The sequence below is a fragment of the Elephas maximus genome, chromosome 12 (assembly GCF_024166365.1).
Source record: "Elephas maximus indicus isolate mEleMax1 chromosome 12, mEleMax1 primary haplotype, whole genome shotgun sequence".
Taxonomy (NCBI): domain Eukaryota; kingdom Metazoa; phylum Chordata; class Mammalia; order Proboscidea; family Elephantidae; genus Elephas; species Elephas maximus.
In genome coordinates, this window is record NC_064830.1 from 80,333,826 (window position 1) to 80,478,004 (window position 144,179).

Consider the following 144,179-nt stretch of genomic DNA (forward strand, 5'->3'; position numbering starts at 1 on the left):
AGGTTAGCCTCAGAGAAATTGTGAGGGAGCTCCATTTGACTTTATTTGTTCATCCACACCTCAAATCATGCCACAAGAATGGGAGGTGAGTTTATGTAAGTGGCCTGTGTTTTCCTAGCTTGTGGCCTGGACCGGAAGCCCTGTTTTAACTGTTTTCTACCTGTGCTCTTTGAACATCTCCTCCCCTTAATCACCAATTCCTGCCAAGTTCTTTGCTCAAGGTTCTCCCCAGTTGTGGGCAGGAGCCGTATTTTGCTGTGTGCACATCCCTGGGAAGGTTCTGATCAGAGAGAACCGAAAATACAAAGCCCCTTTTTGAACACTTATCCCAGACCTAGTCCAACGATACCAGGTAAGACGGAGGTGACTGCAGATTCTTTGGGGGGTGTGTATGTGTGCACACATGCATGTGTGTCTGCTGCAGGGCAGTTAAATATGTAGCAAGTCAGAAGGCCTGATTTCAAGTTCTGACCATGCCACTTAGAGCTGACTGATCTTGGGCAAGTCTCTTGACCTTTCTGACACTTTATTTCTTTAACTGGAAAATGAGGATGGTCATATATGGTGAGAGGAATAAATGAGAATACATGTGATGTGCCCAGAACAGTGCCTGGCAGAGAGAAAATGATCAATTTAACAGTGGGCAACTCTGAAGGTGTTAGACCATGGGAGGTCGTAGAGAGCGTGGAGGGATGTGGAGAAAGCCGGAAGGTGAACACTTGAATGAAACCTTCACTATGGTGAAGCTGGTTCACATTATGTAAAGTTTTTTTTTTTTTTTTTTCCATTAAAAAGGAGTTTTTTGTTTTTTTTTTTAAATATCTCACTGGGGGTATGAGGGGTTCAGAATTTGCAGATGGTTAAAGGGCACCTCAACATTTATTGATCTCTTACTGTGTACCAGACACCGTTGGAGGAACACGATTTATGTTCTTACCTCAGTAATCCTCATGGGAGGACAGAGGGGATTATTATTGCCGTGCCCTCAAGAGAGAAGTGAATTGTGCTCAGGACTCCCAGCTGGTAGGTGGTGGAGCCAAAGTCAAACCTGGGCTCTGTGGCTTGGACCCCTTCATAGCACATTAAGTATGTGCCTCCATAAAATAAAAGAATTTTTCTGTTCAAAGTCTTGTGAAATCAAAGCTCTGTTACAGGAATTCTTGGAGGTACTGTGAACCTTGGCATAGAGTGGTGAGCCCAACCACCCCCTCAAAGCCACAGCACCAAATTGCTTTCAAAATGCTCCTTAAAGTACTTCAAAAAAATTATTCCTTAAAAATATTTCATAGGGTGTCCTTAGACTATAAGTTCCAAGAGGATGGGGACTCTTTCAGCCTCATTAAGCACTAGATCTGCAGTACCTAAAACAATAGCTGGGAAATACCAAAAAAAAAAAAAAAAACCAAACCCAGTGCCGTCGAGTCGAATCCGACTCATAGCGACCCTATAGGACAGAGTAGAACTGCCTCATAGAGTTTCCATGGAGCGCCTGGCGGATTCGAACTGCCAACCCTTTGGTTAGCAGCTGTAGCACTTAACCACTACGCCACCAGGGTTTCCACCTGGGAAATAATAGATGTTTAATAAATACCTGATGAATGAAAAATATGTTTCTTTATTATTCAGACATTTTGTGGAGCAGGCTGGCTTTTCTCTCCCCAGCTTTCATCTCCCAGTTTCTTGAATTAGGAAAATAACGGAAGAAACTGATATTTTGTTTAGTACCTAGCATATGTTGGACATGCTAAGGGATAGATATAGATGTATATGTAAATACAGTTATTGATATAGAAATAGACATATAAACACGTAAGTATAGAGATAGGCATACCTGTTGCTGTCAAGTTGATTCCAACTCATAACAACCCTGCAGGACAGAGTAGAACTTTCCCATAGAGTTTCCACGGAGTGGCTGGTGGATTCAAACTGCCGACCCTTTGGTTAGCAGCCAAGCCCTTAACCACTGTACCACCAGGACTCCAGAGATAGGCATAAGTGTGTATATATAGAGAGAGACAGAGAAAGGTAGAATGGTAGGTATTTAGGTATAGAGACATACAGATACACAGACATACAGGTATAAAGACACATAGATATACAGACAGATAGATGGAGAGAGACCTGTCTTTTAGTCCTCTTGGTACACTGTGAGATCAGGTTCTTATATCTCAGTACAGAAGCTGGAGCTGCTGTATCCATGTTCAAGAACTTATCTACATTCTTTCTCTTTAGATTCAAACCCCAAAGGTCTTCTTTTGAGGCCTAGTTATTAAATGGGAGTCCCTGGGTGGTGCAAAGACGAAGTGCTTAACTAATAATTAAAAGGTTGGTGGTTCAAACCCACCCAGAGGCACCTCAGAAGAAAGACCTGGAAATCTGCTTCCAAAAGGTCACAGCCTTGAACATTGTATGGAGCATTTCTACTCTGGACATATGGGGTCACCATGAGTCAAATCGACTCCACGGCAATTTTTTTTTTTAATTCAATGAGAGTTTCCCTCTCATTGAATGTTAACTAATAGAAGCTCATATTTCTTGATATTCCTTCATATCTTATTTATCTGTTCTGGGTCTGTGCTAAATGCTTTACAAAGGATTTCATTCACTCATCAGCCAAATTCTAGGTGCCGCCAATACTTCCATTTTTTAAAGAGAAGTAAATTGCCCAAAATTACACTGGTGGTGAAGGAAGCGACCAGAATTTGAACCTGTGCTGTCTGACACCTAAGGTGAAGGTCTCAGCTACTACAGTCCTCCTCAGCTGGGCACTGTGCTTAGTGCTCTCATGTGACACACACTAAGTTAGGATTGCAAACACAATTATAATGTGATGCCAAAGTAATTACTTCTCTATTTGATCAAGACAGGTTAGAGAATTTCCTTTTATTTTTCTCCCTTTTGGTTTGCTCTTTAGCCAGTTATTAAGGTGTTGTTTGCACTGTTCTCGGGAGAAATAGCAAATTGGTGTTTTAAGGAAGAATCGGATGCCATTTATATGCCCTTGTGTAAAAACAGCAAACCAGTCTGGTGTTTGTGCCCAGAATTTCGGTGTTATCCCTATGGGCAGGGATATATGTGAAAATAACAACAGAGAAGGCTGATTTCTAGCAACAGTTATGTTGTTACACTTGCCCTGCCCTGCCCTCCCCTTCCTGGGATGTTGACCTATATCAGGAATTTTAAGTTCAAATGCCCACAGTATCTGCGCAGGTGTAATAAGTAGAGAAGCAGGCAGGCATGACAAAATGGGGAGCGGTAGGAACTGGGTCAAATTGGAGAACATTCCATGTAAATAAAGCAGCATTTCTCAGTTGCAGCCAGTTGATACCAGGTTGAGCTAAAGGCCCAACGTTGCCAGATCTTCGAAATTTTCAAGAGAAACCTTTAATTCACACTTTTTAATGACAACTCTCAATTTTTAAATGTTGGCAATTCAACTTTTTCCTCCAAAAACTGAGATCCAAACGGAGCATGTCTGAGGGCCAGGTCTGGTCCGTTTGATATCTTATGGTCTTTCTAGCCCAAGAGTGCTATGATAAAACAAAAGACAGCACCATTGGACTTCTGGCCAACATGGTGCCATAGACCAAAGCACCACACTGTCCCTCCACAGCAAAGACCCAAAAAACTAAGTAAAACAGAGACAAACATCAATCCTGGAACCCAAAGTGTCAAATGAAGAGACGAACTCAGCCAAATACTGGATGGAATAAGAAACTGACAGAGAACAGAGAGAAAGGAGAGATATGTGCAGAGGTCCCCTATCAGCTAACGCAACACGGATCTGCCATCTTGGACTCCTGTCAGAGATCAGTGGACAGGGAGCACAGGAAAGCAGCTTCACAGAGCTCCCAGCAGGAGTCACAGAACCCAGTAAACAGTGATACACGTTTTCCCACTCCCAATCCTCTCCTTGCTGTTCCACCTCTGTGCTTTCTGGCTGGCAGTGGTGGCTCAGCTGGCCAGGAAGTACAGCATCCATGCCACTTGGACTCCCCCTGCCCATGTCAGAGATTGGTGCACAGGGAATATGTGAAAGCAGCTTCATGAAGTTCCCAGCAGGAGACAGCACCTGGTAACCAGCAATATACACCTTCTTAATCCCCACCCTTCTACCCACCCCCTCAGCCTCATCTGCTTCTCACCAGCCACAGTCTCTTGGCTGGGAGGCAACTGCTTTGGCCCCAGACCACTGGGATTCACCCTCCCCACACTGGCCAGCTCCCTGAGTGACATTTGTCTGTTGGTACCAAACCAAAAAACCAAATCCAGTGCCATCGAGTCGATTCCAACTCATAGTGTCTGTTGGTAGTGCTGCTTTTTTCTGTTTCTTTTGGTTTCTTCCATGCCTCCCGCCACCTCCCCCCCCTTTCTCTTGAACACCTGGCTCCATGTGCATCTTTGCTTCTTCTTGAAATGCTGTGACCCGCAGCTTGATGGGGAAACCAGTCCCCCAGCCCATGACACCACGTTGGTGGGATCCTGGGGGATTTTTCTTTCTTTTTTTTTGTTTTGTTTTCCTTTGTTCTGTTTCATTTTGTTTGTTTTCTTTTTCTCTTTGCAGCTTGGGAGCCATTTCTAGCCAGGCTGCACTGCATGGATTAGGAGCCACCTCCCCAGTCTGTGCAGCTGCGTTGGTGGGATCCCTAGGGACATTTTGTTGTTCTTCTTTTTTTTTCCCCCTCTCTCTTTCCCTTTCTTTCTTCATTTCTCAGTTCTCAGCTCTCTATACTTACTTTCTTTTCCTGTCTCCTGTATATGTGGCACTATGTGACACATATACCCCCTTTAGCCAGGCGATACTGCACAGCCTGGGAGCTACCTCCCTGATCTTCACAGCTGTACCAGTGGGATGGCACCCCTGGAGTCTTTTCTTTTCTTTCCAAATTTTATCTAGTTATTTTTTTCTTTTTGCCTTTTTTTTTTTCTTTTTGTTTCTTATCTCTCCACTCCAATGGCAAGCTCCCTTAGCACTGTTTGTTTCTTGGTTTTTGGCTCCTGTTTCTCTCTTCTCTCTCCCCTCTTTCTCACATCCATATTAGCACCACACAACACAACCTCTCCCTCTTTCCTGCCTACCTGCACTGTGCACTGAACATCACACCTCTGAGCAGCACAAGCATGGCCTACAGGAGTCTGCCCAGCACTGATTCCCAGCCTGCCCTGTTGGCCCTGGTACATGCCACAAACAACCCATCCCAGCCCCTTCCCTTCAGCCGGACCTGCCCTGCCACACCATAGCTGAGCAACTGGCCCTGCCCATTGGACAAAGAAGTGAAAACTACCATGACCACAGACAAGCTAACAACAAAGAATGCACAGTCCGCCTACTCAGACAGAACGAAATAAAATAAAGAAGCAGGATGAAACAAATATATCTACAATCAATAAATGAAGAAAATAACTACTGAATGTCCTGAAGACAGCAGAAAATATCAAAACATATAAAATAAAACCAGGACAGGATGGTTTCAGTAGGCGTCCAAAATAAAACACCAGATGACTTTCCCGTAAAAGAAAAGGCACTAGAACTACCTGATAGGGAATTCAGATCTCTAATATTCAGAGCTATGCAAGAGTTGAAGCAAAAAGCACAGAAATATGAGGAAAAATAGGCAAATTAATGGAAAAGGCAGACAAAATCATGGAAAATACAGAAAAAGAAAAGGAATAATTCAGGAAAATGATACAGGAACAAAATGTCAAAATAAATTCACAACTAGGAATCATACAAAAACAACAATTAGAAATCCAAAAGATAAACAACAAATTTCAGAAAGGGACAGTGTCATAAAAGGGCTGAGGAGCACGTTTGAAATGATGGAAGACAGGATCAGTGAAATTGAAGGCAAACACTTGGATATAACTCTATTTGAGGAAAAATCAGAAAAAAGAATGAAGAAAAATGAAGAAACCCTGAGAACGATGTATGATACAATCAAAAGCAAAAATTCTCAAGTGATCAGAGTTCCAGAACAGGGAGAGAAAATGGAAAACATAGAGACGATCATTGAAGAATTGCTGACAGAAAACTTCCCTAATATCATGAAAGATGAAAAACTGACCAATCCAAGAAGCACAACAAACCCCATATAGGATAGATCCCAAAAGAAAATCACTGAAGTATATCATAATCACACTTGCTAAAACCAAAGACAAAGAAAGAATTCTGAGAGCAACTCAAGAAAAACGAAAAGTCACATACAGAGGTGAAACAATAAGACTAAGCTCTGATTACCTGCAGAAACCATTCAGGCAAGAAGGCAATGGGATGACATATATAAAACCTTGAAAGAAAAAAATTGCCAACCAAGAATAACATATCCTGCAAAACTCTCATTCAGATATGATGGTAAAATTAGGACATTTCCAGATAAACAGAAATTAAGTAAATATGTAAAAACCCAACCAAACTTACACAAATTATTAAAGGGAGTCCTTCAGTCTGAGAACAAAAAACATCAGACCACAGCCTGAATCTAGAACATAAGATTGTACCAGCCAGATATCAACCTAGGAAATGAACTCTCAAGGACTATCCAAAACAAAAAGAATTACAACAGGGCACCAGAGAGATTAATCTGTAAATGACAATATCAGAACAATAAAAGAGGGCAATAAATGGTGTAGGTATAGAACTTTCTAATGGAGAGCAAGGCAAAGCGATACCAAGAAATAATAGACTGGTTCAAACCTCGGAAGATAAGGGTAAATTTTCAAGGTAACCACAAAGAAAGTTAACAAACCTACTCATCAAACTAAAGAAGAAAAACATAAAGTCTCAATAAAAACAAAATCTACAAAAACGAAAGAAATGAAAAAGAAATCCACAAACAAAAGGAATTCAGCACAGGAGAGTACGAGGAACAAAGAAAATGCCAGGACCACAAAAAATGACTGCAAAAAACTCACACCTATCAATGATTACACTTCATGTAAATGGCCTAAATGCACCCGTAAAGAGACAGAAAGTGACAGAATGGATAAAAACACAGGATCCATAAATATGCTGTCTACCAGAGACACACCTTAGAACCAAAGACGTAAATTTATTAAAAATGAAAGGATGGAAAAAAATATATTAAGCAAATAACTACAAACAAACAAACAAACAAACCAGGAATGGCAATGTTAATCTTGGATAAAATAGGCTTTAAAATAAAATCCACCATAAAAGACAAAGAAGGGCACTATATAATGATTAAAGGGATGATCCATCATGAAGACTTAACCATAATAAACATCTACACACCCAATGACAGGGCTCCAAAATACATAAAAGAAACTTTAACAGCACTGAAAAGAGAAATTGACAGTTCCACAGTAATAGTAGGAGACTTCAATGCACTGCTCTTAGTAAAAGACAGAACATCTAGAAAGAAACTCAACAAAGATACAGAAGAGCTAAACAGCACAATCAGCCAACTTGACCTCATAGACATATATAGAACACTCCACCCATCAGCTGCAAGGTACACATCCTTCTCCAATTCACACGGAATGTTCTCCAGAATAGACCAGCTCTTAGGACACAGAGCAATCCTCAACAAAATCCAAAACATTGAAACAATACAGAGTATCTTCCATGACCACAATGCCATTGAAGTAGAAATTAACAACGCAAGCGGAAGGAAAAAAATTTTTCAATTACATGGAAACTAAACAATACCCTGCTTAAAAACCACTGGGTAATAGAAAAAATCAGAGAAGGAATAAAAAATTCCTGTAATCAAACAAAAATGAAAACACATCATACCAAAATCTTTGGGACACAGCAAAGGCAGTCCTCAGAGGTCAATTTATAGCAATAGATGCACACATCAAAAAAGAAGGGACAAAATCAAAATGTTAGCTACACAACTTGAACAAATAGAAAGAGAACAGCAAAAGAAGCCCACAGCTACTAGAAGAAAGGAAATAATAAAGATCAGAGCAGAAATAAATGAGATAGAGAAAAACAATAGAATCGACAAAACCAAAGGTTGGTTCTTTGAAAGGATCAACAAAATCAACAAACCACCAGACAAACTGAAAAAAGAAAAACAAGAGAGGACACAAATAACCCAAATAAGAAATGAAATGGGGGACACTGCAACTGACCCAACTGAAATAAATAGGATCATAACAATATTATGAAAAACTATACTCCAAAAAAATTGAAAACCTAGAGGAAATGGACAAATTTCTAGAAACACACTACATACCCAAACTAACACAAAATGATGTTGAAATTCTGAACAGACTCATAATAAGAGAACAGATTGAAAAGGTAATTAAAAAAAAAAAAAAAACTCCTAACATAAAAAAGCCCTGGCCCAGATGGCTTCACTGAAGAATTCTACCAAACATTCAAAGAGCTTATGCCAGTACTACTCAAACTATTTCAGAACACAGAAAAGGAAATGATAATTCTAAATTCATTCTATGAAGCCAACATAACCCTGATACCAAAACCAGGCAGACACCACAAAAAAAGAAAATTACAGATCAGTATATCTTGTTTTTTTTTATATCTCATGAATATAGATGCAAAAATTCTCAACAAAATTCTAGCCAGTAGAATTCAGCACCATATCAAAAAAATAATACACCACAACCAAGCAGGATTCATACCAGGTGTCATGGATTCAGTTATTCCCCCCCAAAATGTATCAGTTTGGCTGGGCCATGATTCCAGGTACTGTGTGATTTTCCTATATGTTGTAAATCCTGCCCCTATGATGCCGAGGGAAGATGGGCAGCAATTGTGTTAGTGAGACAGGACTCAATCTACAAGACTGGATTGTGTCTTGAGGAAGTCTCTTGAGATATAAAAGGAAGAAGCAAGCACAGAGACAGGGGGACCTCGTACCACCAAGAAAGCAGTGGCAGGAGCACAGTGCGTGACCCCAAAGACAGAATGAAATGTTGGCTGGTTCTGTGCTGTCTTTATGATCATTGGTGTGCTCAAGCCTTTTGTTTTGAGTACCTTCCCACCTAGGGGGCTGGTTTTCCAACACTATATCAGAAAATATTCTGTTGTGGTCCTGTCATAAATTGAATTATGTCCCCCCCAAAAATGTGTGTATTAACTTGATAGGCCATGATTCCCAGTATTGTGTGGTTGTCGACCATTTTGTGATTGTAATTTTATGTTGAAAGGATTACAGTGAGATTGTAATACCACCCTTACTCAGGTCACCTCCCTGATCCACTGACTGCTCTGACAAGGATCACAATAGAGGGTCCTGATCAGGGCTGGTGAAAAATATAGAACAAAATTCTAACTCAGAAAGAAAGACCAGACTTGCTGGCCTGACAGAGACTGGAGAAACCCTGAGAGTATGGTCCCTGGACACCTTTTTAGCTCAGTTATGACATCACTCCTGAGGTTCACCCTTCAGCCAAAGATTGGACAGGCCCATAAAATCAAATGAAACTAAAGGGGTACACCAGCCCAGGCGCAAGGACTAGAAGGCAGGAGGGGACAGGAAAGCTGGTAACAGGGAACTCGAAGTGGAGAAGGGCGAATGTTGACGTGTTGTGGGGTTGTTAACCAATGTCATAAAACAATAAGTGTACAAACTGTTTAATGAGAAACTAGTTTGTTCTGTACACCTTCATCTAAAATACAGTTAAAAAAAGGGCCAGACAATAAAAAAAAAAAAAAGCCAGCACCACTGATTGACAGGTACTAAAGAGGAAGGGGACATACTTTAGTTCATCTGGCCCAAGGCTTGGTGCTGACAAGCCATCTCTAAGAGAAGAGCTTTTCCTATGTCACCGCTTTCTGCAGATAGTAACCCAAGGTGTATTTAGCAGTGACTCTCCTATCTTTTTTTTTTCTCCTATCAGGAATACATAGCAGGGTTCTGGGAGTAGCAACCAAAATTTAACTGGGGTTAGGTTTTGGTACAAGCAGTTTGCAATCACCCAGTAACCTAAAGGTTGGTGGTTTGAACCCACCCAGTTGTGTTGCAGAAGAAAGACCTGGCAATTGGCATCCATAAAGATTATAGTCGAGGAAACCCTACTGATCAGCTCTAGTCTGTAACACATGAGGTCACCATGAATCAGAATTGACTAGGGCAAAGGGTTTGTTTGTTTGTTTTGTTGTTGCTGTTGTTTGGTTGGTTAGGGTTTTATAAGTATAAACCAGGGCTTCCAACCAGTTCATTCTGGTTCAAGTCCCTGATGAGAATTTGCATGTCTAACAAGTTCCCCTCCCAAAAAAGAAAAAACCAAACCCACTGCCGTCGAGTTGATTCCGACTCATAGTGACCCTACCGGACAGAGTAGAACTGCCCCCACAGAGTTTCCAAGGAGCGCCTGGCAGATTCGAACTGCTGACCTCTTGGTTAGCAGACATAGCACTTAACCACTATGCCACCAGGGTTTCCAACAAGTTTCTAGACAATGCTAATGCTGCTGGTTAGGGACGAATTCTTAGAACCACTAGTAGAGCAGTGGTTCTCAAAATTTATTATATGTAAGAATCACCTGGGGATCTTGTTAAACTGTAGATTCCAATTCAGTACATCAGGGGTGGAAATGCACATTCTCAGCAGGGGTTCTAACTGGAAGCCCTGGTACAAACTTCTTCAATGTAAATTGAGTCACATTTTATAGGCTCATTCTATGGGTCTTTTTGTCAAACAGTATCATCTTATTGTTGGAACTGAGAGGAACTTGTTTGTGGTGACAAAGTGCTTCCATCTCCAAGCTGTGTGCAAAATGATTTATTTCAGTCAACATTTTTATGGAATAAAATGGATAGTTCTAGCTTAATTTTCAAAATCAAACTTGAAGAAAGACCCTAATAAATGAGGGTCCTGTCTTATGTTGGGTGTATTTACCAGTATCTGGGGTGGCAAAAAGTTTCCATTTCATGTGTCAACTCTGATGGATTGGTAATGGTTGCCTAGAATACTGGCCTGGGAAAGACCCCAAAACCACATCCCAGTCCTACAGGGAAGGTGCTGTGTCTGCCCTGAGTACAAAAAAAAAAGAAAAAAAGCCCTACGCCATTGAGCTGATTCCAACACATAGTGACCCTATACCACGCAGTAGAACAGCTCCATAGGGTTTCCAAAGCTGTAATCTTTACAGAAGCAGACTGCCACATCTTTCTCCCACTGAGCACCTGATGGATTTGAACCACCAACCTTTCAGTTAGCAGCCAAGTGCTTAACCACTGTGCCACCAGGGCTCCTCTATCTTGAATAAACCAAAACAAAAAACAAACCTGTTGCCATCAATTCTGGCTCATAAGGACCCTATAGGTCAGAGTAGAACTACCCCATGGGGTTTCCAAGGCACGACTGTGGATTCAAACTGCCAAACTTTTAGTTAGCAGCTGAGCTCTTAACCACTATGCCACCAGGGTTTCCCTGTCCTAAGTAGGAAGGTGTATATTTATTAGTGCATTTATAGTCTCAAGGTGACAGTACCCAATCTCAGGCAAAGGAGAAATATGGGCTTGCAGAATATAAAGGAAGGTATTATGACTAGTGGGGCAGGGATGCAGTTGGCTTCAGGAACAATATGAGCTAGGGGCTTGAATGCCTGCAGGGTTCTCTCTGGCCCTCATCTCTATTTCTTTCTGCACATCAGCTTCATTCTCTCCTGCATACTTTGTCCACATGACAGTTCCCAAAATGTGCATTTTATGGCTTCCACCAGAAAGAGGCTGCCTTATACACCCTTTAGTACTGAACACAAAAATTTTGGAGAAGGATTATGACCCCTACCCCCCCACCCCACCCCCCGCTCCCAGCTTGGGCTCAAAAATCCTGGGGAATGACTATTTGATCCAGCCCGATGCTCAACCCTGGACTAATCAACTTTGGTCCAGGGATGGGATCATCTAAAAATATGGCCACTTCCAAGGGAACCACATGATTGCACTTGGGGAAAGAGAACTCTCCAGAGTAAGGGGAATATGGGTAAGGACATTCAAAATGTTAAGTTCCTAACATAAGGGGATGGCCACATGCCTGTCTTCCAGAACTTAAATCCTAGGTGGTTCGGGGAAGGAGAAGACCCCCCAAGAATGTGTGCCCACCTCATCTGATAGCTGAAGCCCCTCGCCAGCATTCCTGCCTGTGGTTTCGCATCTGGGGAGATAAGAACGAAGTTCACTTCAGTGAGGGTACTCTGGGCTACACCACCACCAGCTGCCACTGAGTCGATTCAGACTCATGATAACCCTATGTGTGTCGGAATGTAATTGTGCTCTGTAAGGTTTTCAGTGGCTCATTTTTGGGGAGTAACTTGCCAGGCCTTTCTTCTGAGCTGCCTCTGGGTGGACTTGAACCTCCAACCTTTCGATTAGGAGCTGAGCACATTAACCAGTTGCACTCCCATTCCCACCTAAATCAATATGCTGTGTCCTCCAAATTCGGATGCTGAAAGAAACTTATAACTCTGGCAATTAACCAGGAGTATGCATTCATTTTGTGGAGCTAATTCCTGCTGCACGACCAACCTTTAGCCATCTCTTTCCAAGGCAGGTGGTGACCTGAGAATTCTGTTCCTGTTTCCTGAGGACTGCCCCACAATGCAGTGGCTAATGAGGTTTCGGGTTGTCTGGGCCATCCACAAATCCTGCCACAGCTTCCACCCTGCCCCTCAGCACCTGCGCTGCCAGTCTGTGTCAGGACCTGAAGCCCCAAAATGGGATGACTACGATACACCTGAGGAATTTAACTTTGCGGGGGATGTGCTGGACTACTGGACTCAAATGGAGAAGGTGAGGGGTTATCCTTTTTGGGGTGAGGAATACAAATGGCCTCAGTGGTCTTATCTTCTTCCTACTAGGCAGACGAGAACTGAACCAAGGACAGCTTCTGCCTCAGTTTACCAGTATTATGGAAGAAGCTTCTACTTTGGGGTTCAATTCCCAGCCTGGCCGCTTCCTCACTTCTCTGACCCTCAGTGCTTTCATCTGTAAAACAGGGATGATATAGGGTTCTTACGCAGTCTCATGTAATGAACAAGATATAGGTGAAAACATCTGGTACACAGAGGGTGCTCCATAATTGTTGGCAATGCAAAGTTCTAATCACAAGGTTAGCACAAGTTCATGTTAGTACCATTAGTCTCACTTTCAACTAGTGGTATTTTAAGTTTAACAGGAACTTGGGCTTGGTGTCAGGACATACCCAGAAGGAGGACATGGATGTGTACATAAGCATTTGACATGTTTGCCTAAGTCATGTTATCCACCTTCCTATGAGGGTGGCAGGTCTAACTGGAGTCATCCCTACCCTACTTGAGTGTGGCTTGATGGTATATCCCAAGAAACCGGTTCTTGTGGCCTCTAGAGGTTTCCTTGTCTCTGAAGAAAAATTCAAGTGATTATATTTTCCCAGGAGGCAGACCAAGACAGATGCAGTGGTGACACTAGGAGTTGGAATAGACATTAGGTGGTGTTTCCAGCCACTAAATCCCAGTTGCCAATGTCCACAGTGTGAACATCCTTGGACAGAGGAGGTAATTCACCTGAGATAGAGTCAAAGTACCCCCCCAAAAACAAAACCCACTGCCAGCGAGTCGATTCTGACTCATAGTGACCCTACAGGATAGAGTGGAACTGCCCCATAGGGTTTCTAAGGCTGTAAATCTTTACGGAAGCAGACTGCCACATCTTTCTCCCACAGAATGGCTGGTGAGTTTGAACAGCTAACCTTTCAGTTAGCAGCAAAGAGCTTAACCACTATGTCACCTGGGTTCCTATCACATAGTGAATAGTAAATTTGAGATTTGAGGCCAGAATGTCTGCCTCCGAAGCATAAACTTATTTCGTGGTGACAATCGTTGTAGTTGTTATTTGCCGTCAATTCCAACTCATGGTGACCCCATGTTTGTCAGAGTAGAACTAGGCTCCTTAAAGTTTCCAGTGACCTATTTTTTGAAAGTAGACCACTAGGCCTTTCTTCTGAGGAGCCTCTGGGTGGACTCAAACCTCTAACCTTTTGGTTAGCAGCTGAGCATATTAACCATTTGCACCACCCAGGAACTCCACATATACAAACATGCACATATATACATATAAATCTAAGATAAGCTACACTACTTTGTTCCTACCATCTGATTAGGATCATGATTGTACAAACATGGAAAAAAATTTTCTTGATGAACACACAACAAAAACTTGTCCATGTTGACCTTTGGAGAGTGAAAATGCAATAAGGAATGTGAAGGATATTTCTCTGCTTACTTCATAAGCTTCTTCATTGCCTGAAATTTTACTCTGAACATGTTTTCCTCTGAAAATTAAAAAAAGTCTTTTAAAGAAAAAATGGTCATTTTAGAAAACTTCGTGACACCAAGAAAATAAAAATTGATAATAATTTTTTAAAAAGCTGTTGTTGTTAGGTGCCATTGAGTTGGTTCCAACTGATAGCAACCCTATGTGCAACAGAACGAACCACTGCCCACTCCTGCGCCATCCTCACAATTGCTGTTACGCTTGAGCCCATTGTTGCAGCCACTGTGTCAATCTATCTCATTGAGCGTCCTCCTCTTTGTCACTGGCCCTCTACTTTACCAAGCATGATGTCCTTCTCCAGGGACTGATCCCTCCTGATAATACATCTAAAGCATGTGAGATGTAGTCTCACCACCCTTGCTTCTAAGGAGCACTCTGGTTGTACTTCTTTCAAGACAGACTTGTTTGTTTTTTTGGCAGTCCATGGTATGTTCAATATTCTTCTCCAACACTGCAATTCAAAGGCATCAATTCTTCTTTGGTCTTCCTTATTCATTGTCCAGCTTTCACATGCATATGAGGTAACTGAAAACACCATGGCTTGGGTCAGGCGCACCTTAGTCCTCAAGGTGACATCTTTGCTTTTTAACACTTTGAAGAGGTCTTTTGCAGCCAGTTTGCCCAATGCAATGGGTCATTTGATTTGTTCACTGATGCTTCCCTGGGTGTTGATTGTGGACCCAAGTAAAATGAAATCCTTCACAGCCTCAATCCAATCTTTTCTCCGTTCATCATGATGTTGCTTATTGGTCCAGTTGTAAGGATTTTTGTTTTGTGTAATCCATACTGAAGGCTGTGGTCTTTGATCTTCATCAGTGAGTACTTCAAGTCCTCTTCACTTTCACCAAGCAAGATTGTGTCATCTGCATATCACAGGTTGTTAATGACTCTTCCTCCAATCCTGATGCCACATTCTTCTTCATGTAGTCCAGCTTCTCAGATTATTTGCCAGCATACAGATTTAATAAGTATGGTCAAAGGGTACAACCCTGGTCAACATCTTTTCTGATGTTAAACCATGTAGTATCCCCTTTTTCTGTTTGAACAGCTGCCTCTTCATCTATGTACAGGTTCCTCATGAGCACAATTAAGTACTCTGGGATTCCCATTCTTCGTGATGGTATCCATAATTTGTTAAATCACAGCCGAATGCCTTTGGATAGTCAAAAAAAGAAAAAAAAAACACAGATAAACATCTTTCTGGTATTCTCTGCTTTCAGCCAGGATCCATCTGACATCAGCAACGATATCCTTAGTTCCACATCTTCTTCTAAATTTGGCTTGAACTTCTGGCAGTTCCCTGTCCATGTACTGCTGCAGCCACTTTTGAATGATCTTCAGCAAAATTTTACTTACCTGTGATATTAATGATATTATTCGATAATTTCCTCATTTGGTGGGATGACCTTTCTTTGGGAATAGGCATAAATATGGATCTCTTCCAGTTGTTTGGCCAGGTAGCTACCTTCCAGATTTCCTAGCATAGATGAGTGAGCTCTTCAAGCGCTGCATCCATTCATTGAAACATCTCAATTGATATTCCGTCAATTCCTGGAGACTTGTTTTTCACCAATGCCTTCAGTGCAGCTTGGGCCTCTTCCTTCAGTACCATCAGTTCCTGATCATATGCTATCTCCTGAAATGGCTGAATGTCAATCAATTCTTTTTGGTGCAGTGACTTTGTATTCCTTCCATCTTCTTTTGATGCTTCCTGCGTCATTCAAAATTTTCCCCATAGAATCCTTTAATATTACAACTTGAGGCTTGAATTTTTTTTTTTTTTTTTTTCAGTTCTTTCAGCTTAAGAAATGCCAAGCATGTTCTTCCCTTTTGGTTTTCTAAATCCAGGTCTTTACACGTGTCATTATATTTTACTTTGTCTTCTTGAGCCACCCTTTGAAATCTTTGATTCAGCTCTTTTACTTCATCATTTTTTCCTTTTGCTTTAGCTACTCAACATTCAAAAGCAAATTTCAGAGAATCTTCTGACATCCAATTTGATCTTTTCTTCTCTCCTGTCTTTTTAATGACCTCTTGCTTTCTTCATATATGATGTCCTTGATGTCATTCCACAACTTATCTGGTCTTTAGTCATTAGTGTTCACTGTGTCAAATCTATTCTTGAGATAGTCTGTAAATTCAGGTGGGATATACTCAAAATCATACTTTGGTACATGTATATATGTCTATCTTGTTTACTAATGTGTTCTTGTGGCCTAAGAACAGTGCCTAATGCATAATGAGACCTTAATATCTATTGAATAAATAATATTACTATATAAATTTAGGTTATTGTATGAATATGATTTTACTTTCTTTAACCTAATATTATATTGTGAACATTTCTTATTGCAAAAGAATATCTGTGAAGGTTTTATTGGTTTTATTATATAGAAGTATCTTAAATTTTTTTAAATTGTGCTTTAAGTGAAAGTTTACAGCTCAAGTTAGTTTCTCATACAAAAATTTATACACATATTGTTTATGTGACCCTAGTTGCAATCCCTATAATGTGACAGCACACTCCCCCTTTCTATGCTGGTTTCCCATGTCCATCCAACCAGCTCTTATCCCTTTCTGACTTTTCATCCTGCCTCTGGACAGGAGCTGCCCATTTAGTCTCGTGTATCTACTTGAATTAAGAAGCACACTCTTCACGAGCATTATTTTATGTTTTATAGTTCAGTCTAACCTTTGTCTGAAGAATTGGCTTCCAGAATAATTTTAGTTCTGGATTAATAGAGAGTCCAAAGGCCATGTCTTCTGGGGTTCCTCTAGTCTCAGTCAGACCATTAAGTCTGGTCTTTTTACGTGAATTTGAGTTCTGCAACACACTTTTCTCCTGCTCCGTCAGGGATTTTCTGTTGTGTTCCCTGTCAGGGCTGTCATTGGTTGTAGCCGGGGACCATATAGTTCTTCTGGTCTCAGGCTGATGGAGTCTCTGGTTTATGTGGCCCTTTTGTCTCTTGGGCTGATATTTTCCTTGTGTCTTTGGTCTTCTTTATTCTCCTTTGCTCCCGGTGGGTTGGGACCAACTGACGTATCTTAGATGGTCATCCACCAAAGTGGGATGCAGAACATTTTCTTAATCAACTTTGTTATGCCAATTGACCTAGATATTCCCCGAAACCATGGTCCCCAGACTCTCACCCCTGCTACTCTGTCCCTCAAAGTGTTTGGTTGTGTTCAGGAAACGTCTCACCTTTTGGTTTAGTACAGTTGTGCTGACATCCCCTGTATTGTGTGTTGTCCTTCCCTTCACCTAAGATAATTCTTGCCTACTAGCTAGTTCCAATCACCAATAAAAGTCTTCAATTTCTTCATCTTTGGCCTTAGTGGTTGGTGTGTAAGAAGAAGAATTGGTAGTTGGAAAATATGGCCTTGGTGATAGAAACGATGCTGGAGATCACATTATTCAATTTTGCAAGACCAACGACTTCTTCATTGCAAATACTTTTTATCAACAACATAAACGGCAGCTTTTTTATACACATGGACCTCACCAGATGGAATACACAGGAATCAAATCGACTACATCTGTGGAAAGAGACAATGGAAAAGCTCAATATCATCAGTCAGAACAAGGCCGGGGACTGACTGCGCATCAGCCCATCAATTTCTCATATGCAAATTCAAGTTGAAACTGAAGAAAATTAGAACAAGTCAAAATACGACCTTGAGTATATCCCACCTGAATTGAGACACCATCTCAAGAACAGATTTGACACAGTGTACACTAATGACTAAAGACCAGACAAACTGTGGAAGGACATCACACATGAAGAAAGCAAGGTCATTAAAAAGACAGGAGAGAAAGAAAAGACCAAAATGGATGTCAGAAGAGACTATGAAACCTGCTCTTGAACGTCAAGAAGCTAAAGTAAAAGGAAAAAATGATGAAGTAAAAGAGCTGAACTGAAAATTTCAATGGGTGACTTGAGAAGAGAAGGTAAAGTATATGATCACATGTGCAAAGACCTGGAAATAAAAAACCAAAAGGGAGGAACACATGCAACATTTCTCAAGCTAAAAGAACTGAAGAAAAAAATCAAGCCTCCAGTTGCAATACCGAGGGATTCTACGGGAAAAATATTGAACAACGCAGGAAGCATCAAAAGAAGATGGAAGGAATACAGAGTCACTATACCAAAAAGAATTAGTCAAAGTTCAACCATTTTAGGAGGTAACATATCATCAGGAACTGATGGTACTGAAGGAAGAAGTCCAAGCTACACTGAAGGCATTGGTGAAAAACAAGGCTCTGGGAATTGATGGAATACCAATTGAGATGTTTCAACAAACGGATGCAGTGCTGGAAGCACTCACTCATCTATGCCAGAAAATCTGGAAGACAGTTGTCTGGCCAAATGAACAGAAGAGATCCATATTTATGCCTATTCCCAAGAAAGGTGATCCAAATGAATGCAGAAATTATCGAACGATATCAATGATATCACATGCAAGCAAAATTTTGCTGAAGGTCATTCAAAAGCGGCTGCAGCAGTACATGGACAGGGAACTGCCAGAAGTTCAAGCCAGATTTAGAAGAGGATTTGGAACCCGGGATATCATTGCTGATGTCAGATGGATCCTGGCTGAAAGCAGAGAATACCAGAAAGATGTTTATCTGTGTTTTTTTTTCTTTTTTGACTATGCAAAGGTATTCGGCTGTGATTTAACAAATTATGGATACCATCACGAAGAATGGGAATCCCAGAGTACTTAATTGTGCTCATGAGGAACCTGTACATAGATGAAGAGGCAGCTGTTCAAACAGAAAAAGGGGATACTACATGGTTTAACATCAGAAAAGATGTTGACCAGGGTTGTACCCTTTGACCATACTTATTAAATCTGTATGCTGGCAAATAATCTGAGAAGCTGGACTACATGAAGAAGAATGTGGCATCAGGATTGGAGGAAGAGTCATTAACAACCTGTGATATGCAGATGACACAATCTTGCTTGGTGAAAGTGAAGAGGACTTGAAGTACTCACTGATGAAGATCAAAGACCACAGCCTTCACTATGGATTACACAAAACAAAAATCCTTACAGCTGGACCAATAAGTAACATCATGATGAATGGAGAAAAGAGTGGATTGAGGCTGTGAAGGATTTCATTTTACTTGGGTCCACAATCAACACCCAGGGAAGCATCAGTGAACAAATCAAATGACCCATTGCATTGGGCAAACTGGCTGCAAAAGACCTCTTCAAAGTGTTAAAAAGCAAAGATGTCACCTTGAGGACTAAGGTGCGCCTGACCCAAGCCATGGTGTTTTCAGTTACCTCATATGCATGTGAAAGCTGGACAATGAATAAGGAAGACCATAGAAGAATTGATGCCTTTGAATTGTAGTGTTGGAGAAGAATATTGAACATACCATGGACTGCCAAAAAAAACGAACAAATCTGTCCTGGAAAAACTACAGCCAGAGTGCTCCTTGGAAGCAAGGATGGCAAGACTGTGTCTCACACGCTTTGGATATATTGTCAGGAGGTATCAGTCCCTGGAGAAGGCATCATGCTTGGTAAAGCAGAAGGTCAGCCAAAAAGAGGAGGACCCTCAGTGAGACAGACTGACACGGTGGTTGCAACAATGGGCTCAAGCATAGCAACAATTTTGAGGATGGAGCAAGACCCAGCAGTGTTTCATTCTGTTGTACATAGGGTTGGTATTAGTCAGAACTGACTTGACAGTACCTAACAACAACAACAACAACCTAGTTAGTGAATTCCCCTCTCCTCCCTCTCCAGCGTCTTAACCATTAAAGAGTGTTTTCTTCTGTGTTTAAACCTTTTCTTGAGTTCTTATAATAGTGGCCTCATACAATATTCGTCCTTTTGTGACTAATTTCACTCAGCATAATGCCTTCCAGATTCATCCAGGTTGTGAGATGTTTCACGGATTCTCATTGTTCTTTATTGTTGTGTAATATTCCATTGTGCAAATATACCATAATTTGTTTATCCATTCATCCTAGGTTGTTTCCATCTTTTTGCTATTATGAACACTGCTGCAATGAACATGGGTGTGCATATATCTAGTCATGTGATGGTTCTTATTTCTCTAGGATATATTCCAAGGAGTGGGATTACTGGATCATAGAGAAGTACCTTAATTTTTAAAACTAATTCCCTATAGTTGAGAAATTAAGTTATGTTCTTTTTATCTTATTTTATTGCGATAATAATAATATTTCCTGAGGGCCTACTATATTCCAGGCATTGTTACAAGCACTTTACTCATTTAATTAACTCATTTACACTTTATTGTCCTATGGATAGTATTATTGTCCCCATTTCATACATGAGAAAACTGAGGCACAGAGAGGTGCCTCCTAACCATATGGGACTAAGATAGATCCTTTGAAGAATGGAGTTGCAAATCTTCAATAGGTGATGTGAAGATTATTTATGGTCTTATGGGGATGGGGACGGGACAGCTACAGTAGGCCAGAAGTTGGCTGAATTCCATCCCACTCCCAACTTTTCTTGGCTCTATAAGTAGCCCTTGAGCTATGTCCACGCTAGAATGTGACTATGGTAGTAGATTGGCAAAATAAGTGCCTTTTCCCTTGAAGGAGGAAGTAACATGCTGTGTATGATCTTCACCAGGAGGGAAAGAGACGTCCAAGCCCAGCCCTGTGGTGGGTGAACAGCAAAGGGGATGAAGTAAAGTGGACCTTCACAGAGATGACGGACCTAACCCGCCGCGTAGCTAACGTCTTCTCACAGACCTGTGGCCTGCAGCAGGGAGATCGTGTGGCCTTGGTTCTGCCTCGAGTGCCTGAGTGGTGGCTGGTGACTGTGGGGTGCATCCGAACAGGTAAGTGCCTCAAGGGGACCCCAATGGACCTCAGAGCTAGCCTAGGGTTCTAACTCCAACTCCTCATACTGGGACTACAGAACAAACCTCCCTGCCTCTGAGAATTAGCAGACCAAATTGGGGAGAAAACACTTTCTCTTCCTCTACCTCATTCTTCACCACCAACCAGAAAATCCAAACCCATTGCTTTCAAGACGATTCCAACTCATAGCGACCCTATAGGACAGAGTAGAACTGCCCCATAGGGTTTCCAAGGAGTGGCTGGTGGGTTCAAACTGCTGACCTTTTGGTTAGCAGCCAAAGCTCTTAACCACTATGCCACAAGGGCTCCTTCTTTACCACAGTCTTTCTCTTTTTCATATGGCCTCATAAATTCTCTTATTCTTTCTCACTCACTCTCTCCTCACACTCACACACTCTCAAACACAACCTCATACACTCACTCTCTCTCTCTTACATCCTTCATTTGCACACTCTCAGACATTTTCACTTTTTTTTAATTCATCAATTTTTAAGTTTGCCACAATCTTTCCCTCTCTGTCTCTCTCCTTCTCTCTCTCCTCTCTTCTCTTTCCCTCTCTCCTTCCTCTCTCTGTCTCTCCCTCTCTCTCTCTCCCTTTTTCTCTGAGTCCTTTGAGAATCAGTTATAGACATTGTGACGCCTCACCCAGAAACACTGGAATATGCATCTGCTAAGAGAAAAAAAAAAAAATTTTTTTTTTTTTTTTAAGAGCAAAGGTATTTCCTTCCCATAACCACAAGGCAGTTATCACACGAGAACTCTGGCATTGATACAATACAGATATGTGATATACACACAGAGTCAAAATTCCTCAATTGTCCTGATAATGCCCTTTATAGCTACTTTTTGTCTTTAAACCCAAAATCCAATCTAGGATCATGCATGGCATTTAGTTGACATGTCTCCTTAGTCTCCCCAGCTTTTTCTGCATGACAATGACATTGTTTAAGAGTAATAAACATTCACTCCATTAAAGTAAAGCAAGGAGATTTTATTGTAGGTTCGATAACAGTCTGGAATAGGGAAAACATCTAATTTTACAGAGCGAATAAACACTTCCAAAATGGAGAAGCTGCAGAGACCTTTTAAAGGGTGAGAACAAACGACTTGAGCTGTACTATTCTGATTGGACATTACAAACTTAGATTTATGCAAGTCAGATTACTAGAAGTGATGCTAGGAGGGAGAAGGTTGAAGGACATTTCACTCTTAGAAACAGCTTGCTCAATATGTGTATTAATGAGAAACTAGTTTTCCCATAAACCTTCATCTAAAGTACAATTGAAAAAAGGGGGGGAATGCAGAACAGAATTTCAAATTTTCAGGGAATCCAGATATTCTAGAGCCATTGAGGCTGGATGAACCCCCAAAACTATTGTCCTGAGATAATCTTTAAAATTTAAACTAAAAATATCCTCTAAAATCTTGTTTAAACCAGCAATAGTTTAGCTTAGCTAGTAAAGAATGTCTGCCTTGAGGATTGTGCTCTTTTAACAACTATCTGTATGGGATCAAATTGACAACAGTAACTTGCAAGGTTAGACAGGAAGCATGGGGGGCAGTGAGTTTATTTTAATACGGCAGAAACAATTTGGAAAAGGAGGGTTAGAATGTTTGCACAACCTGAAGAATGTAATCAATGTCACTGAATTGTACATGTAGAAAATGTTTAATCGGTATATGTTTTGCTCTGTATATTTTCAACAGCAAAAATAAATAAATAAAAAGAAACAGCTTGCCCAAGTGAAATTTTTCTTGTGAGCAGTTGCCTAGGAGACCTAGATAAGAGTCAACATCTAGGTCTTCTTCCTGAGACATTGTGTCAGGAAGGGTCTTGATAGTTCCTGTGAAACAATTATATATATATATATAAAGAAAGGCAAGATGGAGTAAGTCCCCACCACCACCGACTGCTCTGACAGGGATCACAATAGAGGGTCCCAGACAGAGCTGGAAATAAATGTAGAGCAAAATTCTAACTCACAAAAAAAGACCAGACTTACTGGTCTGACAGAGATTGGAGAAACCCAAGAGTATGGCCCCCAGACACCCTTTTAGCTCAGGACTGAGGTCACTCCTGAGGTTCGTCCTTCAGCCAAAGCTTATGTAGGCCCATAATATAAGAGGAGACTAAATGGGCACACCAGCCCAGGGGCAAAGATGAGAAGGCTGGAGGGACAGGAAAGCTGGTAATGGGGAACCCAAGGTCAAGAAGCGGAGAGTGTTGACATGTCATGGGGTTGGCAACCAATGTTACAAAATAATATGTGTATTAATTTTTAATGAGAAGCTAATTTGCTCTGTAAGCCTTCATCTAAATTACAATAATACACACACACACACATATATATATGTTGGGAAAAAAAAAGATGGAGTAGGGTCCCAAACTCTGAAGCAGCCATTTTACTTTAGTCAAGTGCCTCAGTTTCCTTGCTCTTACTCAACATTTTTGAAGAGTACAAATTGTTTTTGCAGAATGTCCCTCAAAATTTGTATTTCTGCCTCTTTGCTCATGATTACATTCAGGTTTTTTAAATGTTTTGAGTATAAATATTTTTGGCAGTATTACAAGGAAGATATGTGTCTTTCTTAGCGTATCACATCAGAGAGTACATGAAGTCAGTTTGTCCCATCATCAGTGGCACTGTTTGATCATCTGAGCAAGTCGGTGTCCACCAGACTCTCCTTTGTAAAGGAACCTTTTCTCCTTTGTAGAGAATAAGTAATTTGTGGTGTAATTCTTATGAGAATGTGTAAATATCCTGTTTACCCACACTCTTTCATCCAATGGTTTAGCCATTAGTGATTCCTGATTAAACTGAATATTACTATGGTGGTTTTAAATGGTGACTTCTATTTTGATTATTCCTTCTATATTTATTAGTTAGCATTCTTTTGTAAAGAAAAGCTTTCTTTCCCCCCTTTTAATTACCTGGAGTCCCTGGGTAGTACAAATGGTTAATGAGCTCGGCTGCTAATGGAAAGATTCAAGGTTCGAGTCTACCCAGAGGCTCCTCAGAAGAAAGGCCTCATGATCAACTTCCAAAAAATCAGCCATTAAAAACCATATGTAGCACAGTTGTACTCCGACACACATGGGGTCATCATCAGTTCTACTCTGTCCTTTAGGGTTACTATGAGTCTGAATCAACTCAGTGGCAATGGGTATGGGACTTGTGGATTCATTTTTGAATCACTTCTTATTGTATCCTGCATGCTCATGCAACACTCTATCATGCTCTCTCTTCCTTATATATTCTCTCTCATGTATTGTCTCACACATAAAATGGTCAATTAAGTCAGCAAGATCATATGGAATCAAAATTAACAGCAATGGCAGATGGAGTATGGAGAATAAAAATCATGTCATCATCTGTATAGCTAAGAGACCACCCATGCAAAATCCAAGATTTGAGTTGCGTTTTCTGGGATAAACAGAATTGAGGAAGAGTTGAAGCAAAGGAAGGACATTTAAGACATGGGCACAGCTCATGAAAAGGTTGAGAGTCAGGAATAGCCTACATGAAGAACAGCCCTTTTGAAATAGGGAATGCGATTTGTGGAAGAGAAAGGCGGTGTTGTGGATTGAATTAAAAAAAAAAAAAACCCATTGCCACCAAGTCAATTCTAACTCACAGCAGCCCTATAAGACAGAGAAGAACTGCCCCCATAGGGTTCCCAAGGGGCACCTGCTGGATTTAAACTGCCAGCCTTTTGGTTAGCTGCTGTAGCACTTAACCACTGAGTTACCAGGGCTCCATGGATTGACTTGTGTCCCCCCAAAATATGTGCAGTAAATCCTAGCCTCTATGCCTGTGGTTATAATCCCATTTGGAAATGGATTGTCTTTGTTACATTAATGAGGTAGGATTAATGTAGGGTGTATCTTGAGTAAAAATCTTTTGGGATATAAAAGAGATTAAACAAGCAAGTTAGGAAGCAGAGATGGGGTATGATAGATGCCAAGACACATGGAGATCTCCAAGGAACCAGGAAGCAGAAGGGGAAGAGACAAGGACCTCCAGAGCCAACAGAGAGAGAAAGCTTTCCTCTAGAGCCGGCACTCTGAATTCAGACTTCTAGCCTCTTAAACTGTGAGACAATGAATTTCTGTTTGTTAAAGCCATACACTTACGGTATTTTTATTATAGCAGCACTAGATAAATGAGACAGATGGGGAGTGGACAGTGTCTTAAATGTCATGATGGAGAGCTTGGTTTTTCCTGGAGAGAGGTTACAGGTGTTAGTGCAGGAATGAAAAAAAAAAAAAAAAAAACTTGGGGGGTGGGGGGGGAAACAAGTGCTTTATGGAAAGTAAACAAGCAATTGTATAGTAGGAGGTGGCAGGAGGATTCTGGAAAGGGTATCAGGTGGAGAAGTTAGAGTTCATTTGGGCACACAATGGCCTGAACTAATTGTTAATGGTGGAGATGGAAAGGCAGGCAGAAAAATGCAAAGGACAATATGGTTATCAATTAATTGGATATGCAGAATTAAGGAAGAGAGAAGATACGAGATGACATCAAGAGACTAACAGAGAGGGAAGTGGAGGAATAAAGATAAGGGGGCAGAGATGCAGCTAATCCTGATGTCTCTGTCCTACTCATATATATATTCCCAGGTCCAGTGTAAAGCTATGTAAGTAAAGTAAGGACCACCTGTCTTCTGGCTGGACCCATCTATAGTAGAAGTTAGGGCAGGGTTTTCAAATGTTAATGTCTATAGGAGTCACCTGGGGGTCTTGTTACAATGCAGATTCTGATTCAGTACGTTTGGGGCACAGCCTGAGATTTTGCACTTCAAATCAGCTCTTAGGTGGTTGTCTTGTTATCTAGTGCTGCTATAACAGAAACACCAGAAGTGGATGGCTTTAACAAATAAAAATTTATTCTCTCACAGTCTAGGAGGCTACAAGTCCAAATTCAGGGCATTAGCTCCAGGGGAAGGTTTTCTCTCTCTGTCAGCTCTGGAGGAAGGTCCTTGTCATCAGTCTTCTCCTGGTCTAGGAGCTTCTCTGCACAGGAATCCCAGGTCCAAAGGACAGGCTCTGCTCCTGGCACTGCTTTCTTGGTGGTATGAGATCCCCACTGTCTCGCTGCTCACCTCTCTCTTTTACATCTCAAAAGAGATTGGCTTAAGACACAATCTAATCTTGCAGATCTCATCAACATAAGTGCCGCTAATCCATCTCATCGACATCATAGTGATAGGATTTATGACACACAGGAAAATCACATCAGATGACTAAATGGTGGACAATCACACAGTACTGGGAATTATGGCCTAGCCAAATTGATACACATATTTTTGGGGGACCCAATTCAATCCATTACAGTAGTGGTAATGCTATTCGTTCCCTGATCATATTTTTGCATAGCAAGAGATTAGGAGATTTCCAAGCAGACAATCAGAACTGAGACCCATAATTGTGAAAGAGTAACAGAAAGCAAACAGTTCCTTTCTTATCCCCAGGGATCATCTTCATGCCTGGGACCACCCTGATGACAGCCAAGGACATTCTCTACCGACTACAAAAGTCTGAAGCTAAGGGCATCGTGACCACAGATACCTTTGCCCCAGAGGTGGACTCTGTGGCTTCTGAGTGCCCCTCTCTGATAACTAAGCTCCTGGTGTCTGACCACCGCCGTGAAGGGTGGTTGGACTTCTGGTCACTGATCAAGTGAGTTTCTGGTCACTTAATGACTGTACTCTCTGCAGATCAGTGGGAGATACCATCTGCTCCCAAGTGCTGGGAGACAGGCAGCCAAGTGATGGGCAGCTCAACAGGTTGAAGGCCAGACTGTCTGGGTTTGAGTTCTGGCTCCGCCACTTGCTAATGCTACATCTTCAGGCGCATTATCTAACCTCTCTGAGCCTGTTTTCTCATCTGCAAAATGGGAATCAGAGCAGTAATCACCCTTTAGGGTTACTCTGAACATTAAAGGAGTTCATAATTATAAATCACTTAAAGCATTGCCTGGGACATAGTAAGTGCTATTTAAGTATTTGTTAAAATTTTTTTTAATCACTGTATTTTCCTCATTTTTCAAATGAATAACTAGCAGTCCACTTGTCCAAATTACCCATAAAGTCAGTATGACGCCTAAGACCAAGAGAGCTAATTTTCCCTCCAGTGTTGGAAACCCCTAGTTTCCTAACTCCAAGCCTCATATTCTTTCCTTTGCTTCTTCAGAGGGCAGAAAAACAGCAAATATGACTTTTCTTCTTTTGTCTTAAATCCCTTTGCAGATCAGCTTCTCCAGACCACACCTGTATTAAGTCAAAGACAATGGACCCCATGGCCATCTTCTTCACCAGTGGAACCACAGGCTTCCCCAAGATGGCAAAACACAGCCACGGACTTGCCTTACGATCCTCCCTCCCTTCATGGTAGGAAACAGGACACCAACTTAGAGGATGGGTAGCAGATCTGGAGTGGTGTGTGTGTGTGTGTGTGTGCACAGAGTGTAGGGTGTATGTGTCTGTGTAGAGAGGGTAGATATGTGTATATGAAGGATACGCAGGTGCAGTGTGCAGAGAATGTGCATGAAGAATGTGTGTGACGTGTGTGTGGGTAGAGGCAGTGGGAATTCTTCAAACCACACAAATAAGTGCCTCCAGAGTTTGGTGGTGAATGATAGCATGGTTCTTGCAATGGGGCCTGAGGTGGTAGGTCCCCTCCTCTCCTCCATCATGGGCAAATCAGAGATGGGTTTCCAAATAATAAGCTGCTTGGGGAGACATACCTGGAACCAAACCATACCCTAAGCCACAGCCCCTAAAGTAAACCAAGCAATACAGAGAGGCTGAAGCATTCACCTCAGGGTTAATGGTTTAGTCCACCCTCAATCAAACCTCTTCTTGCCCGCCGCTCTGGTCCCAAACTAGTAATGTTCAGACCAGACCTAATTCTGTATATTTTCTAAATTACTAAACCAGAACTGGAGTCAGTGAAGGCTTCTTGTGGTCAGTGGGTTTTTGAGCTAATTGATGGAGCACAGTTCTACTCTGCAATACATGGGGTCACCATGAGTTGGAATCAACTCCATGGCAACCAGCTGGGGTTTTTTTGTTTGTGTGTTTAAGTAGCAAAAGCCCAGGAAGAATGTGAGTGAGAGGAATGCAGGGCTTTCCATGCAGTGGAATCAACATGTGCAAAAACCAAACCCATTGCCATTGAGTCGATTCTGACTCATACAGAGTTGAACTGCCCCATAGGGTTTCCAAGGAGTGGTTGGTAGACTCAAACTGCCAATCTTTTGGTTTGCAGCCACAGCTCTTAACCACTGCGCCACTAGGGCTCCAATATGTGCAAAGGCACATAGATATAAAAAGTAGTATTCTGAGAACTACGAAGATTTAAGGATAGCTGGTGCCTCTCAGCTGGAGAGGGGCCCACGGGAAGAGCTAGAAAAGTACACAGGGGGCAGATCATGCATGGCCTCGTGGGCTGTAGTGTGGAGTTTGTACCTTGTCAGGAAAACGATGGGGAGGTAGTAAGAGGTTTTCATCAATAGGGTGAACTGATCAGGTTTATGTTTTGAAAAGAATGCTGTAGCTGCTGGATGGAGAATGAGTTGGAGAAAGTGGGAATGGAGTCAGGAAGACCAGTTAGAGGCTCTTAGAATAATCCAATTGCAAGATGGTGGTGGCCTAGACCAGGTGGCAGAGAGATGAAAGAATTGAGTACATCTGAGATTTTTTGAGATGTTAGGAAACAGAGTCAACAAGAGCTTCTGGCTAGATGTGGAAGGTGAGAAAGAGGAGAGAGTCAAGGCTGACTCCTAAGTTCCTAGCTTGGACAGTTTCATGGATGGTGATGACATTCAATGAAATACAGAGAACACTGGAGGAGAATCAGCTCAAGGAAGGCAGGAGAGATTATGATCTGCCAGCTTGAGTTGCCTGAGACACATCCCAGAAGACATACGCAGTCCAGTGGGTAATCGGAGGAAGTACTGAAGCTCAGAAGAAAGGTTCACACCCCCCGCCACCACCACCCCATAACTAGTAATTTTCTATGGATGTGCCACAACCCTAAGAGAGATAGGATGAGGGAGTGTGGATGACTCATCAAAGCCACTCCCCACTAATAGAAAAGCTCCTCAAAGCCAAAGCCAGCAAGTAGGAGAGTTAGTCTTGTTTCCTTAAGGAGCCATACACACAAAGCTCCCTCCCAGGCTATAGAATTCAGGTAGAGAAATAAGAAACCTCCCCCATGTCACCTTCCAACCACGGATAAATTATTGCCCTTAGGATAACTGCTTCCACTCCCTCGCCAAGATAGTGTCTTAATTAGGATTCTCTGTCTATTGCAAATGACAGAAAACCCAACATAAACCTCTTTAAGCCAAAAAGGAAATAAGGGAATTTATTGGCTCATGAAAGAGAGAAGTCCAGGGTTTGGCTTCAGACATGTCTGGAGAGCACCTGCATTAGGTTTTCATCTCTCCATCTCTCAGCTCTGTTCGTGGGAAATATGACTGATTAATTAGCACACATTTGGGACCTGGGGGAGAGGGGTGGATCAGCCCCATACAAATCACATGAATTGGAGTAAGAGGGATGTACTCCTACCTGAAAATCAGAGTCCCCAGCTCCCAATCACACAGCTGAGATGACTGTATTTTGGAGCTAGCAGGAAACTTCTACAGCTGAAGACGTCTGATATCATCTGGTGCCTGTCAGACCCAGGCTGGATTATGGCTATCCTAGGGGCCCTGCTTGAACCATGGACAGCAGGGGCTACAGTTTTCATCCATCATCTGCCCCAGTTTGACCCCAAGATCATTGTACAGGTAAGCAGAATAACCTTTCAGTATCAACAAAGTTGGAAGAAATCAATGTTTCAAGGCCAAAAGCTGGACTCTCCTGAGAAATATTTTCCTTAGGCAAGAAGCCCATTAGCAGTATATAATCCCGGTTCTGGGTTTCTCAAAGCGTGGAGCACTGAATCACAGTCACCGTATCATAATCACATCAAGATGTAACCTTGATGAAAATGCCTATTTCTGGGCCCTTCCCCAGATCTATGGGGACATGAGACCTGGAACATACATTTTGAGAAACAGAAATTAAAACAACCAGAATAAGCCTGGGTCTCCTGGATTCTGGTTCCTGGCTCAACCAGATAGCTAGCATGGGTGTGTGTGTGTGTGTGTGTGTATTGTGTTGTGTGTTACTTAGTATAGTAAAGTGTTCAAAAGCAGAGAGCTTGGAATATAACAAATGGAACTTCTTATCCCAGTTTTGCCAATTTCTCCTCCTGCCTGTGATCATGATTTACTGCCTACCTCCAGCCAGTCTCTAAGGCTTCTTAAAAAGTTCTGATGAAGTTAATTTTCCAGAGTTTATATGGTTTCAGAAAAGGTTCATGAACTGGCAGCACAGTCTCAGTGAGACATGCTCTGCTGGACAGAGAAAGGCTGGGAGTTTTTATGAGACAAACAGAGAGAGAGAAACAAAACAAAGGATCCTTTATATATTTGGACATACCATCAGGTCATATCAGAGCAGGACATAAGGAACGCCCAAACATTTAAACTTATCTATTCAAAAGGGCTTTGTTTAATGTCTGAAACAAAACTTGTGAGCAAGCAGGGAAAAATGTTTGTGCATACCAAACGAGGTCAAAGGGGAGAGAACTTTCAACCAGGGTAGGGGCCTCTCCAGGTGGCATCTCCCAGTCTCTTTAAGTCTAACTCTTTAAAAGGGCCTCTTTAATTCTTCAAGTCCAGCAAGTCTGGAGAACGAAATACAAACTCAACAGGTTTAAAGCTGCAGAAAAGACAATAATGACTCCACCCTTTCCCCCTCTCACCAGGTCTAATTCTCCCTCACTGTATGTTGTTTGGTGCCACTGAGTTGATTCCGACCCCAAGTGACAGAATCAAATTAGAACTGAACATATAGGGCTCCCTAGGCTGGTGGTGCAGTGGTTAAGCACTCGGCTCCTAACAGAAAGGTCAGCACTTCTAACCCAACAGCCGCTCAGCAGGAGAAAGATGTGGCAGTCGGCGTCCTTAAAGATTACAGTATTAGAAACCCTATGGGGCAGTTCTACTCTGTCCTGTAGGGTCACTGTGAGTCTGAATCGACCTGACAGCAAAAGGTTTTGTTTTTGTTTTGTTTTGTTTTGGTGGGTGCAGGCGATCTTTACAGAAGCAGATCGCCAGGTCTTTTCTCCCTCAGAGCCTCTGGGTGGATTCGAACCACCCACCTTTCCGTCAGCAGCCGAGTGCTTAACCATTGCACCACCAGGGTTCATTCTCCACTATATAGGGTGTCCCAAAAGTCTTAGTGTAGTTTTAAGATTAGATAATTTCAAAAGTATTAATGCTACCAATGTACAAAAAAAAAAAAAAACAGTATTTGAAAGTTTAATTATTCAGATTTATTTTCCACTGATTACTTTTGTGAATTTTGAATAATAATGTTTTTATTTTAATTTATTTTTTCAGTTCCTCTGATTGAAGATAGAAAATGTTGGCTAAAATGAAAAACAAAGTTAATTATAAATTCACTAACCAAAGTTCACAAAACAAAATATTCCTTCCATGTCCTCTCTGCCCACTCCCCCAAATGAGTCCTTCCTGCCAGATATGCTACAAGAGCCTCCTGCTCTCTATCTCCCTGCCACCAGAAGCTGCAAAGCACCCAGATGAGTTAGAAATTACAACTTAAAACCCCCTGGCGTCGAGTCAGTTCCAACTTATAGCAATCCTATAAGACAGAGTAGAACTGCCCCAAAGGGTTTCCAAGGCTGGAGATCTTTATGGAAGCAGACTCATATCTTTTGCCAGCTAAGCAGCTGGTGGGTTCGAACTGCTGACCTTTCAGTTAACCGCTGAGTGCTTTAACCACTGTACCACCAGGGCTCAAAATTACAACTTAGTCTGTAATAATCATAGCCAATATTTGGTGACCACCTATTAAGCATCAGGCTCTGGAAAAGACATTTGACACATGTTATCTTCAATCTTTACGTGCTTAGCGTTGCTCCCTTGGGTGTATGTAACAGAAAGCCACTTCAAAGTAGCTTACTGGAAAAAAAAGGGTCGCGTGGGCCTGTCAAGATACTGAAGGGGAAGAAAGGAGCCAGAGTGGAGGCAGGTTTCCCCAAAGTGCCCTTTATGTCACATCATGGTGCTGCAAGCAGTGGATAGTCCCATTTGACAGAGGAAGAAGCAGAGTTGCAGAAAATTTAAGTAACAGAGTCAGGATTTAAATTCTGACCAGGAAGACCTCAAAACCCACATTCTCGTCTTTACTGTTTCTCACTCTCCTAGCATATTTCCACCCTGATCTAAAACCCAGAAAGCATCCCACTTCCAGCCAAACGAAGTTAAAGCTCAGACGTTTTTGACCCTACATAATCTGGCTCCAACTAACCTCATCCTGCTTAAATGTTATTTCTTGTTCAGTTCCTATATATCTAAATAAACCATATTACTTGACTACGCTTAAATGTTTCTTCAGCCCCTGAGACTTTGCTCCAGTTATTCCATCTATTTTCAGGGGCCTCCCCTACTTCTCTGCCTGTAGACACCCTCTCCTTTTGTTAATGCCCCAATTAAATGCCCTCTCTTCCTTCAAACCCCCACTCCCAGGCAACCCAACCAGAAGGAATATAATCTGCTCTGTCTTCATAAACTCCCTGGGTGGTGAAAATAGGTAATGTACTCAGTTACTAATTGAAAGGTTGAGTCCACCCAGAGGTGCCTCAGAAGAAAGGCCTGGCAATCTACTTCTGAAAAATCACCAATTAAAACCCAATAGATATTGGTGATAGTTGCACAACATGATTGATGTAATTGGTGTCACTTAATTGCACGTGTAAACAACGTTGAATTGTCAAATGTGTTATCTAAATTTTTACAAAAAAAAAAAAAACCCTATGGAGCACAGTTCTACCCTGACACACCATCATCATGACATCACCATCACCATGGGTCGAAGTTGACTCAAAATCAATTGTATTTTTATGTCCTTAAGGATAGGCTTCAAATCTCTCTCATAACCCACTGCCGTCGAGTCGATTCCGACTCATAGCGACCCTACGGGACAGAGTAAAACTGCCCCGTAGAGTTTCCAAGGAGCGCCTGGCGGATTCGAACTGCAAACCCCTTGGTTAACAGCCGTAGCGCTCAACCACTACGCCACCAGGGTTTCCATCTCTCTCATGATACCTACCAAATTCTGCCTTATCATTTGAGTCCGGTCTTACCCCTTCTATTAGTACTTACTCTCCCTAAGAGGAGCCCTGGTAGCATAGTGGTTAAGAGCTTGGCTACTAACCAAAAGGTAGGCAGTTCAAATCCACCAGCTGCTCCTTGGAAACCCCATGGGGCAGTTCTATTCTGTAGAACTGACTCTACAGCAACGGGGCTTCTTTTGGTCTCCATAAGAGTTGGGGATTTATCTTATTCTTCTTACTTTCCCCAACAGCACATGACCAAATGCCATGTACAAAATTCAGGCTCAATATACAGATATTGAATAAATTAACAAGTCAATAAACGGGCTTTCTTAGAGGTGAGGTCAGAACTACAATGCTAAGAATTGGCTGAGAGTTTTTATCTTAATTGTAAAAATACAATCCCTTCTCTTCTCACTTTCCAGATGTTCTTCAAATATCCCATCACCCAATGCCTTGGTGCACCGACCATTTATAGAATGATTATGCAGCAGAATTTCACCAGGTATAGTAGAAGTGGCTGGTAACATCAGTCTCTGGGTAGGATTTTAAGTAATCTGAGGCATCATGGTTGTTTTCTCCTTTGGTTCTTTGAGGGTAGTCTGTGCACGTGTGCCTGAATGTGTTTTAAGTGACGATGGTGAAAATCATCAGCCAGTCTAATTAGTTCATTGACTCCAGACCCAGAGAACCTAGAGAAACACTCAGTCGGCCTTGCATCATTGTGGGTTTATTCTTTTTAAAATATTTTTATTGTGAAATAACAGACATACAGAAAAATGCACAGAACATAAATGTACAGGTTAATGAACTGACTGGAAGAAAATACCTGTGTAACCATCCAACTAAGTCACAAAAATAGAACACTGCCAGTATCCCAGAGACCTCCATATGTCTCCCCCCTCAAGGAAACCACTATACTGACTTTTATGGTGTTCACCTCCTTGTTCTCCATTATAGTTTACCTTTTAATGAAATATTCCTAAACAAATAATTCAGATATACCTGCCTTTAAACCTTATATATGTTTCATACATCATTCTGTTCTATATGGCTTCTTTCATTCAACATTATGTTTCTAACATGTACCCATGCTGTGGAATACGGCTATAGCTAGTTTATTTGCATTGCTGCCTAATATTCCATTTTATAAAAATAGCACAATTTTTAAAATCAATTCTACCATTAATTGATATTTAGGTAGCTTTCAGTTTGGGGCTATTGATGAATAATGCTGCACTGAACTCTTATACATGTACCCTGGTGCAAACAAGCAGACATTTCTGTAGGGCTTTTTCTAGCAGAGCAATGGCGAGGTCACATTAACACTGTATACTACCACATATTTTCTTAAGTATTGAACCAATTTATGCTCCCACTAGAAGATTAGGAGAATTCCTGTTGTTCTATACCCTTGCCAATTTTGGCTGTTGTCAGTTTTTAATTTTTAATACCTCATAATCTGGTGGGTATGCAGTGTGATCTTATTGTAGTTTGGTTTTTGAATTTCCCTGTGTTGGAGTGTTAATTTTTAGCCAAACTGAAATCTGCTCTTTGAACCTCATGGGCATTTATGTAACTTTTAGAGACTCTGAAGTTGAAATGGCTGAAACTGAACTTCAAAAATCAGTGCTAATGTTATTTTAGGTGTAAGAGTTAAAACATCAAATCTAATGACTACGTTTCTGAAAACTAACGCTGAAATGCAACTTCATTGTATTCGTGGAACCTCAGTCTAGCTGGGTTCTGTTTCCATGTGTATTTCAAAGTTCACGTTACAGCTGCTTTTTACATCATTCTTCAGATGGTGGCCTTTGTCCAAGCTCAGAAAAATTCAATCAGGGCATGTGCCTGACTAATGACCCTACCCAAGATACTGCCCACTTTGGGCAAAGCTCTAGAAGAATGAGGAAGATAGCCTGTATAAATATCAAATCAATTCTACTTCTCACACCAACTGAATGAGATCAATTCAGTTCCCACTCAACTCTGTTCCCCTCTGCCTCACTTCTGCTCTGACACCAAATAGACAGGCAGCATCTCTTCCTCTGACGCTAACTACCTGGAGCTAGGTCAGACCTCACATGACAAAAGGCACAGTCCTCCAGACAGCCAAGTCTGCCCAAGACCTCATATGCCAGACACAATCTTGGAGTCCCCTGTACAACATCATCACTTCTGATCTGCTGATTATAAATTCAGGGGTTCCCTCTACCCCCCCAAGATATTAGCCACAAGTTCAGGGGTCCCAAGCTCCCTGCTTCTGACTTGCTAGCTTCCACTACTCCCTTGGGTTTGATAATTCATTAGAACAACTCAAGAACTCAAGGAAAATGCTGTACTTATGATTACAGCTTTATGATGGCAAAAAGGATACGAACAAACGACGCTTAAGGTGAGGGTTCTCAACACAGAGCTTCTGTGTCTTAAATGCACTATCTCCTCACAAACATCAACATCTATACCAACTGGGAAGGCTATGGAACTTCAGTATCCAAGATTTATTGGGGGGGTCTCATTATGTAATTCAAACTCTAGCCTCTCTCCTCTGAGGTTGGTCGGTATCTTGAGGTAGACAGCACACCACGAAGTGGGTCTTTCTGCTGTAGTCTGCCCCAACCCAACATGAGTCATTAACCTTCAGCTGAGGTCATCAAAGGCGCTTCAATCAATGACTCTTCAATCATCCGGGAAAGTCCAAGGTTTTGGAGGTTATCTCTCAGGAACAAAGGACAAAGGCCAAATTCTTTGGGTAAAGTTAACTTCCTGACACACCCTAAATGAAATTAGCCCTCTGGCTCCTCACTCTTAACTCTGTACGTACAAGAGAGTGACAAAGATGAAAAGGTGATAAGATTCCTGTTATCTCCCTTATCCCCAAGATCTGGCCTGACTCAGCCCCATACCAGCTGTTACTCAGCCCTCAATCACTTCCTCATCTTCTTCAGGAAACCCAATCATTATTTTGTGATTGTTTTTGTATTCTTTATGGAAGATTTTTGGGGGTAGGTTTATATCACACAATGTACCCAGAAAACTACTGCAAATGTTCATTTCTGACTTCTTTCCAAAATCCCTTCTCTCAATGCTGCCACCTGTGACCCTTCTCCATTCTCCCTCACTCAGTCCTGTCCTCCCTTATGTCTTGAGCAATTCATTTCCAAACCCTAACTTTCACATCCCACTCAGGGATATAAAAACCCCTTCAGTTAACATACCACTATATCAATCCAGGGTTCTCCAGAGAAATGGAACCAGTAAGAACCAATACATATATATAAAGAAGTTTATTTAAGGAATTGGCCCATGCTATCGTGGGGGCTGACAAGTCTGACATCTATAAGGTAGTCCAGCAAGCTGGAAACTCAGCAGGAGTTGATACAAACATTGTGTTCTTAAATCCAAAATCTGTAGGGCAGGCTAGTAGGCTGGGCAGGAGTTAGCACTGCAGTCTTGAGCAAGAATTTCTTCTTCTCTGAGAAACCTCAGTTTTTGCTCTTAAGGCCTTCAAATGACTGGATGTAGCTCACCCACATTATCAAAGTCAGTCTCCTTTACTTAAAGTCAAGTGACTGTTGACGTTAACCACATCTACAAAATACCTTCACAGCAACAAGATTAGTGTTTGATAAAATAACTGGGTACTATAAAAAAAAAAAAAAAACCTAGCCTCAAGTATTAACCTAAAGATTGGCAGTTTGAACCTGCCCAGCAGCACCACAGAAGAAAGGCCTGGAAATCTGCTTTTGTAAAGATTACAGCCAAGAAAACCCTATGGAGCAATTTTACTCTGTAACACAAGGGATCGCCATGAGTTGGAATTGACTCAATGGCAATGGGTTATGGATTATAGACTAGCCAAGTTGATATGTACCACTAAACACGTACCACTAACCATCACACATACCCTCCATGGAAGGCAGTACAGTTTTATTATCATTCTAGCATGTCCTTGAGGTCTTCTCCCTCATCCACTTGACAATGCCTAGAAGGTGTGTAAGAAAGTAAGGAAGAAGAGGTTGAATAATCCAGGTTACAAAACTGCATTTGCTTTTAGTGCAATTGGGCATGGGGCAGCCTCCAAGGCCCTACCCAAAATCTGTGACTCCTTGTGCTCCCCTCAGTCTCAAGTTCCCAGCCCTGGAGCACTGCAGTACTGGCGGGGAGGCTCTGCTACCCGAGGAGCTAGAGAAGTGGAAAAAACTGACAGGCATTCTGATCCACGAGGCCTACGGACAGTCGGAAACGGTAGGTGGACAGTGCACTTCTGGGCCAATCTGGGTGTGCTCAGCCATTAAGCCCAGATGAGCTCAGTCAGGCCACAAGGGTGTTCAGAGGCACAAGATTGCTAGAAGCATATGGAAGGCTCAAGAGCTCTAGGCTAATTTGCCCAAAATCAGTTTGCAGAAAGGCAATTCACAACTCATCAACTTATCAAGGGACCAAGGTGCTGAAAACGATTGGAAAGAACTTTAAAAGGGGTCTGAGGACATTTTGCCATTGTTCCTATGATCGTTAGCTAAAGGGAACCCAAGCATGGTAGTAGTATAGGAGGTGTTCTGCAAAACATGGCCACCAACAAGTCCTGCCCACTCCACCATCCCTTCTCAAGGTAGCAATCACAGAGGCAGCGTGGGAGAGGACTCCAGAAGTTCATTTCTGGGTGTTTCTGATGACAACGCACAGGTCTGATGGTGGGACATTAGCAGGTGGGGGGGAGAGATTTCTGTATACACCAAAGACACATGTGCACACACACACACACACACACACACACACACAAGGGTCCCAAAGAGGGCACTAGTCACTAAGCCCCCAGGTGGGCAGAGTATTTAGAATATCATGTAGGTTTCAAACCTCAAGAATTTTACCATTGATGAGGTTGGTGGGTATCACTCTTTCAACACATTCTTAATCCACTTTCCATGCCAGATGGAAGCCCTTCCCCTCATCTTCCTACTATCCATGTGGTTGACAGAGGCATAACTCCCATCCCATCTCAGACCCTATAGCAAAATGGATGCTCTAGTCCCAGTTCCCGTATGTCTGATAGATTTTTGCAACAAAAATAAATCAGTTAATTGGTATGCCTCTAGGCCAGGAACAGGTCCTGACTTGAGTTTGTGTTTGGGCAAGATGGGAGTGGGGAGTGAAGAACTGGGCACTACACTCACGAACCAGTCCCTTTGCATCAGTCATTTGGAACAGCAGAATATTGCCTTACACCCAGATGGTGCTTCATTTCTCAAAGCACTTCCACACCTATTCACTCATCCATACAACATTTTTCACGTACCTACAGTGTGAGCATTCTTGCCTTCCATGTGGGAGACCCGGGTTCCACTTCCCATCAATATATCTTGGACACTGCCACCACCCGTCTGTCAGTGGAGGCTTGTGTATTGCTATGATGCTAAGCAGCTGACAAGTTGCCCCCACGATGCTGAACAAGTTTCAGCAGAGCTTCCAGACTAAGGAAGAAAGACTAGGAAGAAAGCCTAGTGACCTACTTCCAAAAATCAGCCAATGAAAACTCTATGGATCATAATGGTACAATCCACAACCTAACATGGGAATGGCATGGGACCGGGCCCAGCTAGTGTTTTGTCCCATTGTGCGTGGGGTAGCTACGAGTTGGGGGCTGACTAAAAGGCGGCTAATAACAACAGTATGAACAGCGACATGGCAGAGGAGAAAGAGCTTCATCTCCTAGGAGCTCAGAATGGATTCAAGTCCAAGCCCTGCTAATTATAGGCATAATACCTTAGACATATCATTCAACCTTCCTGAGGCTTAGCTTCCTAACCTTTGAAATGAGAATTGCAATGTTGATCTCACAGGGCTGTGATAAGGTATATGTAAAGAAGTATATAAAGCTCTGGCCACAGTCCCCAGACCATAGTTTGTGCTCACATTGTAACTACTGTTGTTGTAATTAGGTGGGTAGTGTGCTACATGCTGGGAACGCAGAGATGAATGAGGCAGTTGCTATTCTCAGGATGCTCATGACCTACCAATGGAAACAGAAATAATTATAATGTCCTGTGGACTACAGTAGAAGCATGGGGGGAAATACTACAGAAGGAGAATCTTCCAACTGACTTTTGTTGGAGGCTGAGTAATAGCTAGAAGTGATCATGGTGCAATGGCTAAGCACTCCACTGCCACCTGAAAGGTCCATGGTTCAAACCTACCCAGGAACTCCATGAGGGAAAAGACCTGACAAGCTGTTCCATAAAGATTACAGCCTAGGGGGTCTGGGGACCATGGTTTCAGGCGGCATCTATGTCAACTGGCATAACAAAGTTGATTAAGAAAATGTTCTGTAGCCCACTTCGGCGAGTGGCATCTGGGGTCTTAAAAGCTAGTGAATGGCCATCTAAGATGCATCAATTGGTCCCAACCCACCTGTAGCAAAGGAGAATGAAGAACACCGAAGACACGAGGAAAATATTAGCCCAAGAGACAAAAGGGGCACATAAACCAGAGACTCCATCAGCCTGAGACCAGAAGAACTACCACCAATGGCCGCCCTGACAGGGAATGAAACAGAGAGTCCCTGATAGAGCAGACCGCAGATTCATGGAAAAAGACCAGACTTAATGGTCTGACGGAGACTGAAAGAACCCCAGAAGACATGGCCCCCAGACCTTCTGTTAACTCAGAACTAAAACCATTCCCAAAGCCAACTCTTCAGACACAAAATAGACTGGACTATAAGACATAAAACAATACTCGTTAAGAGTGTGCTTCTTAGTTTCAAGTAGATACACAAGACTAAATGGGCAGCTTCTGTCCAGAGGCAAGAAGAGAAGGCAGAAAGGGACAGGAGCTGATTGAATGGACACGGGAAATCCGGGGCAGAAAGGAGGAATGTGCGGTCACATTATATGGATAACAGCTAGGGTCACATAACAATGTGTGCTTAAATTTCTCTGTGAGAAACTAACTTGAGCTGTAAGCTTTCACCTAAAGCACAATAAAAAAAAGATTATAGCCTAGGAAACCCTATGGGGCAGTTCTACCCTGCCACATGGGGTTGCTATGAGTTGGAATCAACTTGATAGCACCTAACAACAACATTTATTGAACACTTAGTGTGTGCCAGGCACTTATTAAGAGTTTTCACAAGCACTCGTGAGAGGTAAGTGTTATAACTATTCCACTTTTGGAGAGGAAGAGATTAAGGGAGATAAATGGCACGACTCTCAAGTAGTGGAGTCAAGACTTACACCCTGGTCTCTTTGATTGTAAAGCTCTTAGCCATAGAAAGACTGACATTCGAAAGAACTGTCAGGAAGGAATAAAGTTCATCAGGAAGACAAAGGGGGTGGGGCATAGCTGCTGTTGCATGCTCTCCAATCGATTCTGACTCGTAGAGACCCTATAGGGCACAGTAGGGTTTCCTAGGCTGTAGTCTTCACAGGAGCAGATCAAGTCTTTTCTCCCATAGAGCAGCTACTGGGTTCCAACTGCCAACCTTTTGGTTAGCAGCCGAGTGCTTAACCATCGCACCACCAGGGCTCCTTGGGCATTGCTACCAGAGGGAATAGCAAGCGAGATCAGATCCTTCACATAAACCTGAGAAGTGGTTGAGGCAAGATTCCTGTCACCATCCAACAGCATCCAGTAAATGTTTGTTGAATGGATTCATGGCTCCCCCTGGCAAACTGGCATGTTCCTGGCATATGACAGGCACCCCACATCCCACATTACATGCCTCCAGCCTTGCTCCTCTGCTTCTTTCTTTGCCTCCACACTAGGCTATGAACTCCTGAGGACTCTAGCCAGTATCTACAACAGGGCCAGCCCATGTCGGGTGCAGCAAATGTCAGCTCAGTAGAGTTGGTTCAAAGCACGGAGACCAAAATGTGGACCTTCTTGCTTCCCAACACGGGCTGTTTGTGCAGCATCAAACGACATCTGTGAGCCAGGGGATTTGGTGTGTGATTCTTGCCACGTGGCAACCAGCCTGAACTCTTTTGCCAATCCTAGTTCTCTTCTTTTTTTAACAGGGAATACTGTGTGGTGTTCTCAGGGGAATGAAGATCAAGCCGGGTTCCTTGGGGAAGGCCATCTCACCCTTTGACGTCCAGGTCTGGCCCAACTGCATTCATTGGCAGAGAGTAGATAGGTTGAACTGTGTTCAACACCAGGTGTCATAACCAGCCATACTTCCCTTCCCAACTTGTCCTTCCTCCTCTCTCACTATGTTTCATCCAATTTCCTATGGAGGTTTCCATTGAGAACTGCAGTGTTGTGGGCTCTAATGCAGCTTGCCTTGGCAGCTACAGCATCACACAATGAATAAGAACAGAGTACCTGGAGGTAGTACTGGCAAGTGTTTCCACAACCTAGTGCCTTCAGTTTTCCTTGAACAGTGTTTTCTAGCAGAAAGAAACATTTGCAATACCCTGGTGGTGTAGTGGTTAAGTGCTACAGCTGCTAACCAAAGGGTCGGCAGTTCGAATCCGCCAACTGCTCCTTGGAAACTCTATGGGGCAGTTCTATTCTGTCCTATAGGGTCGTTATGAGTCGGAATTGACTCGATGGCACTGGATTTACTGGGTTTACATGTTCATGTTTGATGGCAAGGACTGGGCAATGTTTCGTTCTGTTATACATAACGTCGCTATGAATCAGAGCCGACTCAACAGCAGCAACAACAACAACATATGCCCATGAACCAAATACATTCATGACTGGGGTTTCACCATTTGCTGGTTTCAAACACTTTGGACCATTAGATTATATTTTCAATGGGGCTCCCCCACCACTACCCCCACCCATTATCCCTGTCGATCACACATGAATGAGCCAGGTGCTGCTTGGTTGGGCCAGGAGGGTTGGGGGAGCCCTACACAATGGGATTCACAGACCTCTTGCTCCAGATCATTGACGAAAATGGCAACATCCTGCCTCCCAATACCGAAGGAAACATTGGCATCAGGATCAAGCCCACCAGACCCACGGGTCTCTTCATGTGCTATGAGGTAAGGACACGCCATCTGCTCCCACCCTGGCCCCCAGAACCTCTGCAGAGAGCCATGTGGATGGTAAGGGTTAGACGCAAGTCTGCATCCTGCAACTTCTTCAGATCTTCCTCCATCATTCCAACACAGTGACAGCTCTCTGACGGACACCTCCCCAGAGCCCAAAGCTCATAATGCACTCCCACATCCCTGCCTGTTCCGACCATCTGTCACTAAGGATTGATTGATGGGGTAGAAAGAACACTGGCTTCAGGACTGCCAGACTTGGGCTCCAATGACCTTCTGTGGTTAAGAACATAGGCTTTAGGTTCAAACACACAGGGTTCAAATACTAACCACCATGCTTACCAGCAATAGGGTGTGAGCAATCACTTAACCTCCGTAAGCCTCCAGGGGGCATTATTATCCCCATTTTACAGAGTGTCTTAGTTTCTTAGTGCTGCTGTAACGAAATAGCGAAAGTGAGTGACTTAAAAGAACAGAATTTTATTTCCTCACAGTTTAGGAGGTTATAAGTCTGAATTCAGGTTAACAGGGCTCTACAGGAAGATTCTCTTGCTATCCGATCTGGGGGAAAGTCTTTGTTCCTCAATTCCTTGGCGATCTCCACGTGGCATCTATCTTTCCCCGATTTGTGCTTCCTTGTCTCTGTGCCTAATCTGCTCTCTTTATATCTCAAAAGTGATTAGCTCTAAGACATACTCTACACTAATATGTCCTAATTAACCTAACAAAGAAAACCCAATCCTTACATAAGATCACGTCCATAGATATAGGGGTTAGGATTCCAACACATATTTTGAGATACAGTCCAACCCAAACACAGCAGAAGAAAAACTGCAGCTTGGAAGCGTTTTGTGACTTTCCCATATCAAATAAATGGCTGATCAAGATTCAAACCTATGTCTTTTGGGCCCAAAGCCCTCACTCTTTCTTTTGGGGAAGGAGTCTGAAATGAGAAACCCTAGGGTTATAGAAAGCAGAGAAAGGCTATAGGGAAACCTGCTGAAACTCTTCATCCAAACAAACCTCAGCCCTCCTAGGTTTATAGTGGCCACTAGCAAGAAATTCTCAGCTTCCACAATTGTCCATAGAAAGGTGACTTGACTATACCTTGCAATCTGATCAGACTCCATCTCCTTTCTCTAAAGTCAAGGTCATTGGAGGCTCTCCTGGTGTCACCATTGGCCTCACATTATGGCCTCAAGGGGGTGCCTCTGCTCTTGTGATACTATTACTCCAAAACAAACCTGCAGGCCTTACCCTTAATTCTTTTTTTGTGTGTGTGTGCTTTAAGTGAAAGTTTACAAATCTAGTCAGTCTGTCATACAAAAATTTATATACACCTTGCTATGTACTCCTAGTTGCTCTCCCCCTAATGAGACAGCACACTCCTTATCTCTACCCTGTATTCCCCATGTCCATTCAGCCAGCTTCTGTCCTCCTCTTCCCTCTCATCTCCCTTCCAGACAGGAGCTGCCCATATTGTCTCATGTATCTACTTGATCCAAGAAGCTCACTCCACAACCAGTATCATTTTCTTTACTCCAGTCCAATCCCTATCTGGAGTTGGGTTTGGGAATGGTTCCACTCTTGAGCTAAGAGAAGGTCTGGGGGCCATGACATCCAGGGTCCTTCTAGTCTCAGTCTGTCTATTAAGTCCAGTCTTTTTACGAGAATTTGGGGTCAGCATCCCATTGCTCTCCTGCTCCATCAAGGATTCCCTGTTGTGTTCCCTGTGGGGATAGTCATCATTTGTAGCCAGGCACCATCTAGTTCTTCTGGTCTCAGGCTGATGTAGTCTCTAATTTATGTGGCCCTTTCTGTCTCTTGGGCTCATAATTACCTTGTGTCTTTGGGTCCTTCATTCTCCTTTGCTCCAGGTGGGTTGAGACCAATTGATGTATCCTAGATGGACGCTTGCCAGAGTTTAAGACCCCAGACGCTACTCACCAAAGTGGGATGCAGAATGTTTTCTTAATAGGTTTTATTATGCCAATTGACCCAGATGGCCCTGAAACCATGGTCCCCAGACCCCTGCCCACGCTACTCTGGCCTTCAAAGTGTTTGGTTTATTCAGGAAACTTCTTTGCTTTTGATTTCGTCCAGTTGTGCTGACCTCTCCTGTATTGTCTGTTGTCTTTCCCTTCACCTAAAATAGTTCTTGTCTACTATTTAATTAGTGAAAACCCTTTCCCTCCCTCCCTCCCCACCCTTGTAACCATCAAAGAATATTTTCTTCTGTGTTTAAACTATTTCTTGAGTTCTTATAGTAGTGGTCTCATACAATGTTTGTCCTTTTGCAACTGACTAATTTCACTCAGCATAATGTCTTCCAGATTCCTTCGTGTTATGAAATGTTTCATGGATTCGTCATTGTTCTTTATCAATGCATAGCATTCCATTGTGTGAATATACCATAACTTATTTATCCATTCATCCGTTGATGGGCATCTTGGTTGCTTCCGACTTTTTGCTATTGTAAACACTGCTGCAGTGAACACGGGTTTGCATATATTTGTTCGTGTAAAGGCTCTTATTTCTCTGGGATATATTCCAAGGAGTGGGATTGCTGGATCGTATGGTAGTTCTATTTCTAGTCTTTTAAGGAAGTGCCAGATCGATTTCCAAAGTGGTTGTACCAGTTTACGTTGCCAGCAGCAGTGTATAAGTGTTCCAGTCTCTCCACAACCTCTCCAACATTTATTATTTTGTGTTTTTTGGATTAATGCCAGCCTTGTTGGAGTGAGATGGTATCTCATTGTAGTTTTGATTTGCATTTCTCTAATAGCTAATGCTCATGAGCATTTCCTCATCTATCTGTTAGCTGCCTGAATGTCTTCTTTGGTGAAGTGCCTGTTCAAATTCTTTGCCCACTTTTTAGTTGGGTTATTTCTCTTTTTGTTGTTAAGTTTTTGCAGTATCATGTAGATTTTAGAGATCAGACACTGATCAGAAATGTCATAGCTAAAAACTTTTTCCCAGAAAGACAACACACAGTACAGGAGAGGTCAGCACAACTGGACTAAATCAAAAGCAAAGAAGCTTCCTGAATAAACTGAATGCTTCGAAGGCCAGCGTAGCAGGGGCGGGGGTCTGGGGACCCTTGTTTCAGGGGACATCTAAGTCAACTGGCAAAATAAAACTTACTAAGAAAACATTCTGCATCCCACTTTGGTGAGTGGCATCTGGGGTCTTAAATGCTAGCAAGCAGCCATCTCAGATGCATCAATTGGTCTCAACCCACCTGGAGCAAAGGAGAAGGAAGGACACCAAAGACACAAGGTAATTACGAGCCCAAGAGACAGAAAGGGCCACATAAGCTAGAAACTACATCAGCCTGAGACCAGAAGAACTAGACGGTGCCTGGCTACAACCGATGACTGCCCTGACAGGGAACACAGCAGAGAGCCCTTGCAGGAGCAGGCGAACAATGGGATGCAGACCCCAAATTCTCGTAAAAAACCAGACTTAACGGTCTGACTGAGACTAGAAGCACCCTGGTGGTCATGGTCCCCAGAGCTTCTGTTAGCCCAAGACAGGAACCATTCCCAAAGCCAATTCTTCAGACAGGGATTGGACTGGACAATAGGATAGAAAATGATACTGGTGAAGAATGAGCTTTTTGGATCAAGTAGACGCATGAGACTATGTTCGCGTCTCCTTTCTGGAGGGGAGATGAAAGGGCAGAGGGGGTCAGAAGCTGGCCAAATGGACTCGAAAACAGAGAATGGAGGAAAGGAGTGTGCTGTCTCATTTGGGGGACAGTAATTAGGAGTATATAGCAAGGTGTATATAAATCTTTGGATGACAGACTGACTTGACTTGTAAACTTTCACTTATTAAAGCACAATAAAAATAAATTAATTAATTAAAAAAAAAAAAAGGCTTTTTCCCAGTCTGTAGGTAATCTTTTTACTCTTGGTGAAGTCTTTGGATGTTTGATTTTTAGGATCTCTCAGTCATCTAGTTTCTCTTCTGGTGTTTGTGCATTGTTAGTAATGTTTTCTATACTGTTTACACTATGTATTAGGGCTCCTAGCACTGTCCCTATTTTTTCTTTCCATGATCTTTATTGTTTTAGACTTTATATTTAGGTCTTTGATCCATTTTGAGTTAGTTTTTGTGCATGGAGTGAGGTATGGGTCTTGTTTCATTTTTTTGCAGATGGATATCCAGTTATGCCAGCACCATTTGTTAAAGAGGCTGTCTTTTCCCCATTTAACTGACTTTGGGCCTTTGTCAAATATCGGCTGCTCATATGTGGATGGATTTATGTCTGGATTCTCAATTCTGTTCCATTGGTCTATGTATCTGTTGTACCAGTTCCGGGCTGTTTTGACTACTGTGGCAGTATATGTTCTAAAATCAGGTAGTGTGAGGCCTCCCACTTTGTTCTTCTTTTTCAGTAATGCTTTACTTATCTGGGGCCTCTTTCCCTTCCATATGAAGTTGGTGATTTGTTTTTCCATTTCATTAAAAAATGTTATTGGAATTCCATCGTAGTTATAGATCCCTTTCAGTAAAATACACATTTTTACAATGTTGAGTCTTCCTATCCATAAGCAGGGTATGTTTTTCCACTTATGTAAGTCTCTTTTGGTTTCTCGGCACAGTGTCTTGTAGTTTTCTTTGTAGAGGTCTTTTATGTCTCTGGTTAGATTTTTTCCTAAGTATTTTATCTTCTTGTAGGCTACCTTAAACAGTATTGATTTGGTAATTTCCTCTTCAATGTTCCCTTTTTTTGTGTAGAGGAATCCAACTGATTTTTGTATGTTTATCTTGTATTGTGATACTCTGCTGAACTCTTCTATTAGTTTCAGTAATTTTCTTAAGGATTCTTTAAGGTTTTCTCTGTGTAAGATCATGTCATCTGCAAATAGAGATAATTTTACTTCTTCCTTATCAATCTGAATGCCCTTTATTTCATTATCCAGCCTACTTGCTCTGGCTAGGACCTCTACTGCTATGTTGAATAGGAGTGGTGATAAAGGGCATCCTTGTCTGGTTCCAATTCTCAAGGGGAATACTTTCAGACTCGCCATTTAGGATGATGTTGGCTGTTGGCTGTTGGCTTTGTATAAATGCCCTTTATTATGTTGAGGAATTTTCCTTCTATTCCTACTTTGCTGAGAGTTTTTATCACAAATGTGTGTTGGACTTTTCTGCATCAATTGATAAGATCATGTGGTTCTTGTCTCATTTTATTTATATGATGGATTACGTTGACTGTTATTCTAATGCTGAACCTCCCTGCGTACCGGTATGATTTCCACTTGTCACAGTGAATTAGTTTTTGATATGTTGTTGAATTTTGTTGGCTAGAATTTTGTTGAGGATTTTTGTATCTAAGTTCATCACGGATATAACCAAAACAAAACCAAACCCATTGCTGTCGAGTCGATTCCAACTCATAGTAACCCTATGCGACAGACTAGAACTGCCCCATAAAGTTTCCAAGGAGCGCCTGGTGGATTTAAACTGCCAACTTTTTGGTTAGCAGTCGTAGCACTTAACCACTACGCCACCAGGGTTTGTAATTTTCTTTTTTTGTGGTGTCTTTTTTTTTTTTTACCTAGTTTTGGTATCAGGGATATGCTGGCTTTACAGAATAAGTTTGGGAGTACTCCCTCCTTTTCTATGCTCTGAAATATCTTTAGTAGTAGTGGTATTAACTCTTCTTGGAAAGTTTGGTAGAAATCTCCAGTGAAGCTGTCAAGGCCTGGGCTTTTTTGTTTGTTTGGAGTTTTTGAATTACGTTTTCAAAATCTCTTCTTTTGTTATGGGCTTATTTAGTTGTTCTACAGGTAGTATGTTTCCAGAAATTCATCCATTTCTTCTAGGTTTTCAAATTTGTTAGAGTACAGTTTTTCATAGTAATCTGATATGATTCTTTTAATTTCAGTTGGGTGTCTTGTAATATTGCCCATCTCATTTCTTATTCGGGTTATTTGCTTCCTCTCCTGCTTTTGTCAGTTTGGCCAATGGTTTATCAATTGTGTTAATTTTTTCAAAGAACCAGCTTTTGGTCTTATTAACTCTTTCAATTGTTTTTCTGTTGTCTATTTCATTTAATTCTGCTCTAATTTTTATTATTTGCTTTCTTCTGGTGTCTGAGGGTTTCTTTTGTTGCTCTCTTTCCATTTGTTCAAGTTGTAGGGATAATTCTTTGATTTTTGCCCTTTCTTTTAAATGTGTGCATTTAAACCTTCTGAGCACTACTGTAAGTGTGTAGCAAAGGTCCATTCTCATTTGATTCTATGAATTTCTTTATCCCGTCCTTAATTTCTTCTATAATCCAATCATTTCTTAGCATGTGTTTGATTTCTTTCCCCTGTTTTTTCTGTTATTGATTTCTAGTTTTATGGCTTTATGGTCAAAGAAGATGCTTTCTAATATTTCGATGTTTTGGATTCTGTTAAACCCAAACCCTCTGCTGTCAAGTTGATTCCAACTCATAGTCACCCTACAGGACAGAGTAGAACACCTCATAGAGTTTCCACGGAGTACCTGGTGGATTCAAACTGCCGACCTCTTGGTTAGCAGCTGTAGCACTTAACCACTACGTCACCAGGGTTTCCTATGGATTCTGTTAAGCCTTGCTTTATGACCTAATATGTGGTCTATTCTAGAGAATGTTCCATGTGTGTTGGAAAAGAAAGTATACTTATCAGCTGTTGGGTGGCATGTTCTGTACATGTTTATGAGGTCAAGTTGGCTAATTGTGGCATTTAGATCTTCTGTGTCTTTACTGAGTTTCCTTCTGGATGTTCTGTCCTTCACTGAATGTGGTGTATTGAAGTCTCCTAGTATTATTGTGGAGCTATCTCATTTTTCAATGCTATTAGAATTTGTTTTATGTATCTTGAAGCCCTGTCATTGGGTGAATAGATATTTAATATGGTAATATCCTCCTGGTATACTGTCCCTTTAACCATTATATGGTGTCCTTCCTTATAGTTTGTGGTAGATTTAACTTTGAAGTCTGTTTTGTCAGAAATGAGTATTGTCACTCCTGCTCTTTTTTGATTGTTGTTTGCTTGATATATTTTTTTCCATCCTTTGAGTTTTAGTTTGTTTGTGTCTCTAAGTCTAAGGTGTGTCTCTTGTAGACAGCATATAGACGGATCATGTTTTTTTTAATCCATTCTGCCACTGTCTGTCTCTTTATTGGTGTATTTAGTCCATTTATATTCACCATGATTATGAATAGGTATGAGTTTGGCGCTGTAATTTTGATGTCTTCTTTTGCGTGTTGTTGACAGTTTCTTTTTCCCCTTTAACTTTTTGTGCTGAGTAGTTTTTCTTTCCAAATTGTGTGTTACTTTTTCATTGTTGTTGATTTTGTTTTTGCTGAGTCTTTATGTTTTTCCTGTATTTTATTTTGATTTGTAAGATTGTCAGTCTCCTTTGTGGTTACCTTAACATTTACCCCTATTTTTCTAAGTTTAAACCGAACTTTTATGTCTCTGTATCGCCTTGATTTCCTCTCCATATGAAAGATCTAAGACTACTTTATTTAGTCCCTTTTTTTTATTGATTTAATGTTGTCATGTTTTACACAACGTCATCGCTGTTTCCTTGTTTTGAGAGTCTTTTAATAGACTTATTTTTGTGATTTCCCTATCTCGACTGATATCTGGGTGCTCTGTCCTGTGTTCTAGTGTTGAGTTGATATCTGATATTATTGATTTTCTAACCAGGGAATTTCCTTTAATATTTCTTGTAGTTTTGGTTTGGTTTTTGCAAATTCCCTAAACTGTTTATCTGGAAATGTCCTAATTTCACCTTCATATTTTAGAGACAGTTTTGCTGGATACATGATTCTTGGTTGGTAATTTTTTTTCATTCAATGCTTTCTATATGTCATCCCATTGCTTTCTTGCCTGCATGGTTTCTGCCAAGTAGTCTGAGCTTATTCTTATTAACTCTCCTTTGTGGGTGACTTTTTGTGTATCCCCAGCCGTTCTTAAAATTTTCTCTTTATCTTTGGTTTTGGTAAGTTTGATTATGTCTTGGTGACTTTCTTTTGGGATCTACTTTGTACGTGGTTCAATGAGCATCTTGGATAGATATCTTCTCATCTTTCACAACATCAGGGAAGTTTTCTGCCAACAAATCTTCAACAATTCTCTATGTATTTTCTGTTATCCCTCTCTGTTCTGGTACTCCAATCACTCGTAGGTTATTTCTTTTGATAGAGTCCCACATGTTTCTTAGGGCTTCTTCATTTTTTTTTTAAGTCTTTTATCTGATTTTTTCTTTGAATATATTGTTGCTAAGTGTTTTATCTTCAGTCTTGCTAATTCTGACTTCCATTTCCTTAATTCTGCTCCACTGGCTTTCTATTGAGTTGTCTAATTCTGAAATTTTATTGTTAATCTTCCAAATTCTGATTGCTGTCTCTCTATGAATTCTTGCAGTCTGTTAAATTTTTCATTATGTTCTTGAATCACCTTCTGAATTTCCTCAACTGCTTTATGTGTGTGCTCTTTGGCTTGTGCTGTGTTTTGCCTGATCTCCTTCCTGGTGTCTTGCAGAGCTCTGTATATTAATGTTTTGTATTCTACATCTGGTAATTCCAGGAGAACATCTTCATCTGGAAGATTCTTTGATTCTTTGTTTTGGGAGTTTGTTGAAGCAATTTGGTATAGACTGTTGTCTCCGAGCCATCTATAAGTTATTGTATTATTTTATGTTTGCTCCCTGTGTCCTAGGTTCTTGCTTTGTTTTGTTTTGATATAACTGAATAGGCTACTAGAGTGAGCTAACTTGATTATTGAAGCCTTTGAAGCACTAATGTCCTGTCACTAGATGGCTAGAGCTGTTACCAGGTATATGAGCCTAGGAATCCATTCACTATTCTTGTATAGATTCAGCTCAGGTGTCCGGGTATTCAGTCACCTAATGTGTGGTGCAGGCTCTCACCTACGATCTTAGAGGAGCAGTGGTGATTGGTGTATGCACAGGTTTCTGGTTGCCATAGGGGGGCGTCACACTCTGAGGAAGGCAGGGGGCTGACAATCTTCCCCCGAGTGTCCTTGAGGAAGGCATGTCTCTGTTCTCTAGAGTGCACTGGTCAGTGGGCTCTGCAGCTGTACCATAGGCATCCAGTGCTTTTAACTGTAAGTACTGGGAGGCTCCACTTATCCTTGGATCCCTGTCACGGGTGGCTAGGTGGCATGGGTGGAGCCACCGGTCCTCAAGCCCCTGCTGTGGGTAGGTGAGGACTCTGTTTAATAGGCAGAGAGGTATCAAATGTCAAAAACCTGCCTCTCCATCACACAGCTGAAACAGTTACAGTCAGACCTCAAGGACATTCACCCTTGCAATATAACAGCCAGATCCTATCTGCTGTACTGGGGCCACGTGGGTCCATGCTGGTGTGAAAGACATTCAAAGTCTATGGACAGGTTGTGCCTGGACAGGAGCCACTTCTGCTCTAAGTTTCCAGATCAGTGGAGCCAGCAGATTATTTTCTCCTGTTTGTTAATTTGTTCCTTCTCCAAGGCTGGAAGAATGGCTCAGGGAGCGCAGCAGGATCTATTTCAGGCCCAGGAAAATCAGCTGTCACTGAAGCCCCACTGGGGCAGAGGGAGGAGGGATCAGATAGATGGAAGAGAGTTCACTCAAAAGGAGGAGCTATTAGATCCACACTGTAAATTAGACAGAATCACCTATCTTGTGCTGAAAATTTTTTTCAGCACAAGATAAGTGATTCTGTGCTGAGAGCACTGTTTTATCTCAGATTCTGAAGGCATGCGTAGATTCTGTGCTCTGGCTCGGCCCTGCCACGGCTGCACCAGGGGATTGGGGCTGCACCACTTCGCTTGCATTCTTTCGCTGAGGCACCTGCATCCCGAACGCTATCGCCAGCCGCACCACATTCACAGCTGAGGATCAGGGATGAGGTGTTTCCATGGAGTCAGGTCCAGAAACTCCTCGCTGCTTCTGCACCGTCTCTCCCTCCCCGTCACTAAGTCTGATTTCTTAACTTTGCCCTTCGATGTTCAGGGTTCCTAGCTTGTTATACACATATAATCCAATCACTTGTTTTTTCCGGTCTTTGTTGTAAGAGAGACCACTGGAAGCATCTGACTACTCCGCCATCTTGGCCCTGCCTCCCAAAGCTTATTCTTATTGATCCTCCTTTGTAGGCGACTTTTTGTTTATCCCTAGCTGTTCTTAAAATTCCCTCTTTATCTTTGGTTTTGGCAAGTTTGATTATAATATGTCTTGGTGACTTTCTTTTGAGATCTACCTTATGTGGGGTTCAATGAGCATCTTGGATAGATATTTTCTCATCTTTCACGATATCAGGGAAGTTTTCTGCCAACAAATCTTCAGCAATACTCTCTGCATTTTCTGTTTTCCCTCCCTGTTCTGGTACTCCAATCACTCATAGGTTATTTCTCTTGATAGAGTCCCACATGATTCTTAGGGTTTCTTCATTTTTTTTTTTAATTTTTTATCTGATTTTTCTTCAAATATATTGGTGCCAAGTGTTTTATCACCAGTCTCACTAATTCTGCCTTCCATTTCCTCAATTCTGCTCCTCTGCCTTTCTACTGAGTTGTCTAATTCTGTAATTTTATTGTTAATCTTCTGGATTTATGTTTGCTGTCTCTCTATGGATTCTTGCAGCCTATTAAATTTTTCATTATGTTCTTGAATAATCTTCTGAATTTCTTCAACTCCTTTATCTGTGTGTTCCTTGGCTTGTTCTGTTTTGCCTGATTTCTTTCCTGATCTCTTGAAGAGCTCTGTATATTAATGTTTTGTATTCTACATCTGGTAATTCCAGGAATACATCTTCATCCGGAAGATTCCTTGATTCTTTTTTTTCTGAGAGCTTGTTGAAATGATCATGATCTGCTTCTTTATGTAATTTGATATTGACTGTTGTCTCCGAGCCATCTATAAGTTATTGTATTAGTTTATTTCATGTTTGCTTGCTGTATCCTAGCTTCTTACTTTGTTTCATTTTGATATGCCCAAATAGGCTGCTAGTATGAGGTAGCTTGGTTATTTGTGCCTCTGAAGCTCTAACGTCCTGTCATCAGATGGCTAGAGCTGTTACCAGGTACATGACCCTAGGAGTCCATTCACTTTTCTTGTATGGATTCAGCTCAGGTATACAGGTAGTTGCTCATCAAGAGTGTGGTACAGGCTCTGTCCTACAGTCTTAGAGGGGCAGGGGTGATTGGTGCAGGCACAGGTATCTCGTTGCAGCATGGGGTCACACCCTGAACAAGGCAGGGGGTTGACAACCATGCCCTGAGTGTATGTGAGGAAACCGCGCCCCTATTCCCTAGAGAGCATAGGTGGGTGGGCTCTGCAGCCAGGCCATGGACACTCAGTGCTTTTGGTTTTAAGAACTGGGAGGCACCACTTATCCCTGGACCTCTGTCATGGCTAGGTGATGTGGGTGGAGCCACCAGTCCCCAGGCCCCTGCTGTGGGTAGGTGAGGGCCCTGTTTAATAGGTAAAGCGGTGTCAAACATCAAAAACTCACCTCTCCACCACACAGCTGAAACAGCTGAAATCAGATCTCAAGCACATACATCGTTGTAGTCTGCTAACAAGGGTCTAATCTCCTGAAATGGGCCCACACAGATCCGTGCAGGGGTGAAAGGTATTCAAAGTCTGTGGACTATTTGTGCCTGGACAGAGCCACTTCTGTCCTGGGCTCCCCAGCTTAGTGGAGCTGGCAGATTATCTTTTCCCCCAGTTGTTAACTTATTCCTTCTCCAAGGCTGGGAAAATGGCTCAGGACACACAGCCGGAACTCTCAAGCCCAGAGAAATTGACAGCCAGCTTGGCTTGGGGGCCAAGGGCATGGTAAAATAAACACAAGAACTGAGTTTTTGCCAAGACTGCTGTTCTTCTCTGGTTCCAGAGGTATGAGTAGACTGTGCAGCTTGCTGTCTCTCCCTGAGGAAACTGCATCCCAAACAGTAGTGCCAGCCCCGAGTGGTTGCTCCAGGGGATTGTGTCTGAGGCATGCAGGTTCCCACCAAGTCAGGTGTGGCAACTCCTCATGGATTCTGAACTGTCTCTCCCACCCCCTGCCACTCAGTCCAATTTCCTAACTTTCCCTTGATGTTCAGGGCTCCTAGCTTGTCGCATGTATAATCATTTCACTTGTTTTTTCAAGTCTTTGTTATAAGAGGGATCACCAGAAGCATCTGACTACTCCACCATCTTGGCCCCGCCTCCTTAGGCTTAATTCTCAGTAGCTCAAATTTAAGCTTCAATAAACAAGAAGATAATCCAGAGTAATACATGAAGAGATCAGTGGTTCTCAGCCTTACCTGTACATTATATAATGTTCTTGAAATGACAAAATTATAGAAATGGAGAACAGATTAGTCATTGCCAGGGGTTAGGGACAGGCATAGGAGGAGGAAGAAGAGGTCCTTGTTGTGATGGAACTGATCTGATATGGGCTGTAGTGCTGGATACACGAACCTACGTATGTGATAAATTTGCAAAGAACTAAACACACACACACAAATGAATACAAGCAAACCTGGGTAAATCTGAGTAAGATTGGTGGATTTTATCAGTGTCGATATTCTTGTGCTAATACTGAACTATAACTTTGAAAGCTATTTCCATTGGGGGAAACTGGGTAACAGGTATACAGGATCCTTCTGTATTTTTTAAAATAATATTTCATTGTGTTTGCAGTGAACGTTTGCCCAGCAAATTAGGGTCCCATTTAATAACTTATACACAATTCATTCAGTGACACTGGTTACATTTTACAAAGTGTGTCAACTTTCTCATTATTTCCATTCTGGTTGTTCTGTTTCCAGTAATCTAGTTTCCGCTGCCTCTGTATTATTTCTTACAACTAAATGTACATCTACAATTATTTTAATTAAAATAAAAAGCTTAATTTAAAAATACCAGTGACATACACAAAAATAACAGGATCAAATGAGATTGTGTTTTGGGAAGGAAATTCGTTCCGTATATGTATCTTAAGGCCACTCATGTATCAGGAGCTGTGTGAGCACTGAGCTTATAGAAGTGCATAAAGGAAACAGGGCTCCTGTTTTAACGGAAATTTTATTTTAGTGGAGGGCCACACAAAAGTGAGCTGTTTTTTTAAATTTTCATTAAAATTGGTTTAGTAACATCCACTGGTTGGACAATAATGTGTATTGAATGCTTACATGTAAAGAAAATGGACTCGGAAAGATTACAAAACTTGCCCAAGTGCCAGATAGAGTCAGACAGGACTTGAATCCATATCTGAGCTCCAGGTCATTGCTCACCAGCTCTGCACTCACTGCCTTCAACAGAGGGGTGCTCTTCTCTTTGCAGAAAGACCCAGAAAATACAGCCCAAGTGGAGTGTGGGGACTTCTACAACACCGGGGACAGAGCGACTATTGATGAAGAGGGCTACTTCTGGTTCCTGGGGAGAAGTGATGATATCATCAATGCCTCTGGGTAGGTGTAGCTGATCCAGAGCCAGCAGGTGTCACCTTCACATGACTCATGGGATCTGGCTTGCCAGGTCATTGTTCCATGCATTAGTGAGGGAACCCTCAACCTAATTCCAGATAGAACCAGGTCTACAGGCCTACCCCCAGGGGATATCTATTTGTGCATCTCCCCCAAACTGTGTGTTCAGAAGAATCAATCAACTTAAGTTCAAGTGGGTTTGGAAGATGGAAATAAACTCATAGTAAGATATGCAATTTAAAGGGGTGATGGGATTAGGAAGGGGACATTTGCTTTGGTCCCCATTGGTTGGGGAGCTTATTTTATGCTTGTGCTCCTTGTGTGGGGCCCAAGATGTCACAGGAGAAACAATAATAGTTATTGTTGTTGTCGTTAGGTGCCGTCAAGTCACTTCCAACTCATAGCGACCGACCCTATATACAACAGAACGAAACACTGCCTGGTCCTGTGTCATCCTCACAATTGTTATGCTTGAGCCCATTGTTGCAGCCGCTGTGTCAATCCATTTCATTGAAGGTCTTCCTCTTTTTCACTGACCCTCTACTTTACCAAGCATGATGTACTTCTCCAGGGACTGATTCCTCCTGATAACATGTCCAAAGTATTGAGATGTAGTCTCGCCATCTTTGCTTCTAAGGAGCATTCTGGTTGTACTTCTTCTAAGACAGATTTGTTCATTCTTTTGGCAGTTCATGGTATATTCAATATTATCCACCAATACCACAATTCAAAGGAGTCAATGCTTCTTTGGTTTTCATTAAGTACTTTATAAAGTACTTGGAGCCCTGGCGGTACAGTGGTTAAGAGCTCAGCTGCTAACCAGAAGGGTGGCAGTTTGAATATACCAACTACTCCTTGGAAACACTATGGGGCAGTTCTACTCTGTCCTATAGGATCGACTCAACAGCAACGAGTTTGTTTTTTTTTTGGTTTTATAGGGTACTTACGATGTGAAAGCACTCTCCTAAGAGCTTTATACTTATTAACTCACTTAACCCAGCCCTCAATGCGATGCTGTTGTTGTTGTTAGCTGCCATTGAGTCAACCCCAGACTCATGGAGACCCCATGTGTTACAGAATAGAACTGTTCCATAGAGTTTTCTTGACAGATTGCCACACTTTTCTTCCCCAGAGTCACTAGATGGGTTTGACCCATCAACCTTTGCATTAGCAGCTGATCATAAACTTCTTGCACCACCCAGGCTCCTTCAATGGTATGAGGCAGATACTATTTTTACCCCATTTTAGAATGAGGAAACTGAGTCACAGAGCAGTGAAGAAGGCTGCCTTAAGTCTCAAAGGTATCACATGGTGGAGTCGAGATTTTAACCAAGGTTATCTGGCTCTGAACCATGTCCCTAAAAAAAACACCCTACACTAAAAAGAGAGAGAGAGAGTTCTTGGATATTACAGGAAACTGAGTATTTTTTTTTTTTTTTAATTTCTAAAGCAAACATTCATGTATTGGAGAATAAGATGCCAAATTTACAGAAATGATTAAGATAAAATTTAAGGCTTCTGAGAAATTTCACTCTGGTGGAAGCTGCTTGAGCTAAGGACTCAGAGCATCACCCCCTCTGTCATCTGAGGCCTTGAGAGCCCCGGGGTGCACCTGAGCATTGGTGTTCCTTGACAAAGAGTGTCCAGATCTTCACTTTTTGGGTCCAAGACACAGGCAGATCATGAGTGTCAGGATAAGTATGCCAGTTATTCTCTGTGCCAAGGGAAGATGTGACCCTCCAAAGCAGATATTTGGGCAATGGGTCACCCCAATCCTGGCATCTGCCTCCGAACCCATGTAGGAAGGAAAAGCTGATCTTGCAGGTACCGAATTGGTCCGGCAGAGGTGGAGAATGCCCTGGCAGAGCACCCAGCAGTGGCTGAGTCAGCCGTGGTGAGCAGTCCGGATCCCATTCGAGGTGAGGTGAGTAGAGGACACAGGCAAGATCATGTCTGCGTGTGGGCACTGGGAAGCAGAAGCAGGAGAAACTTCAAGGCACTATCTAGCCACCTTGGTCCTATGGTGCAGAGGGCATAATTGATGTGTGTGTGGATTTACACTGTGTGGTAAGCAGGTGGCACTGTGCCTCATCTGTGGCACTGTAAGTAATGACTATGAATGATGACCATGATGGTGATGATGATGACAGCTAATATTTAACGAGTACTTACCACGTGCCAACTCATTTAACCCTCACAACAACCCAATGAGTTGAAAACCCACTGCCGTCAGGTCGATTCTGACTTATACTGACCCTATAGGACAGAGTAGAACTGCTCGTTAGGGTTTCCAAGGAATGGCTGGTGGATTTGAACTGCTGACTTTATAGTTAGCAGCCAAGCTCTTTAACCACTGTGCCACCAGAGCTTCAATGAGTTAACGACTCTTATTATACCTTTTTATACATACGGAGCAGTCCCTGGGTGGGCACGCAGTTGGCTATAAACGTAAGGTTGGCAGTTCAAACCCACCCAGCTGCACTGCAGAAGAAAGGCCTGGCAACCTGCTTCCATAAAGATTACAGCTAAGAAGACATTATGGAGCAGTTCTACCCTGTAACACATGGGGTCGTCATGAGTCAGAATCAACTGGAAGGCAATGGGTTTGGCTTGGTTTTTATAGATGAGGAAACAGCCATAAAGAAGTTAAATAACTCACCTGGATCACACAGCTAATAAGCGATGAGGCCTGAATGGGAATCTAAGCAATCTGGCTCCACGGCGTGTATTTCTTCATTCAACAAGTATTTATTGAAAACCTACTATGTATCAGGCACTGTGCCATTAAATTGGGGATATCATTAACCATCATCATCAATTGCCAGTACTTATCACTCACAAGGTTCCATCCAGGGAACTGAACATACAATAACAGTAATAATTATGATTATACTACTACCGATAACAATAGTAACAATGAATTTAAACTAGCCAGATGGTTCACACATATTATCGCTTGGGATATTTACAGATACCCAGTAAGGGATGAACTTTCATGGTCCCCGTTTCATAGACAAGGAAACTGAAGTTAAGAGAATGAAATAATTTTCCAACGACATAGATGGAATTGGAAGTAGTAGGATGTGAACCTGATCCTTCCCTTTTCCAAAGTCGCCATGCTCATATCAAGTATATGGCTCAAGCATCAACTTGCTTTTCCGTTCATTCACTAAACATTACATTTTTGGTGTTGCAGTGGTTAAGCATTCAGCTGTTAACCAAAAGGTCTGAACCCACCAACCCCTCTGGGAGAGAAAGATGTGGCAGTCTGCTTCCCTAAAGACTTGGAAACCCTATAGGGCAGCTCTACTCTGTCCTATAGGGTCCCTATGGGTGGGAATGGGCTGGAAGGCAGTGGGTGGGGGTATAATTTATTGGTGCTCACCGTGACTTCGTTCCTGTGCTACAGGTGGTGAAGGCGTTTATAGTCCTGACCCCACAGTTCCTGTCCAATGACCAGGGCCAGCTCACCAAGGAGCTGCAGCAGCACGTGAAGGTAGTGACAGCCCCGTATAAGTACCCAAGGAAGGTGAGTATGGCAGATGGATGGGGTCTGGTCCTCCTGGCTGGTTCCAGGGCTCAGCTCTCCCAAGTCCTCCTAGGTGGTTAGGGTAAGCCTAGGTAGACAACAGCACTGGCTTTTACCACTGCAGTAGAAGCAACTCAACTTACGGATGGGGTGCAGCTGACTTACTTGAATGAGAGCCTCTAGCCTGTGTCAGAAACCAAAAAGAAACTCACTGCTCGCAAGTTAACCGAAAGAAATAAATTAGACAAGTGTCCAAAGACATACACGCAAGAAGGTTATTTATAATCCTGCAAAATTTGAGAAAAAAAGTCCAAATCAGCAGCTGCCAAACTGTTAGCGTGATATATAGTAAGAAATACATTTTGTATTGAAACTCAACACATATATACATTAATATAACAAAGTTAATAAAATACTTATCCTTACAGCTTGCAATACATTCAGTATTTTCTATTCTACTTCATTTTTAAAAAATGCTGCTTGCAACCTACAAAATTCATTTTACAACTCACTAATGGGCTGCAGCCTACGGTTTGAAAATCACTGATCCAAAACAGAGAAGTGATTCAATTACTCATGGGATTAGCATGCGCTCCTCCTTTTCCTCCTGATGATGTAGTGGTTAAGTGCTCAGCTGCTAACCAAAAAAGTCGACAGTTTGAACCTACCAGTTGCTACCTGGGCAAAAGATGTGGTAGTCTGCTTCTGTAAAGATTATAGCCTTGGAAACCCTATGGGGCAGTTCTTCTCTGTCTTGAACGGTCACTATGAGTCAGAATCAAATTAAAGGCAATGGATTTGATTTTTTTATACTTAAAAATAATAATGATCAACAGTATATTATTAAGAGAAAAAAAGCAGAATATGGAATAGTTTATGTCGTACGATCCTATTTGCTTAAAAATAAAGTTTGAAAGGATACAGATGCCAAAGAGTTAACATTCTTTCTTTTGTAATACTTTGAGGCATTGTTTGAATTTTTACAATCTATACATATTATGGGGAAACCCTGGTGGTGTGGTGGTTAAGTGCTACGGCTGCTAACCAAAGGATCGGCAGTTCGAATCCGCCAGGCACTCCTTGAAAACTCTATGGGGCAGTTCTACTCTGTCCTATAGGGTCGCTATGAGTCAGAATCAACTCAACGGCACTGGGTTTGGTTTGGTTTTGGTATATATGGCTAACATTCATTGATCGCTTACTCTATGTGCCAGGCCCTATAGCAAATCTTCTACATGTAGTATTTAATCCTTGCCACAAGCTGTCTCTGGTATAACTATCCTGTTCTACATAGAGGAAAAAGACATGAAGTGAATGGCCTGAAATTACAGCTAATAAAAGGCAGAGCTGGAACTCAAACAACAAAGCTGATGCTTTGCATTTTAGGCTGTGCTGCCTCACAGCGTTCACATCGTAGCAACATCCAAGCCATTACAGCACAACAAGCCAGCAGACAAGTACCGCAGACATCAGCAGGATCACCCACGGTGCACAGGTTTCAGTGGAGCTTCCAGACTAAGTCAGAATAGGAAAACAAAGCCTGGCAATCTACTTCCAAAAGTTAGCTAATGAAAACCCTATGAGTCACGACAGAATATTTTCTGATATAGCATTGAAAGATGAGCCCCTAGGTTGGAATGTACTCAGCATACATAGTGGCCCAATCAGTGGGCTTGGGCATACCAATGATCATGAAAATTGCACAGGACCGGGCAACGTTTCATTCTGTTGTCCTTGGATTCGTCACAAGTCGGAGCTGACTCAATGGCAACTAACAGCAACAACAATGCTCCCTCACAGAGACTAGATGATGCACGACATTAGGTGGGCTAGGTTATACTGTGGGTAACAAACAGCCCCAAAGTCTTATGCCCTAGAGCAATGAAAGTTTATTACCATGGGTCTTCTGGGAACTCTGCTCCACGTTCCCTCGCCCTGGGACCAGAATAAAGCACAACCACCATATAGATACCTGCCAGGTGCTATGGTGACGGGAAGACAGGGTGGTCAGCCTCCCATCTGAAGAATTCTAAACTCCTCTGCCTAGAGGTGACACACTTCACAGTTCTTTGATCAAAGCAAGTCAGGGGGCTACATCCACCCTCAGGGAGTCAGTAGGAGGACCTGAGATATCTGGTGAGCCCCATGGAGACAACCACATGGTGTCAGCCTGTCTGGGGTCTGTGCAGGTGACAAGTTGGGGAGTGGGAAACAGAAGGAAATGACAGCAGAACCCACACAGGTTGGATTTGCTTTCTTCTCATCCAGGTGGAGTTTGTCCCAGAGCTGCCCAAAACCGTCACTGGCAAGATCAAACGGAAAGAACTTCGGGAAAAGGAGTTTGAGCTGATGTAACTGACAATCAACAGGCCCACTGAGTAAACGTGGGCACATCCCTGGCTGCCTCAGTTACCCCAGTATGGTGGGGGTGGAGATGTGTTGAGTTGATTTCAAAGGGGATCATGAACACCTAGATTCCTGCATTTTCCTCTTTGAAGTTAAATTCAGTCACTACCTGTCCTCCCACTGCTCTGTCCCTTTGGGGTTGGCTAGATGAGCACTGGGACTGGGGCTGAGGGGTAATAAAATGTCACCATCAAAGTCAACAGCACCCCTATTTTGTGGGCTTGCTCTCTGCCTGGGCCTGTGCTAAGTGCTTCTCACAACTTCCTCTGTGATTCTCCCCAACTCCAGTCCAAGATATCCAAAGGCAGATGGATTCTCCTTCTTGGATCCAGCACCATCAGGTGGCCCCATGGGCCCATTCTCATGGCCAGGGACACTGAGGCTCAGAGAGAAATTCCGTGGGGCCCCAGGCTCCGGCCCTGCTGGGCTCCTCCTGGGCCCCACAGGAGGGTGAGCCCAGAGGTGGCCCAGGAGGGATGTCGGGAGGCTTGGCCTTTGCTTATTGGCTGCACGTGATGGCCAGATAGCCCAGCACCTGCCACCATCCAGTGGGTCTGTCACCTTTGTGCCTGAAAGTAATACTGCTGCTGAAGCCACCCCAGCTCCTGGCCATCAAGGTGAGTGAGGGACCAGGGCTCTCTGGGAATCCAAGAGCCCCAAGAACTCCCCCAGTCTTCCCCAGGTGTGCTGCCCACTCACCCCTAACCAGGGCCCCAGAAGCCCCCTGCCTCAGATTTCCCTAGAGATCTCCCCCATGCAACCCCTCCGCAGGGATCCAAGACTCCCCCAACACTCCCACCAACCCCCAGCTACTCACCCCACCCCGGTGTCACAGAGTCCTACAGACTCCCCAGTCTTCCCCAGGGACACCTTTCGCAGGAAGCCGGTACCCCCTCAGCCCTTCCCCAGGGTCCCAAAGACCTTACTAGACACCCCTCTCACTCACTATAACCCTCTGCAGCCACACCTGGCTAGAGGGCCTATGAACTGATCCTTCACTCCCTCCATCCTTGGGGCATGTGGTGGGACCATCAGGAGGACACTAGAGGCTGAGGGAGCAGGGGCAGAAGGGCCCAGCCCCACCTGAGGAAGGAGGATGGACTACTGTCTCCTCTTACCCACCCTGGTGGTGGCCCTCAAAGATGTCCCCTCTGTGGCTGTGTGTTCCTGGGGTGTGTGCACACACACATACACACACTCATTGGGAAGTGTACAGACACAATAAGCTTGGAGATGGACAGATAAGGACCATCCAGACCCAGCCAGGCAAACGGGTATAGGCTCATGGACAGGCTCACAGGGCCCCACACTGCAGACACAGACAGAGACATTGTGGGCAGCACACGCACACACAGACACACACTCAGAGTCATGCAAGATGGCCCCCAGGACAAAATGACATACGATGGACACACACACACACAGATCTACACTCAAAAACACTTAAAGGATCACAACACACACACTGATTGAAAACACAGACACATACAAACCCTCTAGATAGGACACATATGCCCAGATATACACTGTCTTTGGCTTGATTCTTTAGAGAAGCAAAACCAGTAACGCGTATAAATATATATATAGAGAGAGAGATTTAAATCAAGGCAATAGCTCACAACATTGTAGAGGCTACAACATCCCAAGTCTATGGATTGGAAAAGAGCCTTTTCCTGATTCACGTAGCTGCAGGGGCTGGCAAACCCAAGACAGGCAGGTCAGAGAGCAGGGCTCTTGCTCACAAGCCTGGAAGACTGATGAATTCGAAGATTGGCAGGCAAGACCATAGGTAAGCTGCTAGCTCAAGTCCCAAGAATGGGCGGTCAGATGAACAGGAGCCAGCTGCAGGATCCAGAACAAGCAAAAAGCCCCCAAGCCTTGCCAGAATGTCTGCTTATAGTGGATGCAGCCACACACCTAAGGAAACTCCCTTTCCATTGGCTGGCTACTCACAGCAGATCCCATCATAGGGGTGGTCACATATCAAATCTCAACAGGGAAGTGACCACAACATTATACAACTGCCAAAACACTGAAAATCCTGGCCAGTGAAGTTGACACACAATCTTAACCATCATAGTCCACCCCTTCTCAATTTGGCACCTATATACATCTGCTTAAACCATACATAGCCTCTGAATAAAGACAATTAAAAAGTCATACTTGGGACTAACATGATACAACGAACACAAATACAACCAAAAATATACTAGCCCTGTTTACAACTTATATTTTGTAAGCGACGGAAACAAAAATATTTGATGCACACATACTAAGCAGAAATACACATAACATTACAGTCCTCGTTTCTGCAACTGGTCATGTGGTTGTAATTGGCATTTAGAACTACCTTCTTCCACCACCCATTCCATATTCCCTTTGCCCTCAGGAAGCACCTCAGCTGGTCGTGGTTCTTTGCTTGGTAGGGTAACTCAAACCTTCATTCCTGTATGGTCTGGGCCACTAGTAGTCATGTGGCAATTGGGTTGCTGTAGTTTTCCATTAATTTTAATCACAGGGCATGGTAGTACTAAGAGACACCCTAAGGGATCTCCTGCATTCCAGACATACCCTTCTTTACCTCCATTACATAATATCAATCTAATTCCCTCTTGGTAATCAGGATCAATCACAACAGCCAGCAGGGTAACTCTCTTCTTCGCCTGATAATTCAGAGGCATAAGGAGCCCAAAGTGGCCAGGTGACATTCTTCGCTTCCAGCTCAATGGAATCAGGATTGCGTCTCCAGGTGGGAGCACTCCTCCCTTTGGAACTAAGACCTCTAGACCTGCAGAGCATAAGGTCATAGGGACAGGCAGCAAAAATCTTGTGAGTGGGTGACTAGGGATAATAGTGAGTGGTGCCACTCCCATTTCCGCCCCTTCATTCCTTGATCCATGAATCCTGGCTATGGGAGAAAGAGAACCATATACTATACACTGGTTTAGAGCATATACAGCCTCCTGGAGAACACTGCCCCATCCCTGCAAAGTATCACTGCCTAGCTCGTGCCATAATTATGTCTTTAGAAGGCCATTCTATCAAGCCACTTCAGAATGATGAGGAACATGGTAAGACCATTGAATTACATGAACATGGGCCCATTACCGCATTTCATTTGCTATGAAGTGAGTTCTTGATCTAAGGCAATGCCGTGTGGGACACCATGACAGTGGATAAGGCACTCTGTAAGTCCATGGATGGTAGTTTTGGCTGAAGCATCGCATGCAGGGACGGCAAATCCATATCCAGAGTAAGCGTCTATTCTAGTGAAAACAAAACCTACCCTTTCCATGATGGAAGTGGTCCAATGTAATCAACTTGCTACCAGGTTGCTGGCTGATCACCTCGAGGGATGATGCCATATTGAGGACTCAGTGCTGGTCTCTGCTGTTGGCAGATTGGGCAGGCAGCAGTGGCTGTAGCCAAGTTGGCCTTGGTGAGTGGAAGTTCATGTTGTTGAGCCCATGGATAACCTCCATCCCTGCCACCATGGCCACTTTGTTCATGAGCCCATTGAGCAATAACAGGAGTAGCTGGGGAAAGAGAATGGTTGGCTTCCATGGAATGCGTCATCTTATCCACTTGCTTTTTAAAATCCTCTTCTGCCGAGGTCACCCTTTGGTGAGCATTCATATGAGACACCAAAAAAAAAGAAAACAAAACCAAACCCACTGCTGTCGAGTCGATTCCGACTCATAGTGACCCTACAGGACAGAGGACAACTGCCCGACAGAGTTTCCAAGGAGCACCTGGCAGATTCTAACTGCCAACATCTTGGTTAGCAGCCACAGCACTTAACCACTACACCACCAGGGTTTCCATATGAGACACAAATATCTTCAATTATCTGGCCCATTCAGACAGGTCTATTCACATACCTCTTGCCCATACCTCCTTGTCTCCAATTTTCCAATCATGTTCCTTCTAAGTCCCTGACCATCCAGCCAAACCTTTGGCCACAGCCCATGAATCAGTATACAATTGCACATCTGGCCATTTTTCCTTTCCGGCAAAGTGAACAACCAGGTGCATTACTCGAAGTTCTGCCCATTGGGAGGATTTGTCTTCACCGTTGTCCTTCAGGGATGTCTCCGAAAGGGGCTGTATTGCTCCTGCCATCCACTTTTGAGTGGTGCCTTCGTATCGCGCAGAACCATCTGTAACCAGGCATGAATTTTCTCTTCGTCAGTCAACTGATATAAGGAACTCTCTATAAGGCCATAGGTGCAGACTGGGAGATGGAAGGCAATGTGAGAGAAGCAGAGACCGTGGGCATTTTGGCCAATTCCTCATGCCACTTACTTGTGCCTTCAGGTCCTGCTCAGGCCCAATCTCACATATACCACGTCCATGTGCACATCTAATTTCATGACTCTGCAGATCAGAAAACACCTAGTTCATGATGGGCAGCTCAGGCCTCATCATGACCTGGTGGCCCATCGTTAAGCGTTCAGCCTCTACTAAGGCCTGGTAACAAGCCAAAAGCTGTTTCTCAAAAGGAGAGTAGTTATCTGCAGAGGATGACAGGGCTTTGCTCCAAAATCCTAAGGGTCTGCACTGCGATTCATCAGTAAGTGCCTGCCAAAGACCCCAAACAACATCTCTATCTGCCACTGACAAACACCATTGGATCAGCTGGATCATATGGCCCAAGTGGCAGAATGGCTTGCACAGCAGCCTGAACCTGTTGCAGAAATTTCTCTCATTCTGGGCACCACTCAAAACTAGCAGCTTTTCAAGTCACTTAAGAAATAAGCTGGAGTAGCACACCCAAATAAGGAATATGTTGTCTCTAAAATCTAAAGAGGCCCATTAGGAGTTGTACTTCCTTCTCAGTTGTGGGAGGAGCCAGATGCAATAACCTATCCTTCCCTTTAGGAGGAATATCTCGACATGCCGCACACCACTGGACCACTAGAAATTTCACTGGGATGGAAGGCATCTGAATTTTTGTGGGATTAATTTCCCACCCACTAGCATACAAATGTTTTACCAATAAATCCAGAGTCACTGACACTTTTTTACTAGGTCCAACCAGCAATGATGACCTCAATGTAATGGACCAGTGTGACATTTTGTGGAAGGGAAAGGCAATCAAGGTTCCTATGAACTAAATTATGACATAAGGCTGGAGAGTTGATGTGGCTCTGAGGTAGGCAATTGAAGGTGTATTGCTGGCCTTGCCAGCTGAAGGGAAACTGCTTCTGATGGTCCTTCAAAACAGGTATGGAGAAAAAGGCATTAACCAGATCAATAGCTGCATACCAGGTACCAGGAGAAGTATTAATTTGCTCAAGCAATGAAACTACATCTGGAACAGCACCTGCAGTTGGAGTCACCACCTGGTTATGTTTTCAATAATCCACTGTTATTCTCTAAGATTCATCTGCTTTTTGCACAGGCCAAATAGATGAGTTGAATGGGGATGTGGTGGGAATCACCACCCCTGCATCCTTCAATTCCTTGATGGTGGCGGTAATCTTCACAGTGCCTCCAGGAATGTGGTATTGCTTTTGGTTTACTATTTTCCAAGGTAGGGGCAGTTCTAATGGCTTCCACGTTGCTTTTCTTACCATAATAGCCCTTACTCCATTTGTCAGAGATCCAATGTGGGGGTTTTGCCAGTTGCTGGGTATATCTATTCAAATTATGTGTTCCTGAACTGGGGAAATCACTACAGGATAGAATCGGGGACCAAATGGACCTACCATGAGATGGACATGAGCTAAGACTCCATTAATAACCTGACCTCCATCTGCCCCCACTCTGATTGGTGGGCCACAGTGACGTTTTGGGTCTCCTGGAATCAGTGTCTGTTCAGAGTCAGTGCACAGTAATCCCCAAAAAGTCTGGTTATTTCCTCTTCCCCAATGAACAGTCACTCTCCTAAAAGGCCATAGATCCCTTTAGGGAAGGCTGGGAGAAACAGTAAAACTGTAAGTGTTTTGGCAGTGTACTGGAGTCCTTCCTCAAGGGGACCCAGCCTCCCCTTCATTCAAGGGGTTGTGGGTCTTTAAGCTCACTCAAGTCTGGGAATTGATTGAGGAGCCGTGACTCTCCATTCTGGTCATTCAAGTTAGGCTCCTGTTTCTTTGACCTAGAATTCATTCACTTGTACAGATCAAGTAAATATTCAGTAGATTTCCAATCTATTTCACTCCAAGGGACACCAAGACTAAGTAGCCAATGCCGTAAGTCCATACGAGTCCAACTATTCTTTGACTCCGATGTCCATTACTATAATCAAGCCCACCTTGTCTTTGTTGATTGAGTGCCACCGCTTGGCCCCTACCACCATGGGATCCAGTCAGCCCCATTAAACTTAGGTGTCTTAACTGAGTTAGGGCAGTTCCCACTGTCAAATCTGACATATATGATATAGCAATCACAGCAGTCTTCAAGGACACTGGGGACCCCTTCAGAAATTTGTTCCTCTCTGTTGTGGTAAAAGATGTGTCCTCCAATTTACCAAGAGGATATAACCATATTAAACAGTTCTGCACCCAATGACAGGGCTGCAAGATACATAACTCTAACAGCACTGAAAAGTGAGATAGGCAGATCCACAATTATAGTAGGAGACTTCAACACACCACTTTCGGTGAAGGACAGGACATCCAGTAAGAAGCTCAATAAAGACATGGAAGATCTAATTGCCACAATCAACCAACTTGACCTCATAAACATATACAGAACACTCCACCCAACAGCTGCAAAATATACCTTCTTTTCTAGTGCACATGGAACATTCTCTAGAATAGACCACATATTAGGTCATAAAGCCAGCCTTTGCAGAATCCAAAACACTGAAATATTACAAAGCATCTCCTCTGACCATAAGGCCATAAAAGTAGAAATCAATAACAGAAAAAGCAGAGAAAAGAAATCAAATACTTGGAAACTGAACAATACCCTGCTCAAAAAAGCCTGGGTTATAGAAGACATTAAGGATGGAATAAAGAAATTCAGAGAATCCAATGAGAATGAAAATTTCCTATCAGAATCTTTGGCACACAGCAATGCAGTGCTCAGAGATCAATTTATATCAATAAATGCAGAGATACAAAAAGAAGAAAGGGCCAAAATCAAAGAACTATCCCTACAACATGAACAATTAGAAAGAGAACAACAAACGAAACCCTCAGGCACCAGAGGAAAGCAAATAATTAAAATTGGACCAGAACTAAATGAATTAGAAAACAGGAAAAAAATTGAAAGAGTTAACAAGATCAAAAGCTAATTCTTTGAAAAATTAACAAAATTGATAAACCATTGTCCAGACTGACAAAAGAAAAACAGGATAGGAAGCAAATAACCCAAATAAGAAATGAGATGGGCGATATCACAACAGGCCCAACTGAAATTAGAAGAATCATATCTGATTACTTCGAAAAATTGTACTCAGATTTGAAAACCTAGAAGAAATGAATTCCTAGAAATACACTACCTACCTAAAAACATAAACAGAGGTAGAACAACTAAATAGACCCACAACAAAAGAAGAGATTGAAGAGGTAACCAAAAAACTCCCAACAAAAAAAAAAGCCCTGGCATGGACAGCTTCACTACACAGCTCTACCAAACTTTCAGAGAAGAGTTAACACCACCACTACCAAAGGTATTTCAGAGCATAGAAAAGGACAGAATACTACCAAACTCATTCTATGAAGCCATCATATCCCTGATACCAAAACCAGGTAAAGACACCACAGAAAAAGAAAATTACACACCTATAACCCTCATGAACTTAGATGCAAAAATCCTCAACAAAATTCTAGCCAAAAGAATTCAACAACATATCAAAAAAAATAATTCACCATGACTAAGAGGGATTCATACCTGGTATGCAGGGATGGTTCAACATTAGAAAAACAATGAATATAATCCATCACATAAATAAAACAAAGGACAAGAACCACATGATTTTATCAATTGATGCAGAAAAGGCAACTGACAAAGTTCAACACCCATTCAATTCATGATAAAAACTCTCAGCAAAATAGGAATAGAAGGAAAATTCCTCAACATAATAAACAGTATTTATACAAAGCCAACAGACAACATCATCCCAAATGGGGAGAGTCTGAAACCATTTCCCTTGAGAATGGGAACCAAACAAGGATGCCCATTATCACCACTTTTATTCAACATTGTGCTGGAGGTCCTATCAGAGCAATTGGAGTAGATAAAGAAATAAAGGGCATCCAGATTGGTAAGGAAGAAGTAAAAGTATCTCTATTTGCAGATGACACGATCTTATACACAGAAAACCCTAAAGAATCCTCAAGAAAACTACTGAAACTAATAGAAGAGTTCAGCAGAGTATCACCATACAAGATAAACATACAAAAATCAGTTGGATTCCTCTACACCAACAAAAAGAATATCGAAGAGGAAATCACCAAATCAATACCATTTACAGTAGCCCCTAAGAAGATAAAATACTTAGGAATAAACCTTACCAGAGATGTAAAAGACCTATAGAAAGAAAACTACAAGACACTGCTCCAAGAAACCAAAAGAGACTTACATAAGTGGAAAAACATACCTTGTTCATGGATAGAAAGACTTAACATTGTAAAAATGTCTATTCTACCAAAAGCCATCTATAGGTACCATGCAATTCCAATCCAAATTCCAATGACATTCTTTAATGAGATGGAGAAACAAATCACCAACTTCATATGAAAGGGCAAGAGACCCCAGATAAGTAAAGAATTACTGAAAAAGAAGAACAAAGTGGGAGGCCTCACTCTACCTGACTTTAGAATCTTTTATACTGCCGCAGTACTCAAAACAGCCTGGTACTGGTACAACACAGATACATAGATCAATGGAACAGAATTGAGAATCCAGACATAAATCCATCCACTTATGAGCAACTGATATTTGACAAAGGCCCAAAGCCAGTTAATTGGGGAAAAGACAGTCTTTTAACAAATGGTGCTGGCATAACTGGATATCCATCTGCAAAAAAATGAAACAAGACCCATACCTCACACCATGCACAGACACTAACTCAAAATGGATCAAAGACCTAAATAGAAAATCTAAAACGATAAGGATCATGGAAGAAAAAATAGGGACAATGCTAGGAGCCCTAATACGTGGCATAAACCTCATACAAAAATTATTAAAAATGCAGAAGAGAAGCCAGATCACTAGGACCTCCTATAAATCTAACAGCTATGCTCATCTAAAGACTTCATCAAAAGAGTAAAAAGACTACCTACAGACTGGGAAAAAGTTTTTAGCTATGACATTTTCGATCACCGTCTGATCTCTAAAATCTACATGATACTGAAAAACTCAACTACAAAAAGACAAATAACCCAATTAAAAAATGGGCAAAGGCATAAAAGTGGAAATCAATGACAGAAAAATTAGGGAAAACAAATCAAATACTTGGAAACTGAACAATACCCTGCTGAAAAAAGACTGGGTTATAGAAGACATTAAGGAGGGAATAAAGAAATTCATAGAATGCAACGAGAATGAAAATACTTCCTATCAAAACCTCTGGGACACAGCAAAAGCAGTGCTCAGAGGCCAATTTATATCAATAAATACACACATACAAGAAGAAGAAAGAGCCAAAATCAGAGAACTATCCCTACAACTCGAACAAATAGAAAGTGAGCAACAAAAGAATCCATCAGGCACCAGAAGAAAACAAATAATAAAAATTAGAGCTGAACTAAATGAATTAGAGAACAGAAAAACAACTGAAAGAATTAACAAAGCCAAAAGCTGGTTCTTTGAAAAAATTAACAAAATTGATAAACCATTGGCCAGGCTGACTAAAGAAATACAGGAAAGGAAACAAATAACCCGAATAAGAAACGAGATGGGCCACATCACAACAGACCCAACTGAAATTAAAAGAATCATATCAGATTATTACGAAAAATTACTCTAACAAATTTGCAAACCTAGAAGAAATGGATGAATTTCTTGGAAAAACACTACCTACCTAAACTAACACAATCAGAAGTAGAACAACTAAATAGACCCATAACAAAAAAAGAGATTGAAACGGTAATCAAAAAACTCCCAACAAAAAAAAAGCCCTGTCCCGGATGGCTTTACTGCAGAGTTCTACCAAACTTTCAGAGAAGAGTTAACACCACTACTACTAAAGGTATTTCAAAGCATAGAAAATGACGGAATACTGCCCAACTCATTCTATGAAGCCACCATCTCCCTGCTACCAAAACCAGGTAAAGACATCACAAAAAAAAAAAAAAAAAAAAAATTACAGACCTATATCCCTCATGAACATAGATGCAAAAATCCTCAACAAAATTCTAGCCAATAGAATTCAACAACATATCAAAAAAATAATCCACCACAACCAAGTGGGATTTATACCAGGTATGCAAGGCTGGTTTAATATTAGAAAAACCATTAATGTAATCCACCATATAAATAAAACAAAAGACAAAAACCACATGATCTTATCAATTGATGTAGAAAAGGCATTTGACAAAGTCCAACACCCATTTATGATAAAAACTCTCAGCAAAATAGGAATAGAAGGAAAATTCCTCAACATAATAAAAGGCATCTATACAAAGCCAACAGCCAACATCACTCTAAATGGAGAAAGCCTGAAAGCATTTCCCTTGAGAATGGGAACCAGACAAGGATGCCCTTTATCACCGCTCTTATTCAACATTATGCTAGAGGTCCTAGCCAGAGCAATTAGGCTAGACACAGAAATAAAGGGCATCCGGATTGGCAAGGAGGTAGTAAAATTATCTCTATTTGCAGATGACATGATTTTATACACAGAAAACCCTAAGGAATCCTCCAGAAAACTACTGAAACTAATAGAAGAGTTTGGCAGAGTCTCAGGTTATAAGACAAACATACAAAAATCACTTGGATTCCTCTACATCAACAAAAAGACCATTGAAGAGGAAATAACCAAATCAATACCACTCACAGTAGCCCCCAAGAAGATAAAATACTTAGGAATAAATCTTACCAAAGATGTAAAGACCTATATAAAGAAAACTACAAAGTACTACCACAATAAACTAAAAAGGACCTACTTAAGTGGAAAAACATACCTTGCTCATGGATAGGCAGACTTAACATAGTAAAAATGTCTATTCTACCAAAAGCCATCTATACATACAATGCACTTCCGATCGAAATTCCAATGTCATTTTTTAATGTGATGGAGAAACAAATCACCAACTTCATATGGAAGGGAAAGAAGCCTCGGATAAGTAAAGCATTACTGAAAAAGAAGAAAGTGGGAGGCCTCACTCTACCTGATTTTAGAACCTATTATACAGCCACAGTAGTCATAACAGCCTGGTACTGGTACAACAACAGGCACATAGACCAATGGAACAGAATTGAGAACCCAGATATAAATCCGTCCATATATGAGCAGCTGATATTTGACAAAGGCCCAGTGTCAGTTCATTGGGGAAAAGATAGTCTTTTTAACAAATGGTGCTGGCATAACTGGATATCCATTTGCAAAAAAATGAAACAGTACCCATACCTCACACCATGCACAAAAACTAACTCCAAGTGGATCAAAGACCTAAACATAAAGACTAAAACGATAAAGATCATGGAAGAAAAAATAGGGACAACCTTAGGAGTCCTAATACAAGGCATAAACAGAATACAAAACATTACCAAAAATGACGAAGAGAAACCAGATAACTGGGAGCTCCTAAAAATCAAACACCTATGCTCATCTAAAGACTTCACCAAAAGAGTAAAAAGACCACCTGCAGACTGGGAAAGAATTTTCAGCTATGACATCTCCGAGCAGCGCCTGATCTCTAAAATCTATATGATTCTGTCAAAACTCAACCACAAAAAGACAAACAACCCAATCAAAAAGTGGGCAAAGGATATGAACACGCACTTCACTAAAGAAGATATTCAGGCAGCCAACAGATACATGAGAAAATGCTCTCAATCATTAGCCATTAGAGAAATGCAGATTAAAACTACGGTGAGATTCCATCTCACTCCAGCAAGGCTGGCATTAATCCAAAAAACACAAAATAATAAATGTTGGAAAGGCTGTGGAGAGATTGGAACTCTTATACACTGCTGGTGGGAATGTAAAATGGTACAACCACTTTGGAAATCTATCAGGCGTTTTCTTAGAAAGTTAGAAATAGAACTACCATACAACCCAGAAATCCCACTCCTCGGAATATACCCTAGAGAGATAAGAGCCTTCACACAAACAGATATATGCACACCCATGTTTATTGCAGCTCTGTTTACAATAGCAAAAAGCTGGAAGCAATCAAGGTGTCCATCAACGGATGAATGGGTAAATAAATTGTGGTATATTCACACAATGGAATACTACACATCGATAAAGAACAGTGAAGAATCTGTGAAACATTTCATAATGTGGAGGAACCTGGAAGGCATTATGCTGAGCGAAATTAGTCAGAGGCAAAAGGACAAATATTGTATAAGACCACTATTATAAGATCTTGAGAAATAGTATAAACTGAGAAGAACACATACTTTTGTGGTTATGAGGGGGGGAGGGAGGGAGGGTGGGAGAGGGTTATTTACTGATTAGTTAGTAGATAAGAACTGCTTTAGGTGAAGGGAAGGACAATACTCAATACACGGAAGGTCAGCTCAACTGGACTGGACCAAAAGCAAAGAAGTTTCCGGGATAAACTCAATGCTTCAAAGGTCAGCGGAGCAAGGGCGGGGGTTTGGGGACTATGGCTCAAGGGGACTTCTAAGTCAATTGGCAAAATAATTCTATTATGAAAACATTCTGCATCCCACTTTGAAATGTGGCGTCTGGGGTCTTAAATGCTAACAAGCGGCCATCTAAGATGCATCAATTGGTCTCAACCCACCTGGAGCAAAGGAGAATGAAGAACACCAAGGTCACACGATAACTAAGTGCCCAAGAGACAGAAAAGGCCACATGAACCAGAGACCTACATCACCCTGAGACCAGAAGAACTAGTTGGTGCCCGGCCACAATTGATGACTGCCCTGACAGGCAGCACAACAGAGAACCCCTGAGAGAGCAGGAGATCAGTGGGATGCAGACCCCAAATTCTCATAAAAAGACCAGACTTAATGGTCTGACTGAGACTAGAGGAATCCCGGTGGTCATGGTCCCCAAACCTTCTGTTGGCCCAGGACAGGAACCATTCCCGAAGACAACTCATCAGACATGGAAGGGACTGGACAGTGGATAGGAGAGAGATGTTGATGAAGAGTGAGCTACTTGTATCAGGTGGACACTTGAGACTGTGTTGGCATCACCGGTCTGGAGGGGAGATGGGAGGGTAGAGAGGGTTAGAAACTGGCAAAATTGTCACAAAAGGAGCGACTGGAAGGGCTGACTCAGTAGGGGGAGAGTAAGTGGGAGTATGGAGTAAGATGTATATAAGCTTATATGTGACAGAGTGACTTGATTTGTAACCGTTCACTTAAAGCTCAATAAAAATTATTTAAAAAAAACAAGGATAAAAATAAATGTATTAAATATTTTTTTTAAAAAATGGGCAAAGGATATGAACAGGTACTTCACTAAAGAAGACATTCAGGTAGCTAACAGATACATAAGGAAATGGTCATGATCATTAGCCATTAGAAAAATGCAAATCAAAACTACAATGAGATTCCATCTCATTCCAAAAGGCTGGCATTAATCCAAAAAACACAAAATAATAAATGTTGGAGAGGTTATGAAGAGACTAGAACACTTATACACTGCTGCTGGCAACGTAAACTGGTACAACCGCTTTGGAAATCGATCTGGTGCTTCCTTAAAAGACTAGAAATAGAACTACCATATGATCCAGCAATCCCACTCCTTGGAATATATCCCAGAGAAATAAGAGCCTTTACACGAACAAATATATGCAAACCCATGTTCACTGCAGCAGTGTTTACAATAGCAAAAAGTCGGAAGCAACCAAGATGCCCATCAACGGATGAATGGATAAATAAATTATGGTATATTCACACAATGGAATACTATCATTGATAAAGAACAATGATGAATCCATGAAACATTTCATAACACGAAGGAATCTGGAAGACATTATGCTGAGTGAAATTAGTCAGTTGCAAAAGGACAAATATTTTATGAGACCACTATTATAAGAACTGGAGAAATAGTTGAAACAGAGAAGAAAATATTCTTTGATGGTTATGAGAGGGGGGAGGGAGGGAGAGGGGTTTTCACTAATTAGATAGTACCCACTGCCTTCAAGTTGATTCCGACTCATACCGACCCAAAGATAAGTTTTATTTTAGGTGAAGGGAAAGACAACACACAATACAGGAGAGGTCAACACAACTGGACTAAATCCAAAGCAAAGAAGTTTCCTGAATAAACTGAATGCTTCAAAGGCCAGTGAAGCAGGGGCGGGGGTTTGGGGACCATGGGTTCAGGGGACATCTAAGTCAACTGGCATAATAAATTCTATTAAGAAAATATTCTGCATCCCACTTTGGAGAGTGGTTTCTGGGGTCTTAAACGCTAGCAAGCAGCCATCTCAGATGCATCAATTGGTCTCAACCCACCTGGAGCAAGGAAGAATGAAGAACACGAAAGACACAAGGTTTAACTATGAGCCTAAGAGACAGAAAGGGCCACATAAACCAGAGACTACATCAGCCCACGACCAGAAGAACTAGATGGTGCCTGGCCACAACCAATGACTGCCCTGACAGGGACACAAGAGAGAAGCCCCTGAGGGAGCAGGAGAGAAGAGGGATGCAGACCCCAAATTCTTGTAAAAAGACCAGACTTAATGGTCAGACTGGGACCAGAAGGACCCTGGAGGTCATGGTCCTCAGACCTTCTGTTAGCCCAAGACAGGAACCATTCCCAGGGCCAACTCTTGAGACAGGGATTGCACTGGAATAGGGATGGAAAATGATACTGGTGAGAAACGGGCTTCTTGGATCAAGTAGACACATGAGACTGTGCTGCCATCTCCTGTCTGGAGGGGAGATGAGAGGGCAGAGGGGACCAGAAGCTGCCCAAATGGACATGAGGAGAGAGAATGGAAGGAAGGAGAGTGCTGTCTCATTAGGCGGAGAGCAATCAGGAGTATATAGCAAGGTGTGTATAAATTTTTGTATGAGAGACTGGCTTGATTTGTAAACTTTCACTTAAAGCCCAATAAAAATTAATTGAAAAAAAAAAATGTGTCCTCTGGGCACTCCATGTGTGGGTCTGTGCATCAACCTGATAAATCCACTCTAGCGTGCCAATTTCCCTAAGCCTTTGGATACCTTCTTCTGCAGTATACTAAGTCTGGTACTTCAACTTGATTTAGTGTAGGCTACTATGTAACCTACTACGTAACCCATGCTTTAGCAACCCAACCAAATAAACTAATTAGATCCTTTCCTAACTTCTCGAGCTGAAACACTGAATGGAGAATCTGTGCTTAGTGGACCCATATCAATAAGCTCAGACTGATCCATCTTTGTGTTCCTTGTACCATTATCCCACACTGTTAACAGCCATTCCCACACATATTCCCCAGGTTTCTGTTTGTATGTATTAGAAAAGTCAAGCAATTCTTTTGGAGTGTAGCATACCTCATCCTGGGTCACACTTTGTACTTTACCTTTTGGGGCTTGCTGGGATGCAAGTCTAGGTACAGGTCTAGAAGCCAAAATTGGTGGGGAAATGTTTTGAGAACATTCAGCATTGTCTTGTAAAGCATCTGCCTCAGGTGATGCCCCAGGCAATGACTCAGACAAAGGCACTTTAGACATACCTTGGTTAATCTCATTAGATGGGACTGGAGGGGCTAATGGTTTTACTGGGCAGGGTGGTTTAGCAGACAAACACAGAATAATCTCTTCAGATGGGAGGGAGAGGGCTGGTTCTGTTGGCAGGAGTGATTCAACCAAATTTAAGGGCTCATTGTCTCCAGCTTCCCAATTATCTGCCCATATGTCCCCATCCCAAGTTTCAGAATCCCATTTCTACCCAAACAAATGCCCTCACTTTAACTTCAGGCACCTTTTGAAATTGACAGTTGAGTTGCATTGTAATTCAGCGACTCTTACAATAAGACTCTGGGTTTGATTTTCATCAATATCAGCTCTGTTTCTACAAGGTAATAAGGCCTTCTTTCAAGGCACAAGTGGAAACTTTGAGGTCGTTTATGCAGCACTTCAGCTTTGACTCTGAAGCCCTGAGCACATCTCTTTCTTTCACCAGTTTGTCTAGCGAAAGTAGGACCAACCAACCAGCTTCCTTATACTTCTCATTCTGACAAAATTGTATAAAGGCATCACATATGCAACCACCCAGAGCCTCATCTTTCACCTATACCTTATCTATTGGTGGTAATGTTTTGCATATTTGTATTGCCACCTCACGCCATGGATTAGCAGTACCCTCTATAATACTGGAAGCAGAGTCATCGACATCCTCAAGAATAACTAGACTTATGAACCAATTTAGAAAAATCATCCTTATAATTTTGCTTCTCTAGAACCACTCTCAGTACCAAATAGCTTAGGCTGAGTTCTCTAGAGGAACAAAACCAGTAAAGTATATAAATACATACAGAGAGAAAAATGTATATCAAGGAAATTGGTCATGCAGTTGTAGAAGGTGGAACGTCCCAAGTCTGTGGGTCAGGATAGAGGCTTCTCCTGATTCACATAGCTGCAGGGGCTGGTACACCCAAGACTGGCAAGTCAGACAGCAGTGCTTTTGCACTCAAGCTGTGAAACTGACAAATCCCAAGCTTAGCAGGCAAGACCACAGGTAAGCTGCTAGCTCAAGACCCAAGAACCAGAGGTCAGATGAACAGGAGCCAGCTGCAGGATCCAGAATGAGCAAAAGCCCACAAGCCTTGCCAGGCCACATGCCCAAGGAAACTGCCTTTCAACTGACTGGCAACTCACAGCAGATCCTATCATGAGGGTGATTATATATCGAATCTCAACAGGGAAGTGATCACATTATACGACTGCTAAAACACTGAGAATCATGGCCCAGCCAAGGTGACACAAGATCTCAACCATCATACACACACACACAGAAGAACACAGAGACACACACAACAGCCACACAGAGAAAACACAATATACAATTGATATACTCACACGCTCAGAAACTCATACACACATAGACAGACACACAGATTACACAACTGCACACATACATACACCCTCAGCCCCACAGGACACACAGATGGCCCTGTCACTCCCAGCAGAGGCCACTGCAGGCAAAAGGGGCTACATTCCCGGCATGCCCTCCTCCAGTAAAGTTGTCACAACAGGGAGTGCTTTCCTGGTTCAAAATTCATGGTGAGGCCTTCTGGAGGGCTGTGCAAAGGGCACTGAGGTGCCAGAGAGTGGCCAGGGCACAGTGGCTCTGGGAAGAATCTCTGGGAACGAGGTTGGGACTCAGACCTTGTCAGGGGCAATTGAAGTGGGGGTGTCCTGTGGACCCTGGCAAATCCAGAGGTCAAGGGAGGCCACAGGAACTGTTGTTAATTTTCACAGGTGTTGTGATAATAAATTTTGTGTGTCAATCCTTCCCCTGTGTGTAAATGTAAGGAAAGGCAAGGGGCCTGTCCTACAGGATCAACAGAGGAGATGCCCAGTTAATAAAGAAAGCATATTCCAGACAGGAGTAACATTACAAATAATGGGAACTCCAGAACACTTCATTGTGCTCATGCCTAACCTCCACGTGGATCAAGAGGCAACTGTTCAAACAGAACAAATTGCAAAAGGTGTGCGGCAGCGTTGTATCCTTTCACCTTACTTATTCAATCTGCACAATAAATAATCCTAGAAGCTGGCATATGATGAAGACAGCATCTGGATGGGAGGAACACTCATAAACAAACTCAATAATCAATTGACACAACCTTGCTTGCTGAAAGTGAAGATGATTTGAAGGCCTTACTGATTAAAGCCAAAGACTTCAGTGTAGATTACGCCTGAATGTGAAGACAACAAAAATCCTCACAACTGGACCAATAAGCAACATCACAATAAATGGCAAAGAAATTAAAGTTGTCAAGAACTTCATTCCACTTGGATCAACAATCAATACCCATGCAAGCAGCAGTCAAGAAATTTTAAAAAATGTATTGCATTGGGCAAATCTGCTATACATGGCCTCTTTAAAGTTTTCAAAACTGAACATGTCACTTTGATGACTGAGATGTCCCTGACCTAAGCCATGGTAATTTCAATCACCTCATATGCATATGAAATTTGGACAACAAAAAAGGAAGGCAGAAGAACTAATGCATTTAAATCGTGGCGTTGGCAAAGAATATAGAATACACTGCGGAGTGCCAGAAGAACAAACAAGTCAATCTTAGAAGAAATATAATCGGAGGCTCCTTAGAAGTGAGGATGGCAAGACTTAATTTGGCTCTCTTATTTTGGACATGTCATCAGAAAAGACCAATCACTAAAGAAGGACATCGCGTTTGGTAAAACAGAGGGTGAGCAAACACAAGGGAAGCCCTCAATGAGATGGATTGACACGATAGCCACGACAATTGACCTCATTATGTTATATAAGTTTGCTGTGAGTCGGAATGGACTCCACGACAAATAACAACCTTCTCAAATATAAAACAAAGGATATACCACTTTTTTTTTAAATTAAATTAGCAGATAGATGTTCTCATGTGTATTCTAAAAACTACATTATAAACACATAAGGATACCCAAAGGGCATCAAGATCCGATGTACAATAATCAGGGCAATGCCCATGCAAATTCACATATTATTCCAACATTAACAAACAAACAAAAAAAAACATTGCCATCGAGTCGATTCTGACTCATAGCGACCCTATAGGACAGAGTAGTACTGCCCCACAGGGTTTCCAAGGAGTGCCTGGTAGATTCAAACTGCTGACCTTTTGGTTAGCAGCTGTAGCACTTAACTACTACACCACCAGATTCCCAATTCTAATACTAACATACATAAAATATCAAATGGAGAAAGCTCCTACGCTGAAATGAAAAGCCTATTTGTGCAAACAGGTTCTAACTTTTTATGCAACTCCATAATGTGGGATATACTTTGAACCAAGTGGAAAAAGTCAATAAAGCCGTCCGGTGAGAAATCCTGACTACGTATAAAGCTCCATGCTTATTAGAAGGCTTGTCCCTTGCTTACAGCAAATGAGAGAAAGTAACTTTAAAAGCTGTTTGGGGAATGCAAAACTTCAACAAGCCATATGAGTATATTTCTGAATTTGAAAATAAAGAAAAGTAAAGGAATGGGAAAGGATCCAGTATGATTCACTGGATCCAAGTATCAATTATTATGGGAATAGATATATTTTAAACAGGACATTATCGACATCCTGATTCCACCTCTTAAGTGAAGACATGAAAAAATCACTGTATTCAAATCCTGAATTTTTAATAGAAAAAAATTTATTTTGCATAAATACATCCAGCTTTCAGCCACTGGCTTGGGTCTTAAATATTCTAGCAACTTACATCCTGTAGAAATTTCATCTCAAAGAGTTTTAAGCTCTGTAAAATATCAATAGTTGGTACTAAAAAAAGGTATCAACCTTCCATGTTCATCTAAATCTGATTCAGGAATTGTGCTTAGGACAATATCATTCCATCTTGGAACAAGTCTTGGTATTTTTTTTTTTTTTAACGTTAATGTTCACAATGGGATCCTATGAAAGACAGTCCAGAAAGCCGAATTTTAAAATTATTTGAGGTCATCACTGGGTCACAAAAATCATCAAACACGGCAATTATCTCAATTGAAAATGAGACAAACTAAGAACTACATTTAAAAAATATTATCTATGCCTATGCTTCCATGGGAGCCCTGGTGCTGCAGTGGTTAAGAACTAAGGCTGCTAACCAAAAGTTTGGCAGTTTGAATCCACCAGCTGCTCCTTGAAAGCCCTATGGAGCAGTTCTACTCCGCACACATGGGTTCGCCCTGAGTCAGAATCGAATCCACTCAACCGCAACTAATAACAAAGCTTTCATGAAAACGAGGACAGTAAAATGACAGTAATTTCTAATATTTTAATAAAGAAAAATAATCAAAACTTAACGTGATGTTGAGAGTTTTAATACACCTACTAGTCAATTTTTGTACTATTTCCCAGCTACTTTAAAGTTAAACGGAAAAACAAAAAAAAAAAAACCCACTGCCATCAAGTCAAGGAGACTCACAGCTATCCAACGGGACAAAGTAGAACTGTTCCATAGGTTTTCCAAGGCTGAAATCTATAGGAAGTCTACTGCCACATCTTTCTCCAGCTGAGGGGCCTGGCGGTTCCAACCGCCAAACTGTCGGTTAGTAGCCGAGCGCTTAACCACTGAGCCACCAGGGCTCTCCTTTTATAGGTTAAAAAATAATAATAATAATAGGTAAAAAGAACCCTTAAAAAGTTAACAGCCTGTACCCAGGGGCGCGCATCTTCCCTTTCACCTCGGGCTCCACATGACTGGCCTGGAGAAGCCACAGCAAAGCCCCTTCTCCTCAGCACTCAGGGCCCCAAAAGGAAGCTTTGTACTCCCTGTGGACTCTCGGGTCCCAAAGCCTGGGGCGCCTCCCTGGGGCTGAGTCCTGTGGAAGCGAAGCTTTTCCTGCCCCAGCGGCCCGGTCACCCGCCAGCCCGACGCCCTGCTCCACCAGCTCTTCCAGAAGCCGCGGGTCAGAAAAGGCGACGGGGCGCCCTCTGCCGGCTGTTGGCGCGCAGGGATGGTCGCTTTGTGCGGGCGCCTTAGCCGTGGCCTAGCATCTCTGGGAAGGATGGACATTCTGCATTATTTATCTTAAACCAAAAAATAGGTTAATTTCACTTTTATGTAGAGAAGTATTTAAATAGGAATTTCACCAGCAACATTGACCCATCTCCAGGAAGAATTCTCCATCATCACGTTAAAATGAAAACACGTTAATTCCTTGAGGAATTCTCCTCAGATCTTGAGTGGAATATCTATATTCTTTATTTGGAAATGGGTATTTTATCAGAGACCTCTTGGGCACCATTTCTGACCCTCTTGGCTCTCTTATCTCTGTTTCACATGCTACTGTGACAACCAGCTCTGAAGGCTCAGATGTACTTCATGAAGGACCAACATCACAATCTCCTGTGCTTTGTCCCTGTGTCCCACGACTCCCCAACTTTCTCTGGGTTTCTATGTTGATGCTGAGGTGAGAGATGCCCCATGATCAAATCCCACACATGCACAGCCCGGTGCCTTGTTGATTGTGGGTGTGTGTGTGGTCTGTGTGTGTATTCAGAGAGTGAATGGTCAGTGTGGTGGGGGTCAGTATGTTATTAGTGTGTGTACATATGATTTTCATATTTGGGTATGATCAGAAGGTGAAGGTCATTTCAGGGTCTCTTTGTATGTGTATTTTATTATGTTTGCTATGGTCAGTGGGAGTATGGACATGTGGAATCTTGTAGAATGTGCAATGTGTGTTTGTTGTCAGTGTTTTGTGCGTTTCTAAAGTGGATTAACATGTGAGAATGTGTGATCAGTGTGTGAATTCAGGCTGTAAGTGTGGTCAGAATGTGTGAGTTCTCAGTGTTGATGTGCTGTCAGAATATACAATCATTTGCAATATCTCTGTGTGTGCTGCATTCATTTTCACGTGGTCAGAAGTTGTGTGATCAGTGTGAATGTGTGTGTATGTGTGTGTGTTTATGATGTGTTTAGAGAGTGTTAGCAAGGAGCAGCATTGAACACCTTCCCTAGAGCCCCAGCTTGTCCAGGAAATGCCCAGAGGTTATCCGAGGGGCCTGGAGAAAGAGGAAAGAAGAGAGGGTTCAGGGCAATGGGAAGCTACTAATGATCAGGACAGAGATTTGCCCCTATTCTTGACCAGTCGGAGATAGGAATTCAGGATCTGTAGGTTTAAGGGGTTGGGGAACCTGCAGGTGTCAGTAACTGTAGACTGTGTAGGATCCTGACTGAGGGCTTTGTGCAAGGTAGGAGTTTGGGACTAATAATGTTGAACATCTTTTCATGTGCCTGTCAGCCATTTGTAATCTTCTTTGTAGAAATGTCAATTCAAGTCCTTTGCCCAATTTTGCATTGGGTGGTTTGTGATTTTGTTCAGTGTCCTTTATCACTTCTGGATGCTAGACATTTATCAAATATATGATTTGCAAACATTTTCTCCCATTCTGTGGTTTGTTTTTCCACTCTCTGGTTAGCGTCCTTTGATGCACAAAAAATTTTACTTTGGATGAAGTCAGTTTCTCTACTTCTTCGATAGTTGCTTGTGCTTTAGGTGCCTTTCTAAGAAACCATTGCCAAATCCAAGGTCATGAAAGTTACACCTGTTTTCTTCTAAGACTTATAGTTTCGGTATCTGTATTTAGATTATTGATTATTTTGAATTAATTTTTATATATGAGGTGAGGTAAAAGTCCAACTTCAATTTTTGTGTGTGATATCCAGTTCCCGTATTATCATTTGTTGAAAAGACTCTTCTTTCCCCATTGAATGGACTTGGCAGCCTTGTTGAAAAGCAGTTGGCCACACGTGTGAAGGTTCAATTCTGGATGCTCAGCTCTATTCCATTGATCTATACGTGTATCTCTATGCCAGTACCACACTCTTTTGATTACTGAAGCTTTGTAGTAAGTTTTGAAATTCGGAATGAGAGTCCTGCCACTTGGTATTCTTTTCCATGATTATTTTGGCTACTTGTGATTCCTTGATGCAATTTTAGGACCAGCTTTACCATTTCTTCACAAAAAGCGTTGGGATTTTCAAAGGCAGGGCATTGCATATGTGGATTACTTTCGGCAATACTGCCATTTTAATGATATTAAATCTTCCCATCCACCAACACAGGATCTTTCCATTTATTTAGGTCTTCTTTAAGTTCCTGCAGAAATATTTTGTAATTTTCTGGGTACAAATCTTTCATCTCATTGGTTAAATTTATTCCTAGGTATTGTATTCATTTCAAAGCTATTGTAAGTGGAATTGTTCTCTCGGTGACCTTCTTAGATTCTTCAATGCTAGTGTATAGACAGACATTCAACTGATTTTTTGTGTTGGTCTGGTATCCTGCAACCTTGCTTAATACATTAATTAGCTCTAACAGTGTTTTTTTTAATTCTTAAGGATTTAATCTTTACAAGATCACATCAACTGTGAGTACAGATAGTTTGACTTCTTCCAAACCGGGTTGGATAATTATTTCTTTTTCTTGCCTGGCTAATCTGGCTTGAACTTCCAATACAAGTTGAATAGAAGTATTCACAGCAAGGATCCTGGTCCTGTTCCTGATGTTAGGGGAAAAGCTTCCAGTCTTTCACCACTGAGTGTGATGTTAGCTGTGGGTTTTTCCTATATGGCCTTTATCATGTTGAGGAAGTTCCCTCTTAGTTCAAACTTTCTGAATGTTTTTTTCATGACAGAGTATTGGATATTCTCAAATGCTTTATCTGCATCAATTAACATGATCATGTGTGGGCTTGTGTGCTTCATTCTATTAATGTAGTCTGTTACATTGAATGATTTTTATGTTAAATCACCCTCGCATTTCAGGGATAAATCCCTCTTGCTCACAGTGTATAACCCCTTGGATGTGCTGTCAGATTTACACTGAGGATTTTTACATCCATATTCTTCAGGGATAGTGCTCTACATTTTTATTTGCTTATGAAGTCTTTCTGTATCTGGCTTTGGTATCACTGAGTTCATCTATATTCCTTTACCCCCGAGATTTCTCCTTTGATTCCTGTTTAATTTAAAAGGGTACATTACCATTTCCAACATGAGGAGTTTCTAGTTAGCACTTTATCATTAATTTCTAGCACAGTTATGTTAGGATCAGAAAACAAGAGAACATGTTCTTTGTGATTTCATTCCTCTGAAATTGATGGAGATGAGCTTCAAGTCCAGAATAGAGTTGATTTTTGTAAATGTACCATGTGTGCTTGAAAATAAGGTTTCTTAAACAGTTGTTAGGAATAATGAGAAAAATACATATGTATATATTGGTTTGCTATTAAATATTCCATATCCTTGCTGAGTTTTGTCTGTTTATTGTATCAGTCGTAGAGAGAGGGGAAGGATGTAAACTCTCCTGCTCTGCTTCTGTTTGTTCCTTCTAGCAGCTCTGTCACCATTCACGCTATAAGTTTTGTAACCAAGACTTAGGATGGGAAATTCTAGGAGCTCAGGAAAGGAGGGAGCACCCCAGAATGTGGGGGACAGGGAAGATGGGTTGGGAAGGACCATAAATCACCAGTTTCTTGATGGTCCCAGAGAGGACCTGTAGTTGGTATGGCAGTTGGTGGGGGATGGTACATGGTGGGTTAGTGTGGTGTGCCAGGTGTGGGTTCCATTGTGATGTGTCAGGGGCAAAGGCAGGGATTGGACAAGGGACAATTTATAAACCAAGCAGGTTACTAAGGCATCGACCAGACGGGAGAAGGCTACTGATCCTGCGAGTCCAACTCTTCTGCTCCTTGAATCTTACAAGGACAGTACAAGTACCCCCTGTCCCTCCAAGGCACTGCCCCACCTCGTCCCTTGTGCCACTTGAGGACATGAAGGCACAAAGTCTGTTGTTTTGGATCCTGGTGCTATGGCCAACAACTCCTCCAATCAAAGATGTGAGTAATCCTTGAACATGATCTGGTTTCTCACTTTGTATTGGGCTGTTTCACTGTAGTTTAAATAGTTTTTCTTGGGGTAATTGCAGGGAAATCAGTCCACCAAGCAGAGTGACCAGCAGAACCCCCAGCGTTTAGTGGCCCCTGTCTGATCTGACTTAGGTAGTAATGGACTCCTGACACCAGCGTCCCGACAACGGCCAGATGGAACAAGAGTGCCCACAACTGGGGTGTCTGACCACTGAGGAAAAGATGGCCTTGGTCTTTTCATGCATCTGATCTGCTTCTTTAATGAATCTGTTGAGAGTGACTGCTCCCTTTTAGACAGTGGCTACTCAAAGACAGTGTGTTTCCTGAAAGCACAAATGGTAGTCACCTCAGCTGTGAGGGCTGAGATGAAAGTGTTAGAGAGCTCAGAGTTTATTTTCAAGAGAGATTTCAATCTGCGTGAAACTGAACTTCCATGTGGATTAGTATGAATTACATTGCAAAGTTATTTTCTCCTAAAATACTTGCACAGTCTTGTTTTTGAGCAAACAGTATTTGCCTTTTGTGGTGGTGATCATACCTTCCAGAAATTGTTGTGTTCCTTTTACCTATTAGTTTTCACGTTGCTAGTCATTGGTTGAAAACCCTGGTGGCATAGTGGTTAAATGCTATGACTACTAACCAAAGGGTCGGCAGTTTGAATCCACCAGGTGCTCCTAGGAAACTCTATGAGGCAGTTCTACTCTGTCCCATAGGGTCGCTAAGAGTCGGAATCGATTCGACGGCACTGGGTTTAGTCACTGGTTTGGGTGAAATACTATGAAATATGAAAGTAAATTCTTGTTAGTGGCTATCTGGAATTGTGCTGCTAACTAGCTTCTATTTTAATAGATTTAATCATATAATACACAAGATTCCACTCTTATGCAAGTCTTTCATGGACTTCAAACATTTGACATTCCATGGCCTGGTTCAGACTGAAAATGAATGTTGAAAGAAAATTTCAATGGTTTCAGAAACTTGATGTTAAGAGTATTCTGGGCTTTTTATTAGAATATGAAGTTATGATAGCAACTGCCTATCTCTCTTAGTTATGTCCATAACCATATCTATATATCTACATATCTATATTTACCTCATATATACAACCTTTAATGCAGAATTTTGATTCCTATTATTTCCCATTCTTTCATACAGGTTGGGTATAGTTTTAGCCAGTATAAAGTGCCAGGATTCCCACATAATGTAAGTATGTATTTTTTCCTCAATTCTAAATTTCCTTATAAATTCACAAATTATACCTCGTTGACTTTTTAAAAATACTGGCAATATTCTTTTGGCCAAGGAAATAAAAAACTGTAACAGCTCCTGTATCTAATTTTTTTCCTCCAGCTCATGTATAAGTGATGTATAATAAATAGCACCTAAAGTATCCAGTGTGTTGAATTTTAACATATGTATACAGCCATGAAACATTTACCATAATGAAGATAATTAACACATACCTCACCCCCAAAACATTCCTGCTGATTCTTTTAATTCCTTCATCTGTCCTCTCCCTCCATTTCTGCCACCCTCTTCCGATGACTGATCCGCATTTTTATAGAATTTTTATGGAATTGAAGCATACAGGATTTACTGGTGGTTTTTATTCAAGGTTCTTTAAGTCAGCACAACCATCTTGAGATTTATCCATGAGGTTTGGTGTACCAATAATTTCTTCATTTTCATTGCTGATTAGAATTCCTATATATGAATATACTACTGTGTGTTTATCCTTGACCTTGTAAAGAGACTTGGGCTGTTTTTCCCCAGTAGGCCATGGCCCTTTAAACAGAAAACCAGAAGACAGCACCTTCACGTGGTTGTCCCAGCTTTTATTTGCATTTTCTAGTTCATGAGGAATCACTGTTGCCTGGATCCGTAATTCGGTCATTTTCCTTGCAGAATCATATTCTGTCCAATGACTATCTCTGTCGAACACACTGTCTTGAAGGAAATGTTTAGATTCAAAGTAATGAGTTTCAAAGAACAAAACAGTTAAATCCAAAGCAATTTCTCCAGACCAGGTATCAGGACAGCTGGAATATACTCAGAGGAGGTCTGTTTCCATTCACAGAATAATGGAATAAAATGAAAATTAAAGATCTTAGAGAAATGTCACATTGTTAGGGTCATCTCCATGGGCACCGTTTTGCTTTTATTCAGCCCTACAAGTTGATTAATTCTGCATAAAGACATCTCTGTAGTGTTTTTCTTTTTTTGCTTTGTTTTCTTTTTTTGCCTTGTACTAGCCTTTAAGATGTGAAAACATCAAGGTATCCATGAGAAAAGTGTGATTTGGCATTAAGACACAAGGGCGGGTAGAGCCTCTGGGGAACCAATAATTGAGCCCTAGTAGACACATCACACTCACAGCATCTAACAACACTGCCAGCCTAGTAAGAAACACGAGGTGGCCAGCATCCAACCTTCCTGGAGCAGTAAAATGCACTAGAGATATTTGAGGGGCGGGGGTACTTCCTGGAGGCTGATTTAGGGTTTCTCTCCACGATTCCAGGTGACGGCTATATTGTACATTTCTTTGAGGCTTCTTCTGACTTTGACTATTGCTCTTTCAGCTCGTTGAAAATTGTTCCTACGGGCCGGACCAAAAACTTGTGAAAACTTTCCTTTCCATGGGGACTGCTATTTTAGCAATAGTCTTTCTAAAGCGCACTGTCCTTTCGGTGAGTATTTTAACATACCTTATAGATGTTCTTTGAATCATGAATAATCGGGACAGAGTTTCCAAGAGTTGCCCTATAGGGTTTCCAAGGAGCAGCTGGTGGATTCCAACTGTCAACCTTTTGGTTGGTGGCCATAGCTCGGAACCAGTGGGCTAACAGGGCTATTTTATTTTTATTTTTTGGTTTATAGATATGCTGTGAGTTATGAAAAATCTGGAATTCTTATAGTCACTGGCCTATTATTGGATTTCCTTTTAGATTACTGATGAGAACACAAATTCATGAGTGAAATCAAAGCTAACTTTCTGAAACTGTCTTATCTTTTTCTAGTAAAGAATCAGTGAACAAGGTAACTGTATAACCTCAATGAGAAAACTTTTAGTTGATAGACTCTATCCAAAGAATTAATAAATATTAAATCTTCTGGGGCCCCTTTCACACACTGGTAGTAGAATTGTGAATTCTCACAACTCTTCTGAAATGTGGTGTAACGATGTGTACTCGAAGCCTTCAAAATGCTCACACCATATTCAGCATAATCCCACGTCTAGTCATCTACCCTAATGAAACGACCACCGTGCATCCAAAGACCTGCTGAGAGCACATTCAGTGGAACAGGACGGATTGCAGTGAAAATACGGCAATGAGCTGAATGACCCATGGTAGAGGGATTCTGTAACTAGTGTAGATCCTTACAGTGGAGGCAGCTCCTAAAAGTCCCATGTTCCAAAGACATTTCAGAACACAGAAAATGCTCTTAATGTAATGTCAAGTGGAAAGACACAGAAACCAGGCTTTCTATGTTGTGTAGTAAAGAGTGTATACATTTATGCACAGAGAGAGTGAACAAATGCTTCATGAAAATACCATAGAATGGAAGAACAGGGCTTTCTAAGTGGTGCTGTAAGCGCCACTGCATCAACTTCTTGACAGCTATTTCTGGGGCTCGAAACACTCAATTCTGTCCTTACTCCAGCATTGAGGGTGGGGGCGCTTTCTTCCTCCTTCTTACCAAAGCCTTGGCTGAATTCTAGGGTGACAGGCCCAGGAGAGGCCTGGCTTCCTCTTTTCCTTCCTTAGTCATATGTATGATCTTAAAGTTTCTTGTGCACTTTGATTTATTCAATTTAGTTCTTGTTTTCTTTTTTTGCATTTCGGTTGCAGCCTGTAACCTCATAATCTGTAGTGGGATCATTGGGAGGCACAGAGTTTTCTGGCACTGATGCTGCTCTTTTGAGACCTGGTAGAGAGGATGGTGCCAGGTGCTAACACCTGCATCCTTATGTCTCAGCTTTTATAATTGGTAGTTCATTGGCCTGACCTATTGAAGTATTTTGAAAATGTAACTGCTTCTATTCCACAGGGTCAGAGGGCTACAGGAGGGACCTCTCCTTGTTCAGGAAGATCGGCCAAGCCTTGCCCCATGAGATGCCCTCCATCACCACCCATGGATAGTAGTCCACCGGCTCCACCTGAATATCTTCCCCGGCCTTGGCTGGACCCTCCACCATACTCTCCACCAGACCGTCCACCAGACCGTCCACCAGACCCTCCACCACCTCCTCCCAGCTGCGCTCCCCAACCTGAGCCACAACCTCCTGCTCCTCCTCCCAGCTGGCCTCCCAAGGCTCGGCCAGAGTCTCCACCTCCTTGTACACCCTACAATCCTACCAAGCCTCCACCAGAATGCTCACCTCTTCCACCATTCAGGCCTCAACCTCCTCCACCAGGCCAGGAACCTCCCCTTCTACCGCTGTGGTGTGACCCTTCCCCACATGCCTGGCATCCCCCTCCCCCACGCTTCTGGCCTCCTCCACCTGGTTGGTGTCCTCCTCCCCCTGGCAGGTGTCCTCCTTCCCCATCCTTCTGGCCTCCGCCACCTGGGTGGCGACCCCCTCCCCCAACTTTGCGGCCTCCCCCACCTGGCTGGCATCCGGCTCCCCCATCCTTCTGGCACCCCCCTCCTGGCTGGCGTCCTCCTCCCCCACCCTTCTGGTCTCCCCCACCTCGCTGGCATCCCCATCCCCCACCCTTCTGGTCTCCCCCACCTCGCTGGCATCCCCCTCCCCCGCCCTTCTGGCCTCCCCCACCTCGCTGCCGTCCCCCTCCCCCACCCTTCTGGCCTCCCCCACCTGGCTGGCGTCCCCCTCCCTTACCCCGCAGCCATCCACCCACCCCAGAGGGACGTTGTCCCCATCCCCCACCCAGCCGCTGTCCTCCCACCATACCTGGCCGTCCGCCACCGCAACCTGGTTGTTGCCCACCTCCCTCACCCAGCTGGCGTCCCCCTCCTCCACCTGGCTGTGGTCTACCTGCTCCACCGGACCAGCCACGTGAGCCTCCTAAGCTGCGGGCACCACCTCATCCTCAGCGTCGACGGTGGCGACCATCTAAAAGCTTCCGGCCTCTGGATACAATTCCAGAGGTGCCAGAGCCTTCCCTCCAAGACCCTGATTCCTCTCACTGTTATTAAATAGTTGCATTCTACCTCCTCAGATTTCTTATAAATCTTTCTTCACATTTATTTCCACCTCTTCGGAGGTGTAGATATAAGTGCACCAAGAGGTGTTGGCTACTGCAGGAATGCCTCCTTGTTCAGCTCACAACTAGTCCAAAGCTATACGATGCTCTAAGACCACACTTGCCAGAGAGTCAGTGCTCATTTGTTGATCTTTGACGGCTCAAGCAGTGGACTGTGCAATATTTTCTACAGACAAAGTCAGATTGTGGACAGTGGCTTCGTGATTCACAAATACTGCCCAAGGAGCCAGGAGCCCTATTACTACACCTGCCCCGTTCAGGATTAAACCTAGTGCTCTCTTTTGCCTATTACTTGAGGTTCAGTGAGAGGCCTGGTATGAGTGGGCACTGGTGCCTGAAGGGAACAAAAATCCTAGACAGCACTGACTGGTGGTAGTGACAGGGCCGATGCAAGGAATCGCCCAGCCATAGCCCAGAAAGCAACAAGCCAGGCTGCGGCCACCTGGGTTCGAGTGGGACCTACATACCCAGATACGTCCACGGGGGGTATACATAGACCAGCGACGGCACAGCCACTGAAGGCTATGCCGGCCCACTTGACCCAAGTGCTGCTCTGCAATTTGGGGGCAGGGGATCCACAAAGCTCAGGTGGGCACACTCAGCATTCGGGGCCCTGGCTCTCTCTCTCGCCTGCAGCACTGCAAACACGCCTCGGAGGCAATCGAGTGTGCCTGGGGTGCAGGCCCCCTGCAGCTGGCAAGAAACAGCCAGAGAGCGAACAAAAAGCCCTTGGGAAATTCCTGGACACCCTCCCTCAGCAGGTGCCACCGTGCAGCAGACCCGGCCGACCAGACCAGCCTGTACACAAGCTGTCCCACACCAACCATCCAGGGCCTCAGCACTGGAGTCAGCGAGACCCCAGACACTTTACCGGTCAAAATCTCCATTGCAAGCATAAGCATGTGGGTGGCAAACATGAACAGAGCTAGGTGACAGTGGGTCACTGAGTCCTGCGGGAAACAGGCACCAGGCCCATACAAAGCCAGAGCCAGGAAATAAACTACCAATAAGGCAAACAGTCCCCACAGTCACCAGGGGATGAAAATCAACAGGCACAATTGTCTATCACTTCAAATCCCCTAAAACCTGAAAAAAAAAAAAAAAAAAAAAAAAGCCTGACTCTCCCAATTATCACTGTCCTGCCAATTCTTACTGTTTTGCAGGGTTTGTTGGTCGATTCCGGAGCAGGAGATGGTTTAATGCGAGAGTGGTGGATCCACACTCCTCTTCTGGAGACCTTGACTACAGTGTGTGTGTGTGTGTGTGTGTGTGTGTGTGTGTGTTTGTGTAGGGGGAAGGGTTTGACATCAACACCTCAAAAGGTCCCTTCTATTTTTCCTGCCAGGTCTCTAGTGTTCCAAGTCTTGATGTAGAGAGAGACTTTGGGTTATGGAGGAGTCTGCCACATCACAGACCTGTAAAGAGAGTCAAGCACTCCCATCACAGAATGCAAATATTATTGAATAGTGAACTAGCCTTGCTTTTGTTTGTTCTTAGCCTCCAGGGTGTTTTCAGGACCCAAAGTATTTAAGCCCTCTCAAAACTTACAGAGGAGGGGATGCCCATATATAAGCTCCAAAGTGATTACCTGAAGTTTGGTTTGAGGTGCAACCCTGACCCTGAACAGAGCCAAGGGAAGGGCCTTCACCCATGTTAATTAGGTCTCCTGGCAAAGTTTGGTCAGATAGGGCTTCCATTGTCAGGTTCACTCTTTCTACTTTTCTACTGGACTGGAGTCTCCAGGCACTGCAAAAATGCTACTTAATCCTTAGTTGTCGGGCCACAAGCTGTGTGACCTGAGCAGAACACGTAGGGACTTGAAATCTCAACAGAGCAGATCACAGAGGGACTCGAACCCTCTGGTAGTGTTCACTCCTGATGGTTTAAGGAAGGCCAAACCTGGGGATGATGCCTTCTAGTAGGCCTTTGGCAACTTCTGTGGCCTTCACAATCCTGCAGAGGAATGCTTTGATGAAGTTGGAAAAAGCTGTCTGCACACCACCACATGCCTGGAATTACCTGGAACTGGCGGCATCTCAGTGAAGTCTATCCGCCAGTCTTTTCCTGGGACATGTTCTTGGTACTTGGTCCCCTCTGGCACTGCCAAGAATGTCCTGGGGCTGCTTTTCTGACAGGTGACACACTGTCTAATAATGTCTCTGAAATAGCCTGCAAATTCTGGCTGACGAAGTGTCTTTTTACCCAATCACACATCATTTCCCGCCCGTATTGAGTGGCCTCATGTAGGTGCTTTAGGATGTCTTCCATCCCTCGTACACAATCACTTATCCTTTTCCACTAATGGGCCACATAAAGGTCTTTGTCACTGTAACCAGGGTCTTCTGTGGCTTGTGGCGGGCTAGGGTATGGAAAGAGGGTGGCCACTACGACGGGGGTCATTGTTCTTGCTGCCCACTTGGCCTCTAAGTTGGCCCTTCGGTTGCCCTGAGCCAGTGTTGTAACTTCCTGCTGATGTCCTTTGCAGTGTCCCACAGCCAGAGCAGTAGGGAGTAACACTGCCTCAAGAAATTGAAAAATCCGTTGGCCGTGTTTGATCTCTTTACTAGCCGAATTCAAACCCTCCCCTATTTCCACAGATCCCCATGTGCATATAAAACTGACATTAAGTACCCAATCTGTATAAATGGTTCTCCCCTTCGTGACTTGGCCAGCCACAAAGCCTGGATCACTGCAACCAGCTCGGCTTCTTGGGCTGAGGTTCCGTTTGGGACAGCGTTTGCTTTGAGGACCTTGGTGTGGCTGACGACTGCGTAGCCAGCCCTTTGTTGGCCACCCTCTATGAAGCTACCACAGAGAGACTTGAATCCTCAGGTCACCAACAGGGAGGTCTGTGTGGCTGGCATAGGCCAGGTCCACCGTCTGGACACAGTCATGGTGGATGGGGTCTCCCAGGAGCAGAGTGGGGAGAGGGGTGGCTAGAAAGTTGAGTAGGTTCTTCCTCCACAATAGTTGTAAACAGAGGCTCAGGTGGAGGTCCCGCCCCCGGTCCACCCTAGTCAGAGTCTTCCTCCAGAGTGAGGGCTAACATTTGAGTTACTCATCGCCTGCTCTTTTTCTTGGGACATTCTCTTTTCCAGTGGCCCTCCTTCTTACAATATGTACACCACTTCTTTCCCAGTGGGGGCCGGGGTCAGGCCCCACTAGGACTCACAGGTCTTCTCCTCTCAGGGAGCCTATCCTGTACTGTCGCTGCTAGTAAGGCAACCTGGTGCTTTGCGCCTTTGTTTTCCCTTTCTTATAGGCCTTGAATGCCATCTTGACTAGGTATCCTGGATCCTGATAAGTGTATTGCCTAAAGACTCTATAAATCTTTCATGGGGAAAGCTAAAGGATCCGCATCTTGGCAGTTCTGGTGCGACCTGAACCCACAACATTTGAGTGCCTCTATCTATCTAGAGGAAACCCAGGTGGCTTAGTGGTTAAGTGCTACAGCTGCTGACCAAAGGGTCGGCAGTTCGAATCCTCCAGGCGCTCCTTGGAAACTCTATGGGGCAGTTCTACTCTTTCCTATCGGATCGCTATAAGTCGGAATCGACTCAACATCACTGGGTTTCGTGGTTTTATCTCTCTAGAAATCCAATGCGCTATCCATTGCACACATACCTTACTCCACTGTAAGGGCTTAGTACCCATTTTTAGAGCCCATGAAGAGATAGTCCCGACAACGGGTGAGCAGACCTTACTCTGCTGCATGATTGTGATACCAGTGTGGGTCTTGAAGGGGGAGATGTCATCAATTGCATCTCTGGTCAGTTGAGTGTCATGTCATCTCTGGGCTTCCATTCCAGCCTTGTCTAGGGTCATCCGCCTCTCTTCTGGGGAGAGAAAGGTGCTTAAGAGAGACTGACAGTCTGCCCACGTAAGATCAAGAGAGTTAAAGACGGTAGTAAACAGTTCATACATTTTTTTCCAGTTCTCGCGATATCCCAGGGCATAATTTTTCTAGTTAATCAGCTCTGCTGTACTAAAGGGAACATGAACCTGATCCAGGCCCCTGTCTGCTGCTGGGGTTGTTTGATGCGAGGGATACTGGCCAGAGGCTGGCCCTCCCTGTTGGCTCTGTCCTGGCTTTGTGGCACCCTGAGCCACATTTGTCCCTTGATAGGCTGCTGCCTCCCCCTTGTATGGGGTGAAAGTTAAGGAAGATTCCCCAGGCCATTTAGATGGCCCTACTTTTCTGTTCGATTCACCACCTCTCCCATGCCCCACCCTGCTCCAAGACGGGCAGCTGGACCATGCTCTCTGCCTCCTCCCGCCAACCCACTCCTTCTCGCCCCAGCTGCCCTCGCCTGCCTGGTGCAGGTCTTGGAGAAGAGCCACAGGTAGATGCCCTGCTGTGGTTGAACGGGTCTTCCACCACTAGCACTGGCAGCAGCGCGATGGACGTTTTCTTTTCCTGTTGTACTCAGGTTTTGCAAAACTTCTGAGTTTCCTTAACGTTTTGCAGTTACACGAAGGCCTCCACATAATGCTTTTCATCCCACTTACCGTTTCTTGTACAATATGAGTCTAGCTGAAGAATGGTGTTGCTATTCAGTGACCCACTCTCTGACACCTTCCTTGGTCCCCTAAACAATAGTGGGGCCAAGCAGTATTACACGAGAAAATTAGTTTTTCTTCTTCATTCCCTCAGATTTGAAAAAATGCCAATTCCTTATGACATACCCCTAAGGGGAGTCACAAGGTATCGAATTTTTGTTCCCCATTTCCTTTAAGTATTTACCACTACTAGGTTTTCAGTTACCACGATTCCTAACCCATGCCAGCTGCCCAGGTTGGTAATTCTTGGGGTTCCAGTTTCCCTAGGGGTGAGAAGCCACCATTTTCCACTTGGAGAGGAAACAAAAAGGAATATAAAGGCTAGAGAGCAGACAGAGAAGAGTGTTGCAAAAGACAGAGGAACTGATACCCTCCGGTTACCAGTAGGGTGACCACAGATGGACTCAGAGGGACTCTAACCCTCAGGGGGTTCTAACCCTCAGGACAGCAATGGGGCGAGGCACCCCAACTAGGCTGAGGGTGGGTCCCGGGGGCCATGGCCCCTAATTCCCTCATTTTGTAATGAGACTCTAACCCTTGGGGTCTGGTCTTAGAGCTCCGCTTTTGCCACCCTCTTTTTGCCTAATTCCCCTGGGGGACTCTGACCCCCAAAACCAGGAGAACAATCTGGTTGAGCACACTTACCTTCATTTAGGGGAGGGGCTCTAACACTCTCCCATCCAGTTTCTGTTCCTGAGCTGAGATGGGAACCCAGTGGACCTCGTCCTGGAGCAGGGATCATGGTAGCCACCCGAAATTCCTTACCAATCAAACACAATCGGGGCATGCCTTAAGGAGTTGCAGGGGTCCAGATCCTTACCACCCAGGTTTCAGAGTCTGCAGGTTCCACCGGGATTGCCAGAATTTGTAACTGAACAGCTCAGGTTACTAACCTGGCCAATTAGCCAATTGAAATCAGATGTTAGTTGCAAGGGAAACAGAAAGTGGCAATTTATCGTCTGCAGACAAGGAGCACGTGACAATAAATTGCCACTTTCTGTTTCCCTTGCAAATAGTGTCTGTCTTACTTTGATGGGCTAATAGGACAGGACAAGAACCTGAGGAATCCAGCTACACCATCCTCCGTGGAAGAAACGCCTTGCCTGTGCCAAGATACAATTCGTTAAGAAATCTTAACTGCGACATTAAACTCACAACAGAAAATGTGTTATCAACTAAAATTGATAATATTTTATAAAAGAATCCCACAACTGGTGTTCTCATAAGTTGATCAGATGGAAAATAAGCACAGAACCAGTCAATACTGATATTTGTTTGCTCAACAAGCCCTTATTGACCAACTGCTGTCTCTTTTGACAAACAATAGGCTTGATCCCTGGCCTCACAGCCTTCAGATGCAACACTCTGAAATAAGTGTGGGCAACAATGGTTGAGTCCATTCCAATTCACAGCGATCGCATAGGACACAGCAGAACTGCCCCTTGGGTTTTCCAAGGAGTGTAGATTTGAACTGTGGACCTTTTGGTTAGCAGCCGATCTCAACCACTGTGCCACCAGCACTGCAGAGAGGACATCAGGGCTCAAAAAAGTCACCCTTTACAGATGTGAAAACTCATGTTGAGTGACTAGCCCCTAATCTCCATGTAAAGGTGCCCTAAGGTTGTGTCCTGGCCCTATTCTCGTCTCATTCCACCCATTCACAACCACAGTTGCATGACTTCAACTGCCCTGTGCATACTAGTGATTCCCATTTGTACATTAGGTCAAGACCTCTTTCTCTACGTTTTCATGTGTCAATATGCTGTCTACAACAGACACACTTTAGATCCAAGACAAAAACAGGTTGAAACGGGAAGGATGGAAAAAATATTCCATGCAAATTGTAGCTGAAACAGTTAGAGGGCTATATTAATATCAGACAAAATAGGCTTTAGGTCAAAATCTGTTTAAATGGACAAGGACATGATATAGTGATAAAAGGGTCAATTCATTAAGAAGGTATAACCATTACAAATGTACCTAACAACAGAGTCCTAAAAGAGATGAATAAACATGACAGAATTCAAAGGAGAAAGAGTTCTACAGTCATAGTTATTTCAAGAGTGGACAGAATATCTGGACAGAACAGCAATAGGGAAATAGAGGGTACGAACAACACTATAAAACAACCAGACCTAACAGGCATGTGTAGAATAGTCCACCCAACATCAGAACACACATTCTTCTCCAGGACACATAGATTATTTTCCAGGATAGACCATATACTAGCTCACTGTCTTGGTTATCAAGTGCTGCTATAACAGAAATACCTTAAGTGGCTGGCTTTAACAAGCAAATTTATTTTCTCACAATGTAAGAGGCTGGAAGTCTGAATTCAGGGTACCAGCTATTCCGGAAGACTCTGTTGGCTCGGGGGAATGGTCCTTATCTCTCTTCAGCTTCTGTTACTTGGTTCCATGGAGATGTCATGTGGTGTGGCATCTATCTTTCCCCATCTCTGTTTGCTGGCTTGGTTACCTGCTCAACCTGCTCTTTTACATCACAAAAGAGATTGATTTAAGACACATCCTACACTAAATGCTGCCTCATTAATATAACAATGAACACCCATGCCCAAATGGGATTATAACCACAGGAAGAGGGGCTAAGATTTACAGTCCATATTTTTTGGGGGGGAGGGACACAACTCAATTCATAACAGTCACAAGACAAATCCCAATATTTTTAAAAAGGTTAAATCATACAAAGCATCTTCTCTGACCACATGGAATGAAACTAGAAATCAAGTAACAGAAGGAAAACTGGAAACTACAAACATATATGGATGTTAAACAACACATTATTAACCAGTGATCAAAGAAGAACGTAAAAGAAATGAAAAAACACTGAGAGACAAACAAAACAAAAACAACACATCAAAACTTAAGAGATGCAGAAAGGGCAGGGCTTAGAGGGAAATGTATACTTGTAAATACCTACACGGGAGAAAAAATCAAATCACTAAGATAACTTTACAATTTGAGAAACTAGAAAAAGAAGAGCAAACTAATTCCAAAGCGACCAAAAGGAAGGAAAAAGAAAGATCAAAGCAGAGATAAATAATATAGGGAAAGGAAAACAAGAGGACAAAATCAACAAAATTAGAAGTTGGTTCTTGAAAAGATCAATAAAATTGACAAATCACTAGCTAGGCTGACAAACAAAAGAGAAGATACAAATTACTAAAACTGGAAATGAAAGTAGGGACATTACAACAAAATGCACTTGCCTTTACAGGAATGCAAATTGTTAGAAAACTAGGAACAATTGTACACCAACAAATTAGATAGCCTAGATGAAACAGACACATTCCTAGAAACCCACACACTACCCATATTGATTGAAGAAGAAATAGAAAATCTCAACAGATTCATAACAAGTGAAGATATTGAATCAGTAATCAAAAACCTCCCAACAAAGAAACGCCCTCAAACACATGGCTTCAGTGGGGAATTCTACCAAACATTTAAAGAAAACTTGACACAAATACCTCTCAAACTCTCCCAAAACATAAAAGGGCGGGCCACTTCCTAACTCATTTTATCAGGCCACCGTTACCTTGACAAGAACACTACAAGAAAACTACAAGCAATTATCCCTAACAAACATAGAGATAAAAGTCCTTGACAAAATATTAGCAAACAGTATACGTGACTAAGTGGGGTTTATCCCAGGAATGCAAGGGTGGTTCAACATAAAGGAAATCTATCACCATAATACAGCTATGGAAAAGAAACACATGGCCATCTCAGTTGATTTAGAAAGGACAGGTGACAAAACTCAATACCCTTTTATGAAAAAACCACCCAAAAAACTAGGATCAGGAAGGAACTTACTCAATATAATGAAGGGCATTTATGAAAAACCCACAGTTAACATCATACTCATTAGTGAAAGACTGATAACTCTGCATCTAAGGTCAGGACCAGACAAGGATGAAGTAGAGAAAAATACATTTTCTCCAGTGTTTTAATATTAGAAAGAATATATTTCCTCATTTGTTTCAGTATAGCTCTATAAGGTGTAATTAATCTCCAGTCTTTAGAAAACGGCACAGGTTCTGTTCAAGATATGGCTGAACATCCAAGACGGTGGAATAGACAGACACTTCCTGTGAGCCCTCTTTATAACAAAGACCCCAAAAAACAAGTGAAGCGAGTGTATTTATGACAAGCTAGGAGCCCTGAACAAAAAAAAAATCTTTTTTTGGCGGGGGGAGCCCTGAGCATCAAAGGCAAGCTTAGAAAACGAACTGAGGGGCAGGGGGAGGAAGAGACCATTCAGAAGCAGAGAGGAGTTACTGGACCTGAATCACAGGGAGCTTAATACATTAATTAGCTCTAACAGTGTTTTTTGTTAATTCTTAAGGATTTAATCTTTACAAGATGACATCAACTGTGAGTACAGATAGTTTGACTCCTTCCAAACCGGGTTGGACAATTATTTCTTTTTCTTGCCTGGCTAATCTGGCTTGAACTTCCAATACAAGTTGAATAGAAGTACTCACAGCAAGGATCCTGGTCCTGTTCCTGATGTTAGGGGAAAAGCTTCCAGTCTTTCACCACTGAGTGTGATGTTAGCTGTGGGTTTTTCCTATATGGCCTTTATCATGTTGAGGAAGTTCCCTCTTAGTTCAAACTTTCTGAACGTTTTTTTCATGACAGAGTATTGGATATTCTCAAATGCTTTATCTGCATTAATTAACATGATCATGTGTAGGCTTGTGTGCTTCCTTATATTAATGTAGTCTATTACATTGATTGGTTTTTATGTTAAATCACCCTCCCATTTCCGGGATAAATCCCTCTTGCTCACAGTGTATAATCCTTTGGGTGTGCTGTTGGATTTGCATTGAGGATTTTTACATCCATTTTCTTAAGGGATAGTGCTCTACATTTTTCTTTTCTTGTGAAGTATTTCTATGTCTGGCTTTGGTATCACTGAGTTCATATATGTTCCTTTACCCTTGAGATTTCTCCTTTGATTCCCGTTCCATTTAAAAGGGTACATTACCATTTCCAACATGAGGAGTTTCTAGTTAGCACTTTATCATTAATTTCTAGCACAGTTATGTTAGGATCAGAAAACAAGAGAACATGTTCTTTGTGATTTCATTCCTCTGAAATTGATGGAGATGAGCTTCAAGTCCAGAATAGAGTTGATTTTCATACATGTACCATGTGTGCTTGAAAATAATGTTTCTTGTACAGTTGTTAGGCATAATGAGGTAAATACATATTTATATCAGTTTGCTATTCAAATCTTCCATATCCTTGCTGAGTTTTGTCTGTTTATTGTATCAGTTGTAGAGAGAGGGGAAGGATGTAAACTCTCCTGCTCTGCTTCTGTTTGTTTCTTCTAACAGCTCTATCACCCTTCACACTATAAGTTTTGTAACCAAGACTTAGGATGGGAAATTCTAGGAGCTCAGGAAAGGAGGGAGCACCCCAGAATGTGGGGGACAGGGACGATGGGTTGGGAAGGACCATAAATCACAAGTTTCTTGATGGTCCCAGAGAGGACCTGTAGTTGGTATGGCAGTTGGTGGGGGATGGTAAATGGTGGGTTAGTGTGGTGTGCCAGGTGTGGGTTCCATTGTGATGTGTCAGGGGCAAAGGCAGGGATTGGATGAGGGACAATTTATAAATCAAGCAGGTTACTAAGGCATTGACCAGATGGGAGAAGGCTACTGATCCTGCAAGTCCAACTCTTCTGCTCCTTGAATCTTACAAGGACAGTACAAGTACCCCCTGTCCCTCCAAGGCACTGCCCCACCTCGTCCCTTGTGCCACTTGAGGACATGAAGGCACAAAGTCTGTTGTTTTGGATCCTGGTGCTATGGCCAACAACTCCTCCAATCAAAGATGTGAGTAAACCTTGGACATGCTCTGGTTTCTCACTTGTATTGGGCTGTTTCACTGTAGTTTAAATAGTTTTTCTTGGGGTAATTGTGGGGGACTCAGTCCACCAAGCAGGGTGACCAGCAGAACCCTCAGCGTTTAGTGGCCCCTGTCTGATCTGACTTAGGTAGTAGTGGACTCCTGACACCAGGGTCCCGACAACGGCCAGATGGAACAAGAGTGCCCACAACTGGGGTGTCTGACCACTGAGGAAAGGATGGCCTTGGTCTTTTCATGCATCTGATCTGCTTCTTTAATGAATCTGTTGAGAGTGACTGCTCCCTTTTAGACAGTGGCTACTCAAAAGACAGTGTGTTTCCTGAAAGCACACACGGTAGTCACCTCAGCTGTGAGGGCTGAGATGACAGTGTTAGAGAGCTCAGAGTTTGTTTTCAAGAGAGATTTCAATCTGCGTGAAACTGAACTTCCATGTGGATTAGTATGAATTACATTGCAAAGTTATTTTCTCCTAAAATACTTGCACAGTCTTGTTTTTGAACAAACAGTATTTGCCTTTTGTGGTGGTGATCATACATTCCAGAAATTGTTGTGTTCCTTTTACCTATTAGTTTTCATGTTGCTAGTCATTGGTTGGAAACCCTGGTGGCGTAGTGGTTAAGTGCTATGGCTGCTAACCAAAGGGTCAGCCGTTTGAATCCACCAGGTGCTCCTAGGAAACTCTATGGGGCACTTCTACTCTGTCCTATAGGGTTGCTATGAGTCGGAATCGACTCGACGGCACTGGGTTTAGTCATTGGTTTGGGTGAAATACTATGAAATATGAAAGTCAATTCTTGTTAGTGGCTATCTGGAATTGTGCTGCTAACTAGCTTCCATTTTAATAGATACAATCATATAATACACAAGAGTCCTCTCTTATGCAAGTCTTTCATGGATGTCAGAAATTTGACATTCCATGGCCTGGATCAGAATGAAAATGAATGTTGAAAGAAAATTTTGACAGTTTCAGAAACTTGATGTTAAAAGTATTCTGGGCTTTTTATTAGAATATGAAATTCTGATAGCAACTGCCTATCTCTCTTAGTTATGTCCATAACCATATCTATATATCTACATATCTATATTTACCTCATATATACAACCTTTAATGCAGAATTTTGATTCCTATTCTTTCCCATTCTTTCATACAGGCTGGGTATAGTTTTAGCCAGTATAAAGTACCAGGATTCCCACATAATGTAAGTATGTATTTTTTCCTCAATTCTGAATTGCCTTATAAATTCATAAATTATATCTTGTTGACTTTTTAAAAATACTTGCAATATTCTTTTGGCCAAGGAAATAAAAAACTATAACAGCTTGTGTATCCAGTTTTTTTCCTCCAGCTTGATTGTATATAAGTCATGTATAACAAACAGCACCTAAAGTATCCAGTTTGTTGAATTTTGACATATGTATACAGCCATGAAACATTTACCATAATGAAGATAATTAACACATACCTCACCCCCAAAACATGCCTGCTGATTCTTTTAATTCCTTCATCTGTCCTCTCCCTCCATTTCTGCCACCCTCTTCCGATGACTGATCCGCATTTTTATAGAATTTTTATGGAATTGAAGCATACAGGATTTACTGTTGGTTTTTATTCAAGGTTCTTTAAATCAGCACAACCATTTTGAGATTTATCCATGAGGTTTGGTGTACCAATAATTTCTTCATTTTCATTACTGAGTAGAATTCCTATATATGAATATACTACTGTGTGTTTATCCTTGACTTTGTAAACAGACTTGGGCTGTTTTTCCCCAGTAGGCCATGGCTCTTTAAACAGAAAACCAGAAGACAGCACCTTCACGTGGTTGTCCCAGCTTTTATTTGCATTTTTCTGGTCCATGATGAATCACTGTTGCCTGGATCCGTAATTTGGTCATTTTCATTGCAGAATCATATTCTGTCCAATGACTATCTCTGTCGAACACACTGTCTTGAAGGAAATGTTTAGATTCAAAGTAATGAGTTTAAATGGACAAAACAGTTAAATTCAAAGCAATTTCTCCAGACCAGGTATCAGGACAGCTGGAATATACTCAGAGGAGGTCTGTTTCCATTCACAGAATAATGGAATAAAATGAAAATTAAAGATCTTAGAGAAATGTCACATTGTTAGGGTCATCTTCATGGTCACCACTTTGCTTTTATTCAGCCCTACAACTTGATTAATTCTGCATAAAGACATCTCTGTAGTGTTTTTCTTTTTTTGCCTTGTACTAGCCTTTAAGATGTGAAAACATCAAGGTATCCATGAGAAAAGTGTGATTTGGCATTAGACACAAGGGCGGGTAGAGCCTCTGGGGAACCAGAAATTGAGCCCTAGTAGACACAGCACACTCACAGCATCTAACAACACTGCCAGCCTAGTAAGAAACACGAGGTGGCCAGCGTCCGACCTTCCTGGAGCAGTAGAATGCACCAGAGATATTCGAGGGGCGGGGGTACTTCCTGGAGGCTGATTTAGGGTTTCTCTCCACGAATCCAGGTGGCGGCTATAGTGTACATTTCTTTGAGGCTTCTTCTGACTTTGACTATTGCTCTTTCAGCTCGTTGAAAATTGTTCCTACGGGCCGGACCAAAAACTTGTGAAAACTTTGCTTTCCATGGGGATTGCTATTTTAGCAATAGTCTTTCTAAAGCGCACTGTCCTTTCGGTGAGTATTTTAACATACCTTATAGATGTTCTTTGAATCATGAATAATCGGGACAGAGTTTCCAAATAGGGTTTCCAAGGAGCAGCTGGTGGATTCCAACTGTCAACCTTTTGGTTGGTGGCCATAGCTCGGAACCAGTGGGCTAACAGGGCTATTTTATTTTTATTTTTTGGTTTATAGATATGCTGTGAGTTATGAAAAATCTGAAATTCTTATAGTCACTGGCCTATTATTGGATTTCCTTTTAGATTACTGATGAGAACACAAATTCATGAGTGAAATCAAAGCTAACTTTCTGAAACTGTCTTATCTTTTTCTAGTAAAGAATCAGTGAACAAGGTAACTGTATAACCTCAATGAGAAAACTTTTAGTTGATAGACTCTATCCAAAGAATTAATAAATATTAAATCTTCTGGGGCCCCTTTCACACACTGGTAGTAGAATTGTGAATTCTCACAACTCTTCTGAAATGTGGTGTAACGATGTGTACTCGAAGCCTTCAAAATGCTCACACCATATTCAGCATAATCCCACGTCTAGTCATCTACCCTAATGAAACGACCACCGTGCATCCAAAGACCTGCTGAGAGCACATTCAGTGGAACAGGACGGATTGCAGTGAAAATACGGCAACGAGCTGAATGACCCATGGTAGAGGGATTCTGTAACTAGTGTAGATCCTTACAGTGGAGGCAGCTCCTAAAAGTCCCATGTTCCAAAGACATTTCAGAACACAGAAAATGCTCTTAATGTAATGTCAAGTGGAAAGACACAGAAACCAGGCTTTCTATGTTGTGTAGTAAAGAGTGTATACATTTATGCACAGAGAGAGTGAACAAATGCTTCATGAAAATACCATAGAATGGAAGAACAGGGCTTTCTAAGTGGTGCTGTAAGCGCCACTGCATCAACTTCTTGACAGCTATTTCTGGGGCTCGAAACACTCAATTCTGTCCTTACTCCAGCATTGAGGGTGGGGGCGCTTTCTTCCTCCTTCTTACCAAAGCCTTGGCTGAATTCTAGGGTGACAGGCCCAGGAGAGGCCTGGCTTCCTCTTTTCCTTCCTTAGTCATATGTATGATCTTAAAGTTTCTTGTGCACTTTGATTTATTCAATTTAGTTCTTGTTTTCTTTTTTTGCATTTCGGTTGCAGCCTGTAACCTCATAATCTGTAGTGGGATCATTGGGAGGCACAGAGTTTTCTGGCACTGATGCTGCTCTTTTGAGACCTGGTAGAGAGGATGGTGCCAGGTGCTAACACCTGCATCCTTATGTCTCAGCTTTTATAATTGGTAGTTCATTGGCCTGACCTATTGAAGTATTTTGAAAATGTAACTGCTTCTATTCCACAGGGTCAGAGGGCTACAGGAGGGACCTCTCCTTGTTCAGGAAGATCGGCCAAGCCTTGCCCCATGAGATGCCCTCCATCACCACCCATGGATAGTAGTCCACCGGCTCCACCTGAATATCTTCCCCGGCCTTGGCTGGACCCTCCACCATACTCTCCACCAGACCGTCCACCAGACCGTCCACCAGACCCTCCACCACCTCCTCCCAGCTGCGCTCCCCAACCTGAGCCACAACCTCCTGCTCCTCCTCCCAGCTGGCCTCCCAAGGCTCGGCCAGAGTCTCCACCTCCTTGTACACCCTACAATCCTACCAAGCCTCCACCAGAATGCTCACCTCTTCCACCATTCAGGCCTCAACCTCCTCCACCAGGCCAGGAACCTCCCCTTCTACCGCTGTGGTGTGACCCTTCCCCACATGCCTGGCATCCCCCTCCCCCACGCTTCTGGCCTCCTCCACCTGGTTGGTGTCCTCCACCACCTGGGTGGCGACCTTCTCCCCCAACTTTGCGGCCTCCCCTACCTGGCTGGCATCCGGCTCCCCCATCCTACCGGCACCCCCCTCCTGGCTGGCGTCCTCCTCCCCCACCCTTCTGGTCTCCCCCACCTCGCTGGCGTCCCCATCCCCCACCCTTCTGGTCTCCCCCACCTCGCTGGCGTCCCCCTCCCCCGCCCTTCTGGCCTCCCCCACCTCGCTGCCGTCCCCCTCCCCCACCCTTCTGGCCTCCCCCACCTGGCTGGCGTCCCCCTCCCTTACCCCGCAGCCATCCACCCACCCCAGAGGGACGTTGTCCCCATCCCCCACCCAGCCGCTGTCCTCCCACCATACCTGGCCGTCCGCCACCGCAACCTGGTTGTTGCCCACCTCCCTCACCCAGCTGGCGTCCCCCTCCTCCACCTGGCTGTGGTCTGCCTGCTCCACCGGACCAGCCACGTGAGCCTCCTAAGCTGCGGGCACCACCTCATCCTCAGCGTCGACGGTGGCGACCATCTAAAAGCTTCCGGCCTCTGGATACAATTCCAGAGGTGCCAGAGCCTTCCCTCCAAGACCCTGATTCCTCTCACTGTTATTAAATAGTTGCATTCTACCTCCTCAGATTTCTTATAAATCTTTCTTCACATTTATTTCCACCTCTTCGGAGGTGTAGATATAAGTGCACCAAGAGGTGTTGGCTACTGCAGGAATGCCTCCTTGTTCAGCTCACAACTAGTCCAAAGCTATACGATGCTCTAAGACCACACTTGCCAGAGAGTCAGTGCTCATTTGTTGATCTTTGACGGCTCAAGCAGTGGACTGTGCAATATTTTCTACAGACAAAATCAGATTGTGGACAGTGGCTTCGTGATTCACAAATACTGCCCAAGGAGCCAGGAGCCCTATTACTACACCTGCCCCGTTCAGGATTAAACCTAGTGCTCTCTTTTGTCTATTACTTGAGGTTCAGTGAGAGGCCTAGTATAAGTGGACACTGGTGCCTGAAGGGAACAAAAATCCTAGACAGCACTGACTGGTGGTAGTGACAGGGCCGATGCAAGGAATCGCCCAGCCATAGCCCAGAAAGCAACAAGCCAGGCTGCGGCCACCTGGGTTCGAGTGGGACCTACATACCCAGATACGTCCACGGGGGGTATACATAGACCCAGCGACGGCACAGCCACTGAAGGCTATGCCGGCCCACTTGACCCAAGTGCTGCTCTGCAATTTGGGGGCAGGGGATCCACAAAGCTCAGGTGGGCACACTCAGCACTCGGGGCCCTGGCTCTCTCTCTCGCCTGCAGCACTGCAAACACGCCTCGGAGGCAATCGAGTGTGCCTGGGGTGCAGGCCCCCTGCAGCTGGCAAGAAACAGCCAGAGAGCGAACAAAAAGCCCTTGGGAAATTCCTGGACACCCTCCCTCAGCAGGTGCCACCGTGCAGCAGACCCGGCCGGCCAGACCAGCCTGTACACAAGCTGTCCCACACCAACCATCCAGGACCTCAGCACTGGAGTCGGCGAGACCCCAGACACTTTACCGGTCAAAATCTCCATTGCAAGCATAAGCATGTGGGTGGCAAACATGAACAGAGCTAGGTGACAGTGGGTCACTGAGTCCTGCGGGAAACAGGCACCAGGCCCATACAAAGCCAGAGCCAGGAAATAAACTACCAATAAGGCAAACGGTCCCCACAGTCACCAGGGGATGAAAATCAACAGGCACAATTGTCTATCACTTCAAATCCCCTAAAACCTGAAAAAAAAAAAAAAAAAAAAAAAAAGCCTGACTCTCCCAATTATCACTGTCCTGCCAATTCTTACTGTTTTGCAGGGTTTGTTGGTCGATTCCGGAGCAGGAGATGGTTTAATGCGAGAGTGGTGGATCCACACTCCTCTTCTGGAGACCTTGACTACAGTGTGTGTGTGTGTGTGTGTGTGTGTAGGGGGAAGGGTTTGACATCAACACCTCAAAAGGTCCCTTCTATTTTTCCTGCCAGGTCTCTAGTGTTCCAAGTCTTGATGTAGAGAGAGACTTTGGGTTATGGAGGAGTCTGCCACATCACAGACCTGTAAAGAGAGTCAAGCACTCCCATCACAGAATGCAAATATTATTGAATAGTGAACTAGCCTTGCTTTTGTTTGTTCTTAGCCTCCAGGGTGTTTTCAGGACCCAAAGTATTTAAGCCCTCTCAAAACTTACAGAGGAGGGGATGCCCATACATAAGCTCAAAAGTGATTACCTGAAGTTTGGTTTGAGGTGCAACCCTGACCCTGAACAGAGCCAAGGGAAGGGCCTTCACCCATGTTAATTAGGTCTCCTGGCAAAGTTTGGTCAGATAGGGCTTCCATTGTCAGGTTCACTCTTTCTACTTTTCTACTGGACTGGAGTCTCCAGGCACTGCAAAAATGCTACTTAATCCTTAGTTGTCGGGCCACAAGCTGTGTGACCTGAGCAGAACACGTAGGGACTTGAAATCTCAACAGAGCAGATCACAGAGGGACTCGAACCCTCTGGTAGTGTCCACTCCTGATGGTTTAAGGAAGGCCAAACCTGGGGATGATGCCTTCTAGTAGGCCTTTGGCAACTTCTGTGGCCTTCACAATCCTGCAGAGGAATGCTTTGATGAAGTTGGAAAAAGCTGTCTGCACACCACCACATGCCTGGAATTACCTGGAACTGGCGACATCTCAGTGAAGTCTATCCGCCAGTCTTTTCCTGGGACATGTTCTTGGTACTTGGTCCCCTCTGGCACTGCCGAGAATGTCCTGGGGCTGCTTTTCTGACAGGTGACACACTGTCTAATAATGTCTCTGAAATAGCCTGCAAATTCTGGCTGACGAAGTGTCTTTTTACCCAATCACACATCATTTCCCGCCCGTATTGAGTGGCCTCATGTAGGTGCTTTAGGATGTCTTCCATCCCTCATACACAGTCACTTATCCTTTTTCACTAATGGGCCACATAAAGGTCTTTGTCACTGTAACCAGGGTCTTCTGAGGCTTGTGGTGGGCTAGGGTATGGAAAGAGGGTGGCCACTACGACTGGGGTCATTGTTCTTGCTGCCCACTTGGCCTCTAAGTTTGCCCTTCGGTTGCCCTGAGCCAGTGTTGTAACTTCCTGCTGATGTCCTTTGCAGTGTCCCACAGCCAGAGCAGTAGGGAATAACACTGCCTCAAGAAATTGAAAAATCCGTTGGCCGTGTTTGATCTCTTTACCGGCGGAATTCAAAGCCTCCCCTGTTTCCACAGATCCCCATGTGCATATAAAACTGACAACGACTACTTCCAATCTGTATAAATGATTCTCCCCTTCGGAACTTGGCCAGCCACAAAGCCTGGATCGCTGCAACCAGCTCGGCTTCTTGGGCTGAGGTTCCGTTTGGGACAGCGTTTGCTTTGAGGACCTTGGTGTGGCTGACGACTGCGTAGCCAGCCCTTTCTTGGCCACCCTCTATGAAGCTACCACAGAGAGACTTGAATCCTCAGGTCACCAACAGGGAGGTCTGTGTGGCTGGCATAGGCCAGGTCCACCGTCTGGACACAGTCATGGTGGATGGGGTCTCCCAGGAGCAGAGTGGGGAGAGGGGTGGCTAGAAAGTTGAGTAGGTTCTTCCTCCACAATAGTTGTAAACAGAGGCTCAGGTGGAGGTCCGGCCCCCTGTCCACCCTAGTCAGAGTCTTCCTCCAGAGTGGGGGCTAACATTTGAGTTTCTGATCGCCTGCTCTTTTTCTTGGGACATTCTCTTTTCCAGTGGCCCTCCTTCTTACAATATGTACACCACTTCTTTCCCAGTGGGGGCCGGGGTCAGGCCCCACTAGGACTCACAGGTCTTCTCCTCTCAGGGAGCCTATCCTGTACTGCTGCTGCTAGTAAGGCAACCTGGTGCTTTCCGCCTTTGTTTTCCCTTTCTTATAGGCCTTGAATGCCATCTTGACTAGGTATCATGGATGCTGATAAGTATATTGCCTAAAGACTCTATAAATCTTTTATGGGGAAAGCTAAAGGATCCTCGTCTTGGCAGCTCTGGTGGGACCTGAACCCACAACATTTGAGTGCCTCTATCTATCTATCTAGAGGAAACCCAGGTGGCTTAGTGGTTAAGTGCTACAGCTGCTGACCAAAGGGTCGGCAGTTCGAATCCTCCAGGCGCTCCTTGGAAACTCTATGGGGCAGTTCTACTCTTTTCTATAGGGTCGCTATAACTCAGAATCGACTCAACAGCACTGGGTTTGGTGGTTTTATCTCTCTAGAAATTCAATGGGCTATCCATTGCACACATACCTTACTCCACTGTAAGGGCTTAGTACTCTATTTTTAGAGCCCACGAAGAGACACTCCCAACAACGGGTGAGCACACCTTACTTGGCTGAATGATTGTGATGCCAGCGTGGGTCTTGAAGGGGGAGATATCATCAGTTGCATTTCTGGTCAGTTGAGTGTCATGTCATCTCTGGGCTTCCATTCCAGCCTTGTCTAGGGTCATCCGCCTCTCTTCTGGGGAGAGAAAGGTGCTTAAGAGAGACTGACAGTCTGCCCATGTAAGATCAAAAGAGTTAAAGATGGTAGTAAACAGTTCATACATTTTTTTCCAGTTCTCGCGATATCCCAGGGTATAATTCCTCTAGTTAATCAGCTCTGCTGTACTAAAGGGAACAAGAACCTGAACCAGGCCTCTATCTGTCGCTGGGGTTGTTTGACCGGAGGGATACTGGCCAGAGGCTGGCCCTCCCTGTTGGCTCCGTCCTGGCTTTGTGGCACCCTGAGCCACATTTGTCCCTTGATAGGCTGCTGCCTCCCCCTTGTATGGGGTGAAAGTTAAGGAAGATTCCCCAGGCCATTCGGATGGCCCTACTTTTCTGTTAGATTCTCCACTTCTCCCATGCCCCACCCTGCTCCAAGACTGGCAGCTGGACCATGCTCTCTGCCTCCTCCCGCCAACCCACTCCTTCTCGCCCCAGCTGCCCTCCCCTGCCTGCTGCAGGTCTCGGAGAAGAGCCACAGGTAGATGCACTGCTGTGGTTGAACGGGTCTTCCACCACTAGCACCGGCAGCAGCACGGTGGACGTTTTCTTTTCCTGTTGTATTTAGGTTTTGCAAGGCTTCTGAGTTTCCTTAACGTTTTGCAGTTACACGAAGGCCTCCACATAACGCTTTTCATCCCACTTACTGTTTCTTGTACAATATGAATCTAGCTGAAGAATGGTGTTGCTATTCAGTGACCCATTCTCTGACCACCTTCCTTGGTCCCCTAAACAATAGTGGGGCCAAGCAGTATTACACGAGAAAATTAGTCTTCCTTCTTCATTCCCTCAGATTTGAAAAAAATCCCAATTCTTTATGACATACCTCTAAGGGGAGTCACAAGGTATCGAATTTTTGTTCCCCATTTCCTTTAAGTATTTACCACTACTAGGTTTCCAGTTGCCACGATTCCTAACCCATGCCAGCTGCCCAGGTTGGTAATTCTTGGGGTTACATTTTCCCTAGGGGTGAGAAGCCACCATCATCCACCTGGAGAGGAAAGAGAAGGAATATAAAGGCTAGAGAGCAGACAGAGAAGAGTGTTCTGAAAGACAGAGGAACTCAAACCCTCAGGTTACCAGTAGGGTGACCACAGATGGACTCAGAGGGACTCTAACCCTCAGGGGGCTCTAAACCTCAGGACACAAATGGGTGGAGGTACCCCAACTAGGCTGAGGGTGGGTCCCGGGGGCCACGACCCCTAATTCCCTCATTTTGTACTGAGACTCTAACCCTTGGGGTCTGGTCTTAGAGCTGCACTTTTGCCACCCTCTTTTTGCCTAATTCCCCTAGGGGACTCTAACCCCCAAGACCAGCAGAACAATCTGGTTGAGCACACTTACCTTCATTTAGGGGAGGGACTCTATCCCTCTCCCATCCAGTTTCTCTTCCTGAGCTGAGGTGGGAACCCAGTGGACCTTGTCCTGGAGCAGGGATCAAGGTAGCTACCAGAAATTCCTTACCAATCACACACGATCGGGGCATGCCTTAAGCAGTTGCAGGGTTCCAGATCCTTACCACCCAGGTTTCAGAGTCTGCAGGTTCCACCGGAATTGCCAGAATTTCTAACTGAATACCTCAGGTTACTATCCTGGCCAATTAGCCAATTGAAATAAGACAGATGCTAGTTGCAAGGGAAACAGAAACTGGCAATTTATTGTCTGCAGACAAGGAGCGCATGACAATAAATTGCCACTTTCTGTTTCCCTTGCAAATAGAGTCTGTCTTACTTTGATGGGCTAATAGGACAGGACAAGAACCTGAGGAATCCAGCTACACCATCCTCCATGGAAGAAATGCCTTGCCTGTGGAAAGATACAATTCTTTAAGAAATCTTAACTGTGACATTAAACTCACAACAGAAAATGTGTTATCAACTAAAATTGATAATATTTTATAAAAGAATCTCACAACTGGTGTCTCTCATAAGTTGATCAGGTGTAAGATAAGCACAGAACCAGTTAATACTGATATTTGTTTACTCAACAAGCCCTTATCGACCACCTGCTGTCTCTTATGACAAACAATAGGTCGCAGACTTCAGATGCAACACTCTGAAATAAGTGTGTGCAACAATGATTGAGTCCATTCCAATTCACAGCGATTGCATAGGACACAGTAGAACTGCCCCTTGGGTTTTCCAAGGAGTGTAGATTTGAGCTGTGGACCTTTTGGTTAGCAGCCGATCTCAACCACTGTGCCACCAGCACTGCAGAGAGGACATCAGGCCTCAAAAAAGTCACCCTTTACATATGAAAAAACTCTTGTTGAGTGACTAGCCCCTGATCTTCATGTAAAGGTGCCCTAAGGTTGTGTCCTTGGCCCTATTCTTGTCTCATTCCACCCATTCACAACCACAGTTGCATGACTTCAACTGCCCTGTGCATACTAGTGATTCCCATTTGTACATTAGGTCAAGACCTCTTTCTCTACGTTTTCATGTGTCAATATGCTGTCTACAACGGACACACTTTAGATCCAAGACAAAAACAGGTTGAAACGGGAAGGATGGAAAAAATATTCCATGCAAATTGTAACTGAAACAGTTAGAGGCCTACATTAATATCAGACAAAATAGGCTTTAGGTCAAAATCTGTTAAAATGGACAAGGACATGACATACTGATAAAAGGGTCAATTCATTAAGAAGGTATAACCATTACAAATGTACCTAACAACAGAGTCCTAAAAGAGATGAATAAACATGACAGAATTCAAAGGAGAAAGAGTTCTACAGTCATAGCTATTTCAAGAGTGGACAGAATATCTGGACAGAACAGCAATAGGGAAATAGAGGGTACGAACAACACTATAAAACAACCAGACCTAACAGGCATGTGTAGAATAGTCCACCCAACATCAGAACACACATTCTTCTCCAGTACACATAGATTATTTTCCAGGATAGATCATATACTAGCTCACTGTCTTGGTTATCAAGTGCTGCTATAACAGAAATACCTTAAGTGGCTGGCTTTAACAAGCAAATTTATTTTCTCACAATGTAAGAGGCTGGAAGTCTGAATTCAGGGTACCAGCTATTCCGGAAGACTCTGTTGGCTCGGGGGAATGGTCCTTATCTCTCTTCAGCTTCTGTTACTTGGTTCCATGGAGATGTCATGTGGTGTGGCATCTATCTTTCCCCATCTCTGTTTGCTGGCTTGGTTACCTGCTCAACCTGCTCTTTTACATCACAAAAGAGATTGATTTAAGACACATCCTACACTAAATGCTGCCTCATTAATATAACAATGAACACCCATGCCCAAATGGGATTATAACCACAGGAAGAGGGGCTAAGATTTACAGTCCGTATTTTTTGGGGGGGAGGGACACAACTCAATTCATAACAGTCACAAGACAAATCCCAATATTTTTAAAAAGGTTAAATCATACAAAGCATCTTCTCTGACCACATGGAACGAAACTAGAAATCAAGTAACAGAAGGAAAACTGGAAACTACAAACATATATGGATGTTAAACAACACATTATTAACCAGTGATCAAAGAAGAACCTAAAGGAAATGAAAAAACACTGAGAGACAAACAAAACAAAAACAACACATCAAAACTTGAGAGATGCAGCAAGGGCAGGGCTTAGAGGGAAATGTATACTTGTAAATGCCTACACGGGAAAAAAAATCAAATCACTAAGATAACTTTACAATTTGAGAAACTAGAAAAAGAAGAGCAAACTAATTCCAAAGCTACCAAAAGGAAGGAAAAGGAAAGATCAAAGCAGAGATAAATAATATAGGGAAAGGAAAACAAGAGGACCAAATCAACAAAATTAGAAGTTGGTTCTTGAAAAGATCAATAAAATTGACAAATCACTATCTAGGCTGACAAACAAAAGAGAAGATGCAAATTAATAAAACTGGAAATGAAAGTAAGGACATTACAACAAAATGCACTTGCATTTACAGGAATGCAAATTGTTAGAAAACTAGGAACAATTGTACACCAACAAATTAGATAGCCTAGATGAAACAGACACATTCCTAGAAACCCACAAACTACCCATACAGATTGAAGAAGAAATAGAAAATATCAGCAGATCCATAACAAGTGAAGATATTCAATCAGTAATCAAAAACCTCCCATCAAAGAAACACCCTGAACCAGATGGCTTCAGTGGGGAATTCTACCAAACACTTAAAGAAAACTTGACACAAATACCTCTCAAACTCTCCCAAAAAATAAAAGGGCGGATCACTTCCTAACTCATTTTATCAGGCCACCGTTACCCTGACAAGAACACTACAAGAAAACTACAAGCAATTATCCCTAATAAACATAGAGATAAAAGTCCTTGACAAAATATTAGCAAACCGTATACGTGACTAAGTGGGGTTTATCCCAGGAATGCAAGGGTGGTTCAACATAAAGGAAATCTATCACCATAATACAGCTATGGAAAAGAAACACATGGCCATCTCAGTTGATTTAGAAAGGACAGGTGACAAAACTCAATACCCTTTTATGATAAAACCACCCAAAAAACTAGGATCAGGAAGGAACTTACTCAATATAATGAAGGGCATTTATGAAAAACCCACAGTTAACATCATACTCATTAGTGAAAGACTGATAACTCTGCATCTAAGGTCAGGACCAGACAAGGATGAAGTAGAGAAAAATACATTTTCTCCAGTGTTTTAATATTAGAAAGAATATATTTCCTCGTTTGTTTCAGTATAGCTCTATAAGCTGTAATTAAACTCCAGTCTTTAGGAAATGGCACAGGTTCTGCCCAACAAATGGCTGAACATCCAAGATGGTGGAATAGACAGACACTTCCTGTGAGCCCTCTTTACAACAAAGACCCCAAAAAACAAGTGAAGCGAGTGTATTTATGACAAGCTAGGAGCCCTGAGCATCAAAGGCAAGCTTAGAAAACGAACTGAGGGGCAGGGGGAGGAAGAGACCGTTCAGAAGCAGAGAGGAGTTACTGGACCTGAATCGCAGGGAGCTTAATACATTAATTAGCTCTAACAGTGTTTTTTGTTAATTCCTAAGGATTTAATCTTTACAAGATCACATCAACTGTGAGTACAGATAGTTTGACTCCTTCCAAACAGGGTTGGATAATTATTTCTTATTCTTGCCTGGCTAATCTGGCTTGAACTTCCAATACAAGTTGAATAGAAGTATTCACAGCAAGGATCCTGGTCCTGTTCCTGATGTTAGGGGAAAAGCTTCCAGTCTTTCACCACTGAGTGTGATGTTAGCTGTGGGTTTTTCCTATATGGCCTTTATCATGTTGAGGAAGTTCCCTCTTAGTTCAAACTTTCTGAATGTTTTTTTCATGACAGAGTATTGGATATTCTCAAATGCTTTATCTGCATCAATTAACATGATCATGTGTGGGCTTGTGTGCTTCCTTATATTAATGTAGTCTATTACATTGATTGGTTTTTATGTTAAATCGCCCTCGCATTTCTGGGATAAATCCCTCTTGCTCACAGTGTATAATCCTTTGGGTGTGCTGATGGATTTGCATTGAGGATTTTTACATCCATATTCTTAAGGGATAATGCTCTACATTTTTCTTTCCTTGTGAAGTATTTCTATATCTGGCTTTGGTATCACTGAGTTCATATATGTTCCTTTACCCCTGAGATTTCTCCTTTGATTCCCGTTCCATTTAAAAGGGTACATTACCATTTCCAACATGAGGAGTTTCTAGTTAGCACTTTATCATTAATTTCTAGCACAGTTATGTTAGGATCAGAAAACAAGAGAACATATTCTTTGTGATTTCATTCCTCTGAAATTGATGGAGATGAGCTTCAAGTCCAGAATAGAGTTGATTTTCATACATGTACCATGTGTGCTTGAAAATAATGTTTCTTGTACAGTTGTTAGGCATAATGAGGTAAATACATATTTATATCAGTTTGCTATTCAAATCTTCCATATCCTTGCTGAGTTTTGTCTGTTTATTGTATCAGTTGTAGAGAGAGGGGAAGGATGTAAACTCTCCTGCTCTGCTTCTGTTTGTTTCTTCTAGCAGCTCTGTCACCATTCACGCTATAAGTTTTGTAACCAAGACTTAGGATGGGAAATTCTAGGAGCTCAGGAAAGGAGGGAGCACCCCAGAATGTGGGGGACAGGGAAGATGGGTTGGGAAGGACCATAAATCACCAGTTTCTTGATGGTCCCAGAGAGGACCTGTAGTTGGTATGGCAGTTGGTGGGGGATGGTAAATGGTGGGTTAGTGTGGTGTGCCAGGTGTGGGTTCCATTGTGATGTGTCAGGGGCAAAGGCAGGGATTGGACGAGGGACAATTTATAAACCAAGCAGGTTACTAAGGCATCGACCAGACGGGAGAAGGCTACTGATCCTGCGAGTCCAACTCTTCTGCTCCTTGAATCTTACAAGGACAGTACAAGTACCCCCTGTCCCTCCAAGGCACTGCCCCACCTCGTCCCTTGTGCCACTTGAGGACATGAAGGCACAAAGTCTGTTGTTTTGGATCCTGGTGCTATGGCCAACAACTCCTCCAATCAAAGATGTGAGTAATCCTTGGACATGCTCTGGTTTCTCACTTTGTATTGGGCTGTTTCACTGTAGTTTAAATAGTTCAGTCCTGCTTCAGTCCACCAAGCAGGGTGACCAGCAGAACCCTCAGCGTTTAGTGGCCCCCGTCTGATCTGACTTAGGTAGTAGTGCACTCCTGACACCAGCGTCCCGACAACGGCCAGATGGAACAAGAGTGCCCACAACTGGGGTGTCTGACCACTGAGGAAAACATGGCCTTGGTCTTTTCATGCATCTGATCTGCTTCTTTAATGAATCTGTTGAGAGTGACTGCTCCCTTTTAGACAGTGGCTACTCAAAAGACAGTGTGTTTCCTGAAAGCACACACGGTAGTCACCTCAGCTGTGAGGGCTGAGATGAAAGTGCTAGAGAGCTCAGAGTTTATTTTCAAGAGAGATTTCAATCTGCGTGAAACTGAACTTCCATGTGGATTAGTATGAATTACATTGCAAAGTTATTTTCTCCTAAAATACTTGTACAGTCTTGTTTTTGAACAAACAGTATTTGCCTTTTGTGGTGGTGATCATACATTCCAGAAATTGTTGTGTTCCTTTTACCTATTAGTTTTCATGTTGCTAGTCATTGGTTGGAAACCCTGGTGGCATAGTGGTTAAGTGCTATGGCTGCTAACCAAAGGGTCGGCAGTTTGAATCCACCAGGTGCTCCTAGGAAACTCTATGGGGCACTTCTACTCTGTCCTATAGGGTCGCTATGAGTCAGAATCGACTGGATGGCACTGGGTTTAGTCATTGGTTTGGGTGAAATACTATGAAATATGAAAGTAAATTCTTGTTAGTGGCTATCTGGAATTGTGCTGCTAACTAGCTTCCATTTTAATAGATTTAATCATATAATACACAAGATTCCTCTCTTATCCAAGTCTTTCATGGACGTCAGAAATTTGACATTCCATGGCCTGGATCAGACTGAAAATGAATGTTGAAAGAAAATTTCAATGGTTTCAGAAATTGGATGTTAAGAGTATTCTGGGCTTTTTATTAGAATATGAAATTCTGATAGCAACTGCCTATCTCTCTTAGTTATGTCCATAACCATATCTACATATCTATATTTACCTCATATATACAACCTTTAATGCAGAATTTTGATTCCTATTCTTTCCCATTCTTTCATACAGGTGGGGTGTAGTTTTAGCCAGTATAAAGTGCCAGGATTCCCACATAATGTAAGTATGTATTTTTTCCTCAATTCTGAATTGCCTTATAAATTCATAAATTATATCTCGTTGACTTTTTAAAAATACTTGCAATATTCTTTTGGCCAAGGAAATAAAAAACTATAACAGCTTGTGTATCCAGTTTTTTTCCTCCAGCTTGATTGTACATAAGTCATATATAACAAACAGCACCTAAAGTATCCAGTGTGTTGAATTTTGACATATGTATACAGCCATGAAACATTTACCATAATGAAGATAATTAACACATACCTCACCCCCAAAACCTTCCTGCTGATTCTTTTAATTCCTTCATCTGTCCTCTCCCTCCATTTCTGCCACCCTCTTCCGATGACTGATCCGCATTTTTATAGAATTTTTATGGAATTGAAGCATACAGGATTTACTGTTGGTTTTTATTCAAGGTTCTTTAAGTCAGCACAACCATCTTGAGATTTATCCATGAGGTTTGGTGTACCAATAATTTCTTCATTTTCATTGCTGAGTAGAATTCCTATATATGAATATACTACTGTGTGTTTATCCTTGACCTTGTAAAGAGACGTGGGCTGTTTTTCCCCAGTAGGCCATGGCCCTTTAAACAGAAAACCAGAAGACGGCACCTTCACGTGGTTGTCCCAGCTTTTATTTGCATTTTTCTAGTTCATGAGGAATCACTGTTGCCTGGATCCGTAATTCGGTCATTTTCATTGCAGAATCATATTCTGTCCAATGACTATCTCTGTTGGACACACTGTCTTGAAGGAAATGTTTAGATTCAAAGTAATGAGTTTCAAAGAACAAAACAGTTAAATCCAAAGCAATTTCTCCAGACCAGGTATCAGGACAGCTGGAATATACTCAGAGGAGGTCTGTTTCCATTCACAGAATAATGGAATAAAATGAAAATTAAAGATCTTAGAGAAATGTCACATTGTTAGGGTCATCTTCATGGTCACCACTTTGCTTTTATTCAGCCCTACAAGTTGAGTAATTCTGCATAAAGGCATCTCTGTAGTGTGTTGTTTTTTTTTTTTTTTTTTTGCTTTGTTTCTGTTTCTGCCTTGTACTAGCCTTTAAGATGTGAAAACATCAAGGTATCCATGAGAAAAGTGTGATTTGGCATTAGACACAAGGGCGGGTAGAGCCTCTGGGGAACCAGAAATTGAGCCCTAGTAGACACAGCACACTCACAGCGTCTAACAACACTGCCAGCCTAGTAAGAAACACGAGGTGGCCAGCATCCAACCTTCCTGGAGCAGTAGAATGCACCAGAGATATTCGAGGGGCGGGGGTACTTCCTGGAGGCTGATTTAGGGTTTCTCTCCACGAATCCAGGTGGCGGCTATAGTGTACATTTCTTTGAGGCTTCTTCTGACTTTGACTATTGCTCTTTCAGCTCATTGAAAATTGTTCCTACGGGCCGGACCAAAAACTTGTGAAAACTTTCCTTTCCATGGGGACTGCTATTTTAGCAATACTCTTTCTAAAGCGCACTATCCTTTCGGTGAGTATTTTAACATACCTTATAGATGTTCTTTGAATCATGAAAAATCGGGACAGAGTTTCCAAGAGTTGCCCTACAGGGTTCCCAAGAAGCAGCTGGTGGATTCCAACTGTCAACCTTTTGGTTGGTGGCCATAGCTCGGAACCAGTGGGCTAACAGGGCTATTTTATTTTTATTTTTTGGTTTTTAGATATGCTGTGAGTTATGAAAAATCTGGAATTCTTATAGTCACTGGCCTATTATTGGATTTCCTTTTAGATTACTGATGAGAACACAATTCATGAGTGAAATCAAAGCTAACTTTCTGAAATTGTCTTATCTTTTTCTAGTAAAGAATCAGTGAACAAGGTAACTGTATAACCTCAATGAGAAAACTTTTAGTTGATAGACTCTATCCAAAGAATTAATAAATATTAAATCTTCTGGGGCCCCTTTCACACACTGGTAGTAGAATTGTGAATTCTCACAACTCTTCTGAAATGTGGTGTAACGATGTGTACTCGAAGCCTTCAAAATGCTCACACCATATTCAGCATAATCCCACGTCTAGTCATCTACCCTAATGAAACGACCACCGTGCATCCAAAGACCTGCTGAGAGCACATTCAGTGGAACAGGACGGATTGCAGTGAAAATACGGCAACGAGCTGAATGACCCATGGTAGAGGGATTCTGTAACTAGTGTAGATCCTTACAGTGGAGGCAGCTCCTAAAAGTCCCATGTTCCAAAGACATTTCAGAACACAGAAAATGCTCTTAATGTAATGTCAAGTGGAAAGACACAGAAACCAGGCTTTCTATGTTGTGTAGTAAAGAGTGTATACATTTATGCACAGAGAGAGTGAACAAATGCTTCATGAAAATACCATAGAATGGAAGAACAGGGCTTTCTAAGTGGTGCTGTAAGCGCCACTGCATCAACTTCTTGACAGCTATTTCTGGGGCTCGAAACACTCAATTCTGTCCTTACTCCAGCATTGAGGGTGGGGGCGCTTTCTTCCTCCTTCTTACCAAAGCCTTGGCTGAATTCTAGGGTGACAGGCCCAGGAGAGGCCTGGCTTCCTCTTTTCCTTCCTTAGTCATATGTATGATCTTAAAGTTTCTTGTGCACTTTGATTTATTCAATTTAGTTCTTGTTTTCTTTTTTTGCATTTCGGTTGCAGCCTGTAACCTCATAATCTGTAGTGGGATCATTGGGAGGCACAGAGTTTTCTGGCACTGATGCTGCTCTTTTGAGACCTGGTAGAGAGGATGGTGCCAGGTGCTAACACCTGCATCCTTATGTCTCAGCTTTTATAATTGGTAGTTCATTGGCCTGACCTATTGAAGTATTTTGAAAATGCAACTGCTTCTATTCCACAGGGTCAGCGGGCTACAGGAGGGACCTCTCCTTGTTCAGGAAGATCAGCCAAGCATTGCCCCATGAAATGCCCTCCATCACCACCCATGGATATTAGTCCACCGGCTCCACCTGAATATCTTCCCCGGCCTTGGCTGGACCCTCCACCATACTCTCCACCAGACCGTCCACCAGACCGTCCACCAGATCCTCCACCAGACCCTCCACCACCTCCTCCCAGCTGTGCTCCCCAACCTGAGCCACAACGTCCTACTCCTCCTCCCAGCTGGCCTCCCAAGGCTCGGCCAGAGTCTCCACCTCCTTGTACACCCTACAATCCTACCAAGCCTCGACCAGAGTGCTCACCTCTTCCACCATTCAGGCCTCAACCTCCTCCACCAGGCCAGGAACCTCCCCTTCTACCGCTGTGGTGTGACCCTTCCCCACATGCCTGGCATCCCCCTCCCCCACGCTTCTGGCCTCCTCCACCTGGTTGGTGTCCTCCTCCCCCTGGCTCGTGTCCTCCTCCCCCATCCTTCTGGCCTCCGCCACCTGGGTGGCGACCCCCTCCCCCAACTTTGCAGCCTCCCCCACCTGGCTGGCATCCCCCACCTCGCTGGCATCCGGCTCCCCCATCCTTCTGGCACCCCCCTCCTGGCTGGCGTCCCCCTCCCCCGCCCTTCTGGCCTCCCCCACCTCGCTGCCGTCCCCCTCCCCCACACTTCTGGCCTCCCCCACCTGGCTGGCGTCCCCCTCCCTTACCCCGCAGCCATCCACCCACCCCAGAGGGACGTTGTCCCCATCCCCCACCCAGCCGCTGTCCTCCCACCATACCTGGCCATCCACCACCACAACCTGGTTGTTGCCCACCTCCCTCACCCAGCTGGCGTCCCCCTCCTCCACCTGGCTGTGGTCTGCCTGCTCCACCTGACCAGCCACGTGAGCCTCCTAAGCTGCGGGCACCACCTCATCCTCAGCGTCGACGGTGGCGACCATCTAAAAGCTTCCGGCCTCTGGATACAATTCCAGAGGTGCCAGAGCCTTCCCTCCAAGACCCTGATTCCTCTCACTGTTATTAAATAGTTGCATTCTACCTCCTCAGATTTCTTATAAATCTTTCTTCACATTTATTTCCACCTCTTTGGAGGTGTAGATGTAAGTGCACCAAGAGGTGTTGGCTACTGCAGGAATGCCTCCTTGTTCAGCTCGCAAGTAGTCCAAAGCTATACGATGCTCTAAGACCACACTTGCCAGAGAGTCAGTGCTCATTTGTTGATCTTTGACGGCTCAAGCGGTGGACTGTGCAATATTTTCTACAGACAAAGTCAGATTATGGAGAGTGGCTTCGTGATTCACAAATACTGCCCAAGGAGCCAGGAGCCCTATTACTACACCTGCCCCGTTCAGGATTAAACCTAGTGCTCTCTTTTGTCTATTACTTGAGGTTCAGTGAGAGGCCTAGTATAAGTGGACACTGGTGCCTGAAGGGAACAAAAATCCTAGACAGCACTGACTGGTGGTAGTGACAGGGTCGATGCAAGGAGTTGCCCAGCCATAGCCCAGAAAGCAACAAGCCAGGCTGCGGTCACCTGGGTTCGAGTGGGACCTACATACCCAGATACATCCACCGGGGGCAGACATAGACCCAGCGACGGCACAGCCACTGAAGGCTATGCCGGCCCACTTGACCCAAGTGCTGCTCTGCAATTTGGGGGCAGGGGATCCACAAAGCTCAGGTGGGCACACTCAGCACTCGGGGCCCTGGCTCTCTCTCTCGCCTGCAGCACTGCAAACACGCCTCGGAGGCAATCGAGTGTGCCTGGGGTGCAGGCCCCCTGCAGCTGGCAAGAAACAGCCAGAGAGCGAACAAAAAGCCCTTGGGAAATTCCTGGACACCCTCCCTCAGCAGGTGCCACCGTGCAGCAGACCCGGCCGGCCAGACCAGCCTGTACACAAGCTGTCCCACACCAACCATCCAGGACCTCAGCACTGGAGTCGGCGAGACCCCAGACACTTTACCGGTCAAAATCTCCATTGCAAGCATAAGCATGTGGGTGGCAAACATGAACAGAGCTAGGTGACAGTGGGTCACTGAGTCCTGCGGGAAACAGGCACCAGGCCCATACAAAGCCAGAGCCAGGAAATAAACTACCAATAAGGCAAACAGTCCCCACAGTCACCAGGGGATGAAAATCAACTGGCACAATTGTCTATCACTTCAAATCCCCTAAAGCCTGAGTCTCCCAATTATCACTGTCCTGCCAATTCTTACTGTATTACAGTGTTTGTTGGTCGCTATGGGGAGCAGGAGCTGGTTTGATGTGAGAGTGGTGGATCCACACTCCTCTTCTGGAGACCTTGACTGCAGTGTGTGTGTGTGTGTGTGTGTGTGTGTGTGTGTGTGTGTAGGGGGTGGGGTTTGACATCAACACCTCAAAAGGTCCCTTCTATTTTTCCTGCCAGGTCTCTAGTGTTCCAAGTCTTGATGTAGAGAGAGACTTTGGGTTATGGAGGAGTCTGCCACATCACAGACCTGTAAAGAGAGTCAAGCACTCCCATCACAGAATGCAAATATTATTGAATAGTGAACTAGCCTTGCTTTTGTTTGTTCTTAGCCTCCAGGGTGTTTTCAGGACCCAAAGTATTTAAGCCCTCTCAAAACTTACAGAGGAGGGGATGCCCATACATAAGCTCAAAAGCCATTACCTGAAGTTTGGTTTCAGGTTCAACGCTGACCCTGAACAGAGCCAAGGGAAGGGCCTTCACCCATGTTAATTAGGTCTCCTGGCAAAGTTTGGTCAGATAGGGCTTCCATAGTCAGGTTCACTCTTTCTACTTTTCTACTGGACTGGAGTCTCCAGGCACTGCAAAAACGCCATTTAATTCTTAGTTGTCGGGCCACAAGCTGTGTGACCTGAGCAGAACACGTAGGGACTTGAAATCTCAACAGAGCAGATCACAGAGGGACTCGAACCCTCTGGTAGTGTCCAATCCTGATGCTTTGAGGAAGGCCAAACCTGGGGATGATGCCTTCTAGTAGGCCTTTGGCAACTTCTGTGGCCTTCACAATCCTGCAGAGGAATGCTTTGATGAAGTTGGAAAAAGCTGTCTGCACACCACCACATGCCTGGAATTACCTGGAACTGGCGGCATCTCAGTGAAGTCTATCCGCCAGTCTTTTCCTGGGACATGTTCTTGGTACTTGGTCCCCTCTGGCACTGCCGAGAATGTCCTGGGTTTGCTCTTCTGACAGGTGACACACTGTCTAATAATGTCTCTGAAATAGCCTGCAAATTCTGGCTGACAAAGTGTCTTTTTACCCAATCACACATCATTTCCCGCCCGTATTGAGTGGCCTCATGTAGGTGCTTTAGGATGTCTTCCATCCCTCGTACACAATCACTTATCCTTTTTCACTAATGGGCCACATAAAGGTCTTTGTCACTGTAACCAGGGTCTTCTGAGGCTTGTGGTGGGCTAGGGTATGGAAAGAGGGTGGCCACTACGACTGGGGTCATTGTTCTTGCTGCCCACTTGGCCTCTAAGTTGGCCCTTCAGTTGCCCTGAGCCAGTGTTGTAACTTCCTGCTGATGTCCTTTGCAGTGTCCCACAGCCAGAGCAGTAGGGAGTAACACTGCCTCAAGAAATTGAAAAATCCGTTGGCCGTGTTTGATTTCTTTACCAGCCGAATTCAAAGCCTCCCCTGTTTCCACAGATCCCCACGTGCATATAAAACTGACAGCAAGTACTTCCAATCTGTATAAATGGCTGTCCCCTTGGGGACTTTACCAGCCACAAAGCCTGGATCACTGCAACCAGCTCGGCTTTTTGGGCTGGGGTTCCGTTTGGGACAGCGTTTGCTTTGAGGACCTTGGTGTGGCTGACAACTGCGTAGCCAGCCCTTTCTTGGCCACCCTCTATGAAGCTACCACAGAGAGACTTGAATCCTCAGGTCACCAACAGGGAGGTCTGTGTGGCTGGCATAGGCCAGGTCCACCGTCTGGACACAGTCATGGTGGATGGGGTCTCCCAGGAGCAGAGTGGGGAGAGGGGTGGCTAGAAAGTTGAGTAAGTTCTTCCTCCACATTCGCTGTAAACAGAGGCTCAGGTGGAGGTCCTGCCCCCGGTCCACCCTAGTCAGAGTCTCCCTCCGGAGTGAGGGCTAACATTTGAGTTACTCATTGCCTGCTCTTTTTCTTGGGACATTCTCTTTTCCAGTGGCCCTCCTTCTTACAATATGTACACCACTTCTTTCCCAGTGGGGGCCGGGGTCAGGCCCCACTAGGACTCACAGGTCTTCTCCTCTCAGGGAGCCTATCCTGTACTGTCGCTGCTAGTAAGGCAACCTGGTGCTTTCCGCCTTTGTTTTCCCTTTCTTATAGGTCTTGAATGCCATCTTGACTAGGTATCCTGGATCCTGATAAGTGTATTGCCTAAAGACTCTATAAATCTTTTATGGGGAAAGCTAAAGGATCCTCGTCTTGGCAGCTCTGGTGGGACCCGAAACCACAACACTTGAGTGCCTCTATCTGTCTAGAGGAAGCCCAGGTAGCTTAGTGGTTAAGTGCTACAGCTGCTAACCAAAGGGTCGGCAGTTCGAATCTTCCAGGCGCTCCTTGGAAACTCTATGGGGCAGTTCTACTCTTTCCTATACGGTCGCTAGAAGTGGGAATCGACCCAACATCACTGCGTTTGGTGGTTTTATCTCTCTAGAAATCCAATGCGCTATCCATTGCACACACACCTTACTCCACTGTAAGGGCTTAGTACTCAATTTTTAAAGCCCACTGACAGTCCCGATACCGGGTGAGCAGACCTTGCTCTGCTGCATGATTGTGATACCAGCGCGGGTCTTCAAGGTGGAGATGTCATCAGTTGCATCTCTGGTCAGTTGAGTGTCATGTCAACTCTGGGCTTCCTCTCCAGCCTTATCTAGGGTCATCTGCCTCTCTTCTGGGGAGAGAAAGCTGCTTAAGAGAGACTAACAGTCTGCCCACATGAGATCAAAAGAGTTAAAGATGGTAGTAAACATTTCATACATTTTTTTCCAATTCTCGCGATATCCCAGGGCATAATTCTTCTAATCAGCTCTGCTGTACTAAAGGGAACACGAACCTGAACCAGGCCCCTGTCTGCCGCTGCGGTTGTTTGACGTGAGGGATACTGGCCGGAGGCTGGCCCTCCCTGTTGGCTCTGTCCTGGCTTTGTGGCACCCTGAGCCACATTTGTCCCTTGATAGGGTGCCACCCCACCCCTTGTATGGGGTGACAGCTAAGGAAGATTCCCAGGCCACTTGGATGGCCCTACTTTTCTGTTCGATTCTCCACCTCTCCCATGCCCCACCCTGCTCCAAGATGGGCAGCTGGACCATGCTCTCTGCCTCCTCCCGCCAACCCACTCCTTCTCACCCCAGCTGCCCTCTCCTGCCTGGTGCAGGTCTGGGAGGAGAGCCACAGGTAGATGCACTGCTGTGGTTGAATGGGTCTTCCACCACTAGCATTGGCAGCAGCGGGAAGAATGTTTTCTTTTCCTTTTGTATTCAGGTTTTGCAAGCCTTCTGCGTTTGCTTAACGTTTTGCAGTTACACGAAGGCCTCCACATAACGCTTTTCATCCCACTTACCGTTTCTTGTACAATATGAATCTAGCTGAAGAATGGTGTTGTTATTCAGTGACCCATTCTCTGACCACCTTCCTTGGTCCCCTAAACAATAGTGGGCCAAGCAGTATTACATGAGAAAATTAGTTTTTCTTCTTCATTCCCTCAGATTTGAAAAAAATCCCAATTCTTTATGACATACCTCTAAGGGGAGTCATAAGGTATAGAATTTTTGTTCCCCATTTCCTTTATGGGTTTACCACTACTAGGTTTTCAGTTACCACGATTCATAACCCATGCCAGCTGCCCAGGTTGGTAATTCTTGGGGTTCCAGTTTCCCTAGGGGTGAGAAGCCACCCTTTTCTACTTGCAGAGGAAAGAGAAGGAAAATAAAGGATAGAGAGCAGACAGAGAAGAGTGTTCCGAAAGACAGAGGAATTCAAACCCTCCGGTTACCAGTAGGGTGTCCACAGATGGACTCAGAGGGACTCTAACCCTCAGAGGGGCTCTAACCCTCAGGACACCAATGGGGCGAGGTACACCAACTAGGACGAGGGTGGGTGCTGGGGGCCACGACCCGTAATTCCCTCATGTTGTAATGAGACTCTAACCCTTGGGGTCTGGTCTTAGAGCTGCGCTTTTGCCACCCTCTTTTTGCCTAATTCCCCTGGGGGACTCTGACCCCCAAGACCAGCAGAACAATCTGGTTGAGCACACTTACCTTAATTTAGGGGAGGGACTCTAACCCTCTCCCATCCAGTTTCTATTCCTGAGCTGAGGTGGAAACCCAGTGAACCTAGTCCTGGAGCAGGGATCATGGTAAAAAAAAAAAAAAAAAAAAATAGCCACCGGAAATTCCTTACCAATCAAACACAATCGAGGCATGCCTTAAGGAGTTGCAGGGGTCCAGATTCTTACACCCAGGTTTCAGAGTCTGCAGGTTCCAGCAGAATTGCCAGAATTTGTAACTGAATACCTCAGGTTACTATCCTGGCCAATTAGCCAATTGAAATAAGAGAGATCCTGGTTGCAAGGGAAACAGAAAGTGGCAATTTATCGTCTGCAGACAAGGAGCACATGACAATAAATTGCCACTTTCTGTTTCCTTTGTAAATAGCGTCTGTCTTACTTTGATGGGCTAATAGGACAGGACAAGAACCTGAGGAATCCAGCTACACCATCCTCCGTGGAAGAAACGCCTTGCCTGTGGAAAGATACAATTCTTTAAGAAATCTTAACTGTGACATTAAACTCACAACAGAAAATGTGTTATCAACTAAAATTGGTAATATTTTATAAAAGAATCTCACAACTGGTGTCTCTCATAAGTTAATCAGATGTAAGATAAGCACAGAACCAGTCAATACTGATATTTGTTTACTCAACAAGCCCTTATTGACCACCTGCTGTCTCTTATGACAAACAATAGGCTTGATCCCTGGCCTCACAGCCTTCAGATGCAACACTCTGAAATAAGTGTGGGCAACAATGGTTGAGTCCATTCCAATTCACAGCGATCGCATAGGACACAGTAGAACTGCCCCTTGGGTTTTCCAAGGAGTGTAGATTTGAGCTGTGGACCTTTTGGTTAGCAGCCGATCTCAACCACTGTGCCACCAGCACTGCAGAGAGGACATCAGGGCTCAAAAAAGTCACCCTTTACAGATGTGAAAACTCATGTTGAGTGACTAGCCCCTAATCTCCATGTAAAGGTGCCCTATGGTTGTGTCCTTGGCCATATTCTTGTCTCAATCCACACATTCACAACCACATTTGCATGACTTCAACTGCCCTGTGCATACTAGTGATTCCCATTTGTGCATTAGGTCAAGACCTCTTTCTCTACGTTTTCATGTGTCAATATGCTGTCTACAACAGACACACTTTAGATCCAAGACAAAAACAGGTTGAAACGGGAAGGATGGAAAAAATATTCCATGCAAACTGTAACTGAAACAGTTAGAGGGCTACATTAATATCAGACAAAATAGGCTTTAGGTCAAAATCTGTTAAAATGGACAAGGATATGATATACTGATAAAAGGGTCAATTCATTAAGAAGGTATAACCATTACAAATGTACCTAACAACAGAGTCCTAAAAGAGATGAATAAACATGACAGAATGCAAAGGAGAAAGAGTTCTACAGTCATAGTTATTTCAAGAGTGGACAGAATATCTGGACAGAACAGCAATAGGGAAATAGAGGGTTTGAACAACACTACAGACCAACCCGACCTAACAGGCATGTGTAGAATAGTCCACCCAACATCAGAACACACATTCTTCTCCAGTACACATAGATTATTTTCCAGGATAGATCATATACTAGCTCACTGTCTTGGTTATCAAGTGCTGCTATAACAGAAATACCTTAAGTGGCTGGCTTTAACAAGCAAATTTATTTTCTCACAATGTAAGAGGCTGGAAGTCTGAATTCAGGGTACCAGCTATTCCGGAAGACTCTGTTGGCTCGGGGGAATGGTCCTTATCTCTCTTCAGCTTCTGTTACTTGGTTCCATGGAGATGTCATGTGGTGTGGCATCTATCTTTCCCCATCTCTGTTTGCTGGCTTGGTTACCTGCTCAACCTGCTCTTTTACATCACAAAAGAGATTGATTTAAGACACATCCTACACTAAATGCTGCCTCATTAATATAACAATGAAAACTCATGCCCAAATGGGATTATAACCACAGGAATAGGGGCTAAGATTTACAATCCATATTTTTTTGGTGGGGGGGCACACAACTCAATTCATAACAGTCACAAGACAAATCTCAATAAATTTAAAAAGGTTAAATCATACAAAGCATCTTCTCTGACCACATGGAACGAAACTAGAAATCAAGTAACAGAAGGAAAACTGGAAACTACAAACATATATGGATGTTAAACAACACATTATTAACCAGTGATCAAAGAAGAACCTAAAGGAAATGAAAAAACACTGAGAGACAAACAAAACAAAAACAACACATCAAAACGTAAGAGATGCAGAAAGGGCAGGGCTTAGAGGGAAATGTATACTTGTAAATGCCTACACGGGAAAAAAAAAATCAAATCACTAAGATAACTTTACAATTTGAGAAACTAGAAAAAGAAGAGCAAACTAATTCCAAAGCTACCAAAAGGAAGGAAAAAGAAAGATCAAAGCAGAGATAAATAATATAGGGAAAGGAAAACAAGAGGACAAAATCAACAAAATTAGAAGTTGGTTCTTGAAAAGATCAATAAAATTGACAAATCACTATCTAGGCTGACAAACAAAAGAGAAGATGCAAATTACTAAAACTGGAAATGAAAGTAGGGACATTACAACAAAATGCACTTGCATTTACAGGAATGCAAATTGTTAGAAAACTAGGAACAATTGTACACCAACAAATTAGATAGCCTAGATGAAACAGACACATTCCTAGAAACCCACACACTACCCATATAGATTGAAGAAGAAATAGAAAATATCAACAGATCCATAACAAGTGAAGATATTGAATCAGTAATCAAAAACCTCCCATCAAAGAAATACCCTGAACCAGATGGCTTCAGTGGGGAATTCTACCAAACACTTAAAGAAAACTTGACACAAATACCTCTCAAACTCTCCCAAAAAATAAAAGGGTGGATCACTTCCTAACTCATTTTATCAGGCCACCGTTACCCTGACAAGAACACTACAAGAAAACTACAAGCAATTATCCCTAACAAACATAGAGATAAAAGTCCTTGACAAAATATTAGCAAACAGTATACGTGACTAAGTGGGGTTTATCCCAGGAATGCAAGGGTGGTTCAACATAAAGGAAATCTATCACCATAATACAGCTATGGAAAAGAAACACATGGCCATCTCAGTTGAACTAGAAAGGACAGGTGACAAAACTCAATACCCTTTTATGATAAAACCACCCAAAAAACTAGGATCAGGAAGGAACTTACTCAATATAATGAAGGGCATTTATGAAAAACCCACAGTTAACATCATACTCAATAGTGAAAGACTGATAACTCTGCATCTAAGGTCAGGACGAGACAAGGATGAAGTAGAGAAAAATAGATTTTCTCCAGTGTTTTAATATTAGAAAGAATATATTTCCTCATTTGTTTCAGTATAGCTCTATAAGCTGTAATTAAACTCCAGTCTTTAGGAAATGGCACAGGTTCTGTTCAAGATATGGCTGAACATCGAAGATGGTGGAATAGACAGACACTTCCTGCGAGCCCTCTTTACAACAAAGACCCCAAAAAACAAGTGAAGGGAGTGTATTTATGACAAGCTAGGAGCCCTGAGCATCAAAGGCAAGCTTAGAAAACAAACTGAGGGGCAGAGGGAGGAAGAGACCATTCAGAAGCAGAGAGGAGTTACTGGACCTGAATCGCAGGGAGCCCTCAGGCACCATTCCTGGAGCGGCGGCGCCAGGCTGATACTAGTGTTCAGCAGCAGTTTCCTCAGGGAGAAGCAGCCAGCCAGACAGCGTACTTGTACCTCTGGATCCAGAGAAGAACAGGGCTCACGGCAAAAGCTAAGTACTTGTGTATATTTTACCGCGCCCCCCACCCCCAAGCTTGCTTCAGCAGCTGAATTCCCTGGGCCTGAAATAGGCCCTGCTGAGCACCTAGAGCCATCCTCCCAGCCTTGGAGAAGGGAAAAAATTTACAAAGATAATTTGCCAGCTCCACTAACCGGGGGAGCTCAGGACAGAAGTGGATCCTGTCCAGGCATAAATGGTCTGTGGATTTGAGCACCTTTTGCTTCTGCATGGACCTATGTGGGCCTGTTTCAGGAGAATAGGCCCTTGTTTGCAGACTCCAGCCATTTCAGCTGTGCGGCGGGTGTTTGATGTTTGACGTTGCTTTGCCTATTAAACAGGGTTCTCACCTACCCACATCAGGGGCCTAAGGACTAGTAGCTCCACTCAGGTCACCCGGCCACCCACGACAGGTCCAAAGATAACTGGTACCTCCCAATCCTTATAACCAAAAACACTGGGTGCCCATGGTCCCTCTGCAGAACCCACCCACCTGCACACTCTAGGGAACAGGGATGCACTTTCCTCAGAGACACTTGGGGGTTGGTTCTCAGCCCCCTGCCTTGTTCAGAGTGTGACCCCCTGCTGCAATCATATATCAGTACGTACCCCAATCACGCCTGCCCCTCTAAGGCTGTAGGATGGAGCCTGTACCACACACTTGATGATTAGCTACCTGGACACCTGAGCTGAATTCATACAAGAAAACGAAATGGACTCCTAGACTGAAATACCTGATATCAGCTCTAGCCATGTGGGGACAGGACATCAGAGCTCCAAAGACAAAAATAATCAAGCTAGCTCACTCAAGCAACCCATTCGTGCATGTCAAAACAAAACAAAGCAAGAAGCTATGACACAGTAAGCAAGCATAAACTAATACAATAACTTATAGATGGCTCGGAGTCAACAGTCAATATCAAGTCACATAAAGAAACAGGCCATGATCACCTCAACAAGCTCTCAAAACAAAGAATCCAGGGATCTTCTAGATGAAAGTGCATTCCTGGAATTACAAGGGGCAGAATACAAAAGATTAATATACAGATCCCTTCAAGACATCAGGAAGGAAATGAGGCAATATGCAGAACAAGCCAAGTAACACACAGATAAAGCAACTGAAGAAATTAGAAGATTATTCAGGAACATAATGAAAAATTTACTAAGCTAGAAAAATCAATAGACAGCAATCAGAAATTCAGAAGATTAACAATAAAATTACAGAAGTAGACAACTGAATAGAAAGTCAGAGGAGCAGAATAGAGCAAGTAGAAGTCAAAATTTCTGAACTTGAAGATAAATCATTTGGCAATAATATATTTGAAGAAAAATCAGATAAAAGAATTTAAAACAATGAAGAAATCTTAAGAATCATGTGGGACTCTATCAAGAGAAATAACCTATGAGTGATTGAAGTACCAGAACAGGGAAGGGTAACAGAAAATGTAGAGAGTTGTTGAAGATTTGTTGGCAGAAAACTTCCCTGATATCATGAAAGATGAGCAGATATCTATCCAAGATGCTCATCAAGCTCCACATAAGGCAGATGTTAAAAGAAAGTCACCAAGACATATTATAATCAAACTTGCCAAAACCAAAGATAAAGAGAGAATTTTAAGAGCAGCTAGGGATAAACGAAAAGGCACCTATAAAGGAGAGCCAATAAGAATAAGCTCAGACTACTCAGCAGAAACCATGCAGGCAAGAAGACAAAGGGATGATTCATTTTAAAAACTAAAGGAAAAAAAATGCCAGCCAATACAAGATACATAAAACAAACTCTGTAAACATTGAAAAATGAGATAGACAGCTCCACAATAATAGTAGGAGACTTCAACACGCCACTTTTGGTGAAGGACAGGACATCCAGAAAGAAGCTCAATAAAGACACAGAAGATCTAAATTCCACAATCAACCAACTTGACCTCATAGACATATGAAGAAAACTCCACCCAAAAGCAACTAAGTGTACTTTCTTTTCTTGTGCATATGGAACATTCTCTTGAATAGACCACATATTAGGTCATAAAGCAAGCCTTAGCAGAATCCAAAACATTGAAATATTACAAAGCTTCTTCTCTGACCATAAGGCCATAAAAGTGGAAATCAATAACAGAAAATGCAGGGAAAAAAAAATCAAACATTTGGAAACTGAACAATACCCTGCTCAAAAAAGACTGGATTATAGAAGACATTAAGGATGGAATAAAGAAATTCAGAGAATCCAATGAGAATGAAAACACTTCCTATCAGAACCTTTGGGACACAATGAAAGCAGTGTTCAGAGGTCAATTTATATCAATAAATGCACACATACAGAAAGAAGGGCCAAAATCAAAGAATTATCCCTACAACTTGGACAAACAGAAAGAGAGCAACAAAAGAAACCCTCAGGCACCAGAAGAAAACAAATAATAAAAATTAGAGCAGAACTAAAGGAAATACAAAACAGAAAAACAATTGAAAGAATTAAAAAGGACCAAAAGCTAGCTCTTTGAAAAAATCAACAAAATTGATAAACCATTGGCGAAACTGACAAAAGAAAAACTGAAGCAAATTACCCAAATAAGAAATGAGATGGGCAATATTACAACAGACCCAACTGAAATTAAAAGAATCAAATCAGATTACTATGAAAAATTGTACTCTAACAGATTTGAAAACCTAGAAGAAATGGATGATTTCCTAGAAACACACTACCTACCTAAACTAACACAAACAGAGGTAGAACAACTAAATAGACCCATAACAAAAGAAGAGATTGAAAAGGTAACCAAAAAACGCTCAACAAAAAAAACGCCCTGGCCCGGATGGCTTCAGTGCAGAGTTCTACCAAACTTTCAGAGAAGAGTTCACACCAGTACTACTAAAGGTATTTCAGAGCACAGAAAAGGATGAAATACTACCAAACTCATTCTATGAAACCACCATATCCCTGGTACTAAAACCAGGTAAAAAAAAAAAGAGCCACAACCAAGAGGTCGGCAGTTCAAATCCACCAGGCGCTCATTGGAAACTCTATGGGGCAGTTCTACTCTGTCCTATAGGGTCACTATGAGTTGGAATTGACTCGCCAGCCCTGGGTTTGGTTTTTAAAACCAGTTAAAGACACTACAAAGAAAGAAAATTACAGACCTATATCCCTCATGAACTTAGATCCAAATATCCTCAACAAAATTCTAGCCAATACAATTCAACAACATATCAAAAAAAAAAAAAAATTCACCATGACCAAGTGGGATTCATACCAGGTATGCAGGGATGGTTCAACATTAGAAAAACAATTAACGTAATCCATCACATAAATAAAACAAAAGACAAGAATCACATGATTTTATCAATTGATGCAGAAAAGACATTTGACAAAGTTCAACACCCATTCATGATAAAAACTCTCTGCAAAATAGGAATACAAGGAAAACTCCTCAACGTAATAAAGGGCATTTATACGAAGCCAACAGCCAACATCACCCTAACTGGAAAGAGCCTGCAAGCATTCCACTTGAGACTGGGAACCAGACAAGGATGCCCTTCATCACCACTCTTATTCAACATTGTGCTGGAGGTCCTAGCCAGTGCAATTAGGCTAGACAAAGGAATAAAGGGCATTCAGATTGGCAAGGAAAAAGTAAAATTATCTCTATTTGCAGATGACATGATCTTATACACAGAAAACCCTAAGGAATCCTCCAGAAAACTACTGAAACTAATAGAAGAGTTCAGCAGAGTATCGAGATGCAAGATAAACATGAAAAAATCAGTTGGATTTCTCTACACCAACAAAAAGAACACCGAAGAGGAAATAACCAAATCAACGCCATTTACAATTGCCCCCAAGAAGATAAAATACTTAGGAATAAATCTTACCAGAGATGTAAAAGACTTATACAAAGAAAACTACAATACACTTCTGCGAGAAACCAAAAGACACCTACATAAGTGGAAAAACATACCTTGCTCATTATAAAAATGTCTATTCTACCAAAAGCGATCTATACATTTAATGCAATTCCAATCCAAATTCCAACAACAGTCTTTAATGAGATGGAGAAACAAATCACCAACTTCATATGGAAAGGAAAGAGGCCCCAGATAAGTAAAGCATTATTGAAAAAGAAGAACAAAGTGGGAGCCCTTACTCTACCTGATTTTAGAACCTATTACACCGCCACAGTAGTCAAAACAGCCTAGTACTGGTACAATAACAGATACATAGAACAATGGAACAGAGTTGAGAATCCAGACATAAATCCATCCACATATGACCAGTTGATATTTGACAAAGGCCAAATGGGGAAAAGACAGTCTTTTTAACAAATGGTGCTGGCATAACTGGATATCTACCTGCAAAAAAAATGAAACAAGACCCATACCTCACTCCATGCACAAAAAAGAGCTCAAAATGGATCAAAGACCTAAATATAAATCTAAAACAATAAAGATCATGGAAGAAAAAATAGGGACAAAGTTAGGAGCCCTAATACATGGCATAAACAGTATACAAAACATTACTAACAATGCAGAAGAAAAACTAGATAACTGGGAGCTCCTAAAAATCAAACAGCTATGCTCATCCAAAGACGTTACCAAAAGAGTGAAAAGATTACCTACAGACTGGGAAAAAGTTTTTAGCTATGATATTTCCGATCAGCGCCTGATCTCTAAAATCCACATGATACTGCAAAAACTCAACTGCAAAATGACAAATAACCCAATTAGAAAATGGGCAAAAGATATGAACAGACACTTCACTGAAGAAGACATTCAGGTAGCTAACAGATATATGAGGAAATGCTCTTGATCATTAGCCATTAGAGAAATGCAGATCAAAACTACAATGAGATTTCAACTCACTCCAACAAGGCTGGCATTAATCCAAAAAACACAAAACAATAAATGTTGGAGAGGCTGTGGAGAGACTGGAACACTTCTACACTGCTGGTGGGAATGTAAAATGGTACAATCACTTTGGAAATCAATCTGACGCTTCCTTAAAAAGCTAGAAATAGAATTACCATACGATCCAGCAATCCCACTCCTTGGAATATATCCCAGAGAAATAAGAGCCTTTACACAAACGGATATATGCACACCCATGTTCATTGCAGCACTGCTTACAATAGCAAAAAGTTGGAAGCAGCCAAGGTGCCCATCAACAGATGAATGGATAAATAAATTATGGTATATTCACACAATGGAATACTACGCATCGATAAAGAACAGCGATGAATCTGTGCAACATTTCATAACATGAAGGAATCTGTAAGGCATCATGCTGAATGAAATTAGTCAGTTGCAAAAGGACAAATATTGTATCCCAGTGCCCTCGAGACCACTATTATAAGAACTGGAGAAATAGTTTAAACAGAGAAGAAAATATTCTTTGATGGTTATGAGAGGGGGGAGGGAGGGAGGGTGGGAGAGAGGTACTCACTAGACAGTAGATAAGAAATACTTTAGGTGACGGGAAAGAGAACACACAATACAGGGGAGGTCAGCACAACTGGACTAAACCAAAAGCAGTTTCCTGAATAAACTGAATGCTTCGACGGCCAGCATAGCAGAGGCAGGGGTTTGGGGACCATGGTTTCAGGGGACATCTAAGTCAATTGGCATAATAAAATCTATTAAGAAAACATTCTACATCCCACCTTGGAAAGAAGCGTCTGGGTTCTTAAACGCTAGCAAGCGGGCATCTAAGATGCATCAATTGGTCTCAACCCACCTGGATGAAGGGAGAATGAAGAACACCAAGGACACAAGGTCATTATGAGCCCAAGTGACAGAAAGGGCCACATAAACCAGAGACTACATCAGCCTGAAACCAGAAAAACTAGATGGTGCCCAGCTACAACCGATGACTGCCCTGACAGGGACCACAACAAAGAACCCCTGAAGGAGCAGGAGAGCAGTGGGATGCAGACCCCAAATTCTCATAAAAAGACTAGACTTAATGGTCTAACTGAGACTAGAAGGACCCCGGTGGTCATGGCCCCCAGACCTTCTGTTGGCCCAGGACAGGAACCATTCCCAAAGCCAACTCTTCAGACAGGGATTGACTAGATAATGGGTTGGAGAGGGATGCTGGTGAGGAGTGAGCTTCTTGGATCAGGTGGACACTTGAGACTATGTTGGCATCTCCTGCCTGGAGGGGAGATGAGAGAGTCGGGGGGGGACGTTAGAAGCTGCCGAAATGGACACGAAAAAAGAGAGTGGAGGGAGAGAGAGTGCTGTCTCATTAGGGGGAGAGCAACTGGGAGTATGTTGTTTTTGTTGTTGTTGTTGTTAGGTGCCGTTGAGTCGGTTCCTACTCATAGCGACCCTATGCACAACAGAACAAAACACTGCCTGGTGCTGCGCCATCCTTAACAATGATTGTAATCATTGTTATGCTTGAGTTCATTGTTGCAGCCACTGTGTCATTTCACCTCCTTGAGGGTCTTCCTCTTTTCCTATGACCCTGTACTCTGCCAAGCATGATGTCCTTCTCCAGGGACTGATCCCTCCTGACAACATGTCCAAAGAATGTAAGACGCAGTCTCGCCATCCTTGCTTCTAAGGAGCATTCTGGTTGTACTTCTGCTAAGACGGATTTGTTCGTTCCTTTGGCAGTCCATGGTATATTCAATATTCTTTGCCAACACCACAATTCAAAGGCGTCAACTCTTCTTTGGTCTTCCTTATTCATTGTCCAGCTTTCACATGCATATCATGCGATTGAAAATACCATGGCTTGGGTCAGGCGCACCTTGGTCTTCAGGGTGACATCTTTGCTCTTCAACACTTTGCCCAATGCAATGCGTCTTTTGATTTCTTGATTGCTGATTCCATGGCTGTTGATTGTGGATCCAAGTAAAATGAAACCTTTGACAACTTCAGTCTTTACTCTGTTTATCATGATGTTGCTCATTGGTCCAGTTGTGAGGATTTTTGTTTTCTTTATGTTGAGGTGTAATCCATACTGAAGGCCGTGGTCTTTGATCTTCATCAGTAAGTGCTTCAAGTCCTCCTTACTTTCAGCAAGCAAGGTTGTGTCACCTGCATAACGCAGGTTGTTAATGAGTCTTCCTCCAATCTTGATGTCCCGTTCTTCATATAGCCCAGCTTCTCGTATTATTTGTTCAGCATACAGATTAAATAGGTATGGTGAAAGAATACAACCCTGACGCACACCTTTCCTGACTTTAAACCAATCAGTATCCCCTTGTTCTGTCTGAACAACTGCCTCTTCATCTATGTAAAGCTTCCTCATGAGCACAATTAAGTGTTCTGGAATTCCCATTCTTCACAGTGTTATACATAGTTTGTTATGATCCACACAGTCAAATGCCTTTGCATAGTCAATAAAACACAGGTAAACATCCTTCTGGTAGTCTCTGCTTTCAGCCAGGATCCATCTGACATCAGCAATGATATCCCTGGTTCTGTGTCCTCTTCTGAAACCGGCCTGAATTTCTGGCAGTTCCCTATCGGTATACTGCTGCAGCCATTTTTGAATGATCTTCAGCAGAATTTTGCTTGTGTGTGATATTAATGATATTGTTCTATAATTTCCACATTCGGTTGGATCACCTTTCTTGGGAATAGGCATAAATATGGATCTCTTCCAATCAGTTGGCCAGGAAGTTGTCTTCCATACTTCTTGGCATAGACAAGTGAGCACCTCCAGCGCTGCATCTGTTTGTTGAAACATCTCAATTGATATTCCATCAATTCCTGGAGCTTTGTTTTTCGCCAATGCCTTCAGAGCAGCCTGGACTTCTTCCTTCAGTACCATCAGTTCCTGATCATATGCCACCTCTTGAAATGGCTGAATATCAACTAATTCTTTTTGGTATAATGACTCTCTGTATTCCTTCCAACTTCTTTTGATGCTTCTTGCATCATTTAATACTTTCCCCACGGAATCCTTCACTATTGCAACTCGAGGCTTGAATTTCTTCTTCAGTTCTTTCAGCTTGAGGAACGCCAAGCATGTTCTTCCCTTTTGGTTTTCCATCTCCAGCTCTTTGCACATGTCATTATAATACTTTATTTTGTCTTCTCGAGAGGCCCTTTGAAGTCTTCTGTTCAGTTCTTTTACTTCATGAATTCTTCCTTTTGCTTTAGCTGCTCAATGCTCAAGAGCAAGTTTCAGAGTCTCCTCTGGCATCCCCCTTGGTCTTTTCTTTCTTTTCAGTGGCTTCTTGCGTTCTTCATGGGTGATGTCCTTGATGTCATTCCACAACTTGTCTGGTCTTCGGTCACTAGTGTTCAGTGCATCAAATCTATTCTTCAGATGGTCTGTAAATTCAGGTGGGATATATTCAAGGTCATATTTTGGCTCTCGTGGACTTGCTCTGGTTTTCTTCAGTTTCAGCTTGAACTTGCATATGAGCAATTGATGGTCTGTTCAACAGTCGGCCCCTAGCCTTGTTCTGACTGATGATATTGAGCTTTTCCATCGTCTCTTTCCACAGATGTAGTCAATTTGATTTCTATAATTTGATTTGGGAGTATGTAGCAAGGTGTATATAAGTTTTTGTGTAAGAGATTGACTTGATTTGAAAAGTTTCACTTAAAGCACAATAAAAATAAAATAAAATAAAAAGATATGGCTGAACAGCCTGTTCAACTCTTAACAAACACCCTAATACCTTACAACATGTTTTCTCCTATTCACAATGGATGATGGAGAACTTGACATAACTACCGCCATAATGATGCTTTAAGTAATCTCTAAGAACATTTTTTATTACACCAGCTACACTGGTCTCTTCCAAAGGAGTGCGGAGCTCTCTCAGCTCCTGTGGCCTTGGTCTCTCTTCTCTTTGTTCTCTTCAGAAATGGCCTTCAGCCCACAAGACGGCTAGAAAAGCTACCTGACATTTTTAATCTGAAACCTTTCTTGCTTCCTATCTCAGCCAGAGTGAACCTGGCAGAACAGTTCCACTAGCTGAGACATTCTCATGTGAGTTTTTTCAGCCTGTTATAAACATACTGATTAGAGTCCAGATGTCTGACAGGCATATCTTTAGTTTAATAATTTCTTGTAGTTGTTTTGTGATGCATAAGACCATCTGTGGACTATGTGCTCAAAACATTAGGTAACCCTGACCTTCCCCCTAAAAAACTCTCCTGCTAACTCTTTAGAATTAGACAGAATTTGAGAGAAATTTAACCCCCTCTGTCTCTTGAATACTGGTATTCAATAAAGCCCTCTTACTGCTTACTTCCTCCTGTCTCAGTATTGGCTTTGCAGGAGGCGGCTCAAACCCATGATTTGCAGTAACAAGGATGCATGCTCTCACCGCTACTTTTAAGCGTTGTACTGGAAGTTCTAGCCAGAGCTAATAGGCAAGAAAAAAAAAAAAAAAAGACGGAAAGAAAAGTACCCAAATCAGAAAGGAGGAAATAAAACTATGCCTATTTGCAGATGACATGGTCCCATATGAAGAAAATCCCAAAGAATCCACACTCACACACACACACACACACACAGGAACTAGTGGAACTAATAAATGAATTTAGCAAAGTTGCAATGTACAAGATCAACACATAAAAATAAGCTGGGCTTCTATACACCAGCAATGAAAAATCTGAACAAGATTAAAAGAAAACAATTTCATTTAAAACCGTATCAAAAAGAATAAAAATACCTTGGGATAAAGTTAACCAGGGAAGTGAAAGACTTTTACACTGAAAACTATAAAACATTGCTAAAGGAAATGAAAGGAGACCTGGATAAATGGAAGAATATTCCATGTCATGGATTGGAAGACTTAACAATAGATAATATGTCAGCATTACACAAAGTGATCTATGGGCTCAATGTAATCCCTATACAAATTCTGTTTAGTTATCTAGTATTGCTGTAATAGAAATACAACAAGTAGATGGCTTTAACAAACAGAATTTTTTTTTTTTCATAGTTTAGGAGACTGCAAGTCCGAATTCAGGGTGCTGGCTATAGGGGAAGTTTTTCTCTCTTTGATGGCTCCGTAGGAAGGTCCTTTTCTCTTTGAGCTTCTGTTGCTGGGTGATTTTCATGTGGCATGGCATCTCTTTCCCGCATCTTAATTTTTTTAGCTTGCCTGTTTACTCTCTTTTTTATTTCAAAAGAAATTGACTTAAGACACACCCTACATTAATCCTTTCTCATCAACATAACAAATACAATCCATTCTCAAATGGGATTATAAACACAGGCATAGTGGTTAGGATTTACAACACGTATTTTGGGGAGAAACAATTCAATCCATAACAAATTCCAACAGCCTTATTTTGCAAAAATGGAAAAGCTGAGTCTCAAATTCATATGGAATTGCAAGGGGACCCAAACAGCCCAAACAACCTTTTTTTTATTTTGCAAAAATGGAAAAGCTGAATCTCAAATTCATATGGAATTGCAAGGGGACCCAAACAGCCCAAACAACCTTGAAACATTAGGAGGACTCACTTCACAATTTCAAAACTTACTATAAAGCTACAGTAGTCAAAACAAATAAAGTGCTTCGGAATTAACAAGAGAGGTGAAAGACCTGTACACAGAAATCTATAAAACACTGCTGAAAGAGATTAAAGATGACCTGGACAAATGAAAAGACATTCTTTGCTCATGGATCAGAAGACTTAATATTGTCAAGATGTCAATACTATTGATCAAAATCTATAAATTCAGCAAAATCCTCATCAAAATTCCAACACCCTTCTCTGCAGAATTGGAAAAGCCAGTCCTCAAATTTATATAGAACTGTAAAAGACCATGAACAGCCAAAGCAATCTTGAAAAAGAAGAACAGAGTAGGAGGGTTCTTGCTTTCTGATCTCAAAACATATTATAAAGCTACAGTAATGAAAACTGTCCTGTATGGGTATAGTGATAGACATATAGAACAATGGAACAGAACTGACTATCCAGAGTTAAGGTCATGCATATACGGTCAATTAATTTTCTATAATGGTGCTAAATTCATCAAATGAGAAGAGAATCTTCTCTTTAATAAACACTGCTAGGGCAACTGGATTTCCACATGGAAAAGATTTGTGTTAGATACGTATCTTACAACATAGACAAAAACTAATTAAAAATGGATCAAAGACCTAAATGTACAACCTGAAACCATAAAACCCTCAGAAGAGAACACAGAGGTAAAGTTTCAGGACACAGTCTCCAACAACAGATTCTCATACATGGCGACAAAACCACAAAAGACAAAATACATAAATGGGATCTCATCAAAATTAAAAACTTCTGTACATCAAAGGACTTTACCAACAAAGTAAAGAGACAACCTATAGAATGGGAGAAAATGTGTGGGAACTGTATATCAGATAACGGTTTAATATCCAGGATATATAAAGAAATACTACAAATTTACATGAAAAAGGTAAACAACCCAATCAAAAAATGGGCAAAGGACCTAAATAAATATTTCACCAAAGAGGATATGTAAACGGCCAACAAGCACATGAAAACATGCTAAACGTCACTACCCATTAGGGAGAAGAAAATCAAAACCATAATGAGACACCACTCACTTCGCCCCCACTAACATGGCTAAGTTTAAAAAAAGAAAATCACAAGTGTTGACAAGATATAGACAACTGGAACCCTCCTCCATTGCTGGTGGGAATCCAAAATGGCACAGCCACTGTGGAAAATGGTACGGATGTTCTAAAAAGTTAAATACAAAGTGCCCATATGGCCCAGCAACTCCACTTCAAGGTATATACCCAAGACACTTGAATGCAGTGACACAAACAGGCATATGTATACCAATGTTCATTGCAGTACTATTCGTAATACTCAAAAGGTAGAAACAACCCAAACGTCCATCAACAGATGAATGAATAATCAAAATGTGTACATACATACAATGGAATACTACTGTGCCGTTGAGCTAAGTGAAGTCCTGATATATGCCACAACACAGATGAGCCTTGAAAACATTATGCTGAGTGAAATTAGTCAATCACAAAAGAACAAATACTGTGTGATTTCACTGACATGAAGTACCTAGAATAGGCAAAGGTATTGAGATCAGAGTTTAAGAGTGGTTACCAGGGACAGGAGGACAGGAGAAGGGATGTTTCATTGTTTAGGTAGCATATAATTTTTGATTATGGAGATGGAAAATTTGGCACTGGATATTGGTTGTGGTTGCTCATGGTTGATATAATTGGTTTTATTGAATTGTACATGGAAAATATGTTTAATTGGCAAATGTGTTCTTTATATATTTATAACAATAAAAGAGTTTTTAAAAGAAAAAATCTAAATTGATAATAAAAATGTAAATCCAGCTACTTCACCAAAGAGGGCTTTCAGACAGACAACAAACACGTGAAAATTTGTTTGCAAGCCTTAGCCATTAGAGAGATGCAAATCAAAACTACTATGACACATCATCTGTCATGGACTGAATTGTGTCCCAAAAAATATGTG

General features: G+C 42.8%; 1 protein-coding gene across 2 annotated transcripts; it reads left to right on the forward strand.

Annotated features, from left to right (window-relative positions):
* The first annotated feature begins 230 nt into the window (after positions 1 to 230).
* Positions 231 to 61,889, forward strand: ACSM1 (acyl-CoA synthetase medium chain family member 1). Of its 2 annotated transcripts, none has more exons than XM_049904910.1 (14): positions 231 to 352; positions 12,488 to 12,730; positions 20,873 to 21,083; positions 26,578 to 26,785; positions 27,355 to 27,495; positions 29,744 to 29,903; positions 33,727 to 33,806; positions 37,426 to 37,549; positions 41,317 to 41,397; positions 42,193 to 42,294; positions 55,630 to 55,757; positions 57,597 to 57,696; positions 59,182 to 59,301; positions 61,570 to 61,889. In XM_049904910.1, exons 2-14 carry the CDS (start codon positions 12,539 to 12,541, stop codon positions 61,654 to 61,656), a joined length of 1,734 nt encoding a protein of 577 aa, XP_049760867.1. In that variant the 5' UTR covers positions 231 to 352; positions 12,488 to 12,538; the 3' UTR covers positions 61,657 to 61,889. The 2 variants fall into 2 exon arrangements, with proteins under 2 accessions (XP_049760867.1, XP_049760868.1); XM_049904911.1 differs by having other exon boundaries at positions 29,747 to 29,903.
* Positions 61,890 to 144,179: the final 82,290 nt, after the last annotated feature.

Excerpts from the sequence above, each read along its gene's own strand:
- ACSM1 (XM_049904910.1), top strand. The coding sequence starts at position 12,539 with ATGCAGTGGCTAATGAGGTTTCGGGTTGTCTGGGCCATCCACAAATCC. Across the intron at positions 41,398-42,192 it reads TCTCACCCTTTGACGTCCAG|ATCATTGACGAAAATGGCAA; the intron begins GTCTGGCCCAAC and ends CTCTTGCTCCAG. Across the intron at positions 59,302-61,569 it reads CGTATAAGTACCCAAGGAAG|GTGGAGTTTGTCCCAGAGCT; the intron begins GTGAGTATGGCA and ends CTTCTCATCCAG.